This window comes from Desmodus rotundus, chromosome 12 (assembly GCF_022682495.2).
Source record: "Desmodus rotundus isolate HL8 chromosome 12, HLdesRot8A.1, whole genome shotgun sequence".
NCBI lineage: Eukaryota > Metazoa > Chordata > Mammalia > Chiroptera > Phyllostomidae > Desmodus > Desmodus rotundus.
In genome coordinates this window covers 98,963,785-99,091,746 of record NC_071398.1, presented here as the reverse complement: position 1 = coordinate 99,091,746, position 127,962 = coordinate 98,963,785, and the positions used below count along the sequence as shown (strand labels likewise).

The window sequence follows — 127,962 nt, the reverse complement described above, 5'->3', positions numbered from 1 at the left end:
AAAAATGAGGATTAAACATTAGGTATTACATAACCTTTCCAAGGAAAAGCTCTGGTGAACTCAAATCTAAGAAGTGAGCAAAAGACAGAAAGAAAAGCATATAGCTAAGTTTTCTTAAAGCAGCATCAAGCCACAGCACGTGCCAGGAACAGCCAATAGATAATGAGTAAATCAAATTACTTTGGATAGACAATTCGACAAGTGCTCTGTTCTGCTGTCCACTCAGAGGGAAGCCCCCCAGGGGGCGGAGATAAGATGCAATTGGAAAGAGAGCTGTTGTGGCAAAGGACAGAGTCAGGACCTCAAAATAGCATAATTAGCAGAAATAATCAAATTTCAGAAGAACGAATACAAAGTGCTATATTTAGAATTTTAACAAAATCAAATGCATGAACATGATGTGAAAAACTAGATTTCCTGCAGATGCAACACTGTCTTAAAAAAAAACTCTTATATTGAAACAAGAGAAAAGGACACAGTTACCTACAAAGGAGCTCCCATAAGGCTGTCAGCTGATTTCTCAAAAGAGACCTTACAGGCAAGAAGGGGCTGGAAAGAAGTATTCAAAGTCATGAAAGCCAAGGACCTACATCCAAGATTACTGTATCCATCAAAGCTACCATTTAGCATGGAAGGGCAGATAAAGTGCTTCTCAGATAAGGTCAAGTTAAAGGAGTTCATCATCACCAAGCCCTTATTATATGAAGTGTTAAAGGGATTTAGCTAAGAAAAAGAAGATAAAAAATATGAACAGTAAAAATGACAGCAAACTCACAGTTATTAACGACCACACCTAAAACAAAAACAAAAGCAAACTAAGCAAACAACTAGAACAGGGACAGAACCACAGAAATGGAGATCACATGGAGGGTTATCAACAGGGGAGTGGGAGGGGGAGAGAGGGGGGAAAGGTACAGAGAATAAATAGCACAAGTGGTAGGTAGAAAATAGACAAGGGGAGGGTAAGAATAGTATAGGAAATGTAGAAGCCAAAGAACTTATATGTATGACCCATGGACATGAACTATGGGGGGGGGAATGTGGGAGGGAGGGGGTGTGCAGGATGGAGTGGAGTGAAGGGGGGGAAATGGGACAACTGTAATAGCATAATCAATAAATATATTAAAAAATAAAAATAAAAACCCCTTATATTGAAGCATAACCTGTGCAGAAAACACGCAATTCGAAGTATGCAGTTCGGTGAGTTATTTTCAAGTGAACAGGTCGTCATCCCTCCTTGTGTCAAGAAAGAGAGCCCTTCCCGCACTACAGAGCTCCCCTCATGCCATCTCCCAGTCCCCCCTTGCTGTCCCCAAAGGTATCCACTCTTGATTTCTAACACTACAGACCATCTTCATCAGCTTTTAAACTTTATGTAAATGGGGTTATACTCTATAGATTCTTTTGTTTTTTCCTCATGCGTTTGTGACACCCATCCATGTTGTTGTGCGTATATCAATGCCTGTCCCTTTTCAGGGCTGTGTAGTATTCCACCACCCGACTACACATAAAGCATTTACCCATTCTACTACTGACCTCTGGATTGTTTCCAGTGGTAGGCTATCAGGGTTAAGGCTGCCAAGGACATTCTAGTACATGTGTGTTGGTGGACATATGTATGCGTTTTGCGTGGGCACACACCTGAGTGGAATTGCTGGGGTGTAGGATATACACATATTGAACTTTTGTAGATCCTGCCAATTTTCCCAAGAGGTTGCACCAGTTGACACCCCACACGTAAGACACGGGAGTTCAGAGCTCTATATCCCAGCTGGCACTCACTAACATCGGCCTTTTCCAATCTGGTGGGTAAGCGGCAGTCTGTGCTTTTGTTCCCTGTGGCACTAAGGAGATTAGCACTGTCCATACGTCTATGGGCCATTTTGATGCGATGAATCCCAGGGTACACAGCAGTGTTCGAATCTGACCCAGAGCACTGGGCTCAGTTCTGCCTGTTCTATGTGAAGTTCACTGACTGTGGCACACTAGGAATGATGGGAGAGATTGGAAATGTTGTCATATGATGGCATTTGTGCGAAAAGAGTAGTTGCCCTCAAATATTTAAACTGAAAGAGGAAAGTTAGGAGACATCGGTCCCCATGCAAAGTCCAATGTGGGCGCCTACTGTCAACAAGAGAACGGCCCCACACGCTCCCTCCGGTGGGGATGCATTCGGCTAAGCAAGCATCAGGTTCCCGGGGGGCGGGGGGTGACGGGGGAAAGGACAGTTGGTGTTTATTTTCATCAAGGATACGTGACCTTAAATAGTACGGTTTCCACAGGAATGGGTGCTCTGAAGAGGCTGCCACAGAGGTGCTGCGGGGCCAAAGAACCGAGACGGGACCGAGCGGAACTGAGCAGGGTGGAGTTCTAGTCCTCCCTCGCCTGCGCCTGGTCCCGACTGTCTCCATGCGTTCTCTTTGGCTACCACTTGTGAGACTGCCGGGGTTCGCAAATGGAAACATCTAGTTAAATTTGAATTTTAAATAAATAATAGTTTAGGGTACGCATATCCTCCCAAACACTGCACTTCATCTAGCAGCCCGGCTAGCAGCCGCCCTTGGTCTCGGCAGTACTGCCCGCTCCTCACATGCACAGCATGGGCTTCCGCTTTAGTTTTCACACTGCGGGAGAGCAGGTCAGATTTTTCCCCAGAAGGATCAGCTCGGATCGATGGCCGCCCAGCACTGGGAGGCAAACTTAAAGGGGGAGTGTTAGAAGTGGGCAGTCTTCGGAAGCATCGGGTCTCCTGGTGAGAGACTGCATATCTCCCCGCCTGCCAGGCCGAAGAGGCGGTTTGGTGGGGAGATGAAGTAAATGCTTGCTAAGACCCCTTATTTAAACACTTGTTTAAATACGGCGATCTGAGAACTTGGACAGATTTTTCTACGCTTAGGAATACGAGGTGCGAAAAGGAGATGCATTAGGACAGTACAGTGACAAATGTACATGGGAGACTAGAATCACAAAATTGTTACGGGCTGAAGAGGCAAAGACATCTGAAGTGAGTACCTGAGAGTTCTTTTAAGAACACCTGTAAGGAGACCATAGAAATGTCCTTTTTCAGGAGACAGTCTTCTGCTTTGAATTCTGCAACATTGGAAAGTGAGGACTGATGTGGCCCATCCCACACTGTAACTCTAATTTATCGAGACCTTTTACGTAAAGCGTTTTGTGAGGCGGGCCCGACCCAGATAGACAGATATCCACCCATTTCAGAGCTATGGAATCGAAGACTCAACCACTGCTGCAGGCCACGCCGTTGGAGAGCCCAGGCCTGCGGGCCGTGGAAGCCCAGGTGCTTTCTACCGTTCCACTCGACATCCCGTTTGTGTGCTTCACCACACTCCGGGGACACCAGCGACCTCGAGAACGTGCGCACCGATGGCGCCCTGCTCCACTGTGTGGCCACCGCATCACAGCCGAGGACCACATGTGAACAGAGCGGGCTCTGAGGAAGCACGGGGGCACCGGAGAGGGTGGAAGAACACACAGGCGAGGCCCTGAGGATGCGCAACCGTTTCTGGGATGAAGAACAGAGTGTACAGTTTTGTTCTGCTCATGGAGAAGTCAGCAAGACCCCAAAATGAAAATGGAAGATCAATTATAGCCACTTCTAGAAACTTCTAACAGATCTCAGTTTTCACCCAATTTTTCATCAACGTGTAAAACAAGGTTTTGTGAGAGTGCAGACAAGGAGGTATGTATCTGACCTGAAAGGGGGGATGTCTCCGGTCAGGAGACCCGGCCAGACCACTCCAACTCTCGGCCGCTTTCCTCGGGGCTCGTGGCGCAGAGTGTCTACAAACTTCTGTGCCTTATTTTCTATTTCAACGTCTCCAATTGTCTGCGGGTCTGTGCAGGTCTCCCTCTGCGTTGCAACCTTCTGTGTTTTACGGATCAGGTTCTACACCTGCTTCCTGCACAGCGTCCTCCAGCGCCCCCCACAGGGTAGGCATTTGCCCTGTGGTGACTGAGGACACGGGGAGAAGCTGCAGAAGAGGGCGGAGGACGTCTGCGCATTGTGATAAGCAGCCCAGGCAATGAGTATGCTGCAGCTTCCAGCCTCGCTTCAGAGCCTGACACGGACATTGGACACGGATGTCGTGCGACTTTGACCCCTAGCCCGAGGCTTTCCCTCTTCCTCTCAGCTCTGACACCTGCCACCTTCCCAAAGGGTTGCCCAACAGCCAGTCTACCTCCTGCTGAGCCACCCACATCCACATACCTCCTCCTCCTCCAAGGCTGAGAAAGGCCAGGGACCGGATTAGGGCTGAGATTTTTCAGGAGTGCAGAAAACAGGAAGGGGCCCGGGTGACATTACTCTGAGGACAGGAGAAGCACCATGTCTGTCCATACCTGACCCATAAAATGACAGTTTTGTCTAAAAGCCGTTTTCCTGGCCACACCCTCATCAGAATCTCATTGTTTCATGTGCAGACTTCGCTTCTGATTGGCTGGCACTGCGTGGCCCCCTCCCCCGCCAGCCCCCAGGGGCCTGATACTGGTACCTGGACCGGCTGTCTCAGCTTCTCCCATCTGGACGGTGGGGGAAGGGCCAGTGAACTTAGGCAGCAGCTGGCAGGTGACCACCACGAAGACAAGGATCTTCTGAGTGAGCCAACACTGGTTTTTGGTCAATAGTGATTATGGCTTTTAGCAGGCCTCTGAATTTTACCAGTTCCGGCATTCAGTACTTATCTTCAGGGGTTTCTGTGACGGAAATTTTGACCCGTCCTTTTGGACTGGCCAAGTGCATACTTCCAACCCAGCTCACCCCTAAGAGAACTTGCAATCCCACGTGGCAGTGGGTTTGTTTCTCAACCCAACGTGACGTGGGCGAAACGTGTTAAGAGGGTCACGCATTTTCTAACAGCTGAAAGAAACCACGTTTTGATTTTCTGGCTGTTCACACGTGTACTGCAACTATTGCTGACACAGGTAAAACTGGAACTTAGAAAAGCTGAACTGAGAAGGCAGGCAAATGTTCTCAAGTAAAGCCCAACCCTGCACTTAAACTTACTGCATGTTTCAAATGCGGTAAAATGGCTGCCTCTAAGGGAGGGAGAAAGGGCGCATTTAATCACGTTTCTCGAGTGAATTTTCTGGTGTTGTGGAACCCAGTCTTAACGCAACTGGGCTCTTATCTCATGCAATCGAACAGAGCCCTTAGGGAGAAAGCCAGTCTTACAAGTACCAGTGCTTTCCATTTCCGTACCATTATGTAAACAAGCTCCGGAAGAGACAGTTTTGCTTTGCAGAGGAACCTGGGCTTTCAGGCCAATCTGTCAAGATTCAACATTTCATCATTTTAGACGATCGGTTTACTATGGAGAAACAACAGCATTGATATATGTGGGCCAATGTTCTTTGAGATGAACGCCAAACCCCCTGAGGAGGTTGGGGTGGGAATTTACCTCTCACGGGGCGTCCTCTACCCTGCCTCTGGCCCCATCCCAGCAGCTGGTTTTCTGCTTTGACCTAAGAAAGCTTCAAGAGTTCCAACAGTTACTAGCTCAGAAAGTATACAAATAGGTTAACACAGTGTGTGTGTGTATATATATATATATATATGTATTTTTTTTCTTTGCAGCTATATTAAAACTTCCTTTGTGTAAAAAAGTACTTTTTGGGTCTAGCTTTAATAAATAAGGATACCATTTTCAGAAACTTTCTACATTTCTTCAACACCCATCATGGACCAGGCACTGTGTTAAAACATCATCTCGAGATATCTTTATCACAATCCTATACAGTACGTGCTGTTATTATGCCCATTTGACTCCTGAAAATACTGAAGCTCAGAGGTGAAGGTTAGTAAGGTCTCACCATTAATACGTGGCGGACCTGCGTTGAAACCCAGGCCTGTCAGACCTGGCGTTGAGAAAACATACCTCATGAAGTCATCAGTAAGGGCTTATTAGGAAATTTTGACATAGAATTCAACTCAACTAGACTGAGCAAGTGATGTTACCATTATGAAAGGTATCTTTATGGAGTTCAGTACCCGCATTGGTAGTCAGGACTTCAAGAATATACATTCTGCTTGCTAAGTTTCAAAAAATAGTTGTGAAACTAATCACTGAACTAGGTGTTCGCAGGGGCAGAGAGGGTTTTGTCTGGATGCGTCCTGGAGTCATTTAATCTGTAAATTTCAATGACAGGACGGATGGGCGTTTGGGAGCAGAAAACAAGCCTGAGACGATGTGTCAGCGGGACTTCTGAGGACCAAGCAGAATGCCTGTGGCTGCATCTAACTGCTCCAATGGACGTGACTGGCCAGTGGGCTCACCAGAAGCTATATTTAAAAGCAGGGTTTTTGGGCTTTGTTGAAAGATTTGATTTATTTTTAGAGTGGAAGAGAGGGAGAGAAACATCAATGTTAGAGAACCATTGATCAGTCGCCTCCTGCACACCCCCAGTCGGGACTGGCCTGCAACCCAGGATGTGCCCTGACGGAGAATCGAACCAGCAACCTTTCGCTTCAGAACAATGCCAAACCCACTGAGCGACACCAGACAGGGCAGAGCACACTTTCATTAAAAAAAAGCAAAACATCAATTTAAAATATACATTTTAATAATCTCTTGGTGTCCTGCTCTATTTTATAATTGATGTTTTTCCTGAATGTGTAACCTTAGGTAACACAAACACAAGTGTGCACACACATGCCAAACTATCGTACCAGTGTGGCTCCCACAAGGAAAGCAGTGATAATTGGACTCCTTGGGGCCGCTTCATTTTGCCAATGTCAAATTCCTCCCCAAAGGTGGACTACGGTGAAGGGATACATAAAGAAGTGCAAGGTGTTCAACTGCTAATTGCCAAATTTTGATGGTTATTTTATTCAAAAAGTTCTTTTGTTACGTGCTTTGTATTTAGAAAGAACTGCCCTGGCTGGTGTGGCTCAGTGGACTGAGCACGGGCTGCAAACCAAAGGGTCGCCAGTTTGATTCCCAGTCAGGGCACATGCCTGGGTTGCAGGCCAGGTCCCCAGTTAGTGAGTGGCACATGAGAGGCAACCACACATTGATGTTTCTCTCCCTCTCTTTCTCCCTCCCTTCCCCTCTCATTGAAAGTAAATAAATAAAATCTTTAAAAAAAAAGAGAGAGAAAGAACTTGCTTGGCTGATTCCTCTGACTGCAGTTCTAACCAGGCCTGGCTTTACTACGATATTTAGAAAAGAACTCCGCATGCCAGACTGGAGCTCAAATCCCATTGGCTGTTAATGATTTCTAGGATGCAGTAATATGTGTCCAGTCTTTCCTCATAATGGGGACAAAGGTAACAAACGTTTCAGAAAGCCGACTTATGCCCCAGGTACTCTGCTAGACACTTTCTTAACTTGGTCCAAGTCACAGGTTGTAAGTCATAGGGATGGGATTCAAACTCAGGTCGGTCTGACTCCAGAGCCCTTTCTGCGATATCTTATCAGTTACTGAATGTAATTGAAACATTTAGAAATCCTTCATTTCTCTGTAGCTGTAGAAGAATTTCATACAATATGCAAAATATAATTCTTCAAGATTCTTCAAGTTAATATATTTTAAAAGAGTTTGAAGTCATTTTGCTAGCCATTCTACTACCCATTGCATACCCTCTTCAGCTCTGTGTCTTTTCCCTTTTAGCTCCGTCACCATCTTTCACTGGAAACAGGCCACTTAACCTTTCAACTATCTTCCGACCCGCAGGGATGTGTGAGCTCTCACACGCACACACTTTGGCTTACTGGAACAGAAGGAGGCCAGGGGCATGTGTGAGCAAGTATGATTTATTACAGGCCAAGAGTAGGAAAAATGTTACTAATGTCCATAGATAAGTTCCTTAAGTTGTATGTAGAGAGACACTGTTATTAAAAATTTGCTTTATTTTTCTGCCAAATGAGGTACTAACTCCCAGTTAAGTTAGGTTATTTTACGTGTTCCAACCGTTAGCACAGTTAACATCACCTTACCAATAACCAAATAATAAATCAAACTAGGTCCCAGTGGTTATGTCCACATCAGGGGTGTTGGGATGATCAAGGACTCTTTTAGTTGTTTGCTTTAGCTTTTAGTTCTTGGTTATATCTATAGAGAAAACAGAAGGAAAAATAATCATGAATCACAACAGATAAATATACATAAGAAGGGAATGAAAAGCATATTCCATTTCTTCCTTGTTGCTAGTCCAGAGGCTACCTAGTTGTCAATACAATTTTCCCAAGGTCTTATGGGTAGAAATAGGCAGAAGAGAAAATGATCAAGACTTTATCTGCATCTGGTTTCCAGCTGCCAAAAAAGTTTTAACAATTTAACTGACGTACAGTTTCCTGTACAACAGTATTGTTTTAACGAATATCTTCATTCTTGAAACACAGAAGAGCGCGACAAAACACGTGAAAACCCTCGCAGACTCTTCCCCCAGCTCACAGCCGAGAGGAGATCAGTACGTGCCCTAGAAGGAACTTACTCCACGATGCCTACATACCTCCTAGGTCTCTCACAAGGCCCTGATTCAAATATTCGATAGTGTTTTCCTAAATGCTCCACAGTCCAGCATCTGTATTTCTAACGAAATCTCCCCATCCTCTATTGTAACTAAAAGGTGCCAAAAATCCCTTTGTCAAACTGTATCTGAATTTCTGACATTAGAAATAGTCCTGGTCCTGACCAGTGTGGCACAATTGGCTGGGAGTCATCCCACAAACCAAAAGGTCCCCAGTTCGAACCCCAGTCAGGGCACACGCCTGGGTTGCAGGTTCGGTCCCCAGTCGGGCACATGCGAGAGGTCAATGATTGATGTTTCTCTCTCATATCGATGTTTCTTTCCCTCTCTTTCTCCCTCCCTTCCCCTATCTCTAAAAATAAATTAATTAATTAATAAAAAGAAGTAATAGTTCTGAATATGGCACTTAACATTCTCTTAGCTCTACTACGACAAATTAATACAAGGTTAAAACGGATGGCACATGAGAAAAACGCTCTGTGAATAAAGTCACTGTACAAATCAAAGTTTGTACCGACGTAAGGAGGCCCTGAAGGGGGCTGTGATGCATACCGCAGGATGCCTGAGTTGTTTATTCACCCATCCCTCACGTGCTAGAGGGTTATGAAAAGATTAAATTATAGAGATACTTGTTAGCCTAGGGGTGGTGAAGATGAATGAAATAAAATGCACTATACTCTACAGAATAGAATGCCTTCTGAAAGGAATGTAGATTATAACTTAACTATCTTCTCTTTACGTTTTATACCTTGGTAGGCTTACCTCCAAATACGGAAGAGCTGAGAGGCTCCTGCTGCCCCAACAAAGAAATTAACGGCAAACAGACTCCAGTTTTTTGGAATAATTACAAGTGAGTATCTTGACCAAATAAGCCCTGTTGAGAAGAAATATTTTTTTTAAAGCACAGGTACCATTGCAATATCTCATCTGAACATTCAATATTGGAGGAAACTACTTATAAATAAGACTATGACAACATAGCGTAGGATAAGGACAGAAAAACTGTACTTCAGTGTTACACAAAACACTCAGTGCTTACACCCAAGGGAAATCTGGAACTTTTCCCCACTTACGAAATTATGTTCATGACAAAAGTGTAATAAACAGAAACCCCGCAGGCACCTATTCGCTGTAGCCCTCCTCTGCCTTCTCCATCGGGGAACTTCCTGGAGATACGCCGTGAGTGCTTCCGTGTGTGTGCACATACTTACGCACACGTCCTTCAAACGTTACATTGTTAAATAAAGCGACGTTAAACACCCTAGAAATACTGACTCTCCTCCGCGGGCTGTGACGGGCATTGGTTTGGCTTACCTGTAGCCATCAGCACAGCGGATTGGGCGGTGCTGAGCTTCTCTGCAGGCCTGGCCATGTCGGCCAGCCCGGCACACACCAGCCCCTGGAAACACACAGAGAAGAAAGACACATCCTAAGAGTCCAGCAGCAGCAATGCCCTTCAAATAAAACCCAGCGCCACATCAGGGATTCCCCCAGACGGCAGCAGGCAGGAAGCACACAGCATGACAAACAGCTGCGATGAATTCAGGATGCTTTCGGAAGTAACCTGTATGTTGTTAACTGCAGGAAGCAGTCTGACGCATTCAAAAATCAGACGAGTGTGTGTGTGTGTGTATTTGTTCTACAAATGATACTTCTTCCACCTATGAATTTATATGTTCTTCATACATGTCAGGAACTACTGGTATGGAGAATGCCTGAAAACTAATGTAATTGGCATAGATTCCTCCTTTCGTGTTTTTTGTCAATGTTCTTCTTATTTTTAAAACATTAGAAAAGCTCTCTTGGAATTTTAGTTTCTTGTTTAGATAAATTTTTTTTCATGTCAAAGTACAGATGGTCGTTTCTTTGCTGCTGTGTTTTTAACAGTCTTTTATGGACTCATCCATTCACAGCCTACCAGGAGCACCACTCACAGGATGTGGTCCGCGTCTTCCCTAGAATACCATATTCTGCCGCGTACAATGCACCCCCGTATATAATGCGCTCCCCGGTTCTGTGTGCATCACACACGGGACTATTATAACCACAACTGCACCCATGGTATGGAATTATTGTGCCCAGATATCACGCGCATCCTTATTTTTCCCTCAAAAATTTGGGCAAAAAATTGTGTGTTATAAATGGCAAAATACAGTATTAGTTATGCTACTCTACTGAGGAGATTGGAGTGTGTACTAAAACAAGTTGTACCGATGAAAAGTTCAAACTTACACAGAACAGGAGAGACGAGTACGAAGACCCTGCATTCCTGCTGCCCAGAGTCAACAGTTACTGAGATTTGCCACATTGGCTTCACCTCTTCTCCTCCCTTTCCTCTAAGTATTTTAAGTCAAACCCTAAATACGTCATTATGTTTTTAAGAAATTACTTGCAGGTTTTACTGAGTTTCTCAAAGATGCTCTTGCATGGAAACTATAAATCAGCAAAGGGTGTTTGCCCCTAGACAACATACACAAGGTCAGGAGAAAGTCCAGCCACTGTTAATACGACGAGAATGGTTTGTGCGACATCAGTGTGACCTGCCAGCCAAGGAGAGTGGACTGGGATGCACGTGTGTGAACGATGACGACTTCACTGTACTCGCCAGTGGGGACGGCAGACACCGCTGAGTGGGCATGTGTACTGTGCGGCCATCGCATTCAAGATGACTCAGTGAGCAGAGCAACGAATCTGCATCAAATTTTGCGTTAGGCTTGAACATTCCTCCACAGAAGACTGGGATGATTCAGAAGGCTGCAGCTACGGGCAACTGGGGATTGGCAGCTTCAGCACGACAACACACCTGCTCGTGCATCACGTCTTGTGCAGTTTTTTAGTGAAACACCAAATCACCCAGGTGACTAAGCCCCCCTACAGCCCAGATTTGGCACCCTGAGACTCCTGGCTTTTTCCAAAACTACAATCACCTTTGAAAGGGAAGAGACTTCAGAACTTCAGTGAGATACAGGAAAATACGACAGGGCAGCTGATGGTGATTGCAAGACAAGTGTGAGGTCCCAAGGTGCCTACTTTGAAGGGGACTGAGGCGTCACTGTCCTATGTACGATGTTAAGTATCTTGTATCTTCTTCAATAAATGTGTCTATTTTTCATAGCACATGGCTGGGTACCTTCTGGGAAGACCTTGTACATGGTCGGCAGCAGCAATTTTACGTCATGTACAGACTACCAGGGATCACCGAGTGCTCTGAGAAAAGAACGCGTGTATGTAGAGTAAGTATCTGTCAAAAGAAGTGTCCCCACAAGAGAACAAGACACGAAGTTCCTGTTGCTATGTGGTCATCAGGAGAGTATGTCTGATTTCAACACGAACTTAAAATAGATGATTTTAAAGGAGACGGGAGGGCACTTGTGAAAATCTAATGCTGTCAGTGTTTCAAAACACCAGTGGACCAGCTCAAATACACACAAAAGCTATTGATAAAATCAATAAACTCCTGGACTGTGGCAAATCTGAGGTCAAAGAGGACCCCAAATTTATGGTAAAGAGATTAAATCATTCCTATTCTTTTAAATAATGGTGCTAGAAACAGTACTTCAATAATCAATTCCACTTTATAGATATATAATTACTATACAATTTAAGTGTGATAGGGAGAGAAAAGGAAGGAAATATTAATATACCTTCCATTAGTATGAGTTGGGGTTTTTTGGGGGGCATATAACAGTGTATTTGAATGCTCAGAGTGTGAGCAAAATCATCAAAGGTGATGATTTTATTAAAACTTTTTAAAAACAGATGGGACCTTTTCCCAGTGTGTAAATATAAAAAAGAACTGCTCTCTAATTCTCTCTAAACACAGCTCCCACACACTCGTTCACTCTCGTCATTTTACAGCTGAGGGGGTGAAATGGCAGAGGCCACTTGCCTAAGGCATAAGATTAAGGGACAGCCACTCACTCAATTACTTAGATTTACAACTGAGTTTCTGATTGTTCTAACATTTAAGAGAATTAAAACAGCCTACAGCTCAACACACAACCTGATAAAAAACAATGAGCAAAGGGCTTTAACAAGCATTTCTTCAAAGATGATGTAGAAATGGTCCATAAACATATGAAAAGATGCTCAGCACAGCTAATCACATCAGGGACGCAAATCAAAACGGCAATGAGATACCACTTCACACCCATTAGGATGGCTATTATAAAACAACAACAGAAGTAATTGTTGGCAGGAATTTAGAGATGTTGTAACCTTGGTCATTGCCGGTGGGGCCATAAAGTAGTGTAGCCGCTGTGGAATGTACAATAACATGGCAGTTCTTCAAAATATTAAATATAGAATTACCATATGGCCCAACAGTTCCACTTCAAGGTATAATCCTGGAACGAAAGGCGGAAACTAGGACAGATGTCTGTCCACCACTGTCCAGGCGGCATCATTAATAGCCACAAGGTGGAAGCGACCCAAGCGTCCACCACAGATGAACGGATAAACAAACTGGGACACATACATACAGCGGAATACTGTTCGGCCTTCACAAGAACCTTCTGACACCTGCCACAACCCGGATAAACCTTGAGGGCAACGTGCTCAGGGAATAGGCGGGCACAGAAAGACAACACGTGGGATTCCACTGCCCTGAGGTCCCTCGGGGAGTCAAATTCGTGCAAACAGAAAGCAGGGCGGTGGGGGCCAGGGGCTGGGGGAAAGGGCAAGAGTTATTGCTCAATGAGGACAGAGGCTTTGCAAGATAAAAGGGTTCCAGAGATCGGTTGTGCAATGAAGTAAAGGTACTGAACACTATGAAAATGGTTGAGATGATAAATTTTATGATTTCATTCTATTTTTTTAAAAAGCCTGCAGACTAGTTCTCAAGCCTTAAAAGGCATCAGAGTCCCCTGGTGGGCTCAGTAAAACACAGATTACTGGGTGCTGCCCCCCGAGGTTCAGGTTCAGCGAGGTTGTGGTGGGGCCTGAAGACGGGCATTTCTGAGGTGTCCCTGGGTGACGTCCACATGCACACCCACAGATGACATGCTAGGCAGCCCTGCCGGCAGCCAGAGCAGGCCCTTTTAGCACACAGTCAGTGCTTTGCTACATCAGCTGCCACAGGAGCTCCTTCCAGCTGAGTAAGAGCTGAAGGGGTGGGAACACTGGCACAGAGCGGAAAAAGCGTTGGTCTTGGAGTCAGAAACCCTGGACTCTGTCACTCACTAGATGCTAGTTACTATACACTCTTGGGGAATCCCACTACTTTTTGAGACTAACTTTCCTTGCCTTTCTTTGGGTGTATCTTCAGTTCTCATACTAAATCAATAGTAACAGTTAATTTGGGGAGGGGCATTCTAACCAAGGTTTTACTTAGTCATAAAATTTTAGAATGAAATTTGACGTTCCTAGGGCTCACAATTGTCAGTATTTTTAACAAATATGTTCCCAGGCTTCTTAATCTATGGCGTTCTGAAAAAACTAGTGTACTTTATGTAGTAAAAAATAATACATCTAAGAATATTTGCATGAGATCATTCAGAGGCATACCATGAACATTTAAATATATATCATTCATAAAAGTTACTTCAAATTAGTAAGTTCCCATTAGATAATTTTTTTTTTCAGTATCTTCTATAGAAACTCAAGACTTACCCATTTCATAATCGGGGCCCAGAAAAAAACTGTTCTGGGACCTAAAAGGAAAAAAAAAAAAAGAAAAACTCAGGAATAAACCAACTATTCAGATTTCTCAATGCATTTCTATCATTTTTACTGTTGCTGCATACTTTGTATGTAAGTTAACATTCAGACTGTCACCACAATACCAGCCTTTCATACAAGTTGCTTTGATCTCCTTGCCAATCATTTGTATTTTTGTAACCTGTTATAAATTAGCTAAAGTAAATGGAGATGGTTTTGGAAACCATTCCCAATGCTTTGCCTTGAACATGAACTTAACGTTTGTTCACTTGAGGGAACCTTCAGGTTGGGGACATTACAGACTCGCCCTGACTGTTTCATGGCCAAGGCTAGACTTCAGTCTTCACTCATCTCTAGGGACCCCAGGGCTGCGGTAGACTTGCACTCACGGTGACGGTCCTCCTGGACCGTTGTGTGCCATGTGTGGCTCCGGAGACCGATCCCCTGGGACAGGGGTCCCCTGGAGTCTTCCCAGGGGACCGATGCCATGAAGTACTTACTGATCCTGTAGGTCAGTCTTTCAAATGCTGGTGATTTTATTTAGCTTGAGCTTCTGGGATTCCTATCACCATGCCTGGTTCACTTTTCTTTGTCGTATACAAAGTCTCTGGCCATAGGCAGGATCGATTACCGTATATTTCGGACTATAAGATGCACCCCCCAAGTCTGGGAGGAAAATGGGGGTGCGTCTTATAGTCCGAATGTAGCTTACCTGGCTCACAGTGGGCGGGGTGGTTATTTATGTTATTAAATATTTTACCACATTTTTTGCTTCAAAATTGTTTTCCCTATTTTCCTCCTCTAAAACCTAGGTGCATCTTATGGTAGGAAAAATACAGGAATAGGTTCATTTGTTACCCCTGCATGAATTACTCTTGGATTCATCACTCAGGGGTAATTCAGCACCCTGTTTTAGTCTCTGGCTTTGAACTCTTCAGCAGATTCCGCTCTTCCTACTTCAAACTGGTGCTTCTTCCTCTGCCACCCAAAGACTGACTGTTCCCTGAGCAATGCCTCCAGGTTCAGGTTTCTTCACAAGCTTAAATGGTTGATGCTCCAGAGTTAATGAACAGTCAAGCTTTTCAGCAGGTTTTCCCCAAGCTAGGTGATAGTCTTAAAATATTGTATTAACTGTCCCTCTCCCCACAACCAAATCTAAAAAAACTTCAAACATGATTTTATGGTTGCTACAACTTGGACTAAGAGCAGTATAAATATTTTAGTTAGTAAATAATTTTAAACTACAAAACAAACTCTAAATTAGTTTAAGTACTGAATTAAAAAAATATCAGTTGCAAATATGTATAAGATATTCTAAATTTCTAATTTTTCTGAGATTGGAGAGGATCCTGACAAGGGACAAAAATAATCAGAATTACATATCTATGAATGCAAATCAATAGTTTTTGTATTGTTTTTAAAAAAGGGAAAAATGGCTAGCTATATCTGCGATCATACAATGGGTCAACAAAAATTTCAATAAAAACATTTTAGTTCGCCCTTCCAATTTATCTTACCTAATCATTTTCTACCCTAATAGTAATGAAAAAATTTAAACATGCAAGAATCCAGGCGTAGAGGCTGCCTTCCTGAAAGAAGCCCTCAGCCAATAGTGGACATGGTAACGAGAAAATATTCCAACTTCCTTCACATTTCAAAAGCTAAGTTTTGATAAAGCAAAGCATTTGAAAATATTATAGATATGCTCAAATAATGACAACACTATGTCACACGAATCATTCTAGACCTGGGAAAACCAGCTTTACATTCTACATAATTTCTTTCGTGTTGTTATGGGTTTCTCTTATTTTTAAAGTGAAACTTTTTTAAGTTCAAACTTTCATGGAAGAATTTGAGAAATTCTGCAAGAGTATATAACAGACATACATTGTCAAACAAGTTAACAAATCTAGTTGCCTTGATAAACTTTGATGAAACTGTTGATAAAAGGACATAAATTTACCTCCTAGTTTCCCTATCTCAGAGAAATTACTGTTAATGAAATACATGAATTCTATGCAGAAAGTATGTCATTTACTGTATGCAGGAGGCCCTCCCTAAGGAAAGACTTTCTCCTTGGGACAGAGTAACTTTTGCAAACAGGCAGATGCACACCAGCACAAATATTGAGCTGAGGCGCTCACTGTGTCCCGCTGTGAAAGACAGGTTTCTAACTGGATGTTCCCCCCACCTCCTCCTGGCCCCCTGACGCCACTTCTCTATGCTGTTTACCTTCCAGCAGCCCTCGGCATTCCTCTTAGCTCTGTACATTCAGCGAGACGACCTGCTCACTGTCATGTGACAAACTACTCACACATCCTTAGGTTTTGTAAAGGTTGACACAAATATTGACTGCCAAAAATTACTTATTTTTATTTGTGCCAAAACTATTCTGATTTTACAGTAAGAATATAATAGTAAATCTCAAAAATTTAGAAGCAATAATGTATGTTTTCCAACTATTAACATCCTAGCTTTGCGTAGATTTATAAAAATCTCAGGCATGTGAATCTAGCCTAATACTTGTATGATAATTCAATAAAATACCATTATGCAACATAGTATGCAAAAGTTTGAAGAGTCAGCCGAATAACTCTTGGAACAAGAGTCAGCGTCTCCTCAGATTCTATTCAATGCTAATGAGTCAACGGCTTTATTTTTCACGCTTCTCCATTTCTGCATTGGGCGCCTACAACTGTCTAATCACAAGTGATTTTGCAGTGATAGGTGTTCTTGCCCTGCATGTTGGGTCAAAGCTTAGATGGGGGAAAATGGGTATTTGCTGAGAGCCTAAGTGCTACCTGCTCTACACTCATTTAATTTTCAGAGCCATCCTTGCATGGTGCTCATTATCATCCCCATACTATGGATTAGAAAACTAAGGCTGAGGGCATTTGAGGCCAAGGTCACACAGTCGAGATTCGAATCTCCCTGTCTGGCTTCCAAGCCTCGGCTCTGCCCACGGTAAGAGGAGGGATTACAGCTCATCTACTCCAAGAATGCCCAGATCAAAGGCACAGTCCCCCAACGAAAAGGGCCTCCTCTCACTCTGAGAGTTGAGTAAAGTATCCTAAGCAATGATGATGGGTGGTTACAGCCAAGGCCTGGGAGAAGACCACTATGAAGCTACTCTGCTATCAACGTAGTTTAAAATGACTCCCCCTGTGCCCGGCCCTCGCCCTGCAGCCCAAGCACAAGGCTGGAGGGTGGGACTGACTACGGAGTCAGTAGCCCAGCAGCCCAGCTTATTACGGAAGCATTGCCCAACCTCCCTCCAGATATCTTCGCCGCAAAACGCAGCACCATTCCCCAAATCTGAGTGTCAAAAGAACTAAAAGGCAAACTAAATAAACTTCTTCAGCAATGAACACCTCTCTGAGCAAACTGAACCAGCCAGGAAAATGGGGACAGACTCGTAGATGGAGAGCAGGATGACAGCTAGTGGGGGTGGTGCGGGGGCGGAGGGATGGAGCAAAAAGGGAAAAGGACTCATGGACGCGGGCAGCGGTGAGATGACTGGGGGGGCGGTATGAGGGGACTAAATGGTAGTGGAGAAAATACAATAAAGATTTTTTAATTTTAAAAAGTAAAGTAAAAAGCAAAAAAAAAAAAAAATTAAACCGCTCCTTACAGGTCAATTGTATAATGGGCACAACACTGCGGTAAATAACACTATATCAAGCATAATCCCCAAATCCGGTCCATTCCATGGTCAGACTGGAAGTCGATCTGGCGGTAGCCAGCTCGGCCTCCGGGGAGCCGCTCTCCGTGGGAAAACGACCAACCCTCCGGAGACCGGGCGCAGAGATTCAGCCCAAAGGGCCCCCCGTCGGCGTGGCACCTCAAAACTTCACCGCGGAGCAGACTGTTCTCGCTCGCACACTCCGAGGCTTGAAAGAGATCTGCTGTTAGCCCCCAGCCAACTCAGTGTTAGCACTGCGCGTTTCACAGAGAACTCCAGATCCTGCAGGGTGGGAGGAACTGGCACCTTCCGCTTTCCTCCTGAAATACACGCATGTTTCCAACCACAAGCGCGCCTGCTCCAGCGGGCGAGACAGGGAGCTAGCGTGTGCTCAGCACGAAGAGCCGAACGTGCGTGGTGCACACGGACTTCTCACCTTGGCCACCTTTACAAAACCTAAGGGATCTAGCATTTCGCCCAAGGTCACACCTGCAGTAAGGGACAGGCATCCAGGTGCGCCCACGCGAAACGGTGCCGGGGGAGCTCGCTAAGGAATTTCACAGACAGGGCACGCTGAAACGAGCCAGACCACGGGGCAGGGGAGGCCAGTGACCCCGGGGCCGGCCGGTGCCTGCTGGACCTGGAGGCGGCGTGACCTTTCCTCCAAAGCCTCCCACGCGCGAGAGAAGGCGGGGAGGACCAGGGTGTCCCGGAGGCCCGCACTGCCCGGGGGTCGCAGAAATGGAGCGGGACCAAGCCCAGGGGCCCTAAAGGACGGGGTGAGACAAAGGTCGCGAAGGTTGACGACAGAATGGTGGACGGAGGCAAAGTGAAAAGCCGGGAGGGGGTTGGGCTGGGGTGTAGGTGACGCCTCTAGCGACGGAGTTGTCAGCGGGCCTCCGAAGGTCTCCTTTAGAGGAAGACGGAGGGCAGGTCTCGGGGAGGAGGCGCGGTTAGCCATTCCGGGTCCTTTACCTGCCGGGTGGTTGTACAGCGGCCTCAGTTTCTCGGGCAGCATGAGCTCCACTTTATCGAGGAGCCGGTGGTAGGTGGCCCTCAGGCCCCGGACTCCGGCGGCTGACATCTCTGCGGACAGGGAGTCGCGGCCCGGCGGGCGGGAGGGTGGTCGCGTCCTCGTCGGGCTGACCACGAAGAGCAGCACTTCACGTCCCCCTGTCTCAGGGCCTCGGGTCCTCCTCTCCCCTCCGGTGCTCTTCCCGCCACCGCTCAGCCGGCCCCCCTGCGGATTACCCTGGGGCCCTGGCCTGGAGATCGCCGAGGGGGCGGAGGCTCTGCGACGGCCCGCCCCCGGCCGGCCTCCAGCCCTCCAACAGCCAACAGAAAGGAGGAGTCATGGCAACAGGTGCCAGAAAAATTGCCTCAGCGAGTCCTGGCGGAGCCCTGCGGCAGCACGCCTGCGCAAGAGGAGCTGCCCACGGTGATTGGCCTGCCCGGCGGGGGGGCGGGGCTCAGCACGGACCTCCCATTTCTCCTCCCTGCCCTCGAGGCCATGTTGGAGAAGGGAAAGTGAAGTTGCACCTGCTATGATCCCCTTTATTTTGATTAAGGAGGCCCGTAGTTAAAATGGGCTCGTCAGGCTTCCCGTGCCCTGACTACAGATGGCAGCCCACAATTCTCATGTTTCTTTTGGAATGAGACTCGTGAGAGAGAGACTTCAGACCTCAGCCTCTTCGCTCTGTCTTCCTCGTTTATCCATAGAGAATGAAGGATCTGGCTACAGTGACCTGAATCCGCTTTTCTAGGATGAGGGCATCTGTGACGACGGGCGGCTTCAGTCCCCCGGATGGTCGTCATCTCGCGAGAAAGGCTTGGAAGGGAGGGTGTTGAGAACGGGGTCGGAAGGGCGGAGTCGCGGTCGCCTCCGCCTCCGCCGCCTCCTCCTCCCGTTGGAGGGGCCGAGGGAGGAGACTGTTGCTGATCTCTGGATGTTCTGGGTAGTGTGAGGAGAGTATGAGGCGAGCTCTGGCCCGGGTGCGGCCGGGCTTCGGAGGCGAAGGCGTCGCCGCCATCTAAGTCGCTGCGCCTGTCCGCGAGGCCCGGCGCGCTGATGGTGCCGGTGCGGCTCGGGGGCTGATCGCGTGTCCCCTCCCCTGCCCCCTCCCCCACGCGGTGGGCTCCCGTCCCACCCGGCCCGGTGGAGCCATGTCTCGGGGTGGCTCCTGCCCACACCTGTTGTGGGACGTAAGGAAAAGGTCCCTTGGGCTGGAGGACCCGTCCCGGCTGCGGAGCCGCTACCTGGGTGAGCGGGGGCCCCGGGGCGGAGGCGCTGAGGTCGCCGCCCAGAGGTGGGGGAGGGGGCCGCGGTCCGGGGCTGTTGGCGGTGGGACAGCGCCTCGGCCCGGGCGACCTAGAGACTCTGGGGCGCTGGGTGGATCCCTCTGGACGGACCCCGCGCCCTGCCCTGCGCGGCCGTGCCCCTTTGCGCGCTGCCAGCCGCCGCCCTGGCTGGGGTTTCCTCGCGGGGTCGGACCGGGGGCGGACGGTACCGGCCAGGAAAGGGGTTAGGGTCGCTTCTGGAGTGGGAGTCGGGAGAGGACTTGCCGGGCCTCCCGGAGCGTTTGGAGCACAAGTTGGAGCTCTTGTTCTACTCCAGCGCTCTCCCGGCTCAGCCGGGAACCTGAGTTTTTGCTGACACCCACTCCCCTTGGATCCCCGGAGGGGTTAGGGGTCGGCTGCAACGCGGCGACCACCCTCGGGGACTTCACGCTCCGAACCGACTCCGCGTAGTGTCCCGCGGCTCGGAGCCGAAGCCTGGAAGTGACGGCTGGAGCTGTCCCCACCCCCGCGAGCGCTCCGGGGCGACCCGCTGTTCGGTTGGGTCTGACCGCCTTAAGGAGGTGTAGGGTTTCGCGTTCCCATTCCCAGCCCTGCAACACACACACTTGGCATTTTCTGTTCCTTAGTTCACCTTTCTAAAAACAGCCTTCAATGCTTGAGGGAACCGTATTCCACTTTTTTAATTCGTTTTAGATAGAGTGGGTTTTTTGTTTTGTTTTTTTTAGGATTCTGGGTCATGCCTGAGCTAACTAAAGAGTCCACGATTGAGTATGGGTCTGTTCTTTGCAATTTTGTCCCTTTTTGCTGGGTGTTTGTGGATGTCATTTGGTTTTGGCTTCAAGTCAGTAAAAGAAGATGAAATCTCTTTACATCTCTAGCAGTTCTGGTTTATAAAATAGTTAAGAGAAGTTGGAAGCATTTTTCTTCTTATTCTTATGTTTTTAGTGCCTTACAGTCTCTGTAAGAACCTAATAAAAATGAAGCAAAAATCCCGGTGACCCCTCCCATTCCAGTTTCTCACACACATCCTGGAGGTAACACATTACCTGTTTCCTGAATATTTGTCCAGACCGTTTCTTTGCATTCTTCCCAGCATGCAGGTGCACAGTGTGTGTGTGTGTGTGTGTGTGTGTGTGTGTGTGACCTGCATATATGGTGTCTTGCTGCAAACATTGTGCAACTTGCTTTTCGGCCCCGCATCTGGGAGATCTTTCCAAGGCAGGAAAAATAGAGCTGCTCATTCTGTAGAAACACATGCAGGTTTCTATATTAACGTTTTCTTCTGGTTCCGTTAGTTCAGCTGTGTCTTACGAAAATCACAACCCTGTGTTTCTTTCCCTTCCTACTCCAACTCCCTAATGGAGTGGAGTTTGTTTTGGGCGAAGGAAAGTGGAAGAGTAGGGTAGGAGTCTCCTCTCTGTCTTTAGTAGAAAGCCTAAATGATAGATTTTCAAGTATGTGCATATGTCCACAGGGAGTTCCTTCTCTTGAATAATGTTTGAAGTGTGCTAATAATACATACTTTATAATTAGCACATTCTCAGAACAGCTTCCTTTAAAAGTGGTTTTCTAAGTATTTGAAAATAGCTTGTAGTTTTTGGCCTTTGTCTACCTCACGCCATCGGTTTATCCAGCTCTTCAGCACAACAGCCCTGACTGGGCTAGTGTTCCGGAAACTGCACGATCCACGTTAGCAGTATTTGGAGTAAGGAGAGTTTTAAAAAATGATATTCTGAAGTATTCTTATAGAGCCTTCCTGTTAAAAAGTTTGCGTCCAGTTGTTTTAGAAAGTAAGTAGATCCCTTTTTTGAGATGTCAACATTTAAACATTCTGATTATCTATAGTATTGTAGGTTAATTATATTCCTAATTTATTTCCATTATTTGTATTTCTAATACTGAATTATTGCTAAACAACAGTGAAACTGGGATGGAACGAGCTGACAGGTTTTCTTGTGACATTTACATTTTGGATTATCGCACGGTAGAAGGTACGTTTTCACCAGCAGTAATCAAGCTTTGTCGTTGATTTTATTTACATTTGGTTGATTATCTCTTTTCCTTCCATAAAGTTACAGTTCACAAGCATACATTTACATTGTGGGAATGAAGATAATTTGTCATGTTATTTAGGAGAAAAAGTATGTGTTTACTCACAGTCCCCAAATTCACCTGAACCGTTGTGGATTCGAACAGCAGGCCAGGGATGGTCATTTTTATGAACCTGACGTAAATTTCAGGGTGGGATTTATTTTTTTTAATCCTAGTTGTTGAAGTCTTGATTAGTGTTTAGGTGTTTCAGAGTTTCCCAACATACTGTATACAGCTGTGGGGTCGCGCTTTTGGAATCAGTGATTGTCACTGTAACTTACTAGCCACACACAGTTTAGGGTGTACGGTTTTATAAAGGTGAACATTGCTTATGAAGGAAACTATCATTTCTGTGTATCACCCCTTTCCCTCTTTCTCTCATTTTAGACAGACTTGTCTACAGCTCGAACGAACACTTCCTAACTCCTCTAAAATAAAAAATGGTAATTGACAAAAGTAAATTTTAAGGAACTGTCTGAGGGAACTGTTCGCCATAATGCATCAAATGCCTCATATACAATGTTCAAGGTATGATGAGGCAGCGTCTTGGTCAGTGTGGGCTGCCGGAACAAAGTGCCATAAACTGGGCTTACAAACGAGAGAGATTTATCTCGAATGGACGTGGAGGCTGGAAGTCTGAGATTTGCTGGCCACACGGTCAGAGCCTAAGTCCCGTGAGGCCTGCTCGCTGGTGCGCAGCTCCCTCCTCGCCTCGAGCTCCTGGCCGTTGGGGCTCTTAGAAAAGCCGGAATCCAATGCACTCACCTCCCCAGGAGCCCACCTCCTAATGCCATCTCCGCAGGGCTCAGGATTCCACCAGAGGGATTTGGGGGGTGCACAGACATTCACACTGTGGCAGGCCGGCGGGGACAACTTTGTAGTGGAGACCGAAACCTCTTCTGTGAGGAGATTAGAAAGAGCTGTCTGAATATTAGTAAGGTCAGTATGCATTGAAATTGATTTTGCATTTAGATTACTCTTTTTGGCATATCCTGGATCACAGCTACATTCGGATTTACCAAATTTATAATGTATTGCCAAGTTGTAATACATTATGGGGTCAGGAAATTCTGACTTTTGCCTCCATGTTAGCTACTGGTGAAGAGTTAGTGGAAATTCGTGTTTTGTTTCTTGAGTTTTCAAATCTCAGTGAAAATTGAAAAATGTCTGATTTTAGTAGTGAAAATGTCAAACGTGAAAACCATATAAAATAGAATATGCTGATTCTTGAAAATAAGACCACCGAAGGCCATATTGTCAGTCACAGTGCAGCCAACAAGGTAGCATCGCCCTGCGGAGCATCTCATCCCTCCCTGGCATGGGATGGACGCGCTTGGGAGAGATAAGAGCTTCCGGTGGCGCAGGACTGGTATCACACTTTAGGTGGGTGGTTTGCAAATGCCGTGACCACAATCCACAGTAAAAATAAATGTACATGGCAACTCGTGACCCCCACATACAGCTAAAATAAAAGGTTCTGCAAACGCGATTTAGTCTTACTAGTTGGGGTGTGTGCTAATTTCTGTTTATGATCATGTTGAACATGTTGGCATTGATCCAGTAGAATGTCCACTAGTGAGTCTCAGCTTGAGGTTTGCAAAGTCAACTAGGCAGTGTATATATTTTTTTAATCGTAATTGAATGTTACTGACTTCAAGGTTAGCGTTGCTTGGGTTCCCAAGTACTTACAGCAGATTAAAAAAAGTTTTCAGAACACTGCTGATGGCTAATTGGGAAGATAGAACCAGTGAGACTTTTCATTTACACCTTGGAAACTATAGCTGGAGTGGGACCCTTTTACACCCTCCTTTCTTGGGGAAGTACCCGCAGTGGGGTTGCTGCGTTGCATGAGTGTGTGTGACTTCACCAGAAACTGCCAGCAGCGTGGGAGCGTCCAGTTTGACGTTCTCGCCAGCGCTTGGCGTCCTGAGCCCTCCTAATTTTAGCCTTTCTCCTCGGTATGGACATTATTGTTTTACTTTGCATTTGATTTAATCCTCCTGATTGGTGAGGTTGACTATCTTTTCATTGCTTATTTGCCATCCCTACACTTTGTTTAAATGTTCAAATTTACCTTCTTAATGTAAGAATTCTTTACATACTCTTGGTACAAGTCCTTAACCAGATAGGCATCTTGCAAGTATTTTCTCCCAGTTTGTCTTGTCCTTTATTTTTCTTAACAGGGTCTTTTGTGGTGCATACTTTTTGTGTCCTATTTAAGAATCTTTACCTATTCCAAGGTCACAGTGATTTCCACTATGCATTTTTTTCTAGTCGCTTTGTGTTTTCAACTCTTACATTTAGGTCTGTGAACAATTTTGAGTTAATTTTGCTATGAGGTAAGGGGTCATGTTTCATTCCTTGGCCTGTGACTGTGCATTGGCCCAGCACCGTTTGTGAAAGGACTGTCCTTTTCCCTTTGTGGGAAAGAATTGACCATGGACGTGGAGCTCAGATTCTCTGCCACGTACCATTGGTTGCGGCATCTGTCTTCCTGACAGTAGGCCTTGTCTGCGTCGTGAGTACTGAAATCAGCTAGGGTGAGATTTTGAACTTTGTTCTTTTAAAAAAACAACATTTTGGCTATTCTGGGTCTTTTGCGTTTTCATATAAAGTTTAGAATCAACTTGCCAACTTCTGTACGAAAGACGCCCGGGGTCTAGGCTGGCCTTGCATTGAACCTACACGTTACTTCGGGGGACCTGGGGTCCTGCAGTAATAACGCTTCCAGGCCACGGAGGTGGCTTTCCTTTCTCCTTTTGAGGTGTCCTTCCATTTCCCTCAGCAGTGGGTTATACTTTTGTATTTTTCAGTGTGTAAATCTTAAACATATTTTGTCCTGTTTCCCCTGTTTATCTGTGTTCTGTCTCCCTGGAGTTTTGTCGCCCTTTGGTTTTCAGTTCTAGTTATATGGTAAGATGCTGGGGCTGGGGGTTGCGGAGTGGGGGTGTTGAAGAAGATGAGTTCAGGCAGACAGCCGTCAGCAGTGACACACCAGACTCTGAGGTCACGAGAAACGAGTCTGGAAAGAGGCCACTGGATTCACTGATAACCCGTGATTTCTGAGAACCAAACCAATGAGAGGAGGGGACCAATGGGTTCACTGATAACCCGTGATTTCTGACAACCAAACCAGTGAGAGGAGGGGACCAAAAGGACCGTGCAGGGAAGGAAGACCTGACCGTGAGCGAGGGCCGGCGGCGAATGTAGGCGATGGGACACTTGGCCTTAAGAAGGGGCTCAGAGGGACAACAGCATCAAGAAAAGGGAGCCTTTCTGTGGCGGCGGCGCCTCCTGCTCCTCACTGTCACTCGCCTTGCTCTCTCTTCACCAGCTGAAGCGACGTCCACTCCTTCAACAAATCGTTTTCTCTCTCTTTTCTGACAGTGTTAACTTGGAACAGTCCCGCAGGCCCATGGGGAGACGACAGTGTGCCAGGCACATCCATGACTTCTGCATTTGCTAATTACTTACTCTCAGCAGCAAACCTGCAGAGTTGACGGTGTCATTCCCATCAGATGTGAAATTCCACCAGTGTGGAAACGGAGGTTCCAGAGGTCGAGTCTTGCCCGGCGTGTGTGTAGTGTTGCCCAAGTTAGATGTTTAAACCCGGGTCTGACCTTTCTTGTCCCGAGTGTCTCCTGGTCTAATAAGGGAGCCAGGTGTGCCCATGACTGAGTGGAACACAGAACAGAGTGAAGACTCGGGTCCCACTCATTCTACACCGATTCAGCAAATACAGACCGAGTGCCTGCTTGTGCTAGGCACTTGGGGTGCCTGGGTGAACAGAGGGTGTTCCTCTTTTTATGGATCTTACAGTCTCTTACTACTGAATAGAGTGTGGAGGCAGAGCTGGAATTACAGGAGGCAGAAAGACTTGAGGAGCAAGCCGCGGTGAGAGGCGAATTCATCCATAACGTAACAAGAGTGTGATTGTTGGAAGGGCTCTCCGTGGCTCTGCTACATTTCTGGTGTCTCCCGAGCACAGGCACTGGCTGCTTTGTTCCGCTGTCTTTCCAAGAATGTTTCTGTGGTGAACAGCCTTGGGAGATACGGTATCTCCCTCTGGGGCAGAGAGCATGTTCATTTATTGTCCATTGTAATGAAGATAATGTGTCCATTATGTCAGGCAGGTTTGCTGGGTATAAGATTTGGGTCTCAGCTGTGTTTCAGACCCACTGCTCGCACGGTATCGCTCCCAGGTCGCTCTGCGTCGTCTGGTGGGAATTGGGGGATGGGGAACCCCTGTGAACCTGAAGCCCACACCGCTTGCAGTGCCGTGGGTGGTAAAGTGCTTTGCTCCCGACTTGGGAGTCCTGTGTCTTCTGCCAGCGCCCAGGAAATGGCAGGTCACTAGTCAGCTTGCCAGTGGGCCGGGCTCTGCAGTCTTCTGTAAGAGACATGGGTTTATTTTTACTTTGATTTGGGGAGGGTTCAGGTGTTTTAACTTGCAGCTCTTATTTTCTGGGGCTGTCAGCTCCCGTTCTTGGCAGCGCACTTACTGCTACTAAAAGGGGAGAGGGCTCTGACACTCGGAAGCTCAGAAGCCCGTTTTAGGGGATGTGTGACGAACAACAGTTTCGATCTCCAAAGCCACGTTCAAAAACATCACTCAGGAGCCATCTATTTAACTAGTGTCCTTTCTCTCATGTGCCACCACTGTTGTCTATACGCACCAGTGGCTACAGCTGTTTTTAAAACCAGATTTTTAAAGCTTGGGAAAATTTCCAGTACTTTTAAAAAAGTGTTTTAATGAATTGTTACCACGTTAATTTGACTGCTTTCTTAATTTTTAAGTTATTACTCAGTAGAATTACCAATCCTGAAGTTGTTCAGAGGGAAAAGATTTTTAAAAATGTATCCATTTACTATTAGCATCTTTTTATAACCGAACATCAGATTTGAAAGGTAAAGTACAACATAATTTATAGAAATACTTTACTGAATTTCTATAAATTGTTTTATTCCAGTAAGTTTGGGAACCATAGAGCATCCCCCCCCCAAAATAAAATAAAATTACTTTTTAACCCCTATGCTCATCCTCTACCCAGCCATCTTGACATTTTTAGGCAAGGTGGGAAAAAAACCCAGTTTGGCTTAAAAAGGTATTGATCCTCACGTGGAATGTCAAGAAATCATAACGGAGAAGTGTGTCCCCGCACAGGAGGCAGAGAGCACGCGGCAGTGATTGGGTTGGAGCCCTCATCAGCCTGATTACTTAGCTAATTGTCGCCCTTTGTCATGTACTCCGCTTCCTTTCATTACCGCTTCTGAATAAACATGAAGCTTTTTGGTCCTTCTTTGGTAAAGACAATTCATTTCTTAAAGGGAAACATTCCTCTTTTTCAAAGAAAGAACGTGTTCTATTTTTGTAGTATTGTAACTGTCCTGATATTGACGGGCATCTAGGCCGGTTTCATGTACTGCTTTTGCTGCCACATTTCATGGTAAAATGAACTTGGACATATTTTCACAGTTCTGAAATCGGGGTGTGTGCAAGTGTAGGTGGCATCTGACAAACGCTGTTCGCCGCCCTGTGTAAAGCTGAGGACCCTGGCCCCCACCCCGGGCCCCTCTCACCCCTTTCGCTGCTGGCTTTTTCCTCCTAGCGCCTTCACCAGGTGCCACACGGTTCCTTGTCCTCCACCCCCCACCGGACACAGGGAGCTGCTTCTGTCTGCCTCACACTGTACCCCCAGTTCCTAGAGTGCGGCCGGGAAGGGAGTGAGCGCTCAGTGTGTTTGCTGGGTGAATGGGCGAAGGAAGGAGCCCTTTGCTGAGGTCCAGACACTGCGCCCAGCCCTTTTTGTCCTGGAATCGCGCCCTGCCTGCAAAAGCCACGGGAGGTGGATGGGCAGGCCAGGGCGCAGGGTGGGCTTAACCTGTGCGGTGTCGCTCGGCGTGTAAGTAGAGGAGCTGCAGTTAGAGCTTGAACCTACCGATGCCAGGTCAAAGGCTCTCGACCTCAGGGTTCCACTTCCTCAGCAGTAACAGGCAGGACTGACTCAGTTCTCTCCCTCTTTTTGAACAGGAAGAAGAGAATTTATCCAAAGATTAAAACTTGAAGCAACCTTGAATGTGCATGATGGCTGTGTGAGTAAGAGTTAATTTTCTACCCTGAAGGACTTTAAAACCCAGTGTTCCAATTTTTGAAGAAGTGCCCCCGGCCCTCCTGAACCGCTTGTGCCTGACTGCAGTGAACGGGAGAACCCGCTTTTGCATTAAGACATTAGAGTAATTTTGAATTTAGGAAAGTATGTTGTTGTTTTTAAAAGTACAGTTGGTCCGTGTTACTCCATCTTGACTGAAAGTGGAAGTCTAATTCATTTTTTAAAAATTTAGATATAGCTCACATGCCGTAAAATTAACCCATTTAACTTGCAATTCAGTGTTTTTTTATTTTTTATATATTTTTATTGAACTCATTGGGGATGACATTAGTTAATAAAATTATATAGGTTTCAGGGGTACAGTTCTATAACACATCAACTGTGCACTGTACTGTGTGTTCACCACCCCAAGTGAAGGGTCCTCTGCCACCGTTTATCTCCCTGTAGTTTGGTGTCTTTAAAATGTAGTCATAATGGGGTACGGCCGTCTCCACTGCCTGATTCCTGTATATCTCCGGCATCCACACAAGCATGTGCGTACGGTTTATCAGCCACTTCGCGCCCCCCCACCCCCACCCCTGCTGCTAGCTGACACTGTGCACACGGTTATCAGCCACTGCGCCCTCTCCCCCCAGCTGCTAGCCGTACTGCTCTACCTCTGTCTCTGCAGATAGGCCTCCTCTGGGCGCCGCAGATACGTGGGGAACTTGTGGCCTTCCGGACTGGCGTCTTTCACGTTATTAATGTTTTCCAGGCTTGTCCACGTCACAACATGTCACTACTTCATGTGGCTGAAGAATATTTTGGTGTGTGGATATTTTTTAATGAGCAAACGGGCAGCCACATTTTGTGTATGATATTTGGGTTGGTTTCCCTTTGGGCTGTTAGGGATCATGCAGCTGGGGACGCTTGTGTACAAGTTTCTGTGTGACGTGTTTTTTTCTTCTCTTGGGTGTGGACCTTGCTGTGGAGTTACTGGGTCACAGCGCAGCTGTGTCAGTTTTTGAGGCGCTGCTAGACGAATATTCCAGAGAGCTGCGATGTTTGGTGTCCCTTCCAGCAGTGTAGGAGGGCTCCAGTTTCTTGACGTGTCATGCTCCCAACTCTTGGTTTTGGTTTGGTTTTGTTTTTTAATTATTGTAGCCATCCTAGTAGGTGTGAAGTAGTAATTCATTGTGGTTTTAGTTTTCATGAAGATTTACAGCTATGTTTTCATCTAAGAGTTTCATGGTTTGGGCTCTAGATACTTGATTGTTTTCAGTTAATTTTTATATGTGGTGTGAAACAAGGGTCTAAATTCGTCCTGTTGCTTGTGTATATCCAGTTGTCCCAGCGCCATTCGTTGAAAAGACCGTTCTTTCTCCATGGACTGGTTTTAGGCCCCTCGACTAAACGTCCTGACCGTAAATGCACAGGTCTGCTTCTGAACCCTCGAGCCCTTGCCTTGATGGGCGCCTGTGACCGTGGGGGCCGTGCAGCCTTGACCCCGGGGGCCGTGCACTGAGTTTTTCTGACCCTGTCCAGGGGCCTGGTTCTGTGTGTCTGCACAGAAAATAAATTAATTAAAATAAGTTTAAATAATAAAATTTAAGGGAGACAGGCATTTCCTTGTGAATTTTCAACAATTGTGTTGGCTAAGTGGTGGTCAGTATGTACTCCCAATAAGTAAACTGTAAATACTATTTACTGTAGACATAACCTCATTAGTGGTATGAAAACTGAACCATCAGTTAAGTAAAAGATGGCATACTTGTTTTTATACTGTTTGCTGAAATTTCTTTTTTGCTTTCCTTTTTTAGGTTAACACAATCTGCTGGAATGAAACTGGAGAATATATTTTGTCCGGCTCAGATGACACCAAGTTAGTAATTAGTGACCCTTACAGCAGAAAGGTCAGTGGCTTGCAAATCTACAACTTAATGAGAAAAAGAAATCGAGAAACTGGAAATCAAGAAATCGCAAATAACCATAGAATGGGCATTTGCAGAATATTCTTACCTTGCTAAAGTCCGTTATGTAATTTGGAAGTTGTCCCAGTCAGGTTCCCTGCCTTCTGTAGGAAAATGTTCTGTTTCTCTCGGCCTTTTGACTCTGGAACATTCAGGCATGTGTCACGTTACCCAAGTGGGTGAAATTGCCAGAAATGGCATCATCTGAAAAGAGCGTTCTTCGGTGGGGCGGGGGGAGGATGATGTGATTTTTTTTTCTTTTATGCTCACAGAATCTAATCTTCAACCAAGCAGTTTAAAAAACTGGGTTTTGTCAGGGGCCAGGTCCCAGTGACGCGTCGCGGCATTCAGTTCAACGAGCCAGATCGTACCAGCCGAGTTTTCATTAGGATGTGGTCTGGTTTTCCTGGCCCTTCCTCGGGCTTCACGAGTGGAAGTGCGCTGCTGTTTCTGTTTCAGCGAGAACAGGGTCGGTGGGCAGTCTGGTTGGTTTACCACTCGCAATCTGACGGAATGGACAGTTCGCTTGTTTCTCATAGTTCTACAAACGGTTAAGGTTTTTAAGGAAGTGTTTGTGGTCCTTTAGCCTAAAAGGAGGTCACGTTGAGGCCGCCCTTGATTAAAAGATAGGGCATAATTTTATTTCACAGACAGCTTTACTTAATTGTCCTGACTTGGCAGAGGGAAACTCGATGTTTTCAAATTCTGCTTCTGTCAGGTCTATAATTACTAGGGCAACCTCCTTCTGACAGTGGAGAAATTTCCTGAAATACTGTATGTGTGGAAATGCTTTTAGATTTCACTGTCAGAATTTTAGCGCTCATAACATACAAAGCATTCGTCCAGGTGCCAACGGAATGGTTTTAGAAGATGCAGAGCTCTATCGTTTTTTTAAAATGTGGTGATAAAATATACATAACATGAAATTGACCATCTTGGCCATGTTTAGAAGTTCAGCTCAGTGACATTACGTGTACATTCACCTCACTGTCACACCGTCACCGCGTCCGGCCACGGAGCTCTTCTCATCCTGCAGAACTGAAACCCTGCCCAGAGAGCAGCAGCCCCTCCCCACTCCCTGCAGCCCCTGACAGCCACCACTCCACCTCTGTCTCTGAGCACTGGGCCACTCTTAAGTGCGGCATCCAGTCCTAGGGACGACAGCTGGTGCTGTTGGCCACGGGTCGATGTCGAGGAACTTCCTGCAGGTGTGCGTGTGTGCAGCAGTTGTGCAGTTGTGACTGGCTCGTGTCCCTCGGCGTGTTCTCAAGGCTCATCCACGTTGCAGCGTGTGTCAGGATCTCCATCCTTTCGAAAGCTGAAAGATGCTCCACTGCGTGCCCCGTTTTGTGTACCCTTTCATCTGGCAGTGGACCTCGGGGTCGCTTCTGCTTCCTGTCCCCGTGAGTGATGTTGCCATGAGCACAGCTGTGCAGAGATCTCTTCAAATCCTCCCTGTCAGTTCTTTTGTGAAAACGCCCAGTGGCGTCATTTTTAAAAGACCATGTTTCTCCTTTAATTGCTTATTTTTTAAAAAGTGACATTAGCTTTATACATGCTTCCCAATAGATTTTGTGTATCCAAAAAATGATTAATCATTACCCATCCTCATTTCCAGTTTGAGAAATGACTAATCAGATAATACTTTTTGAGATTTTAAGTATAATGACTATCTTTTTCACATAGTTGTTTTGATAGTTCCAAATTTGGTATCATATAGGAATATTTTTTAATTGTAAAACACTATGATTCATCATACAGGAAAATAGTTTTTTGACCCTGAGTCAAATCTGTTCTTATAGTTTCACTCTATTTTAGATCCTGTGAGTTCATGAGAAGATTGATTTATTGCAAGTGAGAGTTTCAGAGCACTCGATATAGATTTAAGAGATTAGAGGTGTTTCTTATTACGGGTCTGTCTTAATCACATACCATAAATCTCAAAGATATAAAAAGGAGAAGTTTCATTTTCCAAAAATTATGGGCTAGTTTATTTGGACCAGTCCTCCGACTGAAGACCACTGAAACATGCTTGATTAGGTGCTTCTGAAATAATCCTAAAAGTAACAAATAACTGCCTTGGTAATGAGGAGTTATCTTCACTTCTCAGAGGGGAAAAAAGAAAATGTGACTGATTCTGATTTCTTTTTTCCCTAATTATAATTGTGTAGAATCAAATGATAATTCTCATTGAGATGAGAATGTTAATGAGAATGTGCTCCTGGCCATGATTATGTTAAATGTGAATGTTTCTTTCTAGGAAATAGTAAATTTCCGAGAGCTACTTTATCTTTTCTGTATGTTTCAGGTTTTGACGACAATTCGTTCGGGGCACCGAGCCAATATCTTCAGTGCGAAGTTCTTGCCATGCACGAATGACAAGCAGCTCGTGTCCTGCTCGGGGGACGGCGTGATCTTCTACACCCACGTCGAGCAGGACGCAGAGACCAACAGACAGAGCCAATTTACGTGCCACTATGGGACTACCTATGAGGTGCAGCACCGTGATGGCTATGCGCATGCCACGTGTGCCTGTGTCTTTGTGTGAAGTATGTGTATGCGCACACGCGTGTGCGTTCAGATGTATGGATTTGTGAAGGTGTTTACATACACATTCGGGCATTCGTAGGCAAAGAAATTATTGGCAGAATATCTAGATTTCTGTAAAGCATTTGAGAAAACGAGTCTTGATAAGCTTGCGAGTACAGTTAAGAAATGAGAAATGAGTATTGGTAATACTCCTTATGAGTTTGCAGTGGCTGAGCAACCGTACTTAAGCACAAATGTCAGCCTTTTAAAAGATGCTCCTGTGTCGTGCTTCGGGGCTCTGTCCTGGGCTTTCCCTCTTAAGCGCTTTGTCACTGTCTTTTACGAAGTCCGTCCGTTCCATGGTCTGTCTGTCTTCACACCAGTGCCACAATGTTTTGAAGACAGTGGCTTTGTCATGTGCTTTGAAATCAGCACGTGTGAGGCCTCCGGCTTTGTTTTTCTTTGTCCAGATTGTATCTGCTATTTTGTGTCCTTTGTGATTTCATGTGAATTTTTTTTTCTGATTCAGTAAAGAAAAAATGCCACTGGGATTTTGATAGAAATTGCATTAAACTTAGATCACCTTAATATTTCTCTACACACGTGCACACGCACACAAGTACACGCACACAAGTCTAAATCACCTTGAACGGTATGGACGTTTCTACAATATTAAGTCTTCGGCTCACCGATACACATGTCTTTTGCTTTGTGTCTGCTTTCTCTCAGCAGTGTTTTGTAGTTTTCACCTCTCTGAATACGTTTATCCTAAGTGTTTTTTTCTTTTTGCTGCTATTGCAGTTGTTTGCTTAATTTCCTTTTCAGGTTGCTTATTATAAGTACATGGAAAAACACAAGTGATTTTTGTGTTTTTTTGTTAACCTGAAATTTTGTTGTATTCATTTGTTTGTCTTAATGGGTTTTTTGTGGAATCTTTAGAATTTTGTGCATATTAGATCATGCCATCTTCAATCAGAGATAATTTCACTGCTTCTTTTCCAATTTCTGTGACTTTTCTTCATTTTTTCTTGCCTGATTGCTCTTGCCAGAGCATCCAGTACTGCATTGAATAGGAGTGCTATGTGTGGGCACCCTTGTCTTGTTCCGATCTTAGAGGGGAGCTCGTGGTTTTTCACCCTTGAGTGTGGTGTTAGCTGTGAGCTTCTCACATATGGCTTGTATTTTGTTGGGGTGATAATTTCCCCCCGTTCCTAGTTTGTTGAGTATCTTAATCATGAAATTTTGTCAAAATTTTTGAGAGGTCAGTTTAAGTGTCTTAATCAATTCAGCATCTTATAGTTTTGTTAAACATTATCATAGAAGAAAAAATTATAATATTTTTATAAGTGTAAAGTTACATCCAGAAAACAAAAATTAAGCTTTGACTAGTTTAAATTTTTGAGAGCAGAATTTTTCTTATCAAAGTTGTTAGAAGTTTTCAGTTTTAAAGAACTTTCTATCTGCAGGAACATTCTTCAGACTTCAAGGTAATGAGTCATATTAATTCAACAATTACTTGTTGCATATTTCCATGTGCATCACACTGCTTTGAATTGTGGAATGGCTAATTCATAAAGAACTAAAATAAGCGGCTCTTCGCTGCCTTTGCCGTACTCACTTTCTGAAACGGTAGCTGTGCCTCTCACAGCCGCCTGTCCCGGGGGCCGGTGACAGTGCCTGGGCTTGTTCTCGCCCCCAGATCATGACGGTGCCCAACGACCCGCACACCTTCCTCTCCTGTGGCGAAGACGGGACCGTTCGGTGGTTTGATACGCGCATCAAAACCAGCTGCACAAAAGAAGATTGCAAAGACGTAAGATCACTTTTTTGTACGACTGATGCAAAATACTTTAGACTGTAAATAAAATTGAGCAGTACGTTATCTCTGGGTTATGAGATGAGGGGTCAGTTTTACCATCTTTGTTTTGCTAAAATCTTCAATAGCAAATGCGAGTGTTTTATAGTCAAATTTTAAAAATTAAAATGTTAACAGTGAAGTTAGGGAACTTGTATTTTAATTGTACATTTCAGATATATAAATGAAAAGGTATATAATTATTCCGTATATGCTCTGGCATTACAAAAGGTTGAAGAGTTTATCAGTGTATCTCATTTACTTACGGAGATAATTTTGGCTTACCATGATGAGAGGGAAGTATTTTCCTTTTGATTTAACCCTGACTTTTAAACCAACAACTATGTTATCTTTTTAAAAAAAATAATAAGATACCATCCTACCAATGTGTGTGTCACTCAGCTCACTTCTCTAAAAACATAGCTTCACTACCAACTTCGTATTTTAATACTGTTTTAAACCTGAAAAAAACCTGAGCAATCATACAATGGCCCCAGACAGCTAACCCCAAATGTTTTTTAAAGAGTGTGGCTTTTTTTCTCAGATCATTTTGAAGTATGAAATGAAATAAAAAAGTATTGCTAAATATATTTTTTACCGAAAGTAATAAGGTTAAGTGCTTGCAATAATGTTACTATTAACATTCTTGGGGGAGATTATTTTCTGTATTGAAAGGAAAAAGAATAGAAATTAAATTTTTAAATGTATGATTTTTAAGTCAGTTTTTATGTTATATATATTTACACACACATATGTACAGCTAGGAAAGAGTTAAACTACGTAAAAGGCAGAATAAGTTGAAAATATCAGGCTGTGTGTTAGCGGTATTTGGTATGCCTGTCTCTTAGGAAATGGGAGGTACTAAAATCCGTTATGCCAAATTCTTCAAGCAGTATTTTAGCGTATGATGTGGTAGGATTTAATTGTGCTTTTATAACAACACCCAGTAAAAATAAAGATGAAAGCAAGGCTGATAAGTGAAAATATTGTCAAAATTTCAGCCCGGGCTGCTGTGGCTCAGTGGATTGAGCACTGGCCTGCAAACCGAAGGGTCAGCGTTTTGATTCCCAGTCAGGGCGCACACACACCTGAGTTGAGGGCCAGGTCCCCAGCTGGGAGAGCACAAGAGACAACCACACATCGATGTTTCTCTCCCTCCCTCCTCCTCTCTAAAAATAAACAAAAATGAAATCCTAAAGTTTTTCCTTAATAAAACTTTCCACTTCTCTATATGTAAAAATGAAGAGGTAAAGTATGAAGAAAACTGGCAACTATAAAGCAGTCCCTAACCACTAAAACAGAATTATGAAAGGCATTTGGTGAACCAGTACCATGTATTAGGAATAATGTTCGGAGTCAATAATTAAGCTAATAAAACCTAAGAGGGAGGAGCCGAGTCACAGGCAGAATAGTACAAAATTAACAGACTGCCTTAAGGATATACATTCAGAGTTCCAGCTCTTATACGTTTTCTGATGCTATGCAAAGGTAAGTGGGGACGCTGTAGCAAACCCCGTCTTCCGCAGGGCTCGTGTGTGCGCGTGTACTTTGGTTTTGAACTGCTAGGGAGGAAGATTTTACAAGTGAAGAAAAGTATAAAAGTTTAAGATCAGCTAAGAATATTTTTGTTATATTTTAGTAGCAACAGCTCTACCTAAAACATGATGAGTACCATAGAAAGTAGCCGTGAGTACTTATCACAAGCAAAGGTAGATTGTGCCCGCATCTTTACCGTCCAGGCCAAAGGCAGCAGGCATTTGTAACGTGGTGAATGACTTACACGTGACTTATATGAGTGTTTTACACTTTTGAAGGTGTTCATCATTCATGCGTATGAGGGCAAGGAGGCATTTCTGAGGAGTAATTCAAGTTGTATTATGTCATTATTTGAAATGCAGCTACTTTTGAAAAAGGGTTTAAACTGCGATAATATAAATAATGAGTTTCTTGAATTATCACTGGCTTTTTTTGTAGTTGCTCTTGATTTAGCTGCTGTTTGAGTCTTAAATCGGGGAACAATTCGTGTTTTTTTCCTTTTCAGAATGTATTTTGCTTCACTCAATTATTGGTGGTTTTAAAATCTCTTAATTAAATTTAGTGTTTCCATATATAGTTTCTTACTTCGTTCGGTTCGTAAAGAAAGCATACAGTGTGTGTTAGGAGTCCGTTTGGCACCGTATGGCCAACTGTGGAGAAGACGGAGATTTTCTGGGACAAACTGCTGAGGAGGGACAGTGACGCACGTGTTTATCTTACTTGCGCATCAGCTGAAAGTTAGAAACACTCGCTAGTTTCTTTCTAGAAATCTGAAAAATCAAAGAAAACTGTGGTTTCCCCCTTCATGGTCATACTGATTGAATTGGGATTTCTGAGAACGGTTATTTTCTTCTCATTGAGGAGAACATTTTTCAATATGGTATCCCCTCTACTGGAAGCTCTATGAAACTGCTGTTGTTTTATCTTGTAGGATATTTTAATTAACTGCCGGCGGGCCGCCACTTCTGTAGCGATTTGTCCACCAGTACCGTATTATCTTGCCGTGGGCTGTTCTGACAGCTCGGTCCGAATATACGATCGGAGAATGCTGGGCACCAGGGCTACAGGTACAAAGCTACACGTGGAAGAAAATACAAGATTCTGTCTGTTCAGAGAATAAATGTGACATTTATAATTTTTAAATTTCATGAGTTTGTTATAAAATGTAGTAAGTAGAATGGATTTAGATAATATGTGTTATAAAAACCAGCATTTCACCAAGTTTTATGATCCCATCAGGGCAATACTTTTGCAGTTTATCACTTTAAAAAGTTACAACACTTGATGGACAGTCACCCCTAAGTATCCTCAGGGGATGGTTCCAGGTCCCCTTGGGTACCAGAATCCCCAGATGCTTAAGCCCCTTGTAAAATGGCTCAAAACAGTGTGTGCATTCAGCCCTCTGTGGGTGGAAAGTACTGTTTTCCTTCCGTGGGTGGTTGGATCCACAGGTTTGAAACCCACAGAGATCGAGGGTCAAATGTGTTAGTTCCTAGGGCTGTATACAGGGTAGCTTAAAAGAACAGGAACTTACTGTCTCCCAATTCAGAGGCTGTAGTGAAGGTTGGGCAGGGTGGTTTTGTGTTGGAGGATCTCAGGGAGAACCTGGTGCGGGTTCCCTCCTTGCTGCCCGTGGTGGCTGTGGGCAGTCTTTAGCCTGCTCGCTTTTAGACGCTTCCCTTCAGCCTGTGCTTCCACACTCGCATTCACCGTCTCCTCCCCTCTGCGTGAGTTCACATTTCCCTCTCCCTGTGAGACCACCAGTCCCGTTGGCTTTAGGGCCCCCCTAATCCACGATGACCTCATCATACTAATTACATCAGCGGAAACCTTCTTTCCAAACAGGGACATGCTCTGACGTCCTGGGTGGCCTTGAATTTATGGCCGGGGCACTGTTCAGCCCGCAGTACTTGGCTTTCCTAATTTCTCTTTGCCATTTTTTTTTAATTGAGAGGGTAACAGTAAGCATGGTAGAGAAAAAAGTTAAGAAAGAACAGTGACTTGGGGGTGTTTTAGCGTGTAGCCTGTGTTCGTGCCTGCGTGGCCAAGTTCAAGTGCTGTCAGCGAGGCTGGGGAGCTGCCAGCTTCCAGTCTTGTTTTCTCAGTAAAGGAAGCCAGAGGTACTTACACACTCACACACCACAGACATCAACTCTGTGCACACATTTATGTACATTCACACACATTTTATTGTTAAAAATAAAAGCAGACTTGGCCAGAAATGAACACAGTGTCAATCTCATTGTCAACTTATGTCTGCTAAAAAGGTTATTGAGACGGGAAGACTGGGGGGATTATTTTTTCTGAATGGTGATTGTGGAGTCTTATCTGTTCGGGTGTACACATCTGGGGAAACGGTATTAATATAATGTTAAACTACAGGCTTAATTATTGTTCCTCAACAGACAGGATGCAATTGCCATTTTGGGCAAGACCTCATTGTGCAGGCTTTTGACTCTTAGAATTCAGCGTAGCCTGCCCCCCTGCCCACCAAGTGCCCACCATGCCCTTTGGCATCTGCATTGCACAGATGAGTACCCAAGTTAATTAGAGCTGGAATAGTACACCCCCCTCCCCGTTATCTTACAAGAGACACAGTTCACAACAGTAAGAAAGTTTTTAACAGTGTAAAGTAGAAGGTAAATCACTTTCAAAGGATACTGCATTATCTTACCTGGTGTGTTGATAAATACCAGCTTTCCTGTTTATCTTATAAAAATTATATTAATCTGAAGATAATTTTTGGAAGATGATTTAGTGTGACTATAATCATAAACTAATTGATTAAATAACTTTTCCAATAAAATATTTATATAATCTGGAATTCCAGACAGGCATGAATTTTTTTAAAGGTGTGTTTCCTTTGTTCTGTGTTTTCTGAAATTTTGTTATAAAATCTGGTTATTGAAAAAGCAGCCTCTTCTAGAAATACAGGGTCCGGTTAAAGTGAGGCCTGCTTGAGTGCAGTTGGTAGGATAATACGGGTGTGGTAATTTATAGTTTTAATTTGAACATTTCACCTAAAATATCATATGGTATGCTTGAGTGCTATAGTTATATTACAGAATTACATGCTTATGATTTTGTAATTAAAAAGGGGTGTTATGTGCGCCGGAGCCTAGAGTCTAATAGCTTGGATTTTTGTTGCTACATTAAATGACATATCTCCCTAGTTCAAGTTAAGAGTTTTTAAAATGTTTTTCTTCAAAAATGTGAATTTTAACACTGTCCTGTTTTCTTCAGGGAATTATGCAGGCCGGGGCACGGCCGGAATGGTGGCCCGCTTTCTCCCTCCGCATCTTAGCAACAAGTCCTGCAGGGTGACGTCCCTGTGCTACAGCGCAGACGGCCAGGAGGTCCTCGTTAGCTACTCTTCGGATTACATATACCTGTTCGACCCCAAGGATGACACCGCGCGGGAGCTCAGGACGCCCTCTGCGGAAGAGAGAAGAGAAGAGGTATGTTGTCTCAAAACCATCTTCTTTATTTCAGAAAACGCTCTTCAGTGACTTCTGGGCCTGCAGGGCTTTAAAAAATAGTTAATTTTCAAGACATTTACAGTTTAGGAAACAAGGACATGAAACCTAATGTGAAAGGAAAAGTGCTAATAATTAAGAAAGGCTCTAAAGGAGTATTGTGACTTTTTAAAAAGAGAAAATACTTAATGGCCAAACGGCCTGCTGACTTTGGGGACGCATAGTAGCAGCGGGTCTAGCAGTTGCAGAAGAGGCAATTAAAGGGATAAGAAGTGTGATGTGCAGATTTATAGGAGACTAAGTGTTTGTGTTCACACACCTGTCGCCATTCACTATTCACGCGTGGGCAGCAGCCCCTCCGCTCCCACCCTGTCGTGCTCTCAGTAGGGGTGCGCGACGTTGTCTCCAGGTGCCCGTCACAGAGCACAGACGTGTGAGTGCGAGAAAGGCAAGTTATGGGGGGTGTGTATGTGTCCGTGTGCACACATACATACGGATCGAGTTAACCGTTTTCTTGTTTATAAAAGACAGAAACTAGACATCACACCTCCTTGATAGTACAGCGCAGTAGGAAAAAAGGCTTGTTCTCACCTGCCGAGCTGCTTTCCCCGCCAGGTTTTTCACTTTGGTCTTTTTAGTTTGTACTGTTCTTTGTCCAGTCACTATCCTCTGGCTTGTGAAATGACTTTTGAAATTAACCATTGCTTCTTCTTAATTATTAGTGACTTTTTGGCACTGGCCCAAGTCCTATTACCGAGCACATAGTAAAGGCACTAAGGAACTCGACTGTGCAGTTGCTGTGAGGTGCTAAACCAAATCCAGCTGTTACAACTACAGGCTCCGATGGCTGTAGAGTTAGAGGAAATAGTACTACCCTGTGAACATATTTTGGGGTTTTTAATGTGGCAGCAGACTTACGTGACTTAGGAGTTGACGTAGGCGGTGGCCGGTGAAAGCTCTGAGCACAGCGGAATGTCGCCAGCCCGAGATCGGCTCTGATGTTTTCGTGGCCATGGAATGTCCCCCTGAGATCCGTGCTTCAGCACGTCCCAGGGAAGCTCTGACTGTCTCGTGGTGACGAGCGGGAAATGCAGAAGCAGTCTCAGGGGACCCACTCGCGTTCACGCTGTCGTGTGCTCAGCCAGGGGTGCGGCTGAGAGTGAGGCGGAGCCGGCCCCAAACAGCTGGTTTGGGCCTGTGTTCTGGGTGTGTGTTTCTCAGCACACTTTGTCGGAGTAACTAAGTTAAGAAAAATAATTCTGAAAATGGATTAAAAGTATAAAAATAGATTATGCTTATTGTACCAAGCCAACAGTTCAGGTGTATATAAAGGAAGAAATTGAAAATCTCTCTCCATCTTCATCCCACATCGTTTCTTTCCGTGTTTTGTGCTGAGTCCTTGACTGCAGGGTCCCGTCTGGCCGCTGCTGTCCACTAAGTCCGATGCTGAGCTTGAGAAAACCCAGGTGCACACGGCCTCTCACACAGGAGTTCACAGTTCAGTGGCAGTAGAGCTACAAATAAACACACACGTAAAACTTAAGGGAATACTATGTAAGAATTATGTTCTGTATAAGTAGAGCAGAAGAGGGAATAATTGATTTTCATCAGGAACGTGAGAAAAGCTTAAGCAGGGTTTTAAAGTATGAACAAAAGTTTAATGTATGATATACGTGATTTTTTCTTATGTTTCCATTATATTTTTATGTTTTCTTAATTTGCGGAGGCCTCTTTTTATATCTTCATGTCCTTTAATAATTTATTTTTTCCTCTTTACTTAGTATATTCTTTTGTCTTATTCAGTTGTTTTTTACTTCTCATTTTCCTAATTAAATTCTTTTTCCTTCTCTTTTCTCCTTCTCCTCTAATTTGCTTATTGCATGTACTGGGTGGCGCCTGTCCGTCTCATTGTTGGACGACGGCTGCACCACGTCCAGACTCATTGTTTCCTGGTCCCCACTGTTCGTCTCTAAAATGCAAACCCCGCTCTGCAGTACTGCTCACCACTCTGGCTGCCACCTCGACCCAGTGCCAGGTGTCAGCATCTCTCTCCTCTGTCCTCGTGGGGGCTTTTAACCAGCCCCCCTGCCGCGTGCCCATGGCCCCCTCGTCAGATCACGCCACTCTTCTGATCAGCCCGCCGAGGGGCCCCCACGTCTCTCAGAGCCCAGCTGAGGTCCTCGTCATGGCTTCGAGACCTTCCGCCACCCAGCGCTCACTTCCTCGGCCCTCCTCTCTGGTCTTCCCTGCACTGGCCGCCTGCGCTTCTCCTGCAGGCCCAGCAGGCTCTGCCTGAGGGCTGTTGGTTTCCTCTGCAAGACTTCCTTAGTTCTTTCCTGTTTTGACCTGACACCTTCCTGGTGTACTCGGTACAGAGAGTAGGGAGGTGGAGAGAATCTGTTAGACTTAAAGTGCGCTTTAAGAGGTGAGCAAATGAGTTTCCGCCTCACTTTGCAGTTACGACAGCCTCCAGTGAAGCGTTTGAGACTTCGTGGCGACTGGTCAGATACTGGACCCCGAGCGAGGCCAGAGAGTGAACGAGAGCGAGATGGTAACTGTAGTTTGGTCAGCTTTTTTATTTTTATACGGTACTTAAAAATCCATGTTTTAACTTGTTTCTGTTGTTTTCACTATTGTAAGTGAGGCTGCTTGCTGTCTCTTAGCATGCTTGTGCACGTGTGTGTGTCTGCGGACAAATTCCTAGGAGTGGGCCAGTGTGGTCACCTGATAGTGCATTTTAATTTTGATAGTTATCAAATTTCCCTCCCCACAAGCACTACTTTACATTCCCACTAAAAGTGTGAGAATGCTAGAGAGCAGATGACAGCTAAGGGAGGGGAGGTTAGAGGGTGGAGTGATGGAGCAAAAAGGAAAGAGGACTCATGGACAATAGTGGGGTGACTGTGGGGGGAGGGGAGAGCTGGGAGCCCTGTTCCTGAGGACTCAGGATGCGGACGGGGTGCCACTCCTTCAGCGCGCACTCTGGAGGGCGGTGGTGGCTCAAGTGGGCCTGTGTGCCTTCTCGGGCTTCGTTTGGGCAATTTGAGGTTTTTAGTTGCTTTCAAACCTGGGTTTTGCATTAATGAAAGAGGCTGACTTATGACTAGGCCGCTGACCAGAACTGTGTTGTCACAGGAGAGCAAAGTCCCAATGTGTCGCTGATGCAGAGAATGTCTGACATGCTATCAAGGTGGTTTGAAGAAGCCAGTGAGGTTGCACAGAGCAATAGAGGACGAGGAAGGGCTCGGCCCACAGGTACGTGTTCCTTCTCGCTAGAGTCGCCGGAAAGCTGGCGACACCGCCTGAGTCGGCCTTTCTCACCGTGTGGCTCCCACCGCGCTTTAGACATGAGGTGCGCATGGTTCTTGCTGTCGAGTGAGTTGGGAGAGGACAGAGCCCGTCGGGGGCACAGCTTGTCCTGCAGGGTCCCCTAGTTCTAGCCCTCATCTTTTGCTTTTCTCAGAAAAAGTAAGAGCATCTGATATTCCCCACTTAAAGTCCTTTTTGTGTTAGAGGAGAAATGTATACAACTCTGTAGGTAAACAAGTTTTATAGAATTGAATGGTTTCTCCTTTTGGTTACTTGTATACATTGGGTATTAATTACTGTTTCTTGTGTTCGCTGACCTATTTTCATATTTTGTTCACTGCCTTCCAGCCTTGTGGTCTTTGGCAAGTTATTTACCTCTGTCAAAAATGAGGAATATAAAAGTTAACTCCTAAATGTTTTAAATCCCAAAATTTCTATTGAATTTTATCTATAAATAGATTTGGTTAATTCATGCATATCAGTTAACTAACTTTTTTTAAAAAGATTTTCTTTATTTTTAGAGAGGGGGGAAGGGAGGGAGAAGGAGAGGGAGAGAAACATCAATGTGTGGTTGCCTCTCACACGCCCCCTACTGGGGACCTGGCCTGCAACCCAGGCATGCCCCCTGACCAGGAATCAAACTGGCGACCCTTTGGTTCACAAGCTGGTGCTCAATCCACTGAGCCACACCAGCCAGGGCAAAAAGTTTTTAGTTTTGATGAAGTTGAGTTTGTCCTTTTTGTTTGTTATTGAGTGTTAATGATTCCTTCGCAGAGAGCAGAAAGCCTCGGGTGGTACACAGTAGACCTTCAAGCCTTTTAAAATCATGCCTGCGTCATGTTAGTTTGGTGGTTAAAACATATGGCTAATGAACTGGGAATGAGGACCTTACTCTTATTCTGGCCCATTTGTTGTTTTACTCTTGCTAGTAAAATGTTCATTAAATGTTTCATAAAGCACACGATGTTATGGAGTGGAACTAAATCACTATAAATTGATTATCCTATTTAGCTATTACATCAAAATCATCATTAAGTTTAAGGGATTAGGTAGTGTTTATTGGCATCTTGGAAGATGATATTTAGCTTTGTCTAAAGCTGCCATATTGAGCATTTTGCTTAAAATATCAATTATTTTAACAAGGATATGCTGTAGGTAGATGTTTACTGCTATTGATTAGCTTGTTTAGCCAAATAGACCAAACCACCAGTGGTGCTTCTGATTTCCGGTGTATTACATACTCCTGTGTGTGTACATGTGTGTACCCCTGGGCGTGTATGCAAGTGTGCCTGTGGTCCTCGAACGTGCCTCTTTTTGAGTAGCTGGTTTTGGAAAGCATTTAGTGTTTGCGCTTGCACTGACACGTACTTTCTCAAGGTGGGACGAGTCCGTCGGAGGTGTCGACTCTTCCTGCAGCCCCGTCAGGCACTGGTGTGGATGTGGGCGATGCTGTGATGGACGTAGACACTCCGGCCGAGCAGCTTCTGCAGCCTTCCGCATCCTCCCCGGCCCCCGAGACCGAGAGCCCGCCGCCGCCTCTGCAGCCCTCCCCAGACCGGGAGGTCAGGCCACCTGCCGCGGCGCCGGGACAGCATGCACAGCGCCAGTCCGGTGAGGGCGTCACTCTTTTGGCGGGCTGGGGGTCCTCTGATGGTTTCTGGTCATGGAAGCTTCCCCGGGGGCTGTTTGGGAAGATACTACGTCACATCGACTGGTTCCCTCTGGAGCAAATGATCGAAATGACACGTAATAAGTGAACATGTAGCAGAAACGTGAAATTCAGGTGGCCTAACCTTCATGAATTCTGACAAGTAGCAGAAATCTTCCATTTACATAAGACAGGTTATTAAAAAGTGGGTGCCAGCAGATAGTTTACTGTACTTGACTTAGTCTAATGCACTTCACTTAAAGATTGTTTTTATGGGCCATTATAAACCAGATGCCTTTCTAAACTTATTTGGTTTAAGTCTATATGAGAGTAATGGTGAAAATATAGCCCTGATTATTGGTTCCATTTGATTTATATTTTTGATCATTTTTCCTCAAATCATGAAGCACTTCTTTTTCTTTTTCTTTTTTTTAAGACTTTTTATTTATTTATTTTTAGAGAGAAGGGAAGGGAAGTAGAAAGAGAGGGAGAGAAACATCAATGTGTGGTTGCCTCTTGTGCTCCCCCTACTGGGGACCTGGCCAGCAACACAGGCATGTGCCCTGACTGGGAATTGAACCAGCGAGCTTTTGTTTCTCAGGCCGGTGCTCAGTCCACTGAGCCACACCAGCCAGGGCCCACGAAGCACTTTTAATATATTCTGTATTGCCTATTTGATATGGTCACTAATACAGTATAGTTAACTCAAAGAACTATTTCTTCTATATTTACATGAAAGAGAATTGTTTGAACAAATCTTTGACTTTTTGGTACTTGATGCTAATGAAAAAATTAATTCTTATATTCTGTTAAAATACTGTTTTCCTCAGCATTGTAGTTCCTCATGTTCACCTTTTTTTCCCGTAAACTGTGCGTTGTACTGTTCATAACAGTAATTTCCAGCAGCTATGTCTGTAGCGTACTTGGCATGTTAACTGTATACACGTAATCATAGTAACCAGTAAGTGGTTTTCATATTTTTTCTTGGGTTTTTGTAAGGAAACATTTTACTTGACCTATAACCAGGAATGTTAGCAACTAGAGGTACAGCTGGCAGGCCCGAGTGAAGCCGAAGAAAGTTCCCGGCAACCCACCTGCCCTGCTGTCCCTTCATTCCTGCTTCTCTGCAGCGCGACACCAGACCCCAAAGGTGGGGGCGGGGTGGGGGCATTTGAAGTTAAGCACTTTTTAAATTAATTAGTATGTCCCATTTTTAATCATTCATTTTCAGTTTTTATGGGAATTAAAGCCAGAGTCAGTTACATAACTGTTAACACTTGTGTACAATTTATATGTAGCTAAAAAATTGGGCTTCCATTCTGTAATCAACATAGTTAGCATTCAACTTACAGGGCAAATAAAATATTTTGGAGGGTTTGGGAAGTAGGGACAGAATCAGTTAAAAGTTTGCTTTTCAAAGCAGGTAAAATTGGTAAAAACAAGAATTTTTAAAGCGATAGTATTGAAAATATTCTTGAAGATTTTAATCAGTTGTAAGTTATCAGGAGAACTGAGCAAGAAGACTCCCCAGCCTACCTTCACATTCCTCTGAATCTCGACTGTTACAATTATCTCTAAAACACATTTCTGAGTAAAGTACCTAGTTTAGGGTTTCATTTTTCTTTTTTGTTATAGGAATTAACACATTCCAATACTATATCAAATTGCTAAATCCCTTTCGGTATTGAATTTAGCATTAAATGCTGCAGTCGCTTGGCCCGTTGAAATAGAAAAAGCAGTGCGGTGATTGTGAGACAGTTCGAGCGTTGTGGGGCGCCTTGCCTGTGACCGTCAGAGAAGGCGAGGGGAGCTTTAACTGGCGGGCTGTGAAAGGGCTTTGGTTGGCTAGACCATAGGCCATTGGAATATTTCCATGTTACCAAGATAGTTTTGCTATTGAGAGTGATTTGATGTAAGATCTAAAGATTATGTCTGTTTGGTCTTAACAGTAGGCCTTTCATTATCCCAGAGCCCAACATTTTAACAGTAAGGACTGAATGTTTTGCTTTGTGTCCCAACCTCTTGAGGACTTTTAAGTCCAGAACGGCTCGTGGTGGCGGGCTTGCCTGTGAAGTGGGTGGTGGGTCCTCTTGCAGCCGTGGTCGCCCTTCCTGGCCTGCACGGACATAGAGAAAACGAAAAGTGTCCTTCTTGCCCTGCTGCGGATGTCCTTTCTGCAAATGTTTATGCTCTTCTTTCGTGTCCCCTGCATTTCCTTGGTCACTTTTGCTGGGGTGAAGGAAAGGGACATTGGGAATGTGAAAACCCGCCTGGCAAAACTCCATTTTTGCTGGACCGAGTTCTTTGCCTTCTCTTCTTCTGCAGCTGTGTTGCTGGGTGGTGGTGAGGAGGCTCACGAGCACGCTTCTCAGTGGGCGCTCCCCACTGGGTCGGAGCCTCTGCTTGCTTTATACCCTCGTGCCTCTCAGACTGGTGATGCTCCCCTGGGCCTCGGCCCACCCCCAGCTGGTCACCTCCTCTCACCGCAGCCTCGCACTGCATCCTCTGAGGTGGCAGCAGATGGGAGCAGACACAGTTTAGGCAGGAGCGCATCTGCTCCTCCTGCGAAGGGCTGGCCTGTGCCATCTCTAAAAATTTGTTCTTAATTATCCCAATTCCCCTCCGGCCTTGTATCTTTGCTCCTTTTAATCAGAGTCTTCAAAGAAGTCGCTCACATGTATTATCTCCATTTTCTTACCATCTTCCATTTATTTATCCACCAGTTCCAATCTGCCCTTCCACCCCCATTTCCATGGAAACCGTTGTCAGCATCACCAGTGACTTCCATTTTGCCCAATTTGTAGTCTGCTTCTCTGTCAGCATCTTGTTAAGTCACCTGCACCTTCCTTGAAACTCCTTTCTTGGCACTTGTGACACCACCTTGCCTCTGTGCCCTGACTGCCAACTCCTGGTGGCTTTTGGTGACCATCGCCAATGTGTCTTGTTCCGTTCCTTTGGGAGTGTTGTAGCAGAACCCCTAGTCCCCGCTGTCTTCTCTGTAGGAGGTCTGTCCCTGCGTGACCGTGTTAGTTCCCACAGCTTGCAGTGGCTCCTCCCAGACTCAACGTGTGCCGCGGCCCACGGGACCCTTCTTTCGGCCGTCTTTGGACATCTTCAGTGTAACGTGTCCAAACTAGAACTTCATTTAGCCTCCCACCCTTCCCATCCCCTAGTCTCTTCCACCTTGTTTTTTTTTTCATCTCAGTAAACTTAAACACCACTGCCCGTTTGCTTGTTTTAACAGCCTGCGAGTTACTCCTGACTGTTCCCTTGCCCTCATGTGGCAGGTCCAGTCCACCAGCAAGTCCTGTTGCTTCTGCTTCTTTCCACTTCACCACCTTTCTCGTCTGCTGATTGATCTCCCTGCCGCTGGCTCGCTCCCTTGTCCTTTATTCCCCAGGCAGCAGCATGTGTTTTAAAGTGTTTTAAAATGTTAAATCAGGTGATACAACTTTGCTGTAGAAAACTTCTCAGATTTCTAATTGCATTTGAAAATATAACTACAAAAGAAAAAAATGAAGCTCCTCACTGTGGACCTATAAGAACTGATATGGCCTGGCGCGAGCCTCCCTGTCCGACCTCATCTCGAGTCACTCTCTCCGCCCCAGGGACCACTGCGCTTGCTCCTGCTGCCCGGGTTTCCTTTCAGGTTCCCAAAGGTGCCGCTTTCTTTCGGACTCTGAGCCTTTGTCCCTGAGGTCAGAGAACAGGACGTGCCTGAGCTGAGAAGCCTTTCCCCTGGCTTACCAGCCCCTTGTCTCTCCGGTCTCAGCTCAGGTGTCACCCAAGGGAGGTCTTTTAGAACTCCCGAGCTAGAGTTGTTTTCTTCTCCTCCCCTCCCTAAACCTTTATTCTCTTTGAATAGCTCCTTTTTTCCCCTGAAAGGTGCTTTTGTTCATGTTTGGTTGATTTATGACTTCCATTTCTTATTAGACTGTATTCTCATGAGGAGGGAGACATTGTCTGTCTTGTTCTATGTAAGCCTTTCCCGCCCAGAACAGTCATTCTCCGAAGAGACCGTTAGGACTGCCTGTTACTTTAAGCCAGTGAGGCTCGAGAGGGTGGGCTTAGCTATACTGTGGTCTTTATTGCGTCAGCCCACTTCATCCACCCGGGATGTTCCCAGTAGGCTCCCAGCTGTAATGCTGCCCAGGGGAGATGCTGGGGATGGGGTCCAGTCATTCATCGGTTTTGGATCCCTCGTTTGTCCTTGGCTGTTCAGGACACGTAAGACTGAGTACACACTCTTTCCTACTGTGTTCAGAACACTTCAAGGTAACTTACAGGAGTTTAAAAATACATATATTTTTTACCCTCACCTGAGGACATTTTTTTTCATTGCTTTTAGGGAGAGAGGAAGGGAGAGAGAGAGAGGGAGAGAAAACATTGATGTGAGTGAGAAACATTGATTGGTTGCCTCTCGTACATGCCCCAACTGGGGATTGAACCCGCAACCCAGGTATGTGTCCTGACCGGGAATCACCTGCATCATTTCAGTCCATGGAATGATGCTCCAACCAACTGAGCCACACCAGCCAGGACAGAAATATTTTAAAAGTCATTTTTATAAATGATAGAATTAAGACCAACAGAATATGAATAGGAAAAAAATAAGATGAAGCCTTGAGTGAGGTGAACATTCCAAGTGCATTACCCGAGGAAGAAGCTAGAGGGCCAGAGCTGACTCTGGGTTTTGTATCTAAATTAGGACAATTAATATACTCAGATGTAATTTGAAATCGACTGGTGGGTCTTTTTTCTTTTTTTTTTTACTTCTTTACTCTTTGTATTCTTGAATTTTATTTTGATCCAAGTTGCCAGACCATTTGAAACCATATTCTATTTACATAACCCAGAATTTAGTCAGACATTTTAATTGTTATATTATTACCTATGGTCTTTTCTTGAATATTTAACAAAAGGCTGTGGTTACACAATTATCTAGTTAAAAATCACAAAGGTCTGACAATGAGTTGAAATGATATAGGTTAAAATGAAATCACAATTTTATTTATACAAACTTTCAAAATAATTATAAGATATTTTCTTCTTTTCTCAGTAGTGGCAATTGGACTTTACTCTCAGTTGTTTCTAAACTGAGCCTGGAAATGTCTTCATTTCCTGTGTTGTTTGTAATTTCTCTCTGTGGTAATGAAGGAGTGTTAAGCGAGGCCATCATTCCAGCGTGTGTTGCTTTTTCCATTGGTTTTGATCTAAATCAAAGAAGATGATCAGAAAAGGTGGGTGTGGAGTGGGCGGGTGACCAGCACACAACGAATGCAGTTGGGGAGGCTCGCTTCGGGAAGGGCGTCCCCTAAAGGACCCCCGTTTCTGACTGCACGGGTCGCGTAGCCCATGAAGATGCAGTCTGGTCAGAGAGCGCCTGGTATGGACGACGTGTGCGTTCCTGCTTATTTGCAGGCAGCTGTGTCTGCTCAGGTCTCTCCAGCATCCTTACAGCCGTGTCCGCTCTGCAGAACAGCGTCTGGGGGGGGGGGGGGGTGGCCAGGGGGAGTGTTCTGTCACGCCGTGCGCCAGACGGCGCAGGCCTTTCAAAGCCCAGGGCTTCCTCCAAGGGGCCCGGGTCTCCTCGGACCAGGTAAGGCCGCGTACAGGTTAGAGACAAGTGGAACCATCAGGTTAATGGCCACTTTGGGGAAAGTGAGGCTGAGACTGGAGGAACTGGGGAGCCAGAACAGGAGTGACCAGCTCCAGGAGGAGCAGAGCGCAGGGGTCCTCTGGACCAGAGACGGGTGGAGAGGAGGCAGGTGAGGTTCCGCTGAATCAGATGGAGAAGTTGCCGGAAGTCCAGGACCGGAGACCCTGTGTGCGGGAGGGGCAGGACCTGAGGGAGAGCCGCCCCTTCCGGGGAGCTAAAGCCTCGGGGAGACCAGCCTGGGGCCGCCCTTGGGAGGAAAACAGACCAGAGCTCGTGTCTTCGGGAGATGGAAACACACGTGTCCCTTTAGCAGCTCCTGACACACTGTTGAGGGTTTTTTTGGGTTTTTTCTTAATTCAACCCAAAGGTACTCATTTCATTCACTTTCCAATTTGGCTTATGCTAGCAAAACTAATTCTCTGAGCACTTGCTGGCACTGTAAATCATACATGTCTGTGTGTGCATTTTAAAACGGACGCACTCTGGGTGGCTTTTCCTAGTTTGTAATACGTCGTCCCGCTGGTGGAATCGACTGGTAGTCGGGGGTGCGTGGTTGGAACTTCCGCCTCATCACTGGCTTTTGTGGTCAGCTGTGTGTTGCCTTCTCTTCCTAGGCTTTTTTTTTAACCCAAGGTTGGGGAAGAGCTGCCACACAACCAGCCTCAAACGCAGGTAAATAAATTCTTCTTTATGAAGCTGGAGGCGCTGAATAAATGTTGACTTTCCCAGTTGAGAGTGTCACCGCTTGCCCGTGGGGTCCACTGGGCGTGCTGCAGCCCCGAGCGGGTCTGCGGTGGGGGCTCCTCTTCTCCCGCCACGTTCGGCTGCGCTGGAAACAGCAGTGAAATTGGGCGGATGTTTTTGTGTGATTTTTCTGTTTTTGTAGCAAAATTTGGCACATATATAATCTCTATGGTAATTTCTTTTGAAGTATAGAAGGTTAGACTTGATGGCGGCGTAATGACGCGGTTTTATGTTGTGGGAAGTGTTGCTCCCGCGCTGAGGCGAATCAGGCCTGAGTGTCTGCCTCTGTGCCACTGCGCGGACACGCAGTCCAGTTCCCAGGGACTGCCGCCCTGTTCCACGCGAGACCGCTGCCCGGGAAGAGCCGGCAGCGGGACACTCTGAGGACACGTGAGTTGCTCGTGAAGTCTCGGCTGCCAGCTGGCTGACCCAGCGAAACCCGTCACGCAGAGGCGCCGTGGTGAGGAGAGGTGGGCGTCTCTGGCGTGACGGGTTCCTGAGGCAGCACGCCAGCGCTTGCAGCCTGGCGGTGTGGGCACAAGGGCAGGAAGCCTTCTGGCGGTTGGTGTGACTTGCCGCCAAGGTCTCTGAGAGACGTGGGGGTGCCCCCACCCTCAAATGCGCGGCTGCCGCTTCAGTTCTGGGGGCTGAAGCTTTACGCGCACGTGTAAAACCAGCCCCCCTCTTACCCGTGAAGCCGGCCCCCTTCGGCAGGCTCCAGCCCCGCTCTTACCCGCGCACCACCGCTCTCTCCTCCCGTTCAGCGCCGTCCGTCAGCGCACACCCGGACGACCTCCCGGACTAGCCCCCACCGGGCTCCCGGGCGCCCGGTTTCTCTGTCCCCATTAGCGGCGAGACTCGGAGCGCGCGCACCTTCCATTCGACTCCATGACCTCCTCTTCCTCTTGAACCGGTGCCAGTCCTGCATGGCCCCGGGATTTCGCTGAAACGCCCGTGGTCACGGCCATCAGCGGCTTCCTAGGTGCGCCTGCCGCGTCGGTTCTCGGGACCGTTTCCATTACATCAGCTGCATTTGACACACTGCTGACCCGGCTCCTTAGCCCGTGCGAAGTCTGCTCGCTGTTCCCCCTCCTCGCCCCTCCTCCGCGTGCTCTGGAGCGCCCCTAGATGAGGCGGTCGACTTCTCCTTCTCCGTGATCATTTGCTCCCCGGGGGGCTGGCAGCCACGTCACCAGGGACATCGGGTTTGCTGACAAGTCCTGGACAGTCGTCCTCAGTCTCTGCGCGGTTCCTCTCCTTACACGTCGGTCGGTTCTGTTCTTCCTCCTGATGCTGCGTGCCCCTCCTCTGTTCTTCCCTTCCGCGGTGCAGGGCAGCGCTCCTTCTCCTCCTACCGGGACCACTCTGCAGCCGTCCCCCAGCATTTGCTCCCGCTGTCCCCTCCACGCTCCACCCGGGAGCCCTGCCTCCACACAGCGCGTGCTCGAGGTCTTGGTTCAAAACCTCCCTGTGAGCCAGCCCTCCCTCGGGACAGCCCGCCCCGCTGCCTTGGCCCCCACACCTTTCCCTGCCCGTCCTGGCAGCGCCCCCACGTGACACGTGCAGACACGTGTGTGCTCACTGAGGTCTCTGTCCTCTCGGAACACCAGCTCTGCATGAGGAGGGACTGTCTTAGTGGGTTCACTTTTTCCTTATCTCCAGAGCCTAAAACACGTAGTAGGCACCTAGTGTCCCTGCAGAACCTTGTGTTGTATGTCTACTTTCTGTCTGTGACCACTGCTTCAGATGAAGTTTAAGAAAAATTCCATATTTGAGCAAAGAGCAAATGACAATTCTAACATAAAAAGAAATATTTTAGCTGAAAAATACGGAATTTACAGTTTTTAAGAGCTCTCCGCTAATAAATTCCAAGAATTGTTTCCAAATGCATAGCTTTTTCATTGTTTTGATTGAATTTTAACTTTTTGATTAAAATTAGTAATTTTTGTGTATAGGTGAGATAACTAATATTTTTCACCTTTTCATGTCTTAGTATCCTTTTGTTGTAAAAAGAGATGAAATTAGTGAGGCATGATTATTTTTAAATGTTTTGCTTATGGAGGACTTTATTTTCATTCTGTGTAATTAAATGTTGTTACAAAACTACAAGTTCTAATTCATAGAGTTAAACACAAGCCTTTGGGTGTATGAGAGTGTATAGTTTTTCTCTTAATGACCAGTAATTTACTTATGAATACATAATTCATTGAGTATTCCTCTGTGAGGTGTGTTGAACTTACACCCTTCTCTCTCATAACTAGGTTCTTGCTGTTTTCTTGTATAATCCAGTGTATATTCAAAGTCTTGCCAGTATCTTTTTGATTACTATCCTTTCACCTTTCTTTCCTGTCTGTGTCAGAATTTTTAAGGGGCCCTGAGATAGCTTTGCTCCGTAAGCGGCTGCAACAACTGAGGCTTAAGAAGGCCGAGCAGCAGAGGCAACAGGAGCTGGCCGCGCGAGCGCGCCCGCCACCCGCCGCCCAGGACCCAGGAGCCGCAGGTTACTGCGTCCCGTGTGCTTGCGCGCGGGCGCTGCGGGTGAAGCTGCTGCTGCTGCTGCTGCTGCTTCTGCCGCTGGTGGCGGGGCGGGGGAGTGAGCGGGCACTTGCAGCTTCCCTCTCCTCTGCATCCTGGGGGCGGGCAACCTCCCCTAGCTAGGTGGGTGGCTGGCAGCAGTGTTTGCCACAGGGGAATATAAAGTAATCCAGTTTTACTCATAATTGGAGAGGGGCAAATATAGGCTTATAGACAGTGATCAACTTTCTAAGTAATTATCTAGTCAGTTTTGAGCCTACACTGATATTTCTATTGCAACTTCCTGTACCCATAAATGATCTCTAAGGCTTAGGGCTCCTAGCTCCTCTGACTTTTTTTTTCTTTCTTTTCTCTTTTCTCTCCTCTTCTTTTCTTTTTTCTTCTCTTCTCTCTCTCTCTCTCTCTCTCTCTCTTTTTTTGCTTTAAAAGTTAACCAGTATTCTTTTGCCACATAAATGCAGTTATTCCAGATTTTAGAATTATAGTATTGTTTGGCCATACTAGCCTACTGACTCAGTCATCCCCTTCTGTAATTATTTGAACACTTTCAATATCTGCTTGCTTTTTCTACACGTAGCCACCTTTCTGGTACGTAGGACAGCGGAGGCGCTCCACAGTCTTGTGTTCCTGTTCTGATGCTGGGAAACTCTAAGGCAGCAATTGTCTGTGCCTCTCTCTTTTTCTTGGAGTATTTTAATGGCCCAGTTCTTTCGTGGCCGGAAAGTTCTTGATGCTCAGTAAGCATTTGTTGAAAGAATTCGTGAAAGATGTACCATAAATAATGTGTCGACTTAACTCTTCACAGATGGAGCATAGGTAGTGTGTATCCTACATCATAGGTACTTTATTAGGTGCTGTATCTCCGTTTAGGGCCTAGAGTGTGTCCACATCCTCATACTAATGTGATGATTACACTGTAGTTTACTAGTCTGAGTGGTGAGCTTGGGGATTAATTTGAGGACTCTGATTTATTACTTGGATGGAGCTCATTTGTGTACTGGCAGAACCAGACAACCAGTAAGTAGCTCTCTCTGCTCCAGTAAGTAGCACAATAACAAAAGCACATGATACAATACCGTGGTGAAATAAGATGGATTTAAATGACTGTAATGTAGGTGTGGTGTTTGGAGCAAATTCTGGGCCTGATTTTTAATGCAGCCAAGCAAAGAGGTCTCTGATTTTCTTTTCCTATAGGGAAATCTTTTCCTGTTCACGAAACTATCAGGAAAGTGTGTTTTGATTATAGTTACGTTATTTAATAAGACATTTGTTAGGACTTTGTGGTATATATAAAACTTGAGCTAAATTATTTCAAAAGTCAAAAATACGCAACCTAGGAACCAATTAAAAGAAGATAAAACGTGTCCCTTACATATATAAATAATTTTAAAATACTGAAATTTTTGTGAATTTGAGTAAAAAACAAAGCTGTCTACATTAGCAGGAAAGCAATGTATATTGTGGACATTAGAAAAATATTTAAAAAAAAAAAGAAAAATATTTTGAGACTCAGCCTTGCATATTTAGTTCACCAATTTGAATTGAAGTAGACTCTTTTTAGAATCAGAAAACTTTAGGGTAGTTATATAGTCTCTGAAATCAGATGCTCTTTTCCCAACTCTACTTACCATTTTTAGTAAATAGTGTCTAGTTGGGTAACCAGTTAATTTGTGGTAATCTTTTTAAAAGCTGAAGCTGAGTAGACACCTTGCTGGATTGAAGGTGAGAACCGTGTTTTCTCCTCTTTGTGAGTAAACAGTGCACGTGGGTCCCAGTGGCTGCCCACGTGGGTACTACCAGAGGCCCTGGGCGCTATCACTCAGGCGCTGCGCGTGGTCCCCTCACTTGCAGGCGGGGCCCTGCATCTACACCACGGGCTTTTGTCGCAGTGCCCATCTGCTCTGCAGCACAGTGCTCCCTCCCCGAGTCCCAGGGCACTGTTGGGCAGCGACGAGCTGTAAGAGCCGTGAAAAATAGCGGGTTATCAGTTTGTTCCAAAGGACAGCTAACAAAACCTATGTGTTTTGTCCGTTTAGTGAATTCTGGCTGAGGGGAAAAAATACAAAATTCTTCATTTTAGAACACAAATTATAGAAATATACAAATTATAGATATAAAGAATAGGAATTAAATTTACACAAATCAACAGGGAGTTAGTTTTATTTGAAAAACTGATTAAAACATCTTATTACACTTAATGAGTAGATACAATTGTGTGTATGTGTATTATGGACACTAATAGTCCGTTCTCTCATGCTAGATGTTACTATGAAATCATCTACCAGTAGAGAAGGTATCCAAATTTACATTCTGGGTTTTAACTTATTACCAATAAAAGAATGTGCATTTCTAATAATTAAAACTATTTTCTCATTAATATCTTGATATGTTTACTGTAAGTGATAATACTGTCAGTAAATGATATTTCTATTGTCTTCTCACCTATTTAAATCTTTTAGATATAAGATACTCAAAGGAGATACTAATGGAATTTGGAAACCAAGCAATTTTCACAACTGTTGAATTTCTGAATTGTTAGACTGTCTAGGAAACGTTTTACTCTCTTTTTGAAATATAGGGCAGATGAGATCTTTTGTGAGAGCCGAAGTGTAAGATGGATCTAAGTCCCTGGTTTCTGTAGGAGAGTGGGACTCATCGTTTTGTAGAAAGAATCTGCATTTGGGGCTTCCGGCCGAGATGGAGGTGTAGGTAGACACACTGGGCCTCCTCGTACAACCAAAAGAAGGACAACAATTAAAAAACAAAAAACCAGAACTGACAGAAAATCGAACTGTACAGAAATCTGACAACCAAGGAGATAAAGAAGAAACATTCATCCAGACCGCTAGGAGGGGCGGAGATGGGCAGCTGGGGTGGAGAGGACTCGCAGCAAGGCGGCGGCTGGTGGACCCAGCGAAGTGGTGGATGTGGAGAGGGGCAGGCCAGGCTGCAGCTAGCAGACCCCACGGCCCTACATTCATGCATAGATAAACCAGGAGGAACGGTGGGGGAGTGAAGCAGACCATGCAACCCAGGGCTCCAGCGCGGGGGAAATAAAGCCTCAAACCTCTGAGTGAAAACACCCGTGGGGGTTGAGGCGGCAGCAGGAGAAACACCCAGCCTCACAGGAGAGTTCGTTGGAGAGACCCACGGGGGCCTAGCGCGTGCACAAGCCCACGTACTCGGGAATCAGCACCAGAGGGGCCCAATTTGATTGTGGGTAGTGGAGGAAGTGACTGAAATCCGGCAGAGAGTGGGGCAAGTGTGCCATTGCTCCTCTCAGACCCCAACCCCACGTACGGCGTCACAGCGCAGTGACCAGCGTTACCTGCCCCCTGAACACCTAAGGCTCCACCCCTTTATGTAACAGGTGTGCCAAGACAGAAAAAAATGGCCCAAATGAAAGAACAGATCACAGCCCCAGAAAAAATAGAACTAAGCAATGAAGAGATAGCCAGCCTATCAGATGCACAGTTCAAAACACTGGTAATCAGGAAGCTCACAGAATTGGTTGAATTTGGTCGCAAATCAGATGAAAAAATGAAGGCTATGTTAAGAGAAACAAAGGAAAATGTACAGGGAACCAATAGTGATGCAAAGGAAACTGGGACTCAAATCAACGGTGTGGACCAGAAGGAAGAACGAAACATCCAACCAGAAAAGAATGAAGAAACAAGAATTCAAAAAAATGAGGAGAGGCTTAGGAACCTCCAGGACATCTTTAAACGTTCCAACATCCGAATTATAGGGGTACCAAAAGGAGAAGAGGAAGAAAAAAAAATGAAAACTTACTTGAACAAATAATGGAGCACTTCCCTAATCTGGCAAAGGAAACAGACTTTCAGGAAGTCCAGGAAGCTCAGAGAGTCCCAAAGAAGCTGGACCCAAGGAGGAACACACCAAGGCACATCGTAATTACATTACCCAAGATTAAAGAGAAGGAGAGAATCTTAGAAGCAGCAAGAGAAAAGGACACAGTTAACCTACAAAGGAGCTCCCATAAGGCTGTCAGCTGATTTCTCAAAAGACACCTTACAGGCAAGAAGGGGCTGGAAAGAAGTATTCAAAGTCATGAAAGCCAAGGACCTACATCCAAGATTACTGTATCCAGCAAAGCTACCATTTAGAATGGAAGAGCAGATAAAGTGCTTCTCAGATAAGGTCAAGTTAAAGGAGTTCATCATCACCAAGCCCTTATTATATGAAGTGTTAAAGGGATTTATCTAAGAAAAAGAAGATAAAAAATATGAACAGTAAAAATGACAGCAAACTCACAATTATTAACAATCACACCTAAAACAAAAACAAAAGCAAACTAAGCAAACAACTAGAACAGGGACAGAACCACAGAAATGGAGATCACATGGAAGGTTATTAACAGGGGAGTGGGAGGGGGAGGGGGAGAAAGGTACAGAGAATAAGTAGCATAATAAATGATAGGTGGAAAATAGACAGGGGGAGGGTAAGAATAGTGTAGGAAATGTAGAAGCCAAAGAACTTATATGCATGACCCATGGACATGAACTATAGGGGGGGGATGTGGGAGGGAGGGGGTGGGCAGGATGGAGTGGAGTGAACGGGGGGAAATGGGACAACTGTAATAGCATAATCAATAAATATATTTAAAAAAAAAAGAATCTGCATTTTAATGGGATGGGACCTGATGCTGGTTAGTGCCCAGAAAGAATACATCTATTTAGTTGCTGGTATTTCTTGGCAATTGAAAACTAAACCCGCATTCCAAGGCACCAAATGGCATTGCCTTCAGTTTCAAGTTGCTGTTTACTGTGAGCCCGGGAGGTAGATGTTCACAGGTGTTTGAACAGTGGTTTTCAACTGTGCGCTCCTTTCAGTCCCATGGAAGCTCAGTGCAAACAAGCAGGAGTGACACTGGGGTGTCCGCACGGAGGGAGAGCAGGGACGGGGGCCCGCCTGCGTGTCCTCTCGCCTCCCCCATGGTGCCTTTGCTCCGACGCGCATTTTGAAACCTCTGCTCTGAACGAATTTCGACATAATCTTTCATAACTTCAAAAATTTCATTTTTCCAAGTCAGGATAGATTACTTAAAAATGTTTTTACTTTATTTAGTTTAAAAAAATAGCATTTTCCCCCTAGGCTTTTAGGAAATACACCACAACTCACTTCAGCCTTCCAGTGATTTTTAATCACAAAGAGGGGCACTTGCCTTCCTCAGACTACTGCCTGGGTATTAGACGTGGCTGAGGCCTTGTCCCTGGCCCTATGGCCAGGTGACCTTGGGCAGGTCAGCTGGCTGCTTCGTGCCTTGGTGCCTGATTATCGACCTGTACAGGTAGTGTGGCCTGCCCTCGTTTGCGAGATGGCGTAGGGTGGGGTAGCCCGCAGGGTGTACACGAGTGTTTACACTCCTAAGTAGAACACTGTGCACAACAGCACACTCCCCAGATTATAGTGCCCTTCACTTTCTGCCTCAACACGCGCTCCTCCCGGGGCCCGTGAGGCCAGTGGCCTCTGTGGTTTAGAAGGAGCTGCATGTGTCTCTCTCAGACGCTGCCGCGCGGTAGAGCCTGGGCAAACAGCTGATTTTAAACCTGCTCCTTTCTGTTCCAGGTCATGGGTTGCTGGCTCCTGCTCAGAGTGGCGCCACCCGGTGGAGCCTGCTGGTCTGGCCCGACCGCCACAGTGCCCCACTGGAGCCAGGAGCCAGCCTAGAGGGGGGCACGTAGGAACTGTTTTTTCATTTTATGGCACGGTTTTGCTGTTGGGAAAAGTAATGTTTTATACCCCCTAAGGGTGTAGAACGTTGGTGATTATTTTCATAAAAGGGCTTTTCAAGACTGAACCATACTGGAAAAAATCAGCGCTTCCCTGGCCCTGTGCAGCAGGCTCTTCGTTCACAACCGCGGATCCCCGGGGTCCCTGGTGACAGCTACCGGCAGTGCTCCTCAGAGGGACGCACTCCACCCGGGTCTCAGCGTGCACACGCGGGTCGTTAGCACACGTGACGGGGTGTTGCCCTCGTTCTGCAAGCGCTCCTTCACGACCTTGAGTCCTGAGCAGAGCAGTGAGGACTCTCTTAGAACTTTAAAGAGGAGGGTGTGCTCCATATTTTGCACAAGAGCTTCCTGTCGTTATTCGTCATTCTGTGCCGTGGTTCTGAACGCCAGGCCAGACATAATGTCATGCGTTACCCCTTTCCTACCCGCCACCTGGCAGTTTATGGGGGTCATCTCATTAAATCTGCCTAAGAAGGGTGTGCGGTAGCCATCCTGATTGTGTCCATTTTACAGATGGACACACTGAGACTTAGAGAAGTTAAATCCCTTGCCCAGGGCTACAGCATTACTGAGGAGAAAAGCCACGTTTGAGCCCAGAGAGTCTGGCTGAAGAGTCCTTGTTATTTACCTGTCAGGCTGTAATTCATTATTCGTTTCCTGCAGTTGAGAAAAGTTTGATGTCAAAGGGCTACAGAACTTTCTCAAGACCAAAGCACAAACTTTTCAGAAACATACAGTAATTGGCCTGAGATACCTTGAACTGTAATTGAATGAGCTTTTGCTTAAACTTTGTTTTGACCTTAAAAATAATATTACAATTCTAGACACTTCCAATAAGCTGAGAAGCTATATTACACTTTGTAATAAATGACCACTGGACCACATGGTCGGAGTTTTATTTTGCGATGGTACTTTCCAGAAGGAAATTTCACAGAGACACGGAGTCAGTATGCAAATGAAGCAATCAGCATTGAGTTAATAATTGTATATATATATTTTTTAGTATTAGTTTTTCTGATGGTTGCTTTGTTAACATTTAGAAATATTTCCGCAAGCTAGAAGTCAGTGGGTACAGTATGTGTGAATACTGGTATAGAAGCGTGTCGCCTCGGGTGTTTGTATGACGGCAGGTAGCCCCCCCAGACAGCCGCAGGGCCCCAGCAGTAGAAGGAGCATGGAAGCCGCGGTCGGGCAGGGTTTCCAACCACAGACCGGCCTTCACGACGGGAGGAGCAGCACAAGTTCCCCCAGGTTCCGCAGTGTCGGCGGTGGCTGTGGGGCCAAACGGGACCCTCTCAGCTTAATAGTAGCTTTCTGTCTTAACATGAACTTCAACTTCCTTCGTAGTGTAAACCCGTCAGAGTAAAAAAATACACATTTGTGGAGATGACAGCATTTGAGGTCCTTTATGAAGGTTTTTTTTAAAAAGAGAGTTATTGCTTCATAAATTTTACTTTAATAATTAAATAAGACACTTCATTTAGTAAGATTTGTACATTCTGTACATTTATGGAAAAATTGAACATTTGTAAAAAGGTTGCCTCGTCATTAAGTGAGAGCACACGGAAGTGTGTAATATATCCAAAGGGACAAAAACTATTTCAGAGGGGACTTTCTGGGAGTGCTTTCCAATATTTATTTCCCTCGGACTCACGTTTGTGTTATGTTTTTCTTTAAAGAATATAATCTTGATTTTCTGTAGAAATTAACTTATCTGTTCTGCCAAAGCAACGTGGGCTTGTTGCGTCTGCCTCTGAAATGGACAGATGGGGAGAAGCCTTACGAAGGAAGGGAGAGCACGGAGGGGCGGGGGGCGGGCGTCCCCACCTTCCTCCTCGTGTGGGCAGACCGTGGGACTGGTAGTCTGCTGCGAGCTGACGAGTAAGGACAAGGAAAGCCGCGTTGACACAAGGCGCAGGCTGCAGCGCAACCTGGCGGTGCTGACTCGGTGTGCCGATGGGCTGTATAAGAAGGCGGACGGTGCCAGGTGGGCCCGGGCGGTCCCGGTAGTGGGGTTCGGACTTGGAGGTGATCAGAGGGAAGCTGTCAAGTAATACAGAATTGCTGAGAACCAGGATATATTGGGAAACTCTTAGCTATTGAGTTGAGGACACTCAGCTGAGAATATCTGCCTCTGGGGGAATCAGATGCCACTGCGAATGGAGACTGTCGATCAGCCAGAACGCCAGGTGCTGGGTTTAGACACAGCACTTGCCCAGAACTAGAGTGTGGGCCCTCAGAAACTAGGAAACAGGCGTGCATCTAGGGGAGAGCTATGCTTTTTATCCACACTTCCCTTTTCCTGTGGCCCCATGGGACACCAGGCCCTGCGCCAGGAATAGCAGCCACCTCTTCCCGTTCCCCAGGGCCTGGCTCAAGTGACCAGGACCTAGGATGAGCAGGAGGCGAGGAAAAGCCCAGGCCTAACAATGCTGTGGCTTGTTCTGTGTCATAAAGCTCGTCATTGTCAGACTGGGAGAGAGTAAAGAAAGGCTAACTCCAGACGAGTCCCCCTCTCACTTCATCATGCTGCCTTCCCTCCAGACCAGGGCTCTTCAAACAGTAGAGCCCGTTTATAAAGCCAGTTCTCAGGTAGAAACTCAGGTATCAAAGGGCAGAAATAAAACGTTCTTCTGCCTGGAGCCAGAGCAGACATCAGCATGGAGTCCAGGCCTCTGAGCCTTCTCCTTGCCTGCCTTTCCCCCGACCAGGCACCGACAGAAACCTAGGACTTCACACGTGCACAGCATGTCATAGAGTTGTAACATTACCTGTGTCTCTGTAATGGTAATTACTTCAGTGAATGCTTACTTTGTAGACACTTTCTCTGCCTCACGTCTCCACGCTCCAGGTGTAACAAACAACATCTAGCAAAGTGTAGGGAGCACATTTCCTGCTTGGATCCTCCACCAAGGACGAACTCACCTTCGGGAGCCAGCGAGGGGCTCAAGAAGGATGAGGAGCCTTTGTTTAGTGAAGGGGCCCCCCATCTCTGTTCTATCCCGTCCGCCTTGCACTTGGTGCCCGTGCGACGTGGACCTGACCAAGGGTGTGTGCGTGGGCGCAGGAGGCTGCGGTCCCTGCTCCCTCTCACAGTGCTAACGGCTTGCCTGCAGTGACATGCCCTAAGCGCGTGGCCTTGCCTCCTCACAGCCTTGGGAACCCCCCACTGCAGTGCTTACCTCTGTCCCCGCCCCATACTTGGGTTTCTTAAGCGTAGACGTGATCGTGACCTTGCCGTGCACTTGTCTGCTGCTTGCTTTTAAGTGGAAATCTCGTTTTTGTTTCAGATTCTCCTCCTTCTGTGGCTAACACACAGCTCGGATCCCTGTCACTTGACGAGCAACAGGGTGCGTGCCCAGGAGCGGCGCTCTGCCGCCACCCCGCCACCACCCCCAGCTCTGAGGCGGCGCCCAGACCAGCCCTCTCCTCTCCCGCAGCCTGTCGCTGCTGCGGCGGTCTGAGGGGCGGTGTCTTGCGGGCTGAATTCCCCGAGGTGGTATTGTGTGGAGGGCCCTGTTGAAGTGTACAGATTATTTTGTATGTAAGCTAATTCCTACCTTCGGCCCTGTACGCCAAGTGTGAATTCTCTCCCTGTGCCAGTGGATAGTGCGTAGAAATGATACCCACTTCTTGAATTCTAGGTATCTGCCACAGAACCGTGTAGAGCTGTGGGTGTGAGGGAGCGTGTTGCCCGGTGGGGAACTTAGAAAGGGTTACGTGGGCACGGCGACTCTCTAGCGCTGCCATAGTGAGCGACTTGCTTCTGTGTCTCCCTGCTTGGGCGAAGCTCTGATGCTTTAACTGCAAGCAGTGCAGTGGGAACAGCAGTCACGAAGCTCCACGGCCGCCAGGCAGAAAGGGAAGTGGCTGCTGCCTCCCACTTGTCCTTTCGAAGCAGGAGAGGTAAAGAGTCAGCCTCGGAGCCTTGAGCAAAGCCTGATGAGATAGATTTTACAAATGTTTTCCAAAAAAATAGAAAGTAACTCAGCGCTAAAGCCGTGAGCTCAGGTTGGCACAACATTTACATGTGTCGGGTGACTCACTCGAGAACAGTACGGGGAAGTGCACTGTTGCCGAAGAACCTCTTTGGCGCGAGGTCTTAATTTTAACTCTTCTCGGAAAATGATTCAGAAACTGACTTCAAAGCAAGTTAGAAAACTCCGTTTGTACTTCTCATCTTACCTTATTGTTTATGCCAGTAGCACTATAGGTTTTTCTGTTCTTGAGAATGAACGAGTGAATTGGTAAATGAATTTGAGAACTAAGAAATTAAGCATGTTTTATCTTTACATTTATTGGAGTGGTATTAACTGTGAAGAATACTATAAGATAAAACACAATTATAGTAGCACTGTCTATTATATTTTACTACCATTTAAAACTGCTCTCTAATCAAATATTTTTTTGTAAGGATATATGAATGTAAAGAATATGTTACTACCAGAGAGTTTGTAGCCAGATTCATAGTCTATAAAGTCACATAGAATAATTTCCATGGACTTTTATTAAATATCACATTCAGTTTTAGTTGGTACCTAATTTGTGTATGATACGGAATGTGACAGAAAAAGACAAGGATAACACCCAGATTTTCAGCAACAGTGATGATGCCATTTACTCAGCAGACTGGTTTGGAGGCAGAATCAGGAGGCACTTTGGGTTTGGAGCATGGAAAGTATGGTACGTCCTTTAGTCCCGGAAGTGGAGAGGTTACATGAGAGGTCGAGGGAGCTGTGTCCGGGTGGGCCATCGTCAGTATAACTCTGTGAGTCCCATGAGCAGCAGTGAGCTGCTGACGGACAGCCGGGCCCAGGGAACGAGGCCCGAGCCTGTGCGTGCCCTTTTGTCAGCCCAGTCGCCCTGGGAACATTCCAGGGCTCCCTCATTCCAGGCTGAGTCCCTACAGGGAGCTTCTGCTGTGAGAGTCGAGAGCAGCGCCCCCCGCACCCTGCCACCGTCCTCAGCGGGTCAGATGCAGGGGCCTCTCCGTGGGCCCTCTGCCCTCCACTCAGACTGCAGTCTGTTCTCTACCCCCAGCCAGAATGCACTTGTAAAAGTGTGTGTCTAATCACATTGTCCACCTGCCTCAGCCTTTTTCATTGTGTTCCTCTGCCCTTCAAAGCCACCAAGTCCTGACTGAGCGCCCCCCTGTGACCTGCCCCTGCCCCTGCCCCCTATCTCAGGTATCTCTTTGCTGGCCAAGGAGGCCTGCTTTCAGTTCTTCTGACACTCAGCTTCTTTGCCTCTCAGCTTCCCTCTTTTAGCTGTGCCCTCTACCAAAAATGCTTTCCCTTCAGCCACTTAACCAGATCTCACTGAGATAGCACTTTCTCGGAAATGACAGGACCATTGGGCGTCGGGTCTGAAGCAGCTCTCCCCATCGTCTCTCCCTTTTTGACCTATTTCCCTTCATTGCATTTGTCAACATCTGTAATCGCACACTGAAGGGAGTGTGTGTTCAATGCCCATCTTCCTGCATGTTCTCTTGTTCACTGTAACACACTCAGTGCCTTAACACCACCTCTGTTCTGCGTTAACAGTAAGTATTTGTTGAATGAGTGAGTGAATGTGTTCTGTAAGCAGTGGGATGCTACAGAAATTGTGCCAGCCTGGGAGAAACCTGACCAGGGTTGTGTGTTAGAAAGACCATTTTGGCAGCTTTCTAAGAGATTGAGGAGAAGGGAGAGCAGGAGGCTACTGCTCCGGTCCAGGTGACAGGTGACCAGGGAGGGCCCGGGCCAAGGCCGTAGTGGTAGGAAGCCAGGAGGAGGGACAGAGTTTTTCAATATTTTAGAAGCAGAATAATGGGGCTTTGAGACTGATTTAGTTACAAAGGACTGAAAGGACGGCATCCAGATGTTTTGAGAGGGTGGTAGATAGCGGTGGCCCCTGCCAGGTAGAGATTTCGGGGGAAGAGCCTGTTCTGAGGGGAAGAGGGGCATGCGATTTTCTTGGCATGCCGAGTTCGAGGTGCCTTTGGGTGGTCCACTGAGTCGAGTTACCTCGGAGGCCCATCCAACCGCAGAGCGGCCTCCCAGGCGGTTGGATGGACGTGTGACCCTGGAAGTCCCCAGAGGGCCCTGCAGAGGTGGTCCGCAAGGACAAAGTGTTACTAAGAAAAATTTAAAAATTTTAATGGCTCACTTTACTGAAAAAAATATTTTTCTTTCAGTAATCACATATGCGTTATTGAACTAGTTGTTTGCAACCAGTGTTTTTTACTTGTTTGCCTTGAGTTTTTAACAGAAGCACAGCATTTGAGAACGGAAATTAGACCGGCTGTGCATGCCGTGTGCAGGCCCTTCAGACTAAACACTGTCGCCACACTGAAGGTGTCTTTCACGGAGATCATCGTGACAAGACTACATATTTGACACAGCCATTAAATTGACTGACAGTTCTAATTTTTATTAATAAATGCCTAATGATCGAAGCCTGCTGTGTTAATGAGCGGCGTAAGTGTGATTGAGTGTTACAGACAGGAAGTAACAGAGTTCCATGGGGAACACACGAGATGCTTCATCTCTTCCAGTAGGGCCCAAGGGAGGCATCCCCGAAGATAAGATGTGTCGGTGGAGATCTGAAGGCTGGTCAGGCCACGCCAGGTGGAGGGGGCATGGACAGCGTGGGCCAAGGCCGGAGGTGGTCACGCATGAGTGACTAGAAGAGTCCAGTGTGGCTGGAGCGTGCCACGCCATCGAGAGTCCAGCCGAGGAGGGCCCGGGTTGAGAAGGAGCTTCTGGATTTTCTGTGGAGACATCAGGAGGCGAATGGAGGGTGTGAATTTGGGGCTGTAGCCTGGCTTGGTTTGTCTGCATGGAGGGCAGAGACTTAGCTGAAGACTGACTCGCTTAGGAGGCTGTCCCGGTGGTGGAGGTAGACATACCGCAGACGAGACGTGGAGGCTCGGGAGACATGCTGGGTGTGGGACGAGCTGGTGTGCGAGCCTGGCTGTCCAGACAGCGTGTCCTGTGCCACTGTGGGCGCCCTTCATTCCCCGTACATCTCTGAGCGTGTTTCTTAGAACCACGAACGAATGTGATTTCATAGCGGAAATGCCCAGATAAAACGGTGTGAAAACATGCGTGACTGAAAAAAATTAATTTGTGGCTCTTCCCTGGAAGGCTAGGAAGATACCTAATTAAACAAGTAAAGTTAAAAGAAGTTGCTTTCAGGCTGTATTCCAGCCCCTGTTGAAATTTCTCTCTGAGCCAGTGCCATCGCCTGACAACGGGCTTTTGTGTCATTTCTGGAAAGGGTCTTTTAGGTGTAGTACTGGCCATTATATTAATAATAGTCAATAATAGTCTGTAGCCAGGAATCTTTCGTTGTTGACCATTCACTTCTAACCCTGGAAAACGAAGTCTCTTCCAATGCAGGAGATCGTCTTAATTTTTCTGTGGCCGTTACCGGGTTCTGGAGCGTGTGCTGTGATTTGGTGTCATTCACCCCGCTGGAGCGTGCTCTGCCCGACTCGCCTCATCGGTGGTTTTTAATGACCGGAGTCAGTGGGCAGTGTAGAGTGGCCATCCGGAAACTTGCCAGTGTCGGGCACGCTCACGTGATTTTCCCCCCACCGCACTGCCCTGGTGCTGAATGCACGGTGATTCCGTTGATTCTCTTCTCCTAATGCCTTCGGAGGAGGAAACAGTTTGGACGCGGGGTGCCCTGGAAGAAGACAGTGTGGCCTCCCAGTGCTCTGAGGCCAGTGTCACAGTCCGGCTGCCGGGACTTGTGTCAGTTCCAGGCACGCTGCTGAAGGAGTAAATGGTCACTTCTGAGGAATAGCGGCAGTAACGATGGATACACCTTAATCAAAACAGTTATTTATCCAAGCAGTCTGATTTTCTCCTTCGTATTCAAGTCATGTCCAGGTCAGTGTGGTCCGTAGGAACTTCACGTTGCAGGAAACCTAGGTAACTAGAGGGAAAAAACCCAGCTCAGTGGTTTGATCCTCCGAAAAGCGGAGACGCTCACAGGTGATGCAGAGGTGGGAAAAGAACGCACGTGTCTCCTGGACGCAGTCATGCCCAGTACGTTTTAGTTGCTCCCATGGTGGTGCTTTCTGTGTCAGCGTTGGTGTGTGCAGGTGAGTTCTAAACCTTAAAGCTCTTAAGTTAGCATCTCTACTTGCTGAGGGAAGTCTGTAAGTAGTATATACTTGCATTATGTATGCAAGGCTCTCAGCAATAAAGTTTCTGGAATGTGTTTGCTGATCCAGCCTCTAACAAATAGAGCAAATCAGGGAAAATTAAAATGGTTTTCAAATTCAGTAGAAATGAAACATTAATTTTTTTCCTTTCGAGTAGATTTTTCTTAGATATTTGTTGCTTACAATATGTCAGAAGCAGATTGTGAATTAGTTCTCTAGTAAGCCAGGGATCTCTCTCTGAGAAGATCCCATGTGATGGATTGTAACGCTCAAGCGGAGGGGTGTTAACCTAGGGAGAGCGGGTGGAGCCAGGCGAGGGTATGGGTTTGAGGCTTAGGGGAGCTCTTCCCGCTGGTGCCTCCGTGGGAGAAACGGCTGCGCTCCACGTGGGTCACAGAGACCTGTTTGTGCGCAGTTTGCAGGGAGACCACTGGACTCAAGGGCCTGAGGTTTTTGTAGCTGACAAAGCAGTGCCTTCTACTTAGACAGTGACGGGCCAGTTTTATACAAGGCTGGTGAGCTCATAACACTTAATCGAAGAAGTCATTTTGTAAATTAAATGAACATTACTTTTTTTTTTTACATTTTATGCCTTTATTTTTAGAGAGGGGGGAAGGGAGGGAGAAAGAGGGGGAGAGAAACATTGATATGTGGTTGCCTCTCATGTGCCCCCTACTGGGGACCTGGCCCACAACCCAGGCATGTGCCCTGACTGGGAATCGAACCCTCAAGCTTTTGGTTCACAGGCTGATGCTCAGTCCACCTAGACACACCAGCCAGGGCTGAATACCATTATGTTTGACATGATTTAAAATGTATAGATTATATTCATGAGAGATTAAGTGGTAACTTTATAGTAGATACTGTAAGGAAGAAGGTTTTAATTAACATTGGCCATCTCAGGAAGCTTTTGCTTTGCGGCGGTGTGGGGTCCTGTATGTTTAAATAAGATCACTTCTTCCCCATTCTGACCTCTTGAGGGCTCTGTTTCCTCCTCTTCTGCAGTCACAGCCTGCAGGTATCTGTAACTTGTCTCTTTAATTTCCTTCTAAAGGAAAGTTTTGATGTAGCATTTACACTTCACAAGGCTTCTCATAACTTCCACTTCCGTAACTAAGGTGGATCTAGGAAACCAGCCCTGGCTTTTTTGTTTTTCCTTCTTTGCTTTACTACGCACATAGCAAAGCGCTGTGGGAACTGCCGTGAAATAACGGGAGAACTAGTCCTGGTCCTGCCTCTGACTTTCCTTGAGCCTCCAGTCTTCACTGTCCCCACCAGTTCCAGATGCCTGAAGGTGACCATGACTTTGGCAGCAGCGGGGCCAAAATTTCAGCCCCATAACTGAAGAGTAAGGGGAAACTATGTGGACAAATGACTAAAACAGCAAAATTTACAAAATAGTCCAGGAGAGGATAGAGGTTTTAAAAGTCCCATTTTTTATCATTTTATGTAAGCTAAAGGTGTGTTAATTATTTTATCAGAATGCCATTTGGTAAAATACCTCTTCCAAAACACTATAATAATGAATCTTTGAAAGTTGTAAGTGGTTCATTTATTTCCACAGCTGTTTATATCAAGGACATGGCCGTGAAAAACCTGGTACAGAAACAGCGATTGCACCGTTGGGGAGATGAGCTAATTTAGACTTCATTCACATTTTTATTTTCAAATAGAAACTGATGTTATCGGAGAGGGCTTCTCCCAAGGCAGAGGTAAAGACAGTGTTGTTACCAGCCTGGCTTCTTGCCTCTTGGAGAAAACCCTTTTCCGTTCTTCCGCAGTTCTGTTTTGGAGTCTTGTGAGTTGTCCTGTCTCAGGACGGACGCTGGAGCCCAGGTTCTCTGAGGTCCCTTCGTAGTAAGTGCGCCCACATCTCTGGGCGGAAGGTGGGGAGATGGAGGTCCTTTATTGTATAACGTGCACCTGAGAACCACGAAGCCGGAGTTTGGGTTCTTTTAAGTTGTCACTGCTTTTGTTATGTTCCATATATATGATGAAGCTTATTTTAGTGCTACTGTATCACTTCTCGAACTGGTATCAAGAGAACAGTTACATCACAGAAGAGCTTTCTTTCCTCAAGGCACCGGCAGAAATGACATGCCTGATTTTATAGCAGTTTGAGTTCCCTATGTATTTTAATGCTCCCCAAGCTGGTCTTCACCATAAACAGAAAAACTTTAAAGCCCTGTGTAATTTTGCCCTTGAATATCCATGTCCTCTTGGGGAGGGTGGCTTTGAAGTATTCTGTATCAATTCCTGTAGGGTTTCTAGATTTTATTTGCCATTTTACAAAGATTTTATTCATTGAAATAGATGCATGTCATGGAAATCACCTATAGATTTTTAAGGTGAAATTCCCATTATTTTTATAACTTTGTGGTCAAATTGCTCACAAGATTAGCCAGGAGGAGAAGGTAAAATATGCCAAAACGTGATCGTAACAGAGAATTTTAGGAAATTACAAAGCACAGTGAACTCTGCTGCCTTCCCCTGATTACAAGTGTGTGAATTTGAAAGAATTTTCTTTCGGAGCTCTTGCGTCTTCTCAGTCTTTCTGACGGAGCCCGTGCTGGATGCTCTCGGTGCTGTAGCTGCTGAGGTAGAACATCCTGAGCGCACCTATGAAGTGAATGAAGGTGCCAGTCGATAACGTATGCCATTGCATGGTAGTAGCCTTTGACTCCCTAAGGCTGACGTAGTGGGTCTCAGGTGTGTTTGATGTCCACCTGCATCCAAGGAAGTCATGGACACAGAGCTAGAACGTGATGCAGTGCCGCTTGGGGATGTGAGTGTTTCTCTAACGCTTGCCCTTGCACTTGACGTGAGAACCTTAGCAGATGTGAGAATTATGCCCAGGGCAACCTAGCTTAAGTTTTAGAAATGTTAGGAAATGTCATCTTTTCATTGGTGTCAGAGACTTTTTCAAATGTTTTGAACGCAATTTTCAGATAACAGTAATGAAAAGCTGAGCCCCAGACCAGGGACAGGTGAACCAGTTTTAAGTTTGCACTACAGCACAGAAGGGACAACCGCGAGCACGATAAAACTGGACTTTACAGACGAATGGTAAGTCCGTGTCTCCGTGAGCTGCTCTTCCATTGTGCAGGACTGTGTCCCACACTCTGTCGCCCTCACCGTCTTTCTGTCTCGTCCTGCTGTGCCGTGTGCTCAGAACCGCTCGGGGAGCTCGCGGAAACAGGCGATGGGGCCCCATGCCCAGAGTCCTGCTGGAGGAGTGGTCCAGAATTTGCATTTCTAGAAACTTCCCAGGCGATGCTGATGTTGCTGGTCTGGGATATTCCTCCTGAGAGAAAATGCAAAAGATAAAAAGAATTCATCAACTGTAGACCATTAGAGTAAAAATAACAAGCCTAACGTTTTACAGCTTTTTACAGTCTTGGTTCTGCATATAGATACATGTATATATATATATGCGCATATATATATGTATGATTTTTGTTTTGAGCTGTAAAACATAATTTTAATCATGTTGAACACACTTGATTCTCCCCTGCATTTATTTGACTTGACTTTATAACAAACACACACACACGTCACTAGTTAGCTTTCGTAAAGACTGTTTTGTGAGCTGTGTAACGGCCATCAGGTAGACCTACCACAGTCCCTTAACCATTGCTCTCTCACCGGGCAGTGAGTTTGCCTTCCTTTTCTAATTTAACCAAATGCGGCTGTGATGAGTATCTTTGTTTTCAGGCTCCCCTGCCTTTAGGACGCCCGACTTAGATGCATTCGCAGCAGCGCCCTGCACCTGTCAGACACTGCTGCGCTGTTTCTAAAAGGGGCCCTGCGCTCGCCACACAGCGGGGGCAGCTCCCGTGAGGGCGCCTGCGGCCGCCTCGGCCGGTGCTCAGTGCGCTCGTTCCCTTTTAACTTGTGTGTTTCATTTTAAAGTAACATTTGTTTCTATTGACTTAATAGTCGTACAGGTTCTCTTTAATGACATTTCTCATTTTATTGATTGCTCACTAATTTGGTTAAATCATACTCTAAAAAATTCGAGTTATGCGGGCTGCCTTTATCCTTTCCTACTGTCTCATGGACTTCTGCTTCAGATTGCCTCCAAAATCTTTAAACGTGTTACTATGTTAATATTAATTAACATGAAGATAATATGATCTTAATATATACTATAATCAATTATGTATTACTATAATCAAACACTACATATAGTAGTTATATTAATCATTTTATAACCAATATATTAATTATCTGCAATTAATATATTAATGTAGTTATATATTAATATTATGTTAGTATGATATATAACATGTACAAATGATATATACTGCAGTTATGTTACTTATTAAATATTATTATCTGTTAATATATGATCATATTAATAGTTATGTATTCCAGTTCACTGGTTTCCACTTGTGTTTATGTGTGTGGGTATTTTATATTAAAGTCTTTGATTAAGTAGCATTTCCAAGAACAGAATGCCTTCCATGTTTCAGAGACTCTCGTAGACGCAGGGAGTGAAGTCAGTGAAAAAAACAGGCAAAATGTCTCTGCCCGGTAGGAGCTCAGTTCTAGGTGGGGGAGACGGACGCACACGTGATGCATACGTGAACTGTGGGATAGGTTAGAAGGTACTAAGGGCTGTGGAAGGAAGCAGGGCAAGGGAGGGTGGCTGGCTGGCCTAGGGGAGGGGCAGCATCCGTGGAAAGGTGAGAAGGCGGGGCCGAGCACACAGGGGGGCGGGGGGAGCTGAGAGAGTCAGCACCGGCTGTGCAGGAGCAGCCCTGCGGTGTGCCCAGGTCTGCAAGAGTAGCAGTCCCGTGTAGCCGGAGTGGGGTGCCCAAAGGAGAGAGCAGGGGCAGGTAAGGTCAGCTGAGGAAGTGAGGAGCGTGTTTGAAAGGACAAGGGACATCTGGTGTCTGGGCAGACAGGCTGTGGGTAGGAGCCAGGACCTCAGATGGCAGGCTGTGGCATTAGCAAGGCGAGAGGGGCGCTGTCTTGGACCAGGTTGGGCGCAAGGGAAGCGTAAGAAGAGACTGGGTTCTGGGTGTCTGTTTGAAGGTGCGGTTGATAGGGTTTCTTTATGAGCCTGAGTGTTGACCTCTGCTTGTTAAGGTCGGGGTGTTCGTGGCCCTTTCTCTTAAGTGTGTAATTTAGTCTCACAGAAGATTGTCACCCTTATTTTTCTTGTCTGCTCTCTTCCCATCATTCTGGACAGAGGGGCGGGTTTCTCATAAACAGCCTCACTGGAGCACTGTTTTTGGAAAAGAACGCGTGGCCCCACCCTTCCTCTGAACACCGCTTTTCCTTCTCTAGAGACTGACGGTGAACTGTACTCTCCCATCCACCAGTTTCTCGTTTCTCCATCAGAGAAGTAGTTAGTTTTTTTTCCTGATTAGGAGAGGACTGGATACTCAGCCTTAAAAAATTCAAGAAAGGATGCCGCCCTGTTTTCCATCTCTGCCACCACAGTGTCTTGCCCCGGCATAAGTTTCTTTGATGGCAGATGAGGCAGTAGAGCCCACTAAGAGCTTAGACCCTGAACTTGGCAGTTGTTGGACCAAGCTCCAGTTTTCTTGCCTGAAGATGCTGTATTCAATAGAACCTACCTCAGAGGCGGTTGTAGGGTTAATGAGACGATGTGGGGAAAGGACGTTGCTCTTAGCAACGGACGCCCTAGAGACTGTCAGCTGCAAGTACCACCTTTTGTACATTGCCCTTCCTGTCCTTGGCACAGTCTCCTGGGGCGCTTATCTTGTTCTCACTGAGTTAGAAGAGGTCGTTGTTCGTTATCGGGTTAAGAGAGGGTGATACCATTTAACTTCCATTTTTTGGTAAATATTTTCCCAGTTTGTTGTCCGTCTTTCAGTTTTGTGGTGGTTTCGCTTTATGGTTACAGCCTATGAGCTCACGCTTAGAAAAGCCGTATCCTTCCCAGGATTAGGGGAAAGTTTTTTCTTGTTTTCCTTTTATAGGTCTATGATTTCATGTCAAAAACTATATGTTTAATCCTTCTGTACCTTTTTTCGCCGTGAAGTGTGCTGTAGAGCTACAGCTTAACTTGGGTCCATGGCTATCCCTCTGTCCCGGGACCATTTATTGAACAGTCTCCTCATTTCTCTGTGACTTAAAATGCCACATTAACGTCCGCTAAATACATTGACTTGGTTCCTTTGTCTTTCCAACTAACGTCTCGATTCCTGTGTCAGCGCCAGTGTTGTAATTCCCGCAACCGCTACACCTGAGCGCTTATTTACGCCTGTGTCGCAGCTTCCTCAGTGGAAAAAATAGGATTTTTATGTCACCCTAGTTTCTCTTTACTAAAATGACTATATGTTTATTTCTGGTCAAAAAGAAATGTAGGTTAATTGCAAAAAAAAAAGTAGAATTTACAGAAAAGTGTGAAAGAATCTTTGGCACTGGCCCTCCTGAGATGACACTGCCGGACAGACTTTTCTGCGCGCAGACCCAGGCAGACAGACGTCCTCTTTAAGAACACCATGTGTGCGTGGGTGCCCTTTTCTAAAAAATCAAATGGACTTCTCCAACTAGCCTAAAAGGGTGTTTTTAATAAAATCTTGCCCAACAAACTCATTATAATTTGCACTGTTTACCGAGTCACTGCTCTTTGTCTATAATTGCTGCTCTTTAAGTTGCCGTATCTCAAGTTTCATATCCTTGTTCACATTTATTCCAAATTTGAGAAACTGCCGCATTTCTGTGAATGTGATTTTAATCTGAGTCAGAGTGTTACACATTTTCCTCTGTTTTCTTTCCCGCTCAGTTTCCCCCTTACAATCTGTGATACCTGGCATGTCCCAGCATACGCGCTGGAACTTGTAGGTTTAAGCTGGCCGAGCATTCTGCTCGCACCAGAGTGCTAACTGTGGCCATCCGCAGGTGGACATCAAAACTAAACCAGAAGCCATCCTGGGTGTCTGCAGACTGCGGTGCCCGGTCACCCGCCACACTTGGGGGGCAGCCCAGAGCTGGAAGTGGCCCGCAGAGCGCAGCTTGAAGAGCACAGGCATGCCGAGGCCCTTTCTGAAGTGCTGCTTCAAAAGTAGCCCCGAGCAGCCGAGCCTGAAAGGGCATCCGATCCAAGTCCGTAGAGTCGTTAGGGCTTTGGCGGGGGCGAACCAGTCCTGGTGAGGATGAGAAGGGGACCCTGTCATTGCTATGAAATTCAAGAGAGGCGTAATATACGGACAGTCACAGAAGCACTAAAACAGTGTAGAAGCGGTCCTTTGTGTTTTTAAGCCTCCTTTTTAAGATGGAAGTGGATTAGAATCGTCACCTTGATTATTAAAAGTGATATTCTATAGGTACTATTGAAGTGATGAATCCTGCGTTTTACTTGTAGCCTGAATTTTTGGAACTGCTTCTGTAGTTGTTAAAAATGACCCTACAGGCTCACTCTTAGTAACTCCCTGGGGGCCACTTGCCTTGTTTCGGTGACAGGAGCAGCACATCCTCCAGCTCTAGAGGGAGCGGGACCCACAGCAAGCCTGAGGGGCCAGAGGGGGCCCCGGCCCCCCAGAGCTCAGAGCCGCCTGCAGCGGGAGACAGTGAGACGGGTAAGCTGTGACCGAGCTTTGTCATCACACAGCCCGGCGTGGGACGTCCCCCCGCTTGCCGGCGCCCTCAGTGCTGCCCTTTGGTTTCTTGCTTTAAACAAATTCCTTTTGCCTCGAGTCTGGCTGTTGCTACTGATAAACAGTAATAGGCGCAGCGTGGAGGGGCCGTCAGCATTTCAGACGGTGTCGCAGTACCCCCCAGGCTCGTCTGCAGACACAGCGGCCAGGAGACGTGGCCGTCATGCCAGTGACGCGTGCGCTGTCAGTGCCAGTCCGCAGTGGGGTTCGGAGTGTCCGTCTGCATTTCTTTAGGGCCTGGGGGCTGGTGGAGGGAAAGGAGGAAAGGAGGAAGGGGTGCGAGCTGGCCGGGCTCCGACTGGACCCTCTTTGTCACAGGGGACTTTTCAGAACCTTTTTCTAGAATTTTCTGATGTAAACATTGTATGAAAGAGTCTGGACAGAGTGGATTCTCCATAAATGCAGGAATAAATGAACTCTGTTGTAAAATAGTGACTAGGTGCTTCAGTGTAACAGGTACAAGAATTAAACGTGTAAGACAGTGAGCCACTGGAGTAAGCAGATGTCAGTTAGGTGCAAAACACTGGTCCCTCGGGGGTCTTGGAGTGAAGTCCGAGAATTAAGTATTTTCAGTGGACAAAACAATTGAAAGCAGGCCCAGCTTTCCTGCCTGTTCATGATCGTTCAGGTGATACCAGGTGCATGCTCGAGGGGCCAGAGAACACTCAGTTTTACACGTGGACTTCGTGAAGGTTAGAAAACAAGCACGGTAAAGTGTGTCAGCTGTGAGGCATCTGTGCAACACGCACACCAGAGACTGTCGTGTGGAGTCAGTGCCCAGAAGGCTGGGGCTTCGGGGAGGGGCGGGCACACGCTCCCCAAGGGCACCTGTCCCGTCTGCTGTGGGCGTCGGGACCGGCATCCTACAAGGGGAGCTTTATCCCATTGGCGGTGTCTGTGACCCCAAAAGGGTTAAGAACTACTTACACGTGAGAAAGCTGGAGTGCTAAGTTGGTGGCTGTTTTTCTAAAAAAACTGTATTTAATGATTGTTTGGTTTACTTCCCAGGAGCTCCCGAAGAATCCTCGGAGGGTGGGACAGCGAGGCAGGAAGGTGCATCTGCAGAAACCACGGTGCAGAACCGAACGGACAGAGGTGAGTCCTCCCCTCTTCAGGTAGCTGCTTCACGTGGGAAGACAAGAAACCTTCCCCCGTATTGGTCTCTGCAGAGTTAGCGGCGTTTCCGTTAGGTGTGCGGTGGAATTCTCCTCTCCGTTTAGGGCAATGAGACCATGTTAGAGAAGGTCTCTGTCCGCTGGGAAGTTAGAGTCAGTAACTAAGGCCGCACGTGACCCCGGGACGACTTTGTGTTCTGACAGCACCATCAGACCGGCGCTCGCCTGAGCCCGCAGATTCCTGCGTAGGCGAGAGGGACGAGTTGGACCCCGAGAGTCCGGGTGGGGCTCCGGAAGACGCCACTTTGTGTGAGAGGGGCCGGGGACCAGGAATGCCTGATGGACCCGGCCCCGAGGCCACTGCCTGTCGCGGCAGCCCCAGCCCTGAACATCTGTGTCAGACAGCGGCCATCGGGCCCATACCGCCCGAGGACGCATCAGCCACAGACTCTGCTCTCCAGGACACAGATGACAGTGACGATGACCCAGTCCTGATCCCAGGGGCAAGGTATCGAGCAGGACCTGGTGATAGGTGGGTACATTTTTAATTAACACGACCTGTAAAAAATAGAATTCACAAAGCTTTCTCTGAAGTCATGTAAAAGAGTCTCTCCATTTTGGACAGTGGCTTCCTCTAAGGGCTCCTCAGTCGTGTAAAAGGCACAGAACTCCCCAGACTAGAAATCACGCCACGATGGCACCGGTTCTTTGAGCAGAGTGTGCGGTAAGCGGGGAATCGAGTCTCACAGCTCTGTCTCCCCCACGCTGAGGCCGCGGCTCAGCGTACAGGTCGGGGGCAAGGGGTGTGGAGGACGGCCCCCGGGTTATTTATGAAGTCAGGGTTAGACTTAGCCGTGCACATCCTGGCCTTTATCAGGTGTTTGGACACTTTTACTCTCCTGACCCTGGGTTAGGGTAGTGTGGTAGTAGTTCCCGTTCTGGCAACATTGTGTTCTTCTTTGATTTCTACTAAACTTTAGTAACTTAATTTAGAAAATGAAAAATTGCACCAAGTAACAAATATAACCACAGTGAAGAACTGAACTGCTAACATGGTCACATACTTTTCCCAGACGTCGCTTTATGTGATCACGGGATGTGTTTTATTTTTTAGTAGATACAGCCGGTCTTTGAAAGTGCACTGCGCTCCATACTCTTCAAAACCCGTTTCTACAGTCAGTGCCATCAGACCTCGTGCAAGCTCCGCCCTCTTAGGCACCCTGCCTCCAGTCGGAGTCCTGGTTTCCCCTCTTCCCAGCTACGTTTTCTCATGCAAGCTTCAGTGCCCTTATTTATAAAACGGGGTAGAGTTTATTTGGATTGTACGAGTCGGTCAGTCAGTCACAGGAAGTACGAAGTAGATGACAGCTGGATTAAACCTGCAGGACGCTCTCATGTGGCTGCTCACACAGCAGTAGGAGCGGCGCTGGGGGTGAAGCTGATGGAGGAAAGCGAACATCCTGCCGTTCAGCGAGGCTGCCTTTCCTTCTCTGTCGAAGGACGGTCTGCCTTTAGTAATGGGCCAGGTGTTCGCTTTGCAATGGCGCCCTTTGTACACGGAGAGGAGCTCTCCTGCTCTGGGTTTGCACTTGGAGGGTAATCCCCCATCCTCTCCCTGCCCGCACACATCAGTCTCCAGCATTCTCAGCCTGTATTTTAGACAAGGAGAGCTCCGTTACCCTTCTCTCCATACCCAGAGGGCATCCCTCAGCACATCACCACCCCCGAGGCCTGCACGGGAGGTGACCGCGCATCACGCATTTTGAAAATCAGATGCATGGTCTCCAAAACCCAGGGCGCAGGGCTGGTGTCTGCACGTGGTCAGCTTGCACACACACGGCCTTCCATTACCTGTTGCATAAGTGGACACACGCCCTAATTTTTTTTTCTGTACTTATGTAACAAAAATGATGCTAAGGTCATAATTGAAAGTCAAATTTAAGTATCTACTCTTTTTTTTACAGATATGTTTTCTTTTTAAAGATTTTACTTATTTTTAGAGAGGGGAAGGGAGGGAGAAAGAGAGGGAGAGCAACATCAATGTGTGGTTGCTTCTCGCAGCCCCCTGCTGAGGACCTGGCCCACAACCCAGGCATGTGCCCTGACTGGGAATCGAACTGGTGACCCTTCGGTTCGCAGACTAGCACTTGATCCACTGAGCCACGCCAGCCAGGGCACTATCTGCCTTTTAACAGAATGTACCGTATCACTTTCCAGATTTCTTTGTTTAAATAAGAAGTTATATTTTTGGTAGATAATAGACACTAGCAGAAAGTCCTAAGTATTTGGTATCTTCTATCCAGGCTAATCACACTCTCATGCCAGTCCTGCTTAGTAACCGAGAAAACTGAGAGACTGAGCAGGGTTGTGTATTCTAGGCCTATGGTGAGGTGTGGTTTTTTGTTTTGTCTTTGTCTCTAAGCACAGTGGACACCACCATTGGAAAAGGAGGGCTTGGGGAAGGAGTGGGTCTCAGAGAATCCGAAACGTCTTGAGCTTATATTGTCCTTTCTTTGGAGTTATCATACTACAGGAACTGTCTTTCTGTTGAGCTTTATCATTTCTTTATCATTTTCATAATATTTAGATGATTTACATGTGTGAGGGATTCTCCTAGGGTTTGGCTCTCCCTTTGACTTGGCATCTGCTGGCCTCAGGGACCCCAGAAACCCAGGCACTGAACAAGATGAGCAGAGTGTTGGGGAGCAGACGGTCAGGGGCAAGAGCCGGCCTGGGCTGGCCCCGCGCCGTGTGCTCTGCTGAACTCACATCCTCACACCGACTGCAGACTTCAGGCTGCCTCTGGGCCTGCGCTTGCCTCCCTGCTTTTTTCTCTAAACTAAATATCACACGAGCGTCTGGGTACCCAGTTGAGGTAGTTAGCCCTGTTTTTTCCCATAGGTTATTTTGTTTTAGTTTGTAGAACATAATAGCAAATTTAGTGAAGAGTAACAGGACAGTAAAATTCTTACCCTTAGAAAAAACTCAATTTATTGATGAACAGAGGACAATATATATGCCGCTTACAAGAACCTGGAGAACAATTTGACTAAATTTATGAAATTAAATACAATGTTCTGTGTGTACAAAGACCCACACACGGATGTGGTGCTAAAGTGATTATAATCAGTATTTCATAGTTACTCCAACTTTTCTTTGAAATCTACATTCTTCTCTCCTAGCTATTTACCAAAAATTTGTTATGGAGAAAAACCTTCCTTCTGGCTTTTATCTGAGTAATTTTTAAAGTTCCTGATTTTAGGGGTAGGGTTAAATCTTGAACTACCTGTATAAAATATACTTTCCATATTTCTGCCCCTTTCCAGGGGCTCTTTACCCTGCTACCACATCCCATTTATTTGACTTCTAAATTTGGAGAAATAGCTGTGTTGTGTTTTATTCTAGAGAAAGTTTAAGAAATTTTCCTTTTTAAGAGCAGGAAAAGAATCATTGTAAGTAGACATGTGGTCTTTGAGAATTTGCTTATGAAGGGACAAAAGGTCCCAAAGCTCTGTTGTAAAAGCCACACCTCTTGGCTCTGAGTCTCAGGACACATTTCACACGAGGGCAAAAGTCCCAGCTGAAGGGTGCGCGTCTCAGCGAGGAGGATTCAGTCAAGGTTAGTGTGGTTAGGGCCGAGAAGTGGCCCGAAAATTAAAAACGGTGAAAGTATGGATTTAGATCTGTGCTTGAATTTGTATAAAGAATTACACAGTGATCTCATACATTTTTTTTGCCTCAAATTTAATTTAAAAAAATGAAACCTAAAAAGTTTATAGCTAAGCCATTTTGGACACGCATTTAATAAAAATATCAAAACAGTTCTTTGCAAATGTGGAATAATGATTTCTCTTTCGAGATCTGCATCCTTATAATTTGGTCAGATAAGTGTGCCGTGGCTTTCACTCTTGGGCTGAGATTGAGCATGAGGTGGAAGTGTCTTAGAAAACAAAGGCCTTAACATCTAACACAGCTATTTGTAAACGGGGTGCTCTTCTCATTAACTCCGGCCAGTCTCCGCGCAGACAGAACTGGGACTTTGTACGGCAGAGGCTGTTACGCAGGTACACACTTAGCTGTTGAAAATGTCTGCATTTACCAGTGTGAGAGCTGGTCTCGGCCCGTGGGCCGTGAAGAACAGCTGGCGGATGGCAGGGGTAGGCGCCCGAGCCGTAGTTCGCTGCTCCTCTCTCTCCAGTCGGTCAGTCTTAGGGAAACCGAGTGGGAGTCTGTGGTAAAAGGCCTCGTCTGGCAGACATCCCGAGTTTAAAACTGTGAAATCTATGATCCCCATGCATTAGGTCCCCTTGAACTTGGTCTAGGGCAAGAACATAGAACATGAAAGGGAAACTAAACTGAAGGAAGAACTAATCAAACATACACTTGCTAAGCATGGTACTAGAAAAACCAAGGCACAGAAGTAGTATGTGGTCCCCTGGTGATTTTAGGTGCTGGGTTTAGAAACACACATACACACGGGCCTTGGGACCGGGGAAGGGCAAGGGCTGGCCTCCGTGCGAGGGTTTCCAGGTGCCAGCTGCATCGTGGGGGAAACGGTGGCGGCCTAGCGGGCGCTCTTCCTCCTGGCACACCCCAGAGGTGCTTTGCTCTGAAAAAGGACAGGCATCTGAGTAAGCTTCCTGAAGATGTCCTCAGTCCTCAGTAGTCTCGAATACTTTCGGTTACAGACTCAAAGATTCAAGGTATTAACCCCATGTTGCCTGTTAACGACTTTTAAAAAGTATTTCTTACTTACGTAGAAATTTGTTCGGTTTACCTCCTCTGAAGCCCAAATTCTTCACGTGCTATGAACTGGCCACCATCTGTTTAGTCGTCATTACGATCACTCTCTCAGTGTTTATGAACATTTCAAGTTCATTCTCTATTAAAGGAGATTGCAGAGGAAAAAAAGAGCGATCACAAAGAAGGGACGGGGCCCCTAGGGTATTACAAGCTGTGTTATTGGTCACTTGTGTGGTCTTCTGGTTAGGACAGAGTGTCACCTCGGGGCTTGGCGAGTTACTCCCCAAGGAGAGCTCAGCCTGGGGGCCATGGAGCCCCCATGGGTGGTGTGGATTTGAGTCCCTTCGGGTCCCTCCGCTCTGTAACAGGGTCGGGTTCTAGCCTCTTTAAGGGGCGGGGGTAGGTGGAGGGGACAAGGGGGGTAAGGAGGAGAGGAAGAGACTTTGCTCGGGGCGATGGCGCCCGATGCAGCGAGCCGGTGATGTTTGGTTGAGCTGCGCACTGCAAGCCTGTGTGGTCCTGTGAGCCAGTGTCACCCCCGCACATTTTTTAAAAAAGATAAAAGGAATTAAGTGCCAGGTCTTCCTTCTAATCTGTCTTCAGTGCGTGCTTCTGTCTCCTCCATCTCCTCACACACTCAGTTGAAGGACACCTTCTGTCACGACACCAGAGCGCAAAGGGCAGCGGAGGTTCTGTGGGCCTGCGGGGCGGTGAGGCAGCGCCAACCTGAGCGCTCGGTGCCTGCTTCTGTGGCGTCTGGAGTGACTGTGCTGTGTTCCCTTCACTAGATTTAATGTCAGAGGAACCACAATAGGGGATAGAATAAAGAGGTAATTCAGCGTGCTCCTTCCTTCCTGTTGTTGTTCTTGTTTTTTTATGGTGACTTTGCTAGACGCTGTTTCCCACGGCTAACCCCTTTCCTACTAACGGTTACTACTCCCCGGGGCTGACCGAGCTCGGAAGGGCTCAGCCTTGCAAAGCAGCTTGCTCCGCACGGACCGTCTCTGGCTGCATGCGTGCGTGCATGGGACTGGGCCCAGAGCAGCTTCCTGTGCGTGTGTGTGTGTGACCAGTGTTCACGTCCAGTGTGTCACACGAAGAAGCAGCCACCACCCGAAAGGATGTGCTTTACATGTTGGTCTCTTGCTTTGGATATTTTGTTGAAGAATGCAACTCATGTTTTTTTTGGTTTTTTGTTTTAAACTTGATTGGGGTGACAGCACCTTTTTGTTGTTATTCAAATATATTCCTTTTCCTTGAGATCGGGAATTAAAAATGGACTCGAGTCTAATTCTGCGCATAGTGTAAGATTCTGATTTTTTTTAAAGGAGGCTGTATTCTTATAAATACCTTAATAAGGCCTCATATCAAGATGATACATAACTCGTAAACACTCTGTTATCTGGAGACTAATAACAGGGCACGTTGGGAATTAAATTCGGCGTTCGGGTGGCCCTCTGTCCCATTTTTACCTGCTCAAAGTTCAGTGCGCTGCCAGAATCAACCTGGGACCTGGTTCCAGCAGCACGCGTCTGTTACCTACCGTTCGTTTCTGAAACAAAGTGGAATGGAAGGGACGCAGAAATGAAGTGAGCCCGAAACGGTGGTGGGTAGAAGAGTCCCTTGCAGGGGGCCCAGTCCCATGACGACTCCCGTGTGAGCGTCTCCAGGTTATTTTTGCTTTTATGTTGGTGTTTTCAGGCTGTGTTAACATTAAGGTAGTTTGAAGTAACTTTCTGCAAATTGGTCTACTACCAATTACCACTCTCTAGTGAAATGACAGAAAAATGGAATTTGTTGCAAGGCTTTTTGATTTTCCGGTTTATTTATACCTGTTGTTCCAAGTACCCCAAGCCAGTTTCTGCTCTTGCAGTGGAGACCCCAACTGAAAAACGCGGCGCTGCTTTAAATGAGTTGCAGCAAAGCCAGACCGTTGATGCGGAGGCTGTTGTGAACTCGTCACCAGAGGGAAACAGGAGCAGCAGCGCCGACCCCCCCTTAGAGCGAACGCGAGTAGACTCGTGCTCTGCGCCCCTTCACTGCTTTCTGCTTTCGTGCATGGACGTCGTCTGGGGGGACTTCTAAAGAAAAGGCAGCTTTTTCCTGCCCTGGTTCCTTAATTCGATTTTTTTGTCTTCCACTCACTTTCTTCCTTTTGTGGTTTTAATTCAGCATTTTATGAGTCCATTTTTTGTCCTTCCTTGGTGTAGCAATTACACTTTCTTTTTTGTTTTTACTTCTATTTGTGGTTGCCCAAGAGTTTGCAACATACGTCGACAACTAACCCAAGTCCCCTTTCAAAGAGTGCCGCACCTTTTCACGGGTGGCGTGAGTGCCTTGCCGCAGCAGAGCGCGACTCCTCCTTCCTGCCTCGGTACCGTCACCGCTCACTGCTGCCGGCCACCTGACCTTAGCTGTGAGAAGTTTGCTGGAAAAGACGGCCCTCACTCTCTCTGCCATATGTGAAGCCGTTAGTTGTCTCCTTATTAGTGAGGCTGAGCATCCTTTTATATAGTTAGTAACTGTTCATTTCTTCTGTAATTTTCCTACTCATGTCTAGAAGAACATGATTCTTCTAGTCCTATGATTTTCTGTTACAATGTTCATTCTTCTTACTGATTCATACACTTGTATATCTTGGATTTTTCATTTATATAATGTCAGAATGCAGTGTTTTAAATATTCAAGCTAACAGACTTATTATGCACTCTCATGGGTTAGGACAAGCTTCTGCTAATAAGTCGAGCGGTCTGAACAGAGCCCCTTCCTTACCCCTCAGCCCCTGCTCTGCCATTGGCCGCTCTCCGGAGAGGAGCTGCCTCACCGGGCCGGTCTGCTCTTCCCTGGGGAGTCCGCACAGAGCAGACTCTCTTGGAAGGTCTTCGTCTGTGGCACGTGTGACCATACTCATGTCCTTGACTCATCCGCCCTTCGCTGGGAACATCTTTAAACAGAATCTCAAAACATAAGTTTATCCATTGCTCTTTCCTTTGGCTTCCCTTCATGCCTTTACGTTTCCTGGTGTGGAGAGGAGGAGAGACGGCATTGGCTAGGGCCTGTTTCATTTGTGGTGACCTGCACAGGAATCTGTCTGAATTACGGTCTTACCGAGCCGCCCTTTGAAACTCAGCGTGCCGCATGCTGCCCCTCTACTGTCCCCACCGGGAGCAAATCGCTCCGTGACCTCCTCACTAAAACACTGTGTTCTCATAACTCGACTAGTCCGACGGGCCCCCCTGCTATGTCTGCCTCGGGTCGCTGCCAGGGGGGTGCCTCACCGAGACCACGTGCACTTGACATAGTTCCTAGACCTCTGACTCGAACACGCATCGCTTCATTCCGCAGTGGCTTGTGAGTGTCGTTCACTTGTTTCTTTTCTTTTCATGTGGAATTCACAGACGCTCTGCTGTTGCCCGCATTCAGGAGTTCTTCCGGCGGAGGAAAGAGAGGAAGGAAATGGAAGAGCTGGATACTCTGAACATTAGAAGGCCGCTGGTGAAGATGGTGTATAAGGGCCACCGCAACTCCAGGACAATGGTACCCAGTGCCCTTGGCACTCTTCGCAGAGTGCGCGGTTTCACCACGCCTGTGTTTTTGCATAACCGTCTTGCTCCCAGGTTGCCAGTGGTCCCAGCATTACCTTGTGGCGCCTTCACATCTGCCCTTGACCCAAGCATGGTTTTTCTAGTCCTGTGATGGAGCATGAAGACCATTAGCTTTTCCAGGGACTAGTGTGGGATTTTCAACATTTTAGCTTGTACGAGCGACCAGGGCTGCTTGTTCGCCCTCTCACACTTGCTGTGTGCCTTGCTACTAGGTGGTTTTAAGTCACAGTAGTTCTGGCTCTTTCTGGAGAGAAAGATTTGACGGCGTGAAACCCAGACTCACTGATGCGCAGCATAGTCAGGGTGCTCTCACCATCACCCGCTGAGATTGACAAGTGAAGGTCTGGTCTGGTCATTGTGCTCTCTGGACTTCAGCGTCCTCGTGGAGTAAACAGAACAGACCCGATGGTGTCTAAGACCTTTCCGAGCTCGGACAGCCCACAGGTCCGCAGGCCCGCGCTGGCTGGTCACGCACTAAGGGGCTCTAGTGGGGTGACCAGTGTGTGCAGGGACTGTTACTCTGAACCACTTACAGCTACAAAGTGCTGTTCTTGTCCAATCGCTGAGTGTCCAAAACGTGTCTCCAGAGTCGGTTTACACCTGCTTTCTTCGAGGTTTGGGTGAACAGTTACTTAAGGGTAGGGAAATAATAAGCTCTCTATAGAAATCATTGGTAGTAACGATTTATCATTCAAGAAAGAATACCATTGTCCCTAGAAGTAAGCAGCTTACATTTCTTGCATTTTGCTGGGTAAAATTTTGGAGGAAAATAATTAGGGGCTGGAATGAAATAAAAAGAAGTCGAGTAAATAAAATAATAGGTCCAAGTAACAACAAAACTGGCTCCCCTCCTTTGCTTTGCCAAAAAAAGAGCAAAGTAGCAGCTGCAGAGGACATGACTGAAAAAAGGCAGATCTGGAGTCCAGAGACTTGGAGGGCTCCTTTGCACGCATCCATCGGAAATGTCATCCCAGCCGCTCCAGTATGCCACGCCCTCTGTCTCATTGCCTCAGAGAAGCCCGCCTGTCTGTAGCTCTCCTGCTCACTCATGGGAGCTTCAGAGAGCTGAGAAAGCGATCGGGACTTTGTGTTATACTGTCAGAAGCTCAGAAGTCCCATCCGTTCATTCAGCAGTTACTAATTTAGCACCTACTGTGTGCTAAGAACTGTTTCAGACGCATAAACACAACAGCATGGAACCAAACAGTCTGTGTGCTCGCCAGGGACTGGCCACTACTGAGAGCCGTGTTCCCCTGCCCCAAACCCCTGTTGTGAGTTGAAGATACTAGAAGACAAGGAAGCTCTTTAATTCTTATTTTCTCAGCCAATAATACATATTTAGAATAAATGTTTATTTAAATAACTTGGATTTGAATTTCCTTATACTTTCCTCTTTGTAACCCCTCAGATAAAAGAAGCCAATTTCTGGGGTGCTAACTTTGTGATGAGTGGTTCCGACTGTGGCCACATCTTCATCTGGGACCGGCACACTGCTGAGCACCTGATGCTGCTGGAAGCTGACAACCACGTGGTGAACTGCCTGCAGCCTCATCCGTTCGACCCAAGTGAGAGGACCAGGGCTGGGAATCATGAGTGTGGCCCGTCAGCCCCGCTGGTGTTCCAGTTGTTAACACGAGAATAGTCCGAATCACCCTAGTGGGCAGCCGCTGGCATCAGTCAGGCTCTGCTGGGGTGTAAAACAAACACAGCCTGCTCTTGGCAGGAAGCGTGGGGAGGTCAGTTAAAGAGTGTGTGCTCCCGCCAGTTCCTCTGAGCTGGGTGAACTCCTCGCTGATTATCCAAATGGAACTTCCAAAGGTGCACTGGGTGGCTCTTGCTTTCCATTGGGAATTGCCCATGTGTCTCATAAAACAGCAGCGTATACGAAGGAACTTCGAGTCCTTCAAGATGGTCTTAAAATTGTATTCCAGGGTCACTTTTAGGAAATCTTCAAAATAATATTCTCGGTTAACAGACGTATCCGTACAGTTTCCACTTCAGCTCACTTGCGCTGCATGTGTACACACAGTAGGTCCTCACTGGACGCTGTGGATGGGGTCGGTGACTTGAAGCGAAACAGCGTATTCAAAACCAGTTTCACCCTGAGCACATTGTTACCATCAAGACTCAATGTGCCTGTGGCATCTGGTCGGTGTCACAATGAAGTGGCGTGACATATTGGAGGCCCTGCTGCATATGCACAGGAATGTGCACACCTGCACATGCACGCATGTGCAACACGTGTGTACACGCACCCGCCTTGAAGACGTGGCATGTGGTCTGAGTTGAGGGTGACTCGTACGTTTTCTTTCCAGTCCTGGCCTCATCTGGCATCGACTATGACATAAAGATCTGGTCCCCGCTGGAGGAGTCGAGGATTTTCAACCGAAAACTTGCTGACGAAGTAAGATGTGTATTACACGTATCAGAGCCCACTTTACGTTGTTCCCGAAAGGCTTTCCTAAGAGGCTTCAGAGCAGCCCCTCATTGGTGGGAGCCTAAAACAAGGTCCTGCTGTTAAGGAGGTCAACTTTGAAAAAGGAAAAATTAAGATAAAAACATGCCTCCAATACTAGAGGTAAAAATCAAACTAGTATTTTGCTAATTCGAAGGCTGAGTGTTAGTAATACCAGAGTGTCTTGGAGTTTGAGAAAAATAGGTTGACACTCTGTTCTATTGCGGCAAAGAGTCATTAAAAAAACACCATCCTTTTGATACAGAGCCCGGCAGAAGTAGCGCCTGTGTGAGCGTGCCTGGGAGGGGACATGGATGTCTCGTGTGAGACGGACGGCACTCTGAGCACGTCACCTAAAATGTCACACGGTGCGCTGGAGTGCGATACTATGTTACAGAGTCACGTGCTTATGATTTTGTAGTAAGAAACTGGGCACGGACTGCCAGCGCATAGCCGGGGCGCTGTTTGTGCCCGACGCTGTGGTTTTCCGCGCCGTCTCCCATCACCACAGACCAGCGGGCAGCAAACGGGTGACGGGAATCCTTTCCTTTGTTAACGGTATTTTAAGGTTCCCTCAGCTTCCTGTTAAGTCAGCGGTTTTCCAGCCGAGCTCTGTGAGGTTCCAGCTCCTCTGTGGAATCAGGATAGGAAAGTGGACGATCGGCCTTTCCTTCAGCCCGGGTTCTCACCTGTGGGTCTCCATGGGCAGTTTCTCATGCTAACAGGTGTCCACTGTGTTAATTGGCTGCCGACTGCTGAGCTCCGGGGGGTGGGGAGTGCAGCTCGGGGCTGCTTCTCCCTCTGGACAAGTAAATCACGAGGGCCTGTTGCTCAGGTCGGGACATGATGGGTAAAGCAGAGCCCTTCAGAGTAGGGTGGACAGCGGAGCACGGTCCCCACATGGAGTCCACTCCTGTGACTGACTCTGGCCCACAGCACCGGGTGTGTGGGGTTACAAAGGCAAGCCCCGCGCTCGGAGCTCGTGGGCGAGAGGAAAGACAGAGGTCACCTGGACAGCTAGCACGCGTGTGGCCAGTGACTGAGACGTCCGCACAGCGTGAGCAAGCCCGTAGGGAGGAACAGCTGCACTTGGGGACGGAGTGGACGGGGTGGGGACGTCCTCAGCGAGGATGTGGATGTCACCAGGACCGAGTTTACAGGCAGACGGGGGTGCCAGGGAGCCCTTCGGACAGAAGGGCTGGCGTGTCCCACATTGTTCGAAGGCACTGGAAACGCCCGTGCACAGAGACCTGCAGTGTGTGTGCAAAAGGCGCTCAGTAGACGAGAAGCTCATCTGGGGACAGACAGTCGGGGCTCCTCGGGGACCCAGTGAACGGAGTGGTGGTGTCCTTCCCGGGGCGGCCCGCGGGCGCACTTGTGTTTGCTGAGGCTTCCCTTCCCTCCCCGCACTCTGTGCTTCCTACTGCCCTTGCCCCTTTGCCCGTGGTTATACCGTGGGTCCCATCTCTGATGTGACCGCAGCCAGACGGGGCCCATGTCCTCTTGTCCCAACAAGGAGCGTTCCCTGCCTCGCTCTTGTGCGCTGAGAGCGACCGTTTAGCACTGAGAAGCCTCGGTGGGGAGTGTAGTGTGGGCAGCAGGCACAGAGGCCAAGGGGCTGCTCTCTCACCACCCTCCCGGCCTGCGGGGGACGGTGTGTCACCCCCAGGCCTTTGATGTGTGGCTGTGCTCGCCCACAGGTCATCACCCGCAATGAGCTGATGCTGGAGGAGACCCGGAACACCATCACAGTGCCCGCCTCCTTCATGCTGCGGATGCTGGCCTCGCTGAACCACATCAGAGCCGGTGAGGGCCGTCCTGTTCCTGGGGCGGCGGTTGTGGGCGGGAAACACGCTGCAGTTGGAGACCTGAGTGGCGGGACTAAGGCGGCTTTCACCTAAAACTTCCAGCTGCTCTGCTTTTCCCAGGGAGGCTCCTGCCAGGAACCCCGGTGTCACCGTCAGCACCCTCTAGTGGTCCCTTTGCTCAAAATCAGTGTGGCCCCCACGAAAAGAAATGCGGCCTGCTAGGGTTGAGACAGACACCGCTGTGTTTCATCAGTACTCTTGTTCTGGGTGATAGACTGAGGTTCAGGGCCTCAGATAACACAGAACACAAAGATTCTAATATTCAAGAAGGAATTCAATAATCTGTGTACCAAACAACAAAAAGTTCAGTACCCTTCATAACCAAAATGTGTTTACCAAACAGGTGTTCGTCACTGTCCCCCAATCTCATAAATCAAACGTCTTCACACGTGGGGATCACCTCCCAGTCAGTAAGGACAGTGACAAGCATTTGTAGAGTTCCTGTTGGGCGCCGGGCACGGACCGGTCACGTCACAGGTCCAGCCTCACTGGGCTCCAACCCCCACCAAGTGGGTTTGCAGTGACTTACCCCAGGCCGCACCGTGGGTCAGGGTGAAGCCCGAGTTTGGAATGAGCTTCCAGGCCCTTGCTCCCCTGGACCTGGACTCTGCGGTGGGGACACGCTCAGGTTGTGCACATGAGCTGCAGGCCTCGGGCTCGTCTGCTTCCCTCGCTCACTCCAGCACTCGCTCCTCCCACTCCCCCGCCCCGGGCCTCTCTGAATGCGGGCTTTGTCAGACTCCTCCCACCTCAGCACCTTCCTGACCGTGCTGTCCCCTCCTGTCCTTCCCCTCAGGCTGCCTGACCTCGGAGGGGTCAGTGGGCACGTTGACTCCTCTGTAGATGATGAAGCCTCAGCTTCCATCTGCGCTCGCGGATGAGTGTGTCTAGCTGCAGCATTTTCCATGTTCCCATGGGGACACGTGTCTGTGGCAGAAATGCTGTCGCCTCCTCCATGTGCCCCAGTGTAGCGAGTAAAACCCACTCATTCGTGGAGGAGATCCCTGAAGTCCAGGGCTAAGCCCTGAGGATGTAAGAGGAAAAGAAGCCGGGGCCCCACCCAGGGGCCCTCAGTCCAGTCTGCAGGAAGGCGAGCACGCGCACTGTCCCTGTGGCGAGGGTCAGTGTGGGTGCCCCGAGGCGAGCTGGCCTGCGGAGGAAGGCGCTCAGAGTCCCGTGGGCTGCGAGTCGGGCAGGCCGGGAAAGCTTCCCAAAGGGGACAGTGGCCGTGTTGAGATGGGAGCAGAGGAGCGGCAGGCACCAGTCATGGTGGCAGGAGGGGATGGCTGTGCTGGCGACCTGCTCGCAGCTCTGTGCCCTGAGCCTTCGTCCAGGTGACCTCAGGGGTGGCAAAATGTCTGTCACTGCCACCCTGGTACCTCACCTCTTAGCACAGCGCCCGGCACAGACAGCGGAGACTTCATTTTAAAAACCTTAGATTACACAGACCCTCGAGGATGGGCTGGGTGCCTGCACAGCCCCCCTCTCACCGAGCCCCCCGACCCCCAACACCGGTGCCCTCCGTAGGTCCCGGACTCCCAGGGACAGTCGGAGCCACCGCTCAGTGCATTGGGATCTATAGGCTTTTAAAACGTTTGTGTTCAGAACTACATGCGTGTTTGACGTTGATAGTGCTGTTTCCTTTACTTTCTAAACTCTCCCTCTGGAGGCAGACGGTAACTTAGCCACGCACAGCGTGAACTGATTTTGACATGGTGACGTGTGGGGTTACCTGCATTTTAAGTGGGAGGCATTGGCGATCCCCGCAGCTGTAACCCTGCGAGTGCGTCTTTCGTGAGTCTTCCCCGGTGTTTTCCAGACCGGCTGGAGGGCGACCGATCGGAGGGCTCCGGTCAGGAGAATGACAACGAGGACGAGGAGTAAGCAACTCGGAGTGGCCGGCACTTAACGTGTTGAAATTTGTATAAGACGTTTATTATATTTTTTCTTTACAGAGCTTCAGTGCAATTTTAAGGTTATGGTTTTTGGAGTCTCCCCTTTTGGGGGACAGCCTGGCGTTGGTGTGGATTGATTGTGTGCATGAACTTGGGAGAGTGTGTCAGACAAACCCAGCAGGTGTCCAGCCCTAGTTGCGTGTGAGAGCCGTGCTAGCCTCGAAGTGCAATACCCCTCACCTCCAGGCGGGGGAGCCGGATCGACATTGGAGAGCAATTCTCGTGTAGTGACAATGTTGATTCAAATAAATTTCTACACTTGCCATTTGCATGTTGTTGCTTTCTGATTAAAGAAGCTGGTTGTTTTAAGATCTCCTGAATTTGACTTTGTATTCAATGCCTTGTCACCCTGACCCACTTTTCCCGTCTGTTCTGTAACATAAGACTGTCTCTATTCTTTTCTAGATTTAAGAATCTTTTCTGTTTTGACTTGTGTGTGATAGAATCGCATAGGAGAGCTTTTTCCCCATCTCATTCCAAAGCCCTTTCCCTTCACCTCCAATCATCACCTTAGTGCTTGTGGACCCTCCCTACGCAAGGGCGGGACTTAGGCATCCTGCAGAGCTCAGGGGTCACCAGCAGCACCAGCTGGTGCTGTCGGCTCCAGCTCCCCATCTCCAGACTCCAGCGAGACTTCAGCTGGGAGTTGTGACCACCTGTCTCCTCATTCCTGGGCTCCCTCAACTCCAGTGTGCAACTCCACTCAAGCTGCCTGCCGCGGCCCCTGCCCCACAGGTTAACGACCTGGCTCTGCTCCGGCAGCCGTAAGCCTTCACCACCCTCCCTGCCCACTCTTAACTTGTCATCCCTCTCCCCCGCTGGGCCGAGAGGACTCAGGTGTAGCTGAGCAGAGGAACCCTCTCTGACTTCTCCCAGGATCGCTCCTCCTGAGGTGGCTGCCCGCCCAGGGAGTCCTGCTGCAGAGGGGACAAGCGGGCTGTGTGCAGAGAGGAAGTCCCTCTTCAGTTGGCTCAGTGGTGTCAGCTGGACTTCCACAGCTGACGCTGGCCCTGGGCAGGCCCACCTGTCTCCATGAGAGAAGGCGGTGAGTGGGCCAAGGGGAGGGATTCGAGCTTCAGCCAAACGGATACAGATGGCTTTCAGGAAGTGCAAGGGTCTTAGCCTCTGGTTCCCAGTTATGTGACCTGCTGACACCACCTTGTCTGGGCGCCTGTTCCATCTCTTCTAAGGGGCAGGGTGGGGGTGCGATTCCCATTTGTAGCATCTACATCCCAGGAGGGGCCCGTGAAACCACAGAGGATGAGGAGCCTTGCAGAGTAACCGAAAAGTCGCTTCTTCTGCCGAAACCAAGCAGTCCTGGATGCTGTAGAGAGGTGGTGGGGAGCCCACGGCACAAAGGCCACTGGAGGACTCCGTGGGGTCAGGAGAAACGGGCAGGAGAAGCGACAGGAAGAAATCCACCGGGTACATGCACCCTCTGGGGCAGGGTGCCACAGGGAGGGGCGGGCAGAAGGCACGTGGGAACTCTGAACTTCCTGCTCAGTTTTGCCGGAGAACCAAAAACTTCTCTAAAGCTGTCATTTCTCTTTTAAATGGTATTTGTCAAAGGAATTAGGTCTCCTCCTCTCAGCGATTTTGCAGAGTCTGGGGTTGTGTGTTACGGGGGAACCAAGGGGCAGAAAGAGTGTTCTGGAGGCAGGTTAGCAGGTCCTGGCTGTGGTTCAGAGGGTATTGTTGGGGGGCCCCAGGAAGTCAAAGACTGGACCCTGGACCTTGCCCCCACCCCGCCAAAGGACCGTGACTTCAGTGGTGGCAGGCAAGGGGCTCGGGGAGGTTTGGCATCTCAGTGACGATCACCACATGCCCTCGACTTTGGTGCTGGGGTGGGCGCACCAGCTGGGAAAACTCTGGGTGAGGAGTGTTTGCATTCCACAACCTTCCGTGAGTCTCGCTGTCTTTGGGGAATTTTGGAAACACATGGTTGGATGTGCCCGGATGGCTGTGGTACGGAGCCCCCAGCCCCCCACTTCTGCAACAGGCGGCCCTCCTCCATCTTCCGCTAGGACCAGAAAGTCCACAAGTCCAAGGACAAACGCAGTTTCCACAGACCAGATATTTAATCAGGTAAACAAAACTACTCTAAACACACTTTTACTTGTTTATAAATACTGATTTACAGTAATCCTAAACATTTTTCTTAGCTTCAGAAAAATCCAAAACTTAAGTGAAATGTGTTTCAGGATTAGCTTGTCATTGTTTTGTTTGAAGGTGGGTTTTTAACTGCTTTGCCTCCGGGGCTTCATCGCCACAACACAGCAAACCATCCCTCGTGCAGGATCAGGATCCTGGGGACATCCTATGACTGGTGACAGTTGAAAAGGGTGGTGTCAAAAGGAAAAACAAGTGGCCTCTTATTCCCAAGCTGCTGACAGGGCTCAGGCACCTGCTCTCCGGGGAACTGACCCGCCCTGCATCCCATGTCCCCAAAGCAGTGCTGAGCAAAATGGTGCTCATGGGGCTGTGCTTTGTGTCCTTCCCAGGGAGTCCAGCCGCGCTCCTTGGGCCTGCCGTTTTTGTAGGGCTGGCGAGCAGGCACCAGTCTCCCAAGTGCCTCGGTTTACAATACAGTAGCGCTTCCTACCGGGTAAAACCCAGCTGGCCCAGCTTCCAACAATGAGGACTTTTCACCCAGCCTCGTCCATTGTCCTCAGCTGCAGAGCTGGCTCCTCCTCCATCACATGGCCAAGACTGGGTGTTTGGCCTCGACGCCGGCTTAGTGTACTTGGGGACAACCCCTTCACTCCCTAGGCTCCCTGGGTTCTGTGTGTCTATCCCCAACCCAGGAGGGATGTCAGGCTCCGCCCCCTTTTGTGGTCAAAGTACCACTGTGCTCACTGCCACTTCCCTTTGCTCCGGGTGAAAATGGTGCTTAGTTTCCTCCTGTCCCCCACAGTTCATCTGGGACTTTGCACACACTGGGGACAGCGGCTTGGACTCCGGTCCCCACACTGCCTCTTCCTCAGAGTGGAGAACCCGAGAATCTGCAGTCCCTGTCCCTGCAGGACCCAGACTGCGTCTCAGGGAGTGTGCCTCTTCTGGGCCGGGAGGCCAAGCTAGTGCCGTGCCGTACCGGGGGCTCAGCCCGGGCCCCAGGGCACAGCATCTGTGACAGCCGCTTTGTGCCCCTTTAGCCCTCGGGAGCTCCCAGCACCAGGCCCCCTTCCTCCCCACACCCCTTCATTCCCACCAGCTTTCAACACCTCTCCCCAAGGATAACAGTATCTTGGGTCCCTGGGATACAGGGACAAGACACCCACCTACACTCACAGACAAGAGACTGCAGGGGCTCAGTGCCTCTGTGTACAAGCACAGTGCTGGGTGAGTGACCCACGTCACCTCCCAAGGGGAGGCCCTGCATCTTGAGTCCCCATACAGAAACGGGACAAAACCTCATCTTACAAAAGTGAAAACCAGTGCGGGGAGATGAACTGACCCAAGAACACCTAGCTCAGCAATGGGGACCGTGGCGTGGGTGCAGACCTGGAACTCAGCCCAGCAGAGGCTGCCCTGCTCCCGGGACTCCTGCACCAACCTGGAATGAGCATGCAGCAGGCACTCGGACGTCTCAACCGGCAAGCACACAGGAGGCACTCAGGACATGCTGGGCCCCTGCCGCACCCTCTTGTAGCCACCTTGCCCTCAGTCCCTTCCAGCAGGGTGGTGGGCCCAGGGCGGGGCACTTGGGGGCAGTGTACCTGGGCTCGTCCAGACACACATCCCTAATGTGCAGGGGGGACACAGTCAAATGGGAAAATACTCCTGCAGGTGCACGGAACAGGCCAAGACCTCTCGCTGCATCTGTCCCCCTCCGGTCGCCCCCGCCCTACTCCCCTGGCCGACTGCAAATGCCACTTAGTGACCACATGGCAGCCCCTTCCTTCAATGATAAATGATGTTGGCACCTGGTGGCCCTAGTCTTGGTCCTCAGCCGCACCTCACGGCAGTCACTGAGCGTCTCATAGCTGAGCAGGGGCAGAGCCTGCCTCCCCAGTGAGGTTTCTAATGTAAGCCAGCGGGGTGGTCCTTCCAAAGCTGAGGACCTAAGTGGAGAGCAGTCCCCAGCAAGAACTTCGGGGGCATCCTTAGCGCTTCCCACTGCTGCCACCTAGTGTCTAAGGTGCTTAACTGCAGCCTTCCCAGGCCGGGGAGAAGGCTGCACTGCGTGCTATGGGGTTCCCAGGCTTCTGGGTCACCACAGCCCCCAGCCCTGGTACTGGGGGCACAGCACAGGGACCTGTCAGGCGGCAATCTCAGTCAAAGCAGCCAAGGTGGGCAACAGTCCTAAACATGGTCCTGTCAAAACCAAGAGACCCAGGAAGGTTTGTTTCTAAGTGGACAAGAGGCCAAATATCCCACCTGCCACGGTGCATGCAGTCCCTCAGGGAGGTGTCGGGAGCGTGTGGGGGTCTGGGTTTCGTGCGTACACTGGGGTTTCGACCTGCACCAAGGACAGGTGTCCTCAAAAATGCCTCAGAAGCTTCAGAGTGTGTGATTCCCCCACTCCTCCTCCCATCCACCTCCTGCTTCCTCCCTCTCTCCCTTTCCCAGACGGAACTGGCAACTTTGCGTTCCCAATTATGCAAAATGTGGTTCTCGCTGCCAAACACCCTCCAAGGCTTGGCTCAAACTGCCACCTCCCTGGAGCTACCCCCCGCCCACACAGCTGGAGGCAGTCACCTCCCCTCTGTCATGGGTACTTGACTTGGCCATTTACAGCATCAGTGTCCCTGGTCTCTCCCTGAATTGAGTGGAAATGCGTCCCGTCACCGCTCACAGGCCGGGCTTGGTGCTCTGCACCGTGCAGGTGCAGGGGCTGGTGGGCAAATGAGTGGATGGACCTCAGTAGGAGAAAAGGAGACAGCGAGTCCTCTTGCAAGGTACGGTTTCTAGATAAGCTCAGTCATCTGATCTAGTAAGTCCCCGCCCATTTGGGCGACACCTGTGGGGACCTGGGGTCTCAGGACCCTTAGAACTCAGCCCAGCCCAGGGGATGCACTCTCCAACCCCGGGCTTCCGAGAACCACTGGCTGCCCTCAGAAAGGCCTCACCGGGGGTTATTCCCATCTGCAAAAGGCCTCCGCCCAGCCCCGCCCCCGAGCATGCCAGCTGAGCAGGAATAGGTCCATTTGTGACCTACACAAGTGCTGGGAACACACACAGAGACAAATGCTCCCCGACTGAGCAGAGCCTGCCGCTGAAGCCACCTCTGCTCTAGAATAGCCCTCTACTCCTTCCCCCTCCCACCCAGAGCCTGCCCAGTGCCAGGTACCTGGCTGGCCTGGAGAAGTTGTCAGTGAGTGTGACCAATGTGAAGGTGGCAAGCCCCCAGCTCTCAGCCAAGGTCTTCGCAAACTGCAGACCAGGGGCCAGCCAACCACTGTGTTTACACAGCAAAAAAAGAAACCACCTCTCCGGAGCCGGCTGACCCCGACGCCCACACCATGCTCAGGAGCCGCTGCTGGGCAGACACAGCTGGTCCCCTTTGCTGACCACCTGGGCCTTGGAGGGCTGGGCAGCTGCTACCCTTGGCTCACTTGGTCACCTAGGTGGGGGGGCCGGCACAGGTGGTTTCCCCACGTCACCAGGCCACCGCTCCAGGCCCCACATCACTGCTGTCCCAGCTCCGAGGGGAGGGGGCAGAGGTATAACCCCAAGAATCCACTCCACCTGGGAGGGGGCATCTCTTCCTTCACTGTCTCATCTTGGAGGGCAGAGTCTGAACAGACCAGCCAGGGAGTCCGCACAGCTGTGCCTGCAACCTCTAAACGCACCTTCGAAACCACACTCGGAAGCTGTACAACGTTGGTCTGTGGGTCTCCACCCGCCCCCCCCAGTCTCTACCTGACAGAGAGCATCAAAGGTCACAGGTGAAAATGACCTTGGAGACCATTCAATCTGATGCTCCACTCCCACATCCCATCTTCCCACTCAGAGAGGTGATAGGAATGCCCAGGTGACCTAAGAAGGGGCGGAGCCAGGAGGGGGCGCGTAGGTGGTGACTCCAGGCCTAGCAAGGCTGCTATTCTGCCTTATCTCCTGTCAATCAAGCATTACGCACCGAGTCCCTCAGATGAGGTTTTCCAAGGAAAAGGGGTTCCTCTAACGGTGACAGTCTCTCCATCTACCTCCTGACCAGCTGGCACCGCAGCTGCGTCCAGGCTTGGTAAGTCTGTGTCCTAACCAAACATGTTTTTTTTAAATTCTGGAAAGGAAGCACCTGGTACCTGCTCCTTCCTCCTGTCTTTGATAGTGGTTTCTCCCTTCTTTTGAAAGAGCAAAGAATCAGTGAGCAGGGAGGAGGCCTGTGACTGCCTGGGGTCACCAGCAGGTGGCTCCACCGAGGCGAGGTCACAACCAGCGCTGAGGCGTGGAAACTGGACGTGGGGGCTGTGCTGCTAGGTTCTCGTCCAGGGACCCGGCGGAAGCCTGGGTGCCCTGGGAAGGGCTCGCCTCCCAAGCCTCTGTCTCTGGGTCAGCGTGTGGGCATCTGGGATGCTGGCCGTGCACGAGAGAACAGGACCCGCCTGGTGCTTCCTTCCCATTCCCAGCCTGGTCTCGAGTCGCCCCTCCGCGTCCCACCGCACAGAAAGCCACGGCCACACCTCTGTCTGCTTTTCTTTGTGCTTTTGATGGCTCTGGTCCCGTCATGTGGTCTGCAACAAGCCCATGTGGGTCTCACCCTGACCCTGAAGTCTCTGGCCGTGGACACAGTTCTCCATATGTTTTCAGGCGCCTGTGCGCCAGATGCTGTTCCCACCCCGTGCTCCCAGGTCCCAGGCTCGGTGGCTCGGCCGTGGGCGCCCATCTTGCGGGACAGGCCAGCCTGAGGCCCTCATTTCTGTTTCGAGGTGAGAATGTTCCCTTCCTCGATGCTCTGTAGCTGGTGCCTCTGACTCACGGGCATTCGGCCACCCTGGCGGCCCCCAAAGCCGGCCCCTGGGACAGTGCGCGCCACCAGCAAGACCCCGGGCAGAGCTTCCTCTCCAAATAAGTTGACTTTGGCTTCAGCCTCTATGGCTTTGGCCAAGCTGTCTGCGTAACTGTCCAAGGACTTGTGCACGTCGGCTTTCACGTGGAGGATGGGGTTCCTGGCAGCTTCTAAGGGAGAAGGAGGGAAACGGGTGAGTGAGGGACCGGTGCCTGCTGCCGCCTCCCAGCCCCGGGGAGGCAGCCCAGGGGAGGCAGGCCGAGGGGAGGCAGGCCGAGGGGAGGCGTGAGGGTTTCAAAGTCGGATCCCCTCGGCCCAAATCTTTGATTCCCCTCCTTACTGACTGTGAAATCTTAGCGGGATTGAACCTGACCTCAGTTTCCCCCCTGTGAAGCAACAAGGATCAGTGCAGACCTCTCACAACGCAGGTTCTCCGTGATCATCAAACTGTTCCTCCCAAGGTGCCTGGGTCTGGCTCATGGCAAACGGGTGATAAATATTTCCCACCGACGACATTGAAATGTTGCATCTTTGGGGGAGTTCTCTGGTGTTTGGGCTCCCTGCCCCGGCTCTAAACTTCCACCAGCCCCAGGGCTGTCTCTGTCCACTCCGCACTGACTCAGGTCCCCAAAGTCATGGACAACCTCAGGGTCAGAAGTAACACTGAAGGTTCAGGCGTGCCCCTGCCCCCACCCCCAGGATGAGGATTCAACAACCGAAATGATGAGAAGACGGGGAGGGACGCGGCCTGTCCCTGCCCTGCCACTCACTCTGGGGAGGATGGAGCCGGTCTGAGGACGTGTGTGCCTGCGTAGAGCTGAGCAGCCCAGGCCTTCCCAGCCTGGCGGCTGCCTGATCAGTCAGCTGGGAAGCCGAGGACCCGAGGGAGGAGGACCCTGCAGGTGGGCGAAGGTGGAGCCCTGGTGTGCTGACACTGGACGGGGAAGAGCCAGAGATTTCGCTAAGATCCTTCCCTTCCCCCCCACGCAAACTGACCTTTGATCTGTTCCACTTCATCCTCGAAGGTCACCGAGCTCCTCCTCTTGGGGGGGCAAGTGCAGTGGGAGGGAGGCTGGTCATCAGACATACAGTCTTCTAGCAGCATCACGTCCGTCCCTAAAACCAAGGTCAGGGTCAGGGTGTGCACAGAGGACCGGCCGGCTGCGTCCTCCTTGCCGCCCCCTCCTCACCCGCCTAGAATCACGCGCTCCCACTGGTGCCGGCTCACGGTCAACTGTACCGAGCTGCCCTGCGGCAGTTGCCCAGGAAGTCAATACTGTGCCAGCTGTCGGGGCTGCTTCAGACACGCAAAGCTACGGCCGTGTTACCCACACAGAGTGGTGGGTTCTAAGCCACAACGGGCACACGCGAATTGTTAAGTGGGCCAGATCTGGACTCAGGGAGGGGAGGAGGGCTGCCTGAAGGAGGGGGCCCAGAAAAAGAGCTGTGTGTTTTGAGTGATTCCTCTTACAGTTTGAATTTCTACCATTGTGGTTAAAATGTGTTGCACTACATAAACACTAAACTTTTTTTCAAGTACAGTTGACATTCAACATATTAGTTTCTCGTGTACAGCATAGCGGTTACACGTGTGTGGACCTCCCAGAGTGGTCCCCCGGCATCATACACTTCCAGGTGGGCACTCTTTACCCACCTGGCATCATACAGTTGTTACAACATTAGTGACTGTATTCCCCACGCTGCCTGCCACAGCCCCGTGACTGTAACTGCCAATCTGTACTTCGTAATCCCTTCACCGTTTTCATTCAGCCCAACCCCCTTCCTGTCTGGCAACCGTCAGTTTGACCTCTGTCTCTTAAGAGTTTGTGTTTGTTTGGTTTGGGGTTTTGGATTCCACATACAGGTGAAATCACATGGTATGTGTCTTTCTCTGCCTGACTTATTTCACTTAGCGCAATACCCTCCAGGTCCATCCAAGTTGTTGCAAATAGTAAGATTTCATTCTTTGTTATGGCTGAGTCATATTTCATTGTACACGTGTACCAGGTGTTTCCCCGATCGTCCACCGCTGGACCCTCGGGCTGCTTCCACACCTTGGCTGCTGTACATAACGCTGCAAGGAGCATGAGGGTGCTGCGTGTACCTTTTCAAGTTAGTGTTTCTGTTTGGGGTTTTTTTTTTTTTTTTTTTTTTTGATACATACCCGGAAGTGGGCTTGCTGGGTCATACGGTAGTTCTACCTTTAATTTTTGAGAACTCTCCACACTGTTCTCCACAGTGACTGCACCAATTTATAACCCCACCAACAGTGCACAAGGGCTCCCTTTTCTCCACATCCTCACCAACACTTGTTGCTTGTTGATTTATTGGTGATGGCCATTCTGACAGGTGTGGGAGGTTATCTCTTGTGGTTTTGATTTGCATCTCTCTGATGATTGGTGAGGCTGAACGCCTTTTCATGCGTCTATTGGCCAGTTGTATTTCCTCTTTGGAGAAGTGTCTATTCAGGTCCTCTGCCCATTTTTCAGTCAAATTTTTTTGTGGTTTTTTTTTTTGTAAGTTATATGAGTTCCTTATATATTTTGCATATTAACCCTTTGCCATATGTATTAGTGGTGAATTTATTCTTCCATTTGGTCAGTTGTCTTTTCATTTTGTTGATGGTTTCCTTTGCTGTGCAAAAACTTTTTAGTTTAATGTAGTCCCATTTATTTATTTTTTCTTTTGTTTCCCTTGCTTGAGGAGACATATCCAAAAAGATATTATTATGAGCATATCAAAGTCTTTACTGCCTATTTTTTCTTCTAGGAGTTCTATGGTTTCTTACATTACATTACATGGCCTTACATCAAGTCTTTAATCCATTTTGAGTTTGTTATTGTATGTGGTGTAATCTGTTTACATTCAAAGTAATTATTGGTAAGTAATGTAATTATTGCCATTTTATTATTCGTATTTTATTTTTAAATTTTTTTTATTATTTTTAGAGAGAGAAGGGAGGGAGCAAGAGAGGGAGAGAAACATTGCTATGAGAGACACATCAATCGGTTGCCTCTCACACGCCCCCTACTGGGACCTGGCCTGAAACCCAGGCATGTGCCCTGACCGGGAATCAAACCTTTTGGTTTGCAGGCCGGTGCTCAATCCACTGAGCCACACCAGCCAGGGCGTATTACTCACATTTTAGATATGTTTTTTCATCTTTTGCTTAAAGAGGTCCCATTAACATTTCTTTCAATATTGGTTTGATGGTGATGAAATCCTTTAGCTTTTCCTTGTCTGGGAAGGTCTTTGTCCTTCCATTCCAAACGATAGCTTTGCTGGGTGGAGTAATCTTGCTTGTAGGTCCTTGCTTTTCATCACGTTGAATATTTTCCACGCCAGTCCCTCTGGCCTGAAATGTTTCTGTTGAGAAGTCAGCTGTGAGTCTTAAGAGCGCACTCTTGTAGGTAATTAACTGTGTTTCTCTTGCTGCTGCTTTTACGATTCTCTTTTTAACCTTTGCCATTTTAATTATGATGTGTCTCGGTGCGGGCCTCTTTGGCTCCATCTTGTTTGGGACTCTCTGTACTTCCTGGACTTGCACGTCTGTTTCCTTCACTAGGTTCGGAACGTTTCCAGTCATTATTTCGTCAAATAGATTTCAGTCCCTGATCTCTCCTTCTGGCACCCCTATGATGCAAATGTTGTTACACTTGATGTTGTCCCAGAGGTCCCTTAAACTGTCCTCATCTTTTAAAAATTCTTTTTCCTTTTTGCTGTTCTGAGTAGGTGTTTTCTGCTGCCTTGTCTTCCAGAGCGCTGATTCAACCTTTTGCTTCATCTAATCTGCTGTTGATTCCCCCTAATGTACTCTTCATTTCAGATACTGTATTCTTCATTAGGGTGTGTGGTCTTTCCCGAGGAGTTGGAGGCTTTGTGGTGGAGATGTGTCTCTCCCAGGGGACAGGGCGCAGGGCATAGAACAGCGGTGACAAGGGAGGGTATCTGACCTCGCTGGGGCTACCCTTGACACCGTGACCGCTCTCCCTGACTCACAAATGTGGAAACGCAAAGGTTTAGGAGGAGAGGGAGCACCTTGCCTAAGACGATGCAGCTCGTAAGAAGCCGGACTCCAGAGCCTGCGCAGGCTGCTGGCCACGGTACTCAGAACAGTCACTTGGCACTTCTACTCTTCAAAGGCTTCTGCTTAATTTGAATCTCTTAACAACCCCACATGTCCAACAGAATGGAACTGAGGTCCTACTTCACACAGGAGGATACTGAGGCACAGAGGAACACCATAACCCTCCCAACTCCGGCCCCCACGCTCCTTCCACGAGGCGCGGGAGGTGCCCGCCACCTGCGCCTACCTGTGCCAGGGACTCAGAATGGGGGATGCACACCTGCCCAAGGCTTACCTGAGTCCTGAGAGCAGCTGAAGCCGGTGTCTCCCGTGCTGCTGCTGTTCCCCAGGGGCTGGCCACCGGCCATCAGTGCCGTGAGGTGTGGGGACAGGCCCAGGTCTGAAAGGCAAAGTCGGCACTGACTGGATGAACCACGTGCCCGTCCCACGCAGCGTGGCCCTCCCATCGGCCTCACCTTGCACTCCTGTCCCCTGCCCTCCCTGCGAGAAGTGCTCTCAACCCATCGACAGGCAGGAAGCCCTCAGTGGCCACCTTCCCCACTGTGCCCTTGCCCCGGGCCTGGGGCAGTCTGCATTGTGACACGGAGGCCAGCTGTGACACGGTGGATGGGTCCCCCAGAGGGGCCCTCCCATGAAATGTCCCACCAGTGAGGCTGGTGGGAGAGAAAGCAGGCAAGCGGTCCTGGGTGATTCTCCAGTTCATCGTGGAACATGGGTGTGCGCTGACCTCCCGAAATCCCATTGGAATACCAACAGGGAGTGTTTTAAAGGAGGTTTAACCCGCAAACAGGAGAGAAGGTCTGTCAGTGGGGTGGCAGGGGGATGGGGGAGAGCTGGTGTTCAAGGTGGGGTTTGGGGGGGGGCTGGTTCTCACACCGGGCCTGAAGCTCAGGAAGGGGGTGCCCACAGTCTCTGCAGGAAGATGGGGCTTGACAGAAAGTCCTCATAGGAAGCACTGGGTCCCTGGTGTCAGGGGGAGAGCAGAGGGAAGGGAACGGGAGTCCTGGCCTCAGAGACAGCAGACACAGTCCCCGCGGACACTGGCGGCCGGACACCCTCCAGCCAAGGTGCCTGGGCAGGCGGCCCAGGACCTCATTACGTATGATGAAGGGACGGCCCAGACCACCGGTCATGAGGAAAGGCGCTGGCTTGAAAGACAGGGGACTAAAAAAGAAAGGAAAAAAATGGACCTCAGAGGAGGCAATGCAGGGAATCCTCAGGACGTTGAGAATTCAACGAAAACAGTGAATGAGCCCATGAGCGGAAGGGGCCGTGCAGAATGCGGGGTAACACAAGGGGGCTCCTAGAAGTAGGAATCTGGGATCGGAAGTCCAAGTCCTTTCCTCCAAGGGGGACCTACGGCCTGGCAGACCGAGCTTCTGTGGGCAGGGACCACCGCAGAGCACTCACAGAGAGGCGGGCACACCAGCCTTTACTTTTAACTTGATGTTCCCGAAGGGACCAGTGACAGACCTACACTCTCCCCTGTGCTCTAGAGCCGGGGGGCGGGGGTCATGGTGGTACCACGTGGTGGAGGGAAGGGCAGGCTCCTTGAGACCTTCCCCTTCACGACCCTCGTCAATCGCTCTCTCGCCAGGATTGGTGTGGTCGGCTGGGGTAGAAGAAGACCCCACACAGCCACCCCGTCTAGGGTCTTCGGCCCAGAATAGGCCTGTGTCCCAGCAGAGAGCCCGGCTTGGGGAGGAGCTGGCGGGGACCATCCTCTGCCAACTGGGCAGGCTGAGGCCACAGTGGGGTTTGGACACCGTCTCTGAGGCTGCGGTGAAAGCCAAGCCCCAGTCTCCACCAGCAGGAGGGAGCGTGGCAGCCAGACCAGTGGGGCTCGGCTGGACAGTCTGGGACCATGCAGCCAGGTGGCCTCGCCACTCTGTGTCTGTCCGTCATTCCCGCTAGAGTGGGTGCAGTGACCCTGAGGTTTCTCACCTGGAATAACCTATCCAACCCCTGTTACAAAGGGTTTTTTTTTTTTTTTTCTTTTTTTAAGGCACAAAGCGACAGGCCAGACCAGGCCCCAGGCATCAGAGCCTGGGGCAGCTAGAAGAGTCACTAGTATAGTTAGAGGCTAAAAGATTAGGAGCCTCATTCCATCCCGGGGGGAACAGGTGTTCTGAAGTAACCAGGAGACCTCCAGGGGCCCCCAGGGAAGGAACTTGGGGAAGCAAGGTGGGGAAATTCAAAGGCTCCTGGATGGCCCCTCCGGCCCACACCTCTCCAAGCTGGCCTAGGAGCACAGCTGGGCCTCTGAGTAAACGTGAGTCCATGTCCCTGTCCCCTCAGACACAGGCTCTACCCCGTTCCAGGAGCTTCAAGTGTTAGGCGAGTGGCATTCAGGGAGGCTGCCCTCCCCCAATGTCCAGGCCACGCTCCAAATTCCTAGGGGAGCCCATGGGAGTCTGCTGACGAGACCTCACAAGTAGAAAGCCCTTTGGTGGCCCAGTGCCAATGGCACCCCAGGGAAAACCTAACCTTTGGCACTTCTTTGGGGGCTAATGGAATGAGGAAACCCAAATCCATTGACTGTGGCTGAAATCTAGGCATGAAACAAACACGACACCGTGTTAATGAAACTCCTGGCTTCCTGGGGCCAGCTGGGGAGCTCCAGTGTTTCTGGAATGCCACTCTGCCTCTGCTCACAGGCCCTGTCTGGAGAGAGAGTCATCCCATGTCCTGAGTCCTTGGGTCACAGCTTTGCAGGTGCCCCTGCAAATGCAGAGGCTCGAAGGCAAGGCAGGGCCTCCCAGTGCTTTCTTGCTGGCTTTGGAGTGGATCCTATGTCCTTCTCGGCCCTCGGGGCCCTGGATGGCAACCAGAGCACCTGTACTCTCTACCGTGGGGGGTGGCCCAGGGCAGGCTTGGGACGGGGGTTGAGGAGCCTCCTGCCTACAGAGGGCGCTAGACCAGGGTCTGCCCAGCCTTGGCTTGGCCAGAGGGACCAGAGAGGGGCGTGGAGGCCAGGGTGCGGGGCTGGTGGGTGCTGCATTCTGCTCTGTTTCTCTTCCTGAGAACTTCCAGGAAAGAGACAAGAGGGGCCCCCATTCCTGCAGAAAGCCAACAACTTTATCCCCCCCCTCTTCAACCCCAAATCAGCCCACAAGCCTGCTTTTCGCTCCATGAGTCGGAGACCGCCAATTGCCTTGAACTTGCCAACCCAGCCACAGCTGGTGCTCTCTGCCCATCCCCAAAGCCTCACCAACTCTTCCAGGGTAATCCCAGGCCGCTTGCATGGAAAATCTTGGCCCGAAAAGAAGACGTTATTTTTCGTTCTGTCTACCCGCTTCCCCTACATTCTCCTTCCTCATTTTCTCCCTTCCTCATTCTTAACATCGTCGGAATAGAAAACATTTAATTATTATTATTTTTCGGCCTAGAAGATAAGTGATATTACAAAATCTGAACTGATAAGCTAATCAGTGAAACAAAACCACAGCCCGAATGTACTCCTGGCTTGTAAATCACACGTGAGGACATGGGCTGGCCAGTGTCAGGGGAGCGGGCATTTCCGTGGTTGAAATACTGGGGTATGGGGAGATCGAGTTCCTCCTTTGGTCACAATAAAAAGTCCCAGGATTCCTTCGTCTCTCAAAAAGTACCATCCCGTCAACCCAGGAATTAAACCAGGGATGTTGGCTCCAGTAACTGCCTCACAGAAGGGACGTCCTACCATCACCGTCACTGAGCGTTGGGGATGATTAGGATTATTCTTTCTCTCCACCCTCCTGAGAGGGGAGGGGACGACCTTCTGTTTCCTGAAGAGGGAATGTCACCTTGAGGGCCTGAGCTGCCCAAAGTCGTCAGCCAGAGGGAAGACCCGTGGCCTGAACGGGCTCTTTCTGGAAACATCTGAGAAGTGCCCTTAACACGTCTCTTCCGAGAGGTCGTCCAGGTGATGGTCCCCCTCTGGCACGACCCTAAAGATCCCGCTGCTTCTCCCCTGGGACAACATGGGGATAACTGCCGGCGGCAAGACCCACCGTGCACGCCACGAACGGCAGGTGACGGCCGAAGGAGAAACGGGATGTTCACAGAACAGCCTCGAAGCAGCACTGAGTAACTACAACCTGAGAAATAGTGACCTGACCGCGGAGAAGACCTGACCTTTCCTGTAGGGACCGAATGCGCCCCCCGCCCCAGTCCACACGTGTGATGGGATTTGGAGATGGGGACTTGGGTTGGAAGGGGATCGGATGAGGTCAGGAGGGTGGGTTCTCCTAAGAAGACAGCAGAGAGCTTGCTCTGTCCCATCCCTGCCCCCACGTGAGGGCACAGCAAGGTGACAGGCAGAAGAGACGCTCACCAGCACCCGCCCACCCGGCACTCTGATCTCGGACTTCCAGCCTCCCACACGGCAGGAAGATAAACGACTCTTGTCTGAGCCTCCTGCCTGTGGCACCGTGTCACAGGAGCTCGAGCTGATGACGACAGTCACCAAGAGACGAGGGGTAATGTAACCAGTGGTGAGGCACAGGGACGTGTGCGCCCTGACGCAATCCCTGAGAAGAGCACATCACCCCCAGCGTCCCCGCCCAAACCTATAACCTCTTCTGGTCCGGAGACACAAGCCAAGGGGCTTCCCACAAAGGCCCTGCCCGGGCTGTGCGGAAGCACCCACTTCACAGGAGACAAGGGAGGAACAAGGACCCAGAGACGACAAAAGAGACATGATGGCCGATGACAATGTGGAGACAGGAAAAGGCTGAAGTCTGACTCGAGCCTGGAGCTAACAGCACTGCCCGACATCACGGTCACAGGTTTTGTCACCAGCCATGGTGACACCAGAGGGGCGCTCCAGCGGCAGCCAGACGGACCGGGGCTCCCTGTTGTTCCCACTCCTCCCCGAGTCTCAGATGCCTAGAGCGATGCCTTTGGGTCTCCTCGAAGGTGACGACTGCCTCCAGAACCCTGTCTGTTCTGAGTCGATGATCCCGGGGAAGGGAACGTCATGTGAGCACGGGACAGTGACATTCCACGTGTGGGGGGTGGAAGGCTGAAGTTCGGCTCTGACATGCCCAGAATTATGAGGGACAGTCTAGGCTGCCAGTGACCTGGGACGAAGGGCCCAAGGAAGAGCATGTGCAGGGGTGAGCCCTGAGGCAGGGGCGGGGTGGGGGCTCTGCTCTGAGAACATCAGGACGGGGCTGCCAGCAAAGGCAGCTGGTCCGATGCTTGGGTTTTGTTCTCTCAAACAGAAGGGACCAGAGCCTCGAGCAGCCCACAGCTGGGACAAGAGAATACGGATGTCTGAACTCTGGTGCCCCCTGCCTTCAGCTGCTCAGGGAAGCTGCGGGAATCACAAGGGACCCCACTGGGACGCCCGCAAAGGAAACCTGCGCACTGCGCCTTGAGGCCGCAGGCAGTGAGACCTCCGCCCTCACTGTGCCCACGTGGCCCAGGGGACCGCGGGCTACCCCTGGCCGTGGGGGAGCGTCCCTCCCCGGACATGCGCCCACGTTACCTGTGATCCTGTTGGAAATGCTGAACAGCCTGGACGTCCTCTGCCGCTGGACAAACGGCTCCCGGTAATACCGGTCCCCAAAGCACATGCCTAGCAGCTCCTTGCGCACGGTCTTATTCCAGAGCCCGTAGATGAGGGGGTGGCAGACGGCGCTGGTGAAGCTCAGCCACGTGGCCCAGGTCTCCAGGCTTGGGGAGACGCAGTTCTCCCCCCAGAGGGCCTCCGAGGTGATGACCCCCAGGTAGGGGCCCCAGGTGGCCATGAAGGCTCCGATGACCACCAGGATGGTGACGAGGGCTTTGCACTGGTTGGCCGAGTAGACAACGCCCTGGAAGGCGTTCCTGCGGCTGCCTGAGGAGGAGGTGGAGGTGCTGGAGTTCTTCCTCCCTGGCCTCTGGGTGTCGTCCTCCCCCGTGACCACGGTGCCACAGTGCACCTTGCGGGCCTTGACCCTGGCCACGCGGAATATGAAGCCATAGCACACGAGCATGACCAGAAAGGGGAAGAGGGCACACCAGATCTGCCAGAAGGCGGTGTAGCCGGGCTCCCGGTGCCAGGCGGCCACGCACATCCACTTGAACTCATCAAACTCCACCGATGACCAACCGAACAGGGGCGGCAGGCAGCCAATGAGGGAGTGAAGCCAGATGTAGACCAGCGCCATGACGGCGCGGTTCCCTGTGATCTTCGTGGGGTACACCATGGGGTACAGGACAGCGTAGTAGCTGGAAAAGGACAGAGGGAGGCAAGAGAGGCATCAGCACAGAGAAACACAGCAGGAGGGGCACCTGCCGCTTTCCCAGGCGGAGAGCGCCCTCTGCCCAGACACTGGACCCAAGGGAAAGGCCAGGCAGCGAAAGGGCTTCCCCTGGGGAGCGCAATGGGTGCACGGGACGGGGCGGCCACACTGACACTGCCTGGTGCGAGCAGGACATCAGGAACAACCGTGGCTCCAAGCCTTACGCATCGCCTGTGGAGCCACCTCCTGCACCAGGACCGTCTGAAGTCACCGCTTGGAGACACGGCTCAGAGGTTGGTCAGCCTGAGGCTGCCGAGCTTGAGCTGCTGAGATCTGGCCCAGAAAGACAGCGTTTCTGGCGTCCACAACTGTGGGGTGGTCTCAGAACCGCTGCCCACGGCCCGGGCACAGCCTTGCCTGCATAGCGCTGAGAGCTGGGTTTGCACGTCGCTAGGCTCAGCAGCACTGCGAGGGGCACCAGCCTCCGGAGCTGGGAGAGTCTGGTTCAGATGGGGGCTCTGCCGTCTGTGGGCTGCGGGACCTGGGGGAGCCACTGTGCCCTCTCTGGGCCCCTGTTCCTATATCTGCAAAATACAACCACGGGGCCTCTGCCACAGGTCGGCCCCGAGGACGACTGGGCCAGCGAGGGACAGGCCTGCCCTGTTCTGCCCTGCACACAGCAGCGGTGTGTGCAGCATGGGCTTCGCCAGTCACCCTCCGCTCCCCTTCCTTCTTGAGGACAGGACCCCCTCTTGTCCGTGCTCCTGCAACACCTCCGTGACCACAGGGGACACTGGCCTGTCTGAGGCCTGGGGAGTGAATGGGACCATTCTGGTGGTCACCTTGCCAGGGGACTGGTTAAGACACTGACCCGTACGACAGCATCCTGGCTAATGTCATGTGAGGGGGGGTTGGCGGGGTGCACTTCCGGGAAGGTGTCCTTCACTTCCAAGGAGAATCAAGGCTACTTTCTACTCTCTCTGTCCCGGGACAGGATGGGCGGGCCTCTGGCCTCAGACGCCTCAGGGTGGTAGGCAGCACAGTGGGGTGGGAAGTCCAGGCCGGGCCACGCCAACTGTCCCTTTCTCCTTGGACCAGCCCTGCCTGGCAGTCGTGAAAGAATTATGAGAATAAGCTGTCCTCTGCAACGCAGCCTTCTGGAGAGTCTCAGGACCCCGTGACTATTGTTTTATGGCAAGAGTTCTGCTTTACTGTAACAAATGGTGTTTATATCACTGGCTGACAAGGGTTCTGGCGTGAGCAAGCCCAGTGGACTTGACAGTGATGTCTCCCAGCTGCGTCGAGCCCCAAGGGCCCACCCGCCAGAGGGAGCCTGCTAGGCAGGCCAGAGCGTGGCTCGTGTTGGCCCACACCCAGCGGGGGCATGCTGGTCTCAGAGGGACATGGGGGTAAAACGCATGTGCCTCAAATGCACAAATCTGTACCTCCATCAAGGTAGAAAGAAAGCACTTCCTCATCTGCACACAAAAAATGGATTTCAAAGATGTGAAACTTCATGCTTTAAATTTAAGCCTCATGCAGGCCTTGCTTCAGATTCAAAGGAAAACAGAGAAAAGAGCAACTCCCTCTGCCGTGCAAGGGAACGGGGGGGCCGAAATCAAGGGGGTCCCTTTGCTTCCTGTCCCGACTGTCTCCTGAGGGTCTCCATCTATTCTCCAGCAGCTCGCTTTTAGATGGGGGTCCGAGCACAACCCTCGGTCCCCAAAGGGGCTTTCCTGATGTTACGTGCAACCAAAAAGCTGTCGTGCATGTACGGGCTCCCCTGCTTCGCTCTGTCACCCACACTTGTGACGATGACTTTGGTTTTAATGGGAGGGCTCGCCTGCAGAGAACCAACCTCCACCAACCGCGGCCACCCCAGTGGGCACAGCGACATACCAAACCCGGGTCCTCCTCTCTGTAACTAACCCACCCACGGTCCGAGCTCTGGAGTTCCACCCACCCCACCGGGCCGTGACCCATCGATGGCTTCCTTCCCTCTGCGTCCTCCACACTGCAGACAGCCCGCAGGAGTCCGGCCCTGGGCCTGGGTGGACAATCCAGCTAAAACCCTGGTGGTCCCAAGAGAACCCAGGGATTTGGGTCCTTTAGTGACAACATTGCTGGCTCATCCTCTCTGCGTTTCCCTGAGTCTCCTGCCAGCTTACTCCCCGATTCTGCAAGTGGTGCTGTACTTGGCTCTCCCCTCCCTTCCCCCAGGGAGTGCACCCTTGCCTGGGATGAATGAAGTGACCATCGGCAAAATGCCAACCCGTAAGTTGGAGCTAGGCGGTGGAGCCGCGCTGTCAGACCTGTGAGGCACCTGCTGGGGGCAGCCGAGGGGCCTCAGCAGCGCCCCTTCGGACTGACTGCGTCCACCACCCCACGAGAAGGGACAACCCAGACTGTTATAAGCACACACCATCTCTCCCGGATGCCACCGTCTTCATTCCCTGGGGCGTCTCCCTCCCTTGCTCCCCCGCCTTCCTGGACTGAGCTGACTGTTGAGGTCCCTTTGCTGTAGACAGGGGACAGTGTTTCCTCTCTGTGCCCCACCCCCCGCACCTCTGCCAGCCCAGCTCTGGCCCAGGCCAAAGCAAGAGAGAGCAGACAGCACGTCTAACACTTCCCAGACACGTTGCCTTCCTCAGCCTGTTCCTCATCTATAAGCTGCTAGAACTTTAAGCCATGGGACCTCTTTTGAAAAACAAAACTACAGAGAATTACATGTAAATGCATACAAATATCATACATCATATACACATGGGCTTCGGACGCGAATGCCCACTGCCAGCCTCTCTCCAGGCTGTGGCCTGTCTCTCTCTTGGCCTGAGGAGGGCTCTAGGCTGTGTTCCATGGCACCAAACAGGAGGTGGTGGCAAAGAAATGTGTAATAAATACAAAAATAAAACTCCGTGCAAGATAGATGAGCTACAGCCCTAGGGCCTCTCGCTGGGGGGACTGGAGCAAAGGCAGAGCTCCGCTGTCTCACCCTCCCACAGAGCTGACACCCTCCCCAAGGAACCGAGACAGTGTGACAGTCCCGCGGGCTGGCCGCCCACCCCGGGGGGGGGGGGGGGCTTTGCACACGGTCCTTAGTTCTTCCGCTCCTTACTGCACAGCCAGCTCACCGGTCCACGGCGATGACCCCGAGGGTGAGCATGCTGGCCGAGCTGATGAGCAGGTACAGGAGGGCGGAGAAGTTGCACCAGACCACCCCGAAGACCCATCGCCGCCGGACGGAGCTGGTCACCACAAATGGCAGCACCAGCAGGGACAGCAGGAAGTTGGACAGGGTCAGGCTGAAGACGAACTTGTTGCTGAGGGTGAGGAGGTAGGACTTCTTGTACAAGGTGACCACGACGACCAGGTTGCCCAGGCAGACGAAGATGGTGATGACCACGATGGCGATGAACTCAGCAACGACAATGCCCCCGCCGCCGGCCGCCGCCACCGCCTCAGTGAGGTTGCTCAGCTCCTTCCGGTGGCCCAGCGAGGAGTTGAGGCTCATGGTCAGCGCGCCTGGGCGTGGGGCGGGCGCAGCATGCTGGGCGTCTGGAAGGACAGGGAAGAGCAAGGGACAGAAGAAGGTTCATCAAGCGGGGTCATGTCACCTGAACAGGAGAGCAGCAGAGGCCTCAGGCTGCCTGGCTCGCCCAGAGCCCCTCTGCCATCTTCCCCACCAAGCTCAACATAGGCGGCTATGCGTGCGGCTCATGCTGGCCCTCGAACGAGGTGTTCCTCCGTTCTAAATGACCCCAACAATTCCGCCAGGGCCAGCAGTTCTAACTTTGAATGCACCAAAGAATCACATGCCGCGCCAGCTCAAAGCGCTGATGCTCAGGCCCTGCTGCTCGATTCTGGTCCCTGAGGTCAGAGGTGTGGCCTAGGAATCTGCATTTGAAACAGGCAGGCTGGGGCGGTGGTTCTGTTCCAAGTGGTTAATGGGCTGCACACTGGGGCTGCTGCTCTTAGACCTGGGCAACTCCAGGGGGTCCCTGATGGCCGCTGCCTTGCCCCCCGACCCCGCTCACTGGCCAGGCAGCACCTCGGGTGCCCCTCTGACTGGCAGAACCAGACCCTCCATGGTTCTGATTCGTGTGTCCACTCGAGTCTGACAGTAGGATCACCGTGGGGGCTATTTGGCGGTCCCCGCACTAATCACCCAGGGAAAGCGGGGGCCAGCTGCAGGTCTAGGCCCACAGAGCCCGTTCTCCGCAAGGTGTGGCTCCTGCTCTCAGCAAGCTGCTCGGCGTCTCGGCTAAAACTCAACGTTGATGCATGTTAACATGAAAGGCAACAGATGACTGTTTCTCCAAAATTGTTGTCTGCTTTAATCAGCCAAAGAATCCCACCTGCTCTTGTTCCCTACAAACAGAAGACGCCGGAAAGAAAGCAGAGATGGGTTTTACACGAGCCAGGAGAGAAGAACCAGGTGCCTAAAATGCCACACACGGGCGTAGCCTTCAGCTGGCTGACCTGATGCTTCTCTTCAAAAACCTTCCCCCAAACCCGACGCTTCACTGAAACTCCTTGGGCCCCAGGGAGCTGGCAGGTTACGGAGCAGCCCCAGCCGTCACCTGTGGCAATAATACCAAGGTTCCCTTCGGAGGGAGCCTGACCCCCGGGGCCACAACCAGGGGCCCCAGGCCAGCTCGCTGGGACCAAATAATTCGAACCCCTCCTCCTCCCCACGGTCTCGAAATACTTCACGAGTTACTTGCTTTCCCTTCTCCAGATAAAATCTCCCAGTTCCTGAGATGCCTTCCAAACTAACTGAGATTCCCTGCTTTGGACTTGCTCATGGACGTCTGTGCCCCTCTCGACTTGTCGTCCCCAAAATGGAACACACTGTTCTGGATGTGGTCCGGCAAGTGTTGAGGACAGAGGGGCCGTTCCCTCCCTGGTCAGGGGAAGCTGCTCCTCTTCACTCTGAGAACACATTTTCTGGTAGCAAGTAGAGTGCCCTGCCGGGCTTACAGACGAGTGTGTGGTCAACTAAAACCCGAAGTTGACACACACGCGAATTCCTGTGCAGGCAGGTGCTCGCGGTCTTGAACTTGTGAAATGAATGTGTGAAGCCTAAATACAAAATGTTATTGCTACTAAATTTGGCATCTGTGCATGTTGGCCCGTATTTCCGGGCTGCTAAAATATTCTGAATTTTGATTCGGTTATGCAATATGCTAAGTTCCTCCAGCTTTGCACCGTGAATATGCTTTACAGATAAGCCTTGTATGCCATTGCCTTCAAAGGTCGTTTGGGGCTTTGTCTTGTGGGTTCTAGATTTTGTTAACTCTTGTAAGTAAATTGTTCATCGGGGTCTCGAAACACGGTCCTGCATAAGCCTGTATTTCACCACACAAGTGAGGGTAACACAGTTATCTAAGGAAACAGACCTTGAGTCACTGGACAAATGACAAAATGAGAGAAAATGTTTCCAAATGAGAGGAAAAGGCCTCATCATTCTAATTTATAAAGAATTCCTAAAGAAACAAGGAAAAGAATGAAAAAAGATAGAAACAGGGATAGAAGCCATCAAGTTGTAACTATGTAAGGTGCTGGGGGGTAGCCACACGTTGGGGTAATCACTGCACAATACATAATGTATATGAAGACCTCTTGCCCTGAAGCCCTGTAGTATCATTTGAGAACGGGAATGATACACTTTTGAGACAAAGAAACCCTGAATGTTAACTAGTAGCTCCTCACCGAATGATCTGCGCGTTCATGAAGGAAACTAAATCCACAGATTGGGGGCTGGGGGAGGGGCCAGATCAAGGGTTAGAAGAGAAACTGGTAAATATTTGGATGAATCTAAGTAAGAACTGCCCAAACCTATAAAACGTAAATCGAAAAAGTTACCCATCAACAACAAACGTCATACATGTAGCGAACTTGGGAGCTTTGAAAGCCGGATGAAACTAAAACACTAAGCAACGAGGGAGCTCTCAGAGGCACGCGTGGAGCGAAAGCATCCCGAGGTCGTCCTGGGGCAGAGGCCGTGGCTACGGCTCTTCTCCCCAGCGCTGGCCACGGGCCTGGCACCCAGTAGGCAGCTCATGAATTCCTTGTTGATGAATGACTAGCCTTCCAAATGGTGTTCCCGTGAAGTCAAACAGGACTGTTAACACTATAAAGGTGACCACTAGAAGAATAAAAATGGGATGGAAACCTTTATTTTAAAAGAAGGGATAAATTACTCCTTGATCTGATCACCTGTAAAATCAGAGCCCAGGGTTGGCCAGTTGGTTGGCTGCAGTCCCTAAGGTTCTCTGGTCCCAACCCCCAGAGGCAGGGGGCAATGTGGGACAAAGGCTGCCCACCGGGGGAAATCCACAACCCCAGCCTCTGCCCGGAGCCGGGGGGGTGGAGGGCACCAGCCCCAGCAAATCACCAGGGGGCACACTTTTAAAGAACAAGAGAGCAGGTTTGGAATGCCCTGGCCCGCTAAGGCTTCCGGGCAGGCAGCCAGCTCCCCCAGAGCCTGACAAGCCAGGGCCCATCGAAAGAAGCAAATGCAAGTGTGACTCACATTTCCACTGTCCTGGCCAGTTCTGCTGCCAGACACAAGGTTGTTCCACTCCCACACTCACTTCATGGTGCGTCTCGCCCGGACCAGACAAATCCCCCCTGCGCCCCAGTGTCGGAAACAGCATGGTCGTAACACGGCTGGGGTTTAGCACAAATCAGAAATGCTTCCCTCTCAGGTCCTAGGGGAGGCCGAACCTCTACTTGTCATCACTGTCCTGCGTCAACGTGGTACGGCCACTCCTCTCTTGGAAGGGCCTTCCATCTTCCGGACCCCTCCCAAAGAGAGAGAATTGTCTGCTGGAGCAAAGCACTGGGAACAGCCTTGAGGTGTTCAAAGCCATACCTCAAGTTCAAAGCCACACCTCAAGTTCAAAGCCACACCTCAAGCGAGAGATCAAAATCATTTGGGGTTGAAACACCAGGCAACAGCTACGGAATCCCGAGACAGGCATCTGCTGTTTTATAAACCGGTTTGCACGGTAATTCCCAAGAAGTAGGTTAATTCCAGAAATGCCATGGTTTGCAAGGACAGAAGACTACAATGTAAGGGTGGGTTCTCATTCTCCCATGTCATTGTGTCGGCTGGGTGGCTCGCCTCATAATTCGACCTAGAACTCTCTGATTTTCAGCATCATTCACAACAGCTACCATGTGGAAGCAACCCAACTGTCTATCAGCCAATGACGGGGTTAGTAGCAGCGTATGGCATAGGCATATGACGGAATATTACTCAGCCCTGAAAAGGGAATTCAGACACATGTCACAACATGGGTGAACTCCGAGAACAAGATGCTGAGGGAAATGAGCCAGGAGCAAGAAGGCAAATGCTGTGTGATTCCACTCACAGGAGGAGGCACTTGGAATAGTCAGAACCACAGACACAGACAGCAGAACGGCTGCCAGGGGCTGGGGAGGGAGGGAACGGGGAGCTACTGTTCACTGCGCACAGAGTTCCGGTTCTGCAAGACGACAAGAGTTCTGGGGACAGAGGGTGGTGATGGCGGCACAGTATGAATGTACTGGAGACCACCGGACTGTGCCCTTAAATACGGCTAAGATGGTAAGTTTTATGTTGTATCTATTTCACCATAATAAAAATTTTTGAAAAAAAAAGTAAGTCCCAGGGGGCCACCTGCTCTTTCTTTACCGTCTCACCCCCACCAGGTTTGGAGCATCCTGAGAAGACAGCAGGAGCGATTGTCACGGCCCCACACCTTCTGATGGAGATGAGCCACAGCAAGCGCCTGGGGTAACCCCTGCTGCCACAGGTGAGGACATGCACAGCGACCCCGCAAGGCACCAGTCCGAGGCTGAGCCCCTGAACACAGCCCCTGAGGGGGCCGCACCCTCCTGGGGTCACATGGTGAACCAAACCCAGCTTCCTGTTCAACTCCTCTGCCCAAGCTCTTCCTGAGCGTGTGGGGGAATGAGGACACTCAGTGCTAAGCCAAGTAGGACTCCGAGCCTCGGGCTGTCAGCTGAACATCTTCAAAGGGCAGCTGGCCTCCCTCCCAGGCCTCCCCCAGCGATGCTGAAAGCCGCATCCTTGCCCTCCGGTTTCCCGGTCAACACGGACAGGGGAGGGTTGATCAGGCCTCCCAGAAAATCCACAAACAACTGGCTGAAGTTATGGTGAAGACGCCGCCTGCCGGGGAGTCTTGGGCCACCAGAAAAAGAGCTTTAGGAAAAGTGGGGGAAGCAGCAGTGGACTGACCACACCTCACGGGGGAGGCTTTAGCCATTGGACGGAGAGCAAGACCTGACCGCAGAAGTGACTTTCAGGCACTGGACACCCCGCCTGGACTGGCTGTTCCCCAGGCGGGAGCCGAGCTGGAACGCTGGCTTTTCCAGAACAGCTCATGGAAGCCTCCAGATGCTGGCCCAGGGCCGTCTGCCTGGATCTGGGATCCCAGCAAATCCTGAAGGCGGGGCTGGGTCAGGCCAGGTCAGAGCTGCCCCAGGCCCTCCTACGTCTACCTGTTGCAGCTGCCAGGGTCGCTGTGGTGAGTCAACGGGCGCTGAACCTCGGGTGTGACCAGGAGGCCCGGATCAGGCATCAGAAGCCCACGCTGCTCTGGGAGCTCCCGGTGGCCCCTGGGACTGCTACTCAGCGTGGCACTTGGGCGTCACTGGCTCGCAAGCCAAACACGTCCAAAAACAGACTTCCCACCTTTCATCTCTCAAACCTCCACGCTCCCTTCAGCTCCTGTTACACCACCCCCCACCCTTCCACTGCTCCGACCCTAAATGTTGGGGTTTCCTGCCTCCTCACTGTCTCTCACACCCCCTCTCTGGCCCATCAGCAAATCTGCTGGTTTTCCTGTCGACGAGCATCTAGGATTCAACTAGGTCTCCCTACCCCCACTACCACCGCTCCGGTCCAGGCTGCATCATCCACACAGCTTCCTCACTGTTCTTTTTATGCCTGTGGTCACTCAGCATCTTCTCCAGCTGAAGTGACCCCAGCAGGGCAGGTGGAGTCACGCAGCCTGGGAAAGGTCGGCGGGGGGGGGGGGGGGTCGCCAGCATCAGCCATCCCTGTCACTGCTTTATGTGAGTAACAGCTAGTTCAAGGTCCACCTTAAGAGCAGACATCTTTTTGGAACCTTCCACCCCCACGATGACTGTTACCAGCACTTACTATTTACAGTTTTCCTTTTCTGTTTTAGTTATCCTTTCGGACACGCATGTCCTAGCACAAGGTTTTATTCAGGGGAGGATGCTCTCCCCTGCGGGTGGCTTAGAAAGTCTTCCTCAGTTTCCCCTCTGATGTCCCAACAGCACTTTGTATGTGGGAGAAGATACTCTATAGCCCCCCTATTCATCTACTTGAGTATCTACTCGATCTGAAAACAGAAGAAAACTTTTCTTTTTTTTGGAAAATATGTGAAGTGATTAGATTCATCACTCTCCAACATTTGAGACCGAACACAGGCCTGAGAAGTAACTCTTCCTCCCGTTGTTTTTTAGATGAAACCGAAGCCCGAGAGAGAGGTGAGTTTCGCCCCTCACACACCCAGTCGCTGACCAAGCCCAGATTTCCTGATTTGGCCGTCCCCAGGGCTGGGGGGGATGCTCACGCAGGTGGGGCTGTGACCTCTCCAGCAGGGAGTCTCAGTCAAGTCTACAGTAAATGGTCTTTGCTTTGGGCAAGGTCACTAAGACCTCCTCTCTGAACTCAGTGGGCCCTTCCTTGAGCTCTCTGCTGCCCTGGGCACCTTCAACTGCTTCCCTTTCTGTCTCAGATGCCCTCTTCCCTTGGCTCCCAAACCTGTCCCCTCTCCCTCTCCCTCCTTTGTTCCTTCCCAGTCTCCAGTACCTGTCATCATGCTGTCCTGTGTTCCTGTTCCCCAACATGCCTTCGGGGCGCTCCTTCCTTTCCCAGCTGCAAAGGAAAGGAACCAGATGCCTCCTCTGCATCCCTGACCCTTGCACTGCTAGGTGCCCCTGAGTTTCTTCTGGGTCACCCTTTCATAGTCTGAGTTCATAGAAGTGACACATGACTCACGTCAATCATATCCCAAGTCCCTCTACCCAATCGGCTTCTGAGACGGAAAGGGGACTGTGGCTGGGGTAGCTGGGAGAAAGAGAGCTCCCCGCTCCCTTCGGGTTTGGAATTCAGCTTCCCCAACCCGTGACAAGGGGGACAGCCTGAGACACGAGGAGGTGAGGAAAGGAGATGAAATGATTTCAACCCTGGGCCCACGCCTGCAGCCGAACACTCACCGCAGCTCGCTCTTCAGTGCCGTGGGCCAATCACTCTCCTTTTTGCTTAAGTCAATTTCAACTGGATTTTGTGCCCCTTGCAGAAAACGAGAGTCCTATTTCCACTTTGTAAAGTGCGTGGGTACCTAACCACTAGGCTGTGCACCTAAAATAAATACAGACTAATATTAAATGCAAACTGTAATTGAAAAATAAAGCGTCCTGGTTGGTATCTCCTCTCTCTCCTGAAGCTCCCTCTGTGTACCCACTTAACGATGACAATTCCCAAAGCTCCACCGATAGCCTGGACAACTCTTCGGAGCTCCGGATTCGTGGCCACCCACCCAGTGGATGCTTTGTGCCGTATGCCACACCGGGAACCGCGGATATGGAACTGCGGATATAACCTGTGCAAAATGGAAGCTGTCACTCTGCCCCACCCGCTCAATATGCTGTTCTCCGTGTTTCCTCTACCCTAGAAAAAAACACCACCACACACCCCCGTCTCTCAAGTCAGAACTCTGGACCTCTCTCGCCGGGAAATCCTGACGGAGTGAGGCCCTGGGGGGCGAGGGGGGACAGACATATCTGAGCCTGGGATTCCCATACTGACTTTCTCAATGAGATCGTGCATGCAGAGCAGCCAACGCCGATCGTTTCCATTCCCATCATACACCAGTGTCACTCAAAACTTCATCCTCACCGGCAACGTCCCAGCTCAGAGCTGCGCCATCTTCCCCCCGACGACCACCAGACGTTTCTGCCTCATCTTTGTATCTTTGATCCCCCCCACCCCACTCCAATCTGCTGCCAGGCTGACGGTCCTCTGGCCAAGCACCATATCACCCTCTGGCACCCACAGAATGTATCCGGTAGCGGTACCCTCCACTTCGGCTGTCCCGGGTCACTCACGCTGTTCTCCCGTTCATGGCTCTGCACCTGATAACGCTCCCGTGTCCAGGTGTCTTTTCAGCCTCTTCTCCCACCTGCAGAAGAGCTCATCCCTGCGATGCAGAGAATCACACCAGCGTGAACATCAGGCGAGAATTTTCTTTGGACTGCACCCCCACCTGGCCTGATAATTACTTCTGTGAACAGAAGGGTTCTTTCTGTGGATTTCCTCAGGTAAATCCATCTTTCCTCGGTTTAGTTGTTTATGTAACAGATGACATTGCCATTTCTTTAAACATTAAATTGAAGAAAGGATGCGAAAGTAAAAATAACAAAAAAAGACTTGGTGAAAAGTTACTATGAAAACAAGAGAAATTATCGCCGCTACGTTGTCTTAAAGGGGCTCGCTGACCGACTCAAGCCTGGCCTCCCCGTGCCAGAAAGAAGAGAAACTGAAAAAAGGTAGAGGAAGAGTAATTTAAAATGTTTTTAAATAATAAATAGCAAAGAGAGAATGGGGAAGAAAGAGAAAATTTAGGAAAATTTCATCTTAAGATGTCGAGGACTTTCTAAGCAACAAACCTTGAAGTCACAAAGAAAATCAATATAGATTTAACCACATACAAATTAAATACTTCTGCACAAAGGTACAATAAGCAAAGACGGAGAAGACACACAAGGCAAGATATCTGATGTACTAACAAGAAAAAGATTAAAGCCCAGAATTTACAAAGAGCCTCACAAACTGATGAAACCACAAACTTCAATGCAAAATCGGGGGGGGGGGTGAATTTCATGGTGTGACTGAGTCACAAAGTTGGGCCTTCCTCTAAATTCCAGGTCCCGTGGACAGCTATCTCCAGTTCTGTCGGGTTTTTTTGTTGTTGCTGTTCTCAAAGAAAAACCTCGAGAAGATGCCACTTCTGAGGTTCCCCCCCCCCCCGCCCCCGGGCACGGCTGACTGCATCTCACGAGGCAAGCGTGTCCTGAGGGCTAATGTCGAGGGCAGTCTGCAGGCCAAGACCCCCGGGCACGTTCTGAAAAATGTTCTCAGTTAGTTGCCAACTTTCAAAATTCGGAGCTTTTTCCCCCATAAACATGTACAGCTCTCTCCCCACCCCCACCTCCTTCAAATTCAGATCAGGCAGCACTGTGCTGGGGCCTTGTTGCACCTGCTCCTGTCTCTTTGCAGGAGGGAGGCCTGCAGGAGGGAGGCCTGGCCTATGGCAGAGCCCACCCAGCCCTCCTGCAGGCCCCATCCCACACCCAGTTTACACCACACAAGTGACCCTCCTTTGGCTGACATTTGGGTCAGTTTCAGTTCAGCCCATCTGCCTTCCACCACCAACCCAAACAAAGAGCTCAGCCTCGGACCACAGGGCCCCCCTCCCTGGTCTCTCTGACTCCCACTGCACAGGGCTGCATCGAGGGAGGAATGTTTGAATACCTAAGACCTTGGATTTAGTTCTAAAACGCTGAGCAGGCCTCTGGATGACAGGCCCCTAATCTCCCTTTGGGGTGGACAAGTCCTCAGATTAGGGCCCCACCCCTGATGGAGCCCAGTCAAAAGATGCCAGAAAGAGACATCGATCCGTTGCCTCCCTTAAGTGCACAGACTGGGAATCGAACCTGCCACCTAGGCATGTGCCCTGACCTGGAATTGAACCCGCAACCCTTTGGTTACAGGACCAGACGCTGCCACCACTGAGCCACCTGGCCAGGGCAGACCCCCTCCCCCACCTTCAGTCTACAGCCCTTCACAGGGCTGTTACTGAATAAAACGAAAAAGTAGAGGACAGTTCGTCAAGCATCTCAAGTATAAAATAAGGTGGGTGTGGCCTAGGACAGGAGGAGAGGGGAGCTCTGGAGGAAGTGACCCAAACGGGGTGGCACGATTCTGAATCTCGGTTAAACAGTTGAAATAAGCGCCTGGACTGTGTGATGTAAGGTCCCTCCCGCCCCGTCTTTCCGCTCTTGGGGCCTGCGAAACTCCCCTCCTCACCTGTCTCACCAACTGGCTGCAGTGCGATGGTTCTAAAGGAAAGCCACCTATTTGGGATGCAGTGGCTCTTCCGAGGACGGCCCAGGTCCAGGTCAGAGGGGAAGAGGCCGGCGCGCTGACACAGGCTGGCTCCGTGTTCCTCACATTGTCCCCATTGGACACATCCAGCAACTAAGGTCCTTTCCCTCCAAAACCACACCACCTCCCGACTTCAAACGACCTGCTCTTGAAAGCACTTCGCAAAAACTGATCAAAGGTACAATACGGCACAAAAATACCCTCAAAGATGTGACCTATGGCGAGGCCAGTGCCCGGCTGTGCGGTTGCTGGAGCGCAGACCTCTCGGAAGCGCGCCCAGACATCCCGGTCATCCCGCCGACATTCTCATCCCTCAGGCCTTTGTCAAAGGTTCCGCGGGGTTATGGTCTGACCCAGGAGGCGCCGAAGGCTGGCCGGGCCCCTCCAAAGCTAATCGGACCTCCCTCTCGCAGATCGAGGGGCACAGGAGCCACTGCTGCCCAGCGACTTCTGGGCGCGCCCCCCCGCCCCCCCCGCCCGGCGTGGCGAGACAGCGCCCTGAACCCCGCCGGAGGATGCCGCTCACCTGGTGCTCACGGGTTCCAGCCCAGGGACGAGGTCGCTCTGCCCCACACACCTGTCGCCGAGCCCACCTGAAGCCCCTCAGCCTGTGGGCCCACGACCCCCATCAGCCAGTCCCCAGCACGCACAGCGTCCTCCTTCCCCGGGGGTCTTTGCAGGGGCTTCAGCGGCGCCCAAGAAACTGGGCGAGGCTGCGGGCAGGGCCACTCGGAAACCTCTGGCCGCCGGGGAGGGGCGCGCCCCCAAGATGAACCACAAAGAGCTCCAGCTCCAAAAGCCAGGCTGGGTGCGGCTCAGGGTACTTCCGAGGGGGCGGCGAGGCGCGGGGCAGGGGCGCGGAGACCCCTGGCGCAGGCCCCGCCCCTGCCCCGCACCCCCAGCTCGGCCGCGTTCCATCCCCGCCCGCGCCCCCCACCCCGCGCCCCTTCTGCTCACCGAGGGGCCGCCGCGCGGCAGCGCAGGGCCCGACCGGCCACCGCCCGCCTGGCCGCCGCCGCTTCCTTCCTCCCCGCCGCGCGGGAACCGGAGGTTTCGGGTTTCAGCCCGGAGCCCGCTCGCTCCTCCCGCCCCGGCCGCCTGCACGCGGACCGCCGGGCGCAGGCCGGGAACTTCGCGCCGCCCGCGCCTCCGCCCCCCGCGCCCCGCCCGGCGCTGCCCCCCTCGGTCCGCACGCCCCTTCCTGCGCGGCGCCCTCCCCCGCCCCGCCGCCCCTTTTCCATTTCTTCCCACGATCGGCCTCGGCGGCGGCTGGCTCTTTGTCTCGCCCTTACCCTCTCGGCTCGCCCCACTCCGCTCCCGCAACCCTCTGCGGTCCCCGCCCGGGCCTTCCAGGTCCTGTGCCTCCATCCCACTTCCAGCCACTGGGACGTCCCCTCTCCAAGTCTCTCTGCATCACACTCGTACTTTCGGATTCCTCCCAGAGGCCGTGCACGGCCCCGTCTCCTCCTCCGGTCTCGCCTGGACTCCGGGCACGTCTTCTCTGCTCACCTTTCATTCATCCGACCGACGCGTGAGCGTCCGCGGGGTGCCGGGCCCCGCCCCGGGCCCCGGGATCACGGGGGAGCCTCCGCGAAGGCGGCCTGGGAGGACCCCACGGCCCGTGGGGGTGGCGGGGTAGATGTAAACAGACTTTTAGCAGACTGCCGTTCCCTCCCCCTCAACCAAAAGGCCGGGAGCGGTCAGAGCCAGGCGCAAGCAGACTGGCGCTGCGAGTTCGCGGGACAGAACGGAGCCCGCTCGTAAGCTTATTTCCCGTCTCCTGCGTTTTCTGTGCAGCCAGCCTACCCAGGGGACGAAAAGTTAGAGCAAACAGTGAAATTAATTTAAAAAGGGAGGGAGGGAGGGAGAAACAGGGCAGGAAAGAATCAGGTAGAAGTTAAGTTCACCCAACTCCAGCAAAAACTGATCCCGTCCCCGCAGCATGATTCGAATTCCCCAGGAATCCCTCTGCTTTGAAAAATGCATCGATTATTCCCGTGTCTACAGGTCGGCACTGTGGGAGCTGCTTTCTTAGTGCTATTGGGCCACTGAGGCAGCATTTAGAGCAATAATTGACTGTGTAGCACCTGCCAAACACCCAGCTCGTCTTCAGGGACACGGGATAATGGGGGAGAAAAAGAGTAAGTGGATGGCTTAATATCCCTGTAGGACAGGTGTTTAGTTTGGTCAAAACCTGGGAGCTGAAGCTCCTCCGAGTCCAGGTCGCCAGCAAGCCGGGTGCCGAAGCCATCTGGTCTCCGGAGTATTTTATACTTTTATTCTGAAATCCCTAGTTATGTATTTATTTTTTTAGATTGGAATTGGCTCCGACTCCCGCTAAGCTTTGTGACCCTGGGGGAGTTATTTCATCCTTCTGAACTCTGGCTTCGTCCTATATCATGTAGGCAGACTCTCGGCTGCCTCTGTGTGGAGTTGAAAAGATGCAATGAGATAAGGCAAGTAAAGCACCTGGTGCCACAGACACTGAGAACTAAGTCCCTTTGAAAGCTGGTATTCAGGAAAGTTCTGAAAGTGTATGTCGTAAAGTGGCAAACTGGCCTGGCAGGGATGAAAAACTACAATGTGGCTCTTTGGGCTCCATAACCCCCCCAACTCAGCAAGTGCCCATCCCACACTTAACTCTAGTCTGTGGTGAGCTCTCCTTCTGAAAACGGTTGTTTCTCCTACTGCTCATCATCACATACATTATTTATCACAAAGATTTTTCTTCCCATCGCCCGTGAGTTCAGAACCTGCTGTGTATTCAGGAGAGAAACTGCTGCCAACAAATGCATCCTTTCGATTGCTCTTAAGGTTGGGCTTTCTTTCCTCCAGAGCTAATAGTGACCTGGGAACCGTGTTCGGTCAAATGGAGAGAAAGCGGGAAAATTATTAAAGTAATGATTTCACTATGTATCACACTGTACAGGTGACCGTCGTGGGAAAACGAGATTGATTTGAGCAAAAATTATTTTTGTGTTGAAAAACTAGGAGAAAGATACATAATCATTCTCCTTTTCCAGATCAGTTTCATAAGCCATGCTCCTCGGGGTTCCTCCCCCCAAAGATTTCTGAACTAAAATAATGAGAGGCCTGGTCCGAGTGAACCCTAAATGCAGATTGAAGAATCGCCACATGACGAGACATCTTTGGTATAAAATATCTTTTCAATCCAACCGTCCACATAAACCCAGTCAAAGCAAAGTGGTGAAGCACAGTGTTTCTTCCAGACGGAATATTATTTCCTTACTATTCACAGGCTGAATCCTTCCTGCCCTTCGCATGTGAGCTTGAATGTCACCTTGGAGAGAAGTCTTTCCTGACCAGTGCAAAAGAGATTCTGTAATCTCTGCTACCCAAGTTGCGATGTATGTCTGTTTTTCCCACTCGTCTGTGTTTAATGTGCCTCCAGAGATAGACATCAGCTCCCCAAGCACAGAACCCCTGTCTGCTTTATTCGCCGCTATAGGACGAGGGCCTAACCCAATAAAACTGTTTTTTAAAAGATTTTATTTATTTACTTTTAGACAGAGGGGAAGGGAGGAAGAAAGAGAGGATGAGAAACATTAATGTGTGGTTGCCTCTTGCACGCCCCCTACTGGGGACCTGGCTTGTAACCCAGGCATGTTCCCTGACTGGGAATCGAACCAGCAACCCTTTGGTTCTCTGGCCCGTGCTCAATCCACTGAGCCACACCAGCCAGGGCAACTTTTTAAATAAATTAAACAAACAATAAAAATAGATAAAAGTATATCTTCAAAGGCCTCAATCTTTGGATCTCTTGGAATTTCTTAGACACGATAACATAAGCACAGTTGTTTAAAGAGAAGTTTGATGTGTAGATTTTTATTAAAATTAAAAGCTTTCCTCCCTCCCAGGACACCATGAGGATAATGAAAAGACAACTCACAAAATGGGATAATATGTTTGCGAATCATGTATCTGATGAAGGACCGGCATCCAGAATATATAAAGAACGCCTACAGCTCCGTAATGAAAAGATAAACAACGCACTTTAAAAACGGACAAAGGATCTAAACAGACATTTCTCCAACGAAGATACGTGAGCGAGCACAGGGCAAGCTGTAGGATGCCACAAGAAAGAGCATCCCGATGAGTATGGTGGAAGGTGTGGAGAATTTAGAACCCTCGTTGGGATTTAAATTATGTCTCCATAAAAGCTCTTTTACAATTAAAAGAATCCCTTGGGAAGGTTGTTAGAATGCTGAGGTTCAGGCCCATTCCCAGAGAGCCTGAGGGCAGAAATTGTGTCCAGCTGCTGCTGGCTGTTCAGCATCCATTCCCTCTCCTGCAGGGAGCGTGCCTTCAAATTTCCTCTGGGAAAAACCTTGCTTCCCTCTGAGGGTCAGCCATGGGGTTTACACAGCACAGAGCCTCCCCAATTCCAGGCGTTTCCCACCCTTTTCAGCCACATGGTTGGTTCAGGGGTGGAGATGGGTCAGAGTGGAGGCTCAAGGACGTTTGGCTGAGAATACTGGGTGGAACCAAAATTTAGGAAATAAGGAAATTAGGTGCTGGCTAACCTGTGCGATCCTGGATGAAGCCTCCCCGGAAGTTGTACCCCAGGCCGGGTAAGTTACAGGCGCCAATCAGTGCATATTTGTCCATTAAGTGTGGGTGGGTTTATTCCTGTTATTCAGGACAGAAAGACTGTTTCTCAATACGACTTTTGGGAAATCTGAGGGCGCTTTGGGCTTGTCATAACGATTGGAGGACACTCCTGACACTTGGTGGGTGGGGACCCCGGATACCAGGCATCGCGCAGTGCATGGGACAGTCCGAGACGAAGAGCAGTTCCACTCACGCGTGACTTCTGAAGGACCCCAAACAGCTGGAATTCATTTGCGTGGTTGTCATACACCAGTGTGTCCAGGAACGGTGTTACCGTGTAAACTGAGGGAAAAGTGTGCTTGGATTTGTCCGAACCTCACCGACGAGCGTTGTTCATCATTTTGGAAAAAATCTCATGACTGTGACCAGCGCCACTCATGGTGTCGGATTTACCAAGTAAGGGGACTCCGCCACATTCTCCCAGAAACATAATCAACCAGTCTGGAATTCTCTGGTCAACCCCCAGGAACGCAACCTGTCACATGGGCCCTCTCCATCCCCCGCAGAAAGAAGAGGGAACCTGAACAATAAAACCTCTTCCTGTTCTCCCCCAAAGATGTCCTGGCCCGCAAACAATCCTTTCCTTTCTTTGTTAATAGCGCCCTTGACCACACTTGTTGCTATGAAAATCTTCTGTTGTGGACACCCCCTCAGACCACCTTCTGGTGGCTCCCTGGCTCACAAATCGCTTAATAAAGCCAATTAATTAGATCTTTGTATTTACTTAGTTGAATTTTGGGTTTTTTTAACAGTAATTATGAGGATTAAATGACATAATACTTTTCAAATGCCTAGAACTTAGCAAGCTGTAAAAGTTAGCTATTATCATTGATTTTTATTATTATTACTATTATTAGAATCGGTCTGAAACTGTAATGTACTGAATAGGAACATAAGCAGTTATGGTCATTTCACCATTATTATAACTCTTCCGAGAAAACAGCATATCCCAAATCAATAGAATTTTTGCCCAGGTGGTGATTTAAGAGTTTGTGTAAAAGGAAAATCCAAAATATGTCAGAGATCTAAATAAAGATTAATTCATTTATAACCTGGAAGTGGGGAAAACTTTCCTAATTAGATACCACACCCAGAAGTAATGATAATAGAAAAGATAAATTTGATTACACAATTAAAAATAATTTCATGAAAATCGCCCTAAGCAAAGTCCAAAAAAATTAATAGACTGAGAAAAAATATTTGCAGCGTTACAAAGAAATATGTGACAATTTGGATCCTGGCGGGAATCCAATTCACATCCAGATGAACCCAGCTATGGGCAGGGGTAAGGGAACACACCAGGGTTGTGACTCGCGGAGACAAGTGGCGTTAAATGTCCGTAGCTCCAGGAGACGGGACGAAACAACGTTACCCCGCTGGGCGCTGGGCGCTGGGCGCTGGGCGTTGGGCGTTGATCAGGAAGCTAGCTCTCTTGTTTTATTAGGGAGTTTTATTAGGGAGACGCGGGGAGGGTTTAGTCCTCTTAAACTTGGGAACTACTGTTTCCGGTTGGGAGCATCTTTTCTTCATTTCTTATTATTTTCCCTCGGTTTGCTTGGGGATCGTCTTTTGAAAATACCCACGAGAATTAACGGAATTTCTGTTAACATTGGATGAGGGAAGACTTGTTCCCTCTCCTTAGGCCTGGGGAGCAGAGGGCCCCTAGTGGCCAATGTTGGAGCTGCAGCAGTGCCTGCGCGCGACCCGGTGGGCTTGGGAGGCGGACCTGGTGCACAAGAGGTGCGGGAAGGAAGGGGCGGTGGGCTGGGGGAGGGAAGGAGGAAGAATGGAGGGAGAGAGAGAGGGAGATTGGAGAGAAAGGGGACTGAGAGAGATAGGGAAGGAGGGAGGCCGGCGTAGGAAAGACAAGAATGCAGAAATGCCAACACAGGGTTATAAAACAAAAGTGTTTTCAATAGTTTTCGCAAATAAATACTTCTCATAATTTTATCCAGTACAATGCAATAATTTCTCTACCTAGAAAGATTAGAACATTCAAGTATTTTTGATGGATATAAA

At 49.1% G+C, this 127,962-nt stretch overlaps 3 protein-coding genes across 19 annotated transcripts; 1 reads left to right on the top strand and 2 right to left on the bottom strand.

Annotated features, from left to right (window-relative positions):
• Window positions 1-7,758: 7,758 nt before the first annotated feature.
• On the bottom strand, window positions 7,759-19,125 carry MPC2 (mitochondrial pyruvate carrier 2). Its single transcript, XM_024553784.4, has 5 exons — window positions 18,804-19,125; window positions 14,099-14,139; window positions 9,803-9,887; window positions 9,251-9,362; window positions 7,759-8,070 (listed from the first exon to the last, which is right to left on the bottom strand). Exons 1-5 carry the CDS (start codon window positions 18,910-18,912, stop codon window positions 8,034-8,036), a joined length of 384 nt encoding a protein of 127 aa, XP_024409552.1. The 5' UTR covers window positions 18,913-19,125; the 3' UTR covers window positions 7,759-8,033.
• Window positions 19,126-19,721: 596 nt separating this feature from the next.
• DCAF6 (DDB1 and CUL4 associated factor 6) lies at window positions 19,722-91,173 on the top strand. 8 transcript variants are annotated; one of them, XM_053914408.2, is made up of 22 exons: window positions 19,722-20,088; window positions 28,249-28,310; window positions 30,127-30,219; window positions 32,585-32,770; window positions 34,505-34,618; window positions 37,128-37,263; window positions 39,440-39,654; window positions 42,130-42,223; window positions 42,808-42,927; window positions 44,359-44,592; window positions 53,392-53,532; window positions 62,614-62,673; window positions 70,427-70,544; window positions 74,919-75,034; window positions 76,121-76,207; window positions 76,432-76,759; window positions 81,759-81,800; window positions 84,369-84,507; window positions 85,984-86,140; window positions 86,891-86,979; window positions 88,731-88,836; window positions 90,718-91,173. In XM_053914408.2, exons 1-22 carry the CDS (start codon window positions 19,992-19,994, stop codon window positions 90,780-90,782), a joined length of 2,799 nt encoding a protein of 932 aa, XP_053770383.1. In that variant the 5' UTR covers window positions 19,722-19,991; the 3' UTR covers window positions 90,783-91,173. The 8 variants fall into 8 exon arrangements, with proteins under 8 accessions (XP_053770383.1, XP_045045844.1, XP_053770385.1 ...); XM_045189909.3 differs by lacking the exon at window positions 53,392-53,532 and having other exon boundaries at window positions 19,723-20,088; XM_053914410.2 differs by lacking the exon at window positions 62,614-62,673 and having other exon boundaries at window positions 19,723-20,088.
• A 6,171-nt stretch (window positions 91,174-97,344) lies between these two features.
• GPR161 (G protein-coupled receptor 161) lies at window positions 97,345-122,944 on the bottom strand. Of its 10 annotated transcripts, XM_053915617.2 has the most exons (11): window positions 122,269-122,420; window positions 121,838-121,919; window positions 119,253-119,344; window positions 118,362-118,506; window positions 117,955-118,020; window positions 111,233-111,656; window positions 107,363-108,087; window positions 102,164-102,268; window positions 98,799-98,918; window positions 98,573-98,698; window positions 97,345-97,972 (listed from the first exon to the last, which is right to left on the bottom strand). In XM_053915617.2, exons 5-11 carry the CDS (start codon window positions 117,962-117,964, stop codon window positions 97,707-97,709), a joined length of 1,776 nt encoding a protein of 591 aa, XP_053771592.1. In that variant the 5' UTR covers window positions 117,965-118,020; window positions 118,362-118,506; window positions 119,253-119,344; window positions 121,838-121,919; window positions 122,269-122,420; the 3' UTR covers window positions 97,345-97,706. The 10 variants fall into 10 exon arrangements, with proteins under 10 accessions (XP_053771592.1, XP_053771591.1, XP_053771590.1 ...); XM_053915616.2 differs by lacking the exons at window positions 121,838-121,919; window positions 122,269-122,420 and adding an exon at window positions 122,821-122,936; XM_053915615.2 differs by lacking the exon at window positions 121,838-121,919.
• Between the last annotated feature and the right edge of the window lie 5,018 nt (window positions 122,945-127,962).

Bases quoted from the DNA above. Each gene is read 5' to 3' on its own strand.
- MPC2 (XM_024553784.4), bottom strand. From the start codon at position 18,912: ATGTCAGCCGCCGGAGTCCGGGGCCTGAGGGCCACCTACCACCGGCTC. The intron at 9,888-14,098 runs GTAAGTCTTGAG...GTGTGTTTCCAG, and splicing joins GGGCCCCGATTATGAAATGG to GGGCTGGTGTGTGCCGGGCT. The intron at 8,071-9,250 runs GTAAGCCTACCA...TTTTCTCTATAG, and splicing joins CAGCTCTTCCGTATTTGGAG to ATATAACCAAGAACTAAAAG.
- DCAF6 (XM_053914408.2), top strand. From the start codon at position 19,992: ATGTCTCGGGGTGGCTCCTGCCCACACCTGTTGTGGGACGTAAGGAAA. The intron at 28,311-30,126 runs GTGAGTAAGAGT...TTCCTTTTTTAG, and splicing joins TGAATGTGCATGATGGCTGT to GTTAACACAATCTGCTGGAA. The intron at 53,533-62,613 runs GTTACTGCGTCC...TTTTTGTTTCAG, and splicing joins CCAGGACCCAGGAGCCGCAG to ATTCTCCTCCTTCTGTGGCT.
- GPR161 (XM_053915614.2), bottom strand. From the start codon at position 122,679: ATGGAGGCACAGGACCTGGAAGGCCCGGGCGGGGACCGCAGAGGGTTG. The intron at 111,657-122,603 runs GTAAGGGCGAGA...CTGTCCTTCCAG, and splicing joins GAGTGGGGCGAGCCGAGAGG to ACGCCCAGCATGCTGCGCCC. The intron at 98,699-98,798 runs GTCAGTTTGCGT...GCCCACCTGCAG, and splicing joins TGAAGTGGAACAGATCAAAG to GGTCCTCCTCCCTCGGGTCC.